Source organism: Condylura cristata, unplaced genomic scaffold (assembly GCF_000260355.1).
Source record: "Condylura cristata isolate star-nosed mole 26May11 unplaced genomic scaffold, ConCri1.0 scaffold00004, whole genome shotgun sequence".
NCBI classification, from domain to species: Eukaryota; Metazoa; Chordata; class Mammalia; order Eulipotyphla; family Talpidae; genus Condylura; species Condylura cristata.
The window spans coordinates 63368300-63482940 of NW_004567105.1; the positions used below are offsets into that span (position 1 = coordinate 63368300).

Here is a 114641-nt window from a genome sequence, read left to right on the forward strand (position 1 = left end):
TTCTCAGTGCTGTGCTTTAACCCGCTGCGCCACCAGGGAGGGCCGGAAAATCCATTTTTGCACTGAGATGAGCAGTGTTGTGTGATACAGGTGAGCTCTTTTACATGCATACTTAATTTCTGTTTTCCTCTCATTTTAATTACCTGCATCAAGTTTGGTGGAATTCTGAACCACCTGCAGATTTCTGAGTCCTGAATCCAGATTCTGACTCCAAAGGTCTGGGGACTCCCAAAAGTCTGCTTTGCTTAAGAGCCCCTCTGTAAACCATGCTTTGATGAGATCTTTTCTATGCAGTATTTTTCTTTTTTTATGCTAAAGAAAATGGAGAACTTATTTAGTTACAAGTTGTTATGTAAGCTATTATTATTTCTGGAGGTTGGATAATTTTGAGCTTAGCTAAATTTGATGTTTTAGCACTGAGATGAGCTTTAGCGGGGAAGAACAGACCAGCTCAAGGGTGCTAAGTTTCTAGAATAGAACAGAGTAGTTTGAGTTCTGGCATCATTCCCTTCGGTGACTCAGACCATGAACACCCCTGAGATTTTGAAAAAAATGAATGAAGAGCCAATACAAAAGTGGAAATAATAATAGCTTAATAGAGACTTAACTGAAGGCTTGTAACCATAGATTTCTATAGATGCTCCTTATGTCTCTTTTTTCATTTGCTCAAAGTCTGTATCACAAAAGGGTATTTGTCAAGTGATTTGCATACAATTGGAGTCATAAAGTTTTTGTCTTTATTCTACTACTGTGGTGACTTAAATTGAAGGGGTTTTCAAGTATTAAACCAATCTCATATTTCTCAGATAAATACTATCTGATCATGATATATGATCCTTTTAAAATTTTTTTACCAGATTTGATTTGCAAAATTTGTTTAAGGATTTCTGTGTCTATGTTCATGAAGGATAGTTTTGTGTAACAGTGGTAGTACTTCTTCCTAAATTATTTGGACAGATGCACCAGAATAATTATCGAGTTATCTGGAGTTTTCTTTGTGGAAGAGTTTTTTAGAGTTAACTAAAGATTCGTAATTGAGGGCCCTCCCTGGTGGTGCAACAGATTAAAGCACAGCACTATGAAGCTATCTGCAGCCACTGCGGCATGGCTCTGCAAGCTTTAGATCCCCGGCCAGGGAGGTGACCCACATGGCGCAGCAGACCTCTCATGTCCTGCCTGCTGCTCCCCTCAGCAGTGTACTCAGTCAATCTGCCTGTTCTGCTCCCCACTCTGTCTCTCGCGAATGCTCTCACCCCAACCCACACCATACCTCTGGCCTATATTCCAGTTTTTGTATGCATAAATAAATAAATCTTAAAAAAATTTATAATTGATACAGGGCTATTCAGTTTTGCTACTATTTTGCATCAGTTTTGGGAGGCTGGGTGTTTCATTTAAGAAAGTTGTCTGTTTCATTTAAGTTGTTGAATTTGTTAACGTAAAATTGATCATAATATTTCTTTGTTACTCTTTCAAAGTTTATAAGGTATGAAGCAATAACCCTTTCTTATACCTCTTATTAACAATCTGTATTTTCTCTTTTATTCTAAGTTAATCTAAATGGCATTTTATTATTTTGTCTAACAATGTTTTTTTTTTCAAACAAACTGATTTTGTACATGTTCTTTATTTGTTCTACTTCTTTATTTCTGCTTTTATCTTTATTATGTCTCCCTTCTTATTTTGGTTTAATTTGCTTTTCTTTTTCTAGTTTCTGAATCATTGACTTTTAGATAATAGGTTTTACACCTTTTTTTCTGCCTATCATAAGCATTTTTTTTTTAAGATTTATTTATGTATGCCTACAAGAACTGGGATATAGGCAGGAGGTGCGGGGGCGGAGAGGGTTCACCAGAGTGGGAAGCAAAATAATCAGATTGACTGAAGTACACTGCGGAGGGAGGCCTGGGTGTGTCAGGAGAGGTCTGCTGCACCTTGTGAGTCACCTCCCTTGCTTTCTCTTGTTCTCTTAAGCAATGTCAAATGGATTCATTTTAATCTTATTGGTAACATGTAACATCTGGGGGAGCTCAGGGTCAGAGTTTTGATTGTCTTTTCTTTTTAGTATAGACCATGCTTTCCTATTTTTTATATACTAGTGCTTTTGTCTCGTATCTTGACTGACTGTTGTGCTACCGTAGGCAACGTTTTAGAGCCTGGGTTCTGTTTTGCTCTTCTGAAAACCGTCGGTTGCTTATCTGTTGCTTGTTTGCTTAAACAGAAAAATAACCTGGGCCCTCCCTGGTGGCTCAGTGGGTTAGGACAAAGCACTGCAAGTAAGCCCCAGCTGCTTAAGTGTGAGTTCAATCCCCAGCCCCGGAGGTGACCCACATGGCGCAGCAGACCTCTCCTGACCTGCCCTCTGCTCCCCTCAGCAGTGTATTTCATCTATCTGGCTGTGCTGCTCCCCACTCTGTCTCTGGTGAATCTTCTCACCGCCCCTGAACCTCTGGCCTATACTCTAGTTTTGTTTGCATAAATAAATTTAAAAAAAAAAAAAGAAAAGAAAAATAATGTGGCTGTCTCAAACTTTAAACTCTGTCTTCCCTGACTTGGACAGCTACCCAACTCTCAACTCCATTCTCCCAGGCACTGGTGCATTCATTGTTCAGGAACTTTCGGTCAAATATTGGGGCAGATACACATAAGGAATTTGGGGCTCTCACTCTCTAGCTCTTCGTTACCTGCACCTTTCCCCCTCACTTTCCAGGAGCTGTAATTGCCTTAAACTTGATTCTCTCTTTTTTTTTTTAAGAGTTATTTATTTATACATACAGGGTGCAGGCCAGAGGCGCAGGGGCATTGAGAGACTTCAACAGAGACAGAGTGGGGAGCAGAACAGGCAGATCGACGAAGTGCATTGCTGAGGGAAGCAGCGGGCGGGTCAGGAGAGGTCTGCTGTGCCATGTGGTCACCTCCAGGGCGGGGATTGAACTCGCACTTAAGCAGCTGGCTCGCTTGCAGTGCTGTGCTTTAACCCGCTGCGCCACCAGGGAGGGCCAGTTCTCTGATTTTTAAGATTGAAAATTATGAGTTTTCTGTTAGAATTTTAGCTGTTTTTCATGAGTAGGTCCTGTCTTTAGGACAAAGCCATAAAAAAGGGAATCTCACCCTTTGTCATTCAGCTCATTTTCTTTTAATAACAGACATATTATGACTGGATAAATCACTGTAGCTCCATGATGCAGCCAAAAAAAAAAAAAGCACATTAAAGCTGTATCATTTGATGTGCGATGATTCCCACCAATAATGGTTAATGAGAACAGGAAGAAAAGTGGTACTATAGTATCTCAGTTGTAGAAAGTCATAACCTAAACCCTCACACATAAAGAACGTAAGAAATGTTGAATTGTGTTTTTTTTTAGGATTCTTCACTTGCAGTTATCTTTTTTTTTTTTTTTTAAACTGATGTAGCATTGGTTCAAAATATTATGTAGTGGCTCTCTTTTTTCAAATACCTTATCCATTCCAGGGTTTAGCCTCATTTAGTAGCTCAACAAAGCCTGCAGGAAGATGTTCAATTTTGGTTTTGGTTCTGTTCTAGGATTTATAATTCCAGTCTGTAGAATGGTTAATCTCATCTGAGTTTACTCAGATAACTGAAAAGTAGAACTCAGTCTTTCTATTTTATACATAATAAATCATCCAGCACTTGATAACCTGATAGTGTAAGGGCTGCAAAATCCTCTTACCAGCCATTTCCATGGAATTACTCAGGATCACAGATGGGGAAAAGATCTGGGTAACATGGGGGAAATGGGAGTTAAGCAAGCTCAATTAGCCACCAGCTAATTGAGAGTCCTTAATTCTGGAGAATTGAGGGGAAACACATGAATTTCACTGAGAGTAGACATGGGGGATAATTTTGCCTTGGTGCTGCAGGCAACACAAATCATCACCCAAGGAAGCCACTTCACCCTCTGCTCCTTTGTTCTATATTCATGAAAAATGCTAAAACATAGTTTCTAAAACTATGTTTTAAAATGAAATAAAAGGGGGAGAAGGTATCTTATGCCTCAGGAGAAGTCACTTAATTTTAAGGAATTTCCAGTCAAGAAGGTGGTTGGCCTTGGGTGAGCACTAAGCAGTAGACCGAGGAATGGTATGAGGTACACTTAACTCCACTTTCAACTTGTCACACTATAGAGAGTCACAGATATTGTCTAATTTTGCTATTGTTCTAAACTATAAGCTCCTTACAGATGGAGATGACTTATATTCATGTTTATACTCTAGAATCCAGTGCCAGTATAGTGACTGGCAACAACCAGTGATCATTAAGGGCTGTTGTATTGAGTTGGATAAGCACATCTGTAAAATGTAGCACTTAATTTCTCTATGTCAAGATGAAATTAAAAGGCCAGATATGCAATTAAAGACAAACAAGCACAGTGGGTTGATGAGCTAGATGGGAAACTCAGGTTATTTCTCCAATTCTCCTCTTCAAAATATAAGCCAGTAGAACCCGAACTCCAGTCTTCTCTCTCCCTGCTGCTTACTGACTTTATAACATGAAAAAATCATCTGAGTCTCAATGTCCTCTTCTGTAAAACAGAGGTTATCTTAACTAACAGTGAATTAAAGAAGGATTAAAGAAGCAGTGAGTATAATGTATTAGCCCAATGCCTCACACACAGGTGATGAGAACTCCCTTTCCTGTTCATACAGCTGCTTAATCCAGGTCTTCCATCTTCTTCTTTAAGGAACAACGATTTCACTGACCTCTCTGAACTAAAATTCCAGCTCTGCAAGTGCTTACTTTGTCTTGTTTCTACTTGACCCGCTGTATCTATATCTATATATCTATATCTATATCTATATCTATATCTATATCTATATCTATGCCTATGCCTATGCCTATGCCTATGCCTATGCCTATCTCTATCTCTATCTCTATCTCTATCTCTATCTCTATCTCTATTGATTACTCCCCTCAAATGGATACTTGGTCTGTTTCCACTTACTTGCTCTGTAAGAAGCTCAAAACTCCTGAATGAAGAAGACATCTGCTCTGAGAACTAATCCTCCCTGGGAAGGAAGATTTGGTCTCTCAAAGTCTCACTGTCCGTGTAGTTTTGACATTATTTCATGCTTTGGTATATATGGAAGTCATTTGTTCCCTTTGTATCCTCTTTTTCTACCTGTTCCAAGAAAGAATAATTTTCTTAACGCAACCTTGCTATCAGAAATTCTATACTTTATACAAAGAAGGAAAGGAGAAGCAGAAGAAAATAGCTAAAAGAAGGGGACGGAGGTAGGAGAGATGAGAAGGGGGGCATATTAAGTGTTAACTAGATGTTTGTTGATGAAATAATTCTGGGATCAGTGGCCTTATTTTATAGATGAGGATGTAAGGTTCAGAAAGGTGAAATAGCTTTCCCAAGAGCAAAATAACAGGATCCAAATTTGATCTCAGTTTTTCAAATTGAGTTCTACTGTTCCTTCCCTATACCTAGTGGGTATAGCTGTCTAGCTTGTGCTGCTAAAATGGCAGTCTTCTTGGAGCAAAGGGGATCATGACAGAATGTCAACTAGTGCATTGCCTCCTTCATTAAGAAAATCACACTGAAAAAGAAGTGCTAACAAACTAAACAATGTTACCAGTAACGTCAGGTTCTGGTGAAGGCTCTTAACCCTGTATAGACAGTTCAATGAGGAGTAGGTCTTGGACCACTTTTTTTTTTGGTAATATGGGTCCTAACCATGAGGCTTTTAAACTGCATGTCTCTATCATTTCAGATCATCTAATGGAGCCGTCAAGCATCCCAGAGGCCACTACCTTTGGTGAATATGATTTTGGTAGTGCTCTGTGTGAGCATGAACACTACATTTATGCCACATCTACTGTCACCATCCTGTATAGCCTGGTGTGCCTCCTCAGCCTGGTGGGCAACAGCCTGGTGTTGTGGATCCTGGTGAAGTATGAGAGCCTGGAGTCCCTCACCAACATCTTCATCCTCAATCTGTGCCTCTCAGACCTGTTGTTCTCCTTCATATTGCCCTTTTTGATCCTGGATTACTACGAGGGCAACAATCTAGTGCTGGGTGACTTCACCTGCAAACTCATCAGCCTGATCTTCTCCATCAGCCTCTACAGCAGCATCTTCTTCATGACCATCATGACGGTTCACCGTTATGAGTCTATTGTGAACCCCCTCTCCTCCCTGCGCGTCCCCACCCTCAAATTCCGCATGGTAGTGACTGCAGTTGTGTGGATAGCCAGCATTGTATCCTCCATCCCTGATGCCATGTTTCACAAGGCACTTGAAAAAGGCTGTCATTTTTCAGAAGACATGTGGCTTAACTACTCAACCTTCCAGCACAATATCATCTTCCTGTTCTCCCTGGCATTTGTCCTCTTCTGCTACATGGAGATTCTCAAGATCCTGCTCCGTTCACGGTCCAGACGACGCAACCGGACGGTCAGGCTCATCTTCATCATCGTGGTAGCTTACTTCCTCAGCTGGGCTCCCTACAACATGGTCATGTTTATACAGACACAAAAGCATCTTGACATCATGAAAAACTGTGATACTAAAAAGCAGATAGACTACGCCTTGATCATTTGCCGCAGCATCGCCTTCTCCCACTGCTGCTTCAACCCGGTGCTCTATGTCTTTGTTGGAATCAAGTTCCGCAGTCATCTCAAAAGTCTGATCAAGAAATGCTGGCAGCAGGGGTCCAGTGTTCCCCAAACACCTCATTCTCCAGGTACCTTCAACTTTGAGGGTGCCTCCTTCTACTGAAAGGAGTTTGGCAGTGCAGGGAGAGGTGGACAGAGTTGGAGTAGAGGCATAAATGGTAGGGGGGGGTTCATCATTGAGGGTGCTATGGCTGTGGGGGTGGGAGTGAAAGAAACATGTCACACCAGTCTCACTCTTCTGGGCAAAAGTGGCTTTCCACCTGCAAAATTTATATTACTGCCCAGAAAAAAACATTTCTTGGATTCTGAGTTCGACATTTATCACTCATTTATATCTTTATTTAGACATGGCTTTCTAAAACATGAAAGGATTCCCAGAAAGGATCATCCTTCAACCTGTATGGGGATGAAACTCAATGTGTGTGAAAATTGTGCAGATACAGGTTGCTGGCATAACACTGCCCATTAGAGTTGGTTTGGGAGGTGTTGCTGACTGGGTGCACTGCAAAAGTACCTCTTCCTCAAATAAGAATAATCAGAATGAAACTGGGATTCTAAAACCATACAACTAGGTGGAGATATGTTCTGTTTTTCCAGTTTCTAATATGTGGACTGGCACCATATTTAGTTCATAAATCTCTCATTAAAAGAAAGAAAGCAAGAAGTACTACTTTCTACACAGAACATTTATTTGGATTTTTAAAATCATGTATATATATAATCTTATAAATGTATAAGATTATATATATACATATATACATTTATAAGATGATATATATAATATATACTTAAGATTATATATGTAATATATAATCTTATGTATATGATATTGATCACATATATATATATTTACATAATTATTCATTTTGTACATTTTTTCATCTCGGCTGTAATCCCTGTGAACTCTCACCACCAATTCACCCATGTGCCATCACATAGTCTAGTGTGCTTTCCTGCCCCATTTTTGATCTTATCTCCCTCTCTGTCCTCATAAAATGTCTCTGGTTTTTAGTTGTTTGTTGATTTTCATTTTTACTTTATTACAATTTTTTTTTCCTGATCCCTTACACTCCTGCTATGGGTGAAACCATCTGGTATTTTTCTTTTTCTTTCTGGCTTATTTCACTGAGCTTGATCCCTTCCAGCTCCATCCATGGTGCTACAAATGACAACAGTTTATTTTTGATTGCTGTGTAATATTCCACTGTTATACATACCACATCTTCTTGATCCATTCATCTATTTTGGGGCATTTGGGTTGATTCTATAGCTTCCATATTGTAAATAGTGCAGCAACAGACATAGGATTACAGGTGTCCTTTTGAGTTAATATTTTTTGTGTCCTTTGGGTAGAGACCTAGATGTGGAATCACTGGATCATATGGAAGCTCCATTTTTAGCAGTTTGAGCAACCTCCACACAGGTGGAGTAGTGGTTGTACCAGTTCGTATTACCGCTGGCAATGTAGGAGAGTTCCTTTGTCTCCACAACATTTGTTATTGGTAGATTTTTAAATATGTGCCATTCTCACTCATGTGAGATGGTTTCTCATTATGGGCTTGGTTTGCATTTTCCTTATGATAAGAGATGTTGAACATTTTTTTGAATGCCTGATGGCTGTCTCATTTCCTCTTTGGAGAAGTGTCTTTTTAGCTGTTCTGCCCATTTTTTTTTAAAGATTTATTTATTTATTCATACAGAACTGGGGTACAGGCCAGAGATGTGGAGGGTGAGAGGATTCACCAGAGACAGAGCGGGAAGCAGAACAGGCAGATCGATGAAGTACACTGCTGAGGGGAGCAGCGGGCGGGTCAGGAGAGGTCTGCCGCGCCATGTGGTCACCTCCCGGGCAGGCAGGGATCGAACTCATGCGGAAGTGGCTTTAGTTTCTCAGTGCAGTGCTTTAACCCGCTGCGCCACCAGGGAGGGCCCATTCTGCCCATTTTTTGATGGGGTTGTTCACTTTATTTTTGTTGAGTCTCATCAGCTTTTCGTACATCTTTGTGATCAGTCATTTACCATTAGTATTGTGTGCAAAAATTTTCTTCCAATCAGTGGGGTTTGTCTTTGTTTTGTGTAATATCTCTTTTGTTGTACAGATACAGAAGCTCTTTCATTTGAGGTAGTCCCAGTTGTTTATCCTTTCCTTCACCATCTTTGCATTGGGTGATGTATCTTTAAAGATATTACTGAGGTGTGTGTGTGTGTGTACATATATATATATGTCATGTAGTATTTTGCCAATATTTTCTTCTCTATATTTATGGTTTCAGGTCTTATGTCTAGTTCTGAGAGTGTCTAGAAAAGGCCTTTTATGGTTGTATCTCAGGATACTTGAGGATGGAGACTTAAGGTAGAGTAAGATTGGAAAATTTAACTGACACCAGATTGTAGAAACCTGGAGGGAAGTAACAGTGTCTCATTCATCTTTATATCTTCCAAATATTCTGTAATTTAACCAGTTTAGTAAAGTAGCAGGATATAAAATCAACACCCAAAAATCAGTAGCTTTCCAATATACAAACAACTAATCAGAAGAAGTGGAAATAATAATAATAATAATAAAAATCCCCTTTACAATTGAAACAAACGAAAAAAATCAAATATGTGGGAAAAAACCTAACAAAAGAGGTAAAAGACCTATACAAAGAAAATTATGACACACTGTTAAAAGAAATACAAAAAGATACAAACAAATGGAAAGACATCCCCTGCTCATGGATTAGAAGAATTTACATGATTAAAATAGCCATCCTAACAAAAGCAATTTATAGATTTGATACTGTTCCAATAAAACTCTCAGTGACGTTCTTCAAAGAAACAAGTATTGATGAGATTCATATGGAACCGCAAAAACCTAAAAAGCACCTGACAAAAGAGAAAGGAGGTATCACACTCCCAGAGTCTAAACTACAAAGCCATAATAAAACTACATGCTACTGGAAGAAAAGCCATACAGACCAATGGAATCTAATAGAAAACCCAAATATAAACCCACAGCTAACCTGTAACAAAGGAGCAAAGAATATACAATGGAACGAAGGGAGTTTGTTCAACAATTGGTGCTGGGAAAACTGGGCTACTACTACGTGCAACTTCTCCCCAGTCCTCCTGCCATTCTCTCAGCTGGACCTGAAACACTTGACCTTCTACCTTCCTATCCTGCAGTCCCCAGATGAAAGGTCAGCTCTTTCAGGGAGCTTTCCCAGTCTATAAATCTGGTTGCCATGGCACTTTACTTGTCTCCTTTAGAAGAGTACTTGTTGGGCGCTCCCCGGTGGCACAACAGGTTAAAGCACCTCATTATGAAGCTCTGAAGCCACTGCAGCACCCCCAGCCAAGGAGCTGACCCACAATGGCATGGAAGACCTCTCCTGACCGCCCACTGCTCCCCTTAGCAGTGTATTTCATTGGATCTGCCTGTTCTGCTCCCCACTCTGTCTCTGGTGAATCGTCTCATCCACCACACCTCTGGCCTGTTCCCAGTTCTGTATGCATAAGTAAATAAATCTTAAAAAAAGAATAGCCCTTGTCATTCTTCACCTGTGTCACTGACATACATGTGCCACACCCCCTGCCCCATCTTGCATCCTGCCAGCCATGGTTGTCCTACTGTGTACTGAGAGGGAGCAAAAGCTGATGGCTGTCATTATTGTAAGTTATTTTTCTTGGAAGGCGTGCCGTCGGGCACTTTGTGCCTTCCTTGTCTCAGGCTATTTCTTTATAGATATTAATCTTTCTCCCCTTGCCTTCCCTTCTCAGAGTGTATTGCTTATCCTCTGTAGCAGTGGCTGTCGATCTTGTTTTTCAGTTAGTGGTGCACATACCTGCCCTGTGTACTACCCCATAGCTTCATATCCAAAGGTATAGATAAAAGCTTTGCCATTTCACACAGACCTAGGGCCAACCTTGTGAACCTGATTCAGTTCTAGATGGGACCTTTGGAAAAACTCACCTGGTGATTCTGATGTGTGTCCCAGTTAGGAATCTCTGGCTACAGCTGCTTGAAAATGGGAATTCCAAAGCCTTCCGTAGTTCCTTGAGCATGCATTTGCAGAGTAAGTACTCAATATATGCTGGTTGAATAAAGGAGCTACCAACACAAACCTCCTTTCAACTGGAGGATTCTCAGCTGGAACCACAAAGAGCTTGTAAGGCACTTTCCCCACTTCAGTTTTGGTGAGCTATTTGCCATTGTGTGGCCAGCTTTGCAGGAGTTCTAGGGCGCTCACGAACTTACAGGGGGGTGATTTCTCACCATGTATAGAAAAAAACAGCAAAAGGAAGGAGACATTGAAGTAGTTTTGGGGTAAGAGCTAGCCTATGGGCTTCTGTCAGGCTAATTATTTGGCACATTTCCAGGCTGATATAATTAAAATTTTGTTCAATTTGTATATAGAGAGCATGTTCAGTCAGGGGGCAGAAGGGTAGAGGACTCCAGCTCACACACCAACTTGGCCAAACCTGAGCACCATGGGTTTTCAGTCTATTCTTAGAAGGCAGGTTTGAGGGTCTCCTATCACTCTAGAGCCTGCCCTCTGAGAATCTTAGTCCACCATCTCCTTCTCTATCTGACCCCCGAACATTCCAGAATGCTTATCTAAGTATTTCTTTCCACACATATAGTCATATCCCTGAGGACAATTAAATACAATCGTGTCCTGCTCTTCACATTTCTAATAATGCTTTGGCATCTCTGATAAACTAACTGCCAGGGTCATTGTCATCTTTAATCAATCTGTTTTCATTTAGTCCTTAAGAATCCAAGAGAAGAGGAATTTGAATGGGGAGATGGAGGAGTATCAGGAGTATCTGAAAGGGAACCGCAGGTGAGACTGCTGAAAGGGGCAGCCAGAGGATTAGAACAGTGACCACACTCCACATTCTTTGACCGCAAGCCTTCATGCGCCACGGTCTCTTGCTTCCCCCTCCTTCTAGCCACTGAAACATCACTATTCAACCTCAGCTAGACTCCTGTGGGTCTATTTCTCCTGCTCTCTAGTAGATAAAGCAGATCTACTGGACCCAGGGCTGCAGATCTTCAACCGTGCCTAGAACCTAAAATACCCATAGTAGTTCCCAAGGAAGATCCTTGCCACAGCATTTCCACCTCAGCATACTTCAGGCCAAAATCACGGAGGAAAGAAATTCTGATCTCTGGGAATGTGTCTCCCTGCCCAAGTTTGGTCCAGAACTTGATGACTTCACTAAGAGTGGAAGATCCTTTAGGACATCAACCCAGCATTGCATTTCTAGAACATTCCTCAGTAACTTATCCAGTTAAATTGAACCAATATCCCCCAAAGAAGTGGCTTGCTACTTATCCAGCCAGAAAATTGAGTATAATTTCCTATTAGAGTCAACATTTGTGGGTTTCCTTTACTTTCACAATAAACAGAAAATGCTTTACAAAATTAGCAGTTTTGTAGCCTTTTTTTTTTTTACTCCCTTTATCCATATTATTGGCAAAGATCAGAGTCAGATTGCTGAACCAACTCTAACCAAAGTAGGAGGAGCAGATAAAGATGGGGATTTCCTTTCCTTGCAGTAGATTTTTGTCAATCATCCAGGCCAGGCAAATATGAATTACTGGTACAATATGGCCAGTGTCTGTGTAAAAAGGGGAAATTTGGACAAAGGGATAGAGTTATGTGAAGACTGGAGCTGTGTTACTACTAAACTAAGGGACACAGGAGATTGTCAGCGACCATCAGAAGCTAGAAGAGAGGAATGGAGCAGATTCTCCCTCACAACCTCACAAGGAGCTAACCTGCCAACACTGAGCTCACACTTCTAGCTTTGAGAACTGTGAGGCTGTAAATTTCTGTTGCTCAAGTCACCAAGTCTGTGGGACTTCATGATGGCTGCCTGAGCAGAAAGCACAGGGCATGAATTTCAGCAGGTGTGAGGGGAATTCTGGCCCATCTCAGAAATTTTGGTGTCTACCTTGCCCCCAGGAGGCGGCACCTAACCAAAGACTCACAAAAGAGAGGAAATTGACTTTACCAAGGCCTGTTTTGTCTGTGTAGGGTCCATGCATTTCCACAGCTTGAGTCACGCGAGGAGTTTCTGCTTCACCTCTATAAGGCACATGCTTCGACATGCAGATGTGGCTGTAATTACAGGCAGCACACTGGAGCACATGGGAAATTGAAAAAAAAAAAAAAAGTACTGATGTCTGGATCCTACCCTCAGAAATACTGATGTACTTACCTGGAGTGTGACCTGGCATCGAGATTCTTTAAAAGTACCTTGGTGCTTCTCATGTAGAGCCAAGTTTGAGAGCCACTGATCCAGTATGTAGAGTCACTTGGTCATGCACTCAGTATTTACTGAGCACCTACTATGTGCTTGTACACACCATGCCTTTCTCACTACAAATTTCAAGTTAGACACTATTACCCAATGAGAAGAGGGGTCCTGGAGAGATAAGTGACCTACTTAGTTCAGGGGTTCAGTTAGATCAGAAATTTCCAACTCAGATCTGTCTCATTCCCCAAGTACTTACTCATTGCGCACATCAAGCTTTTCCAATTCAGAGATGTGTCCATCAAAACTCAGCCTTAATCAGCAACTGGTTGCCACACAAAAATATGTGGAAAAAGATATGGAGCATGATTGTATTGTGAGTATGTCAGAAATGCCAGGGTACAACATCATGATGTCTACAACTACATTGCATTTTTAAAGAATCTTGATGCCAGGCCATGCCCAAATAGGTACATTAGTATTTCTGAGGGTGGGATCCAGACATGGTTTTTTTTTTTTTTTCAACTTCCCACGTGCTCCAGTGTGCTGCCTATAAGTAGAGCCACAACCTGCATGTTGAAGTGTGTGCCTTATAGCAATGAGGCAGAAACTCTTCACGTGACTGCAAGCTGTGGAAATGCATGGACCCAACATTTACATTGTAAATGGTTCAGCAAAAAGAAAAATGAAAAAATTGTGTTATACATAAATGTGTTCAAAACTGAAAGGAAGACAGGAGAATCTGGGGAACAAAAGGAGGCTAACTCTGGCATAACCACCTTGGGAGCCAGAGGTCACGGCTGCTCCAGAAAGCCTTCGCTCAGTGCCTCTGCACAGAGCAGGAGATGAGCCAAGGGCAGCAGCCACACTCCATCCCCACGGGAGCTGGGAAAGCTAACTTTGACTTCCTTGGCTCCTGCAGGAGAAGTGGGCTGTCTCTTACCAAGACTCATGTGGTGGAGAATCCCCCCAAGCTAGGGAAAAGTCTGGCCACCAAACACCTGGTCACAGCCTGCAGGAAAGCAGTATCATGGCAATGATACTGGGCAATGATACGTTAGAAAGGAGCCTTTGACAAGCAGTATGATCGGACCCATCCCAAAGCATTCCTTTCAGAGTGCTGCCCCTTGAACTCCTCAGTGAGAGAAACAGTGATGCTTGTAAAATGGCAAGTTCAATTACTCTCTTTTTATTTTCTTACAGCATCGTTCATTTTTGTCAATACTCTCTTCAACAGTATTGAAAATTTCCTACATCTATTCAAAGGTTATCTATTGATAACAAACATTTACTCAAAGGTTATCTATTGATAGCAAAGATAAGAATTTTTCTTGAGTTTTTTTGGGGTTTCTTTCCACATTGAGCTGTAGTTGATTTCCTTTATTCTGAGTATCAAGAACCAATTTAGAAAAAAAAAAGAACTTCATTTTGCTATTTGGAAGAAAAAAAGATCTTGGCATCAAGTACTTAAAGCCTCTTTAGGTATGCCTTGAGAATTTGAGCTTTCCGTGGGAAAAAAAATCACTTAATTAGGAATTTGAAGTCCAAGATTCTGGTGCCAGCTGTGCCACTAGCTGGTTGGTTATCCTTCTGCAAAGAATGAAGATGATAATGATGATGGTGGTAGTGGTGCAGGTGAGAGCAAAGATGATGATGATGGTCCAGTAATGAAATGGTGATCATGGTAATGATAATAACATGACCAGCAGTTATTGGGCACTAACTTTTTATTCAGCACCATGGCAGAGTGCTTGTCTTAGCTCATGTAATACAAATATGACTTGAAGTTATTATTATTGCCACTCCTAAAAATAAAGGTCAAGCACACAGAGGATAAGCAAATTACCCAAGGTTACATAGTCCAACATGGATGTTGGATCAGATGACTGACACGAAAACCTCTCGTATTTAATGCCTCATCCAACAGTTCAGACTGGGGTTGGATGAGTGATTTCCCTTTGTCCTGTCCTTCCTCCCCCTCCTCTTTTCCTTTCTTAGATTTTAACAGGAATAATGGAAGTCACTTCTCCCCAATCACTGAAAACTCATTACTTCATCTATCCCATTTACGGTGGCATCTATATCTAATTTATAAAGGATGAGGTGTCATAGCCTAAACTTAACTGAGAAATTGATGTTCCTTCCTGTATTATTCTATCCATACAACTCCTCTCTTCTCCATTTGAAATACTGGGGCTCTTGACTGGACATCACTAGCTAGCTTCATCCTGTGAGGTAGAAGCTGTTCCTGCTTTAAATGGTGAGAACAAGGGTAGAAAGTAAAGGATGATGCAGTGGGATCTAAGAAATGGAGCCCAGTGACAGGCTGAAGGACTTTGTGTACTGCTTCTTTTCGCTTTCTCTTCCCCCCCCCCAAAGATTTATTTATGCATACAAGAACTGGGGTACAGCGAGGTGTGAGGGGTGAGAGGATTTATTAAAGACAGAGTAGAGAGTGGAACAGTCTGCTGAGGGGAGCAGCAGGCAAGACACACTGCTGAGGGGAGCAGCAGGCAAGACAGGAGAGGTCTGTCCCACTATGTGGGTCACCTCCCTGGCGGGAGATTGAACTCGTGCTTCAGTGGCTGTGGATAACTTCACAGTGCTGTGCTTTTAACCTGTTGCAACACCAGTGAGGGCCCTGCTGCTCTTCTCTCTTGTGCCTATTGTAGAATTATTAGTGAATGCACTGTTCTCTTGAGTCTAGCCTGGGAATCCTTTGCAACTTATACCTAGAAGAAAGAAAATAGAAATTGGACTGTGAGTGGGGCAGAGGAAAGGTGTCAGGTAATTCATCAAAACAGTTTCTGAGTAGAGATTTTTTTTAAAGATTTATTTATTTATTCATACAGAACTGGGGTACAGGCAGAGATGCGAAAGGGTGAGAGTATTCACCAGGTACAGAGTGGGGAGCAGAACAGGCAGATCGACGAAGTACACTGCTGAGGGGAGCAGCGAGCAGGTCAGGAGAGGTCTGCCACGCCGTTTGGATCTCCTCCGGGGCAGGCGGGAATCGCGGGAATCGAACTCATGCGCAAGTGGCTTAAGCTTCTTAGTGCAGTGCCTTAATCTGCTGCGCCACCAGGGAGGGCCTGAGTAGAGATTTTAAGTAGGTCCCTGTCGTTAAGAAACGAGGTGAATCAAAAGATGTGACACGAAGTCCAGAAGTACATTATTATTTTCTATTAATAGGGTATATGAAAAAATTATTAATATTTCAGCATGTAATTAATATTCAAACGTTAAAACTTAATTTGTATCCTTATCTAAGTCTTTGGATTCAGCCTTTGATTTTTTTCACTTAGGGCACACGCATTGTTCAGCTCAAACGAGTTCAAGTTCCACAGTTCAAGTTCTCAAAAGCTACACAGGGTCCGCACCGCATTCCAAATCGCAGATCCAAGATTTGTGGACACACCTGGAGGCCGGGATCGTAAGGGTTAACCTAGCGTCGGCACCAAGCGGCAGGACTGGGCTTGGAACCAACCAGTGGAAGTTTTTAAGGCTCGGTCCTGAGGAGCATGCCGGGAGTCGTAGTCCTTGTCCATGGAATCCGGTGGGAGTTGTAGGCTTCGGCCCTGCAGAGCATGCCGGGAGTTGTAGTCCTTGTCCAGCTGCCGCGGGCTCTGCGTCATGGCCGCGCACTCCGCACTCCAGTACTCTTCCGCTTGGCCCCAGAAAGTTTCGGTTCTGCCAAGCCTTGGACTCATAAGCGTGTAAGTGCCATAGGGGTCTGGCCGGACATCAGGGGCACTAGGGCTACTCTGGGCTCGACAGCAGAAAACTTCTCTCCGGTATGGCTTGTCACCTGTTGCCATTACCGAATCTGCCCCCCCTCCCGGCCCCTGGCCCCTTGTCCCACAGAGGAACTCAGCCCGAACCCTAGTCTTTGCCCTCGCCCTCGCCCTTGCCCAGCGAAGCACTTTGGACCGGTGAAGCCGACCCAGGCCCCAGGCTACCTCTGATGGTCAGTTAGAGAGAACCCCCTACTACCTCCCCCCTCCCCCAGTTCCAATTCCATGATCCCCAACGACTGCGGGACTGCAAAGGAGCCTACCATGTGAGGAGTCTCAGAACAAGTGTTGCATCCTTTGGGCACCTAGAGACGGCCCCAGAGTTTCTGCTTACGGTGTCCCAGCGGCCGCTGACCTTTAGAAGCTGTTTCTGGCTTAGCTGGTCTGGGGCAGCCTAAACCTTGGCTTTGCAAGTTTCCATGGATGCCTGGGTCTGTTCCCTTCTCTGAGGGGGACGGTTTGTTCATCTCTGGCCACCCTCAGACCATGGTCCATCTTACCCACTGCCCCTTGTACCCAGACTCAGGGTATGGAGATAATCCCCAAATGTTCTTTCGTGAAACACCTGTGGATGAGTAGATTGTCTCTTGTTTACTGCACAGAACTTGAGCTAGAGTCCTTGCCGTTCAGAACCTAAATTGGGGTCACAAGGGGGGAGCTGAATTTTGTTTTACCTCATTTTTAGAAGAAAAGCAAGTGTGGCTGACACCTTAGTGATGTAGCTCCCTGTTGGCTCAGGTGTCTATGGATGCCCCAGGTCTCAACATGGCTTTGTTGACCACAGCCTCTCTGCCTTTCTACTTCTCTTACCGCAGCAGTTTCCTTTACTGAGAAGAAATGTGTCATTGTTCTTTGAGGGTAGAGGATCAGACCTTAATCTGCCCTCCAGCCACTGAGCCTTGTGGTCTCTGTAGCAAGTTAACACCCCCGTCCTCTGACTGACTGCCAGCTGATAAGATGGAAAAGAACTGACAGTTGACATTTGCAGCTTTCAGTGGCTTCTTAAGGGAGTGGGTTCCACTTGCCCCTCTTGCCTTTGATACCACTGTATAGTGACTGTTCTGAATCAGTTGTAATCCATTATTGTCGTTACCCCGATATCAGAGTTAAGTAGCTCTGACTTTTATCAGTGATGGGGCTTTTTTTGGATGAGAAGGGTCTGAAAATCGGAACTATTTATCTTTGTGTGGTGCTTCATTTAGTTTAGGTTGTTTTCTGTATTTTACTAGGGAAATAGTTATACAGAATCATTGAAGGAATTGTATAGTGAATATCTATATGCCCTTGTGTTGGTTCTTCAAGTAGGAATTTACATCATTAATTTTTGTACTTGCTTTAGAGTCGACCCTGTGGCTGCTTCTTGGATGATCTTTGCTCCTTGTGACTGGCTTGGGGCACTAGTGTGGGCTTAGGAGTCATGTTTCAGCCTGATGCTTTCAGGGTGGAATATTCTCTCACAGATGTTTGTGATGAGAGGAACCACCCAGGACAGAACAAGATCAAAGCAACTGGTGCCCTCAACCCAAGGCTGGTCTCCAAGGGCTGAGGTCTGCTATCTCCAGAACACACAGAGTGGGCACTCACTCAAGAAATGGCAGCCCCCACTTCATTTTAGAGATGCTTGGCTAGTGGATAACCTGGGTTTCCCAGGACAGCTGTGGTGACTCAAGACTAAGATGTCTTTAAACATGAGGCAGAGGAAGCATGTTGTTTAGCTATAGTCTCAGGGTGAAAGCAGCTCGTAGGGACTCAGCATTTGGAGCTACATGCACTGGAACAGCCTCCAGCAGAGCAGGTAAGACTCTGTTGCCTTGTAGCCAGTCAGAGGCGTGATATGAGATGATCACATTTGACATTGTCAGTCTCTGCTTTCCTAGTGACTGGTATGTTATGGCCCAGCTCCAACGATTAAACATTTTCTATTTGTTTGTCATCTCAATGACTGTTAAAAAAAAGAAGAAGCTTTTGATTGGTGAAAGAGCCTATGTTTGAACAACTAAATAAATCAGGAGAGTAGGTGCTGAGATATTTCCATGGATTTGTGTTTATTTTCTTGTTGCTTTTAGATATATGTTTAAAAATTGCCAAAACATCTGTACTGCCCCCTTGAGATAGAACAGCTTAGACCTCCAACCTCAGGCACATGGGCTTCCTGAGTTCTAGAAGAGGAAGGAAGAAGCTGTGCTTAGTTGGGCAGGAGGCCTTGTTTCCTCTTGCTCATATTGGAGCCAGGTAGCCTGGTGGATTTAGTGACGTTGGTGGTGCTTGCTGTTAGCGTGGGTGGGTCTCTGTGGCATTTGAAAGGCACCAAAGACCCGCTTCTAGTTGGGCATATCCTGTGTTTAGGCATGAGGATGTGGCATCAGTGTGGTCTGAGGATAGACGTAGGCAAGTCATTTGGTTATGCTACTGTGGCTGGTTCCAGGAGCTCAGGGGTAGGTATGATCAGCTACCTCAGGAGCTTGGAGTACAGCACCTCAGTCTGGGGCAGAAACCCAAGTGATGGGGTCCCTTGGATCAGATGAAAAACACAAAGCAAAGAAAGCATTCCAAGCGAGCCATTAGTGCAGGGAGCTGGACACACTAGGAATAGCTGTGAAAGGTCCAGGATGGACTGGTCAGTTGAACGAGAGGCGTTAGTTTAACAAGGAGGTGGGAGGAATTTCCTGCAGTTGAACCTGTGGCCCCAGATACTTTTCCCAGGGCATCTGGGGCCTTGGTTAAGAACAGAAAGGGACACTTGGAAGCCTCAGCCACAGTGAACTGTTGAGAATGTCTGTGCCTCCCCATATTCCCTCTGAAGGAAGGGGTATGATGAGCTGTCCACATTGCACCTGAGAAAAATTACCACAGTGCACACAGGTTGAAAGAGGTCTGATGACTTCCCCAGGACAGCCAAGTTTGCTAAAATTGCCTGAAAATAGTTTGGTGAGCTTAACAGATCTTGGGTCTCACCTGATCGTGGCATGATCTTTATTGCAGTACTTACAGGTAATGGAGGTTTCGCATGACTAGCCTGATGCCAGAACTCCAGACAGGTCCACTCAGCCTCAGTTGACAAAAGAGAAGACAGATATCTTGCCCATTATCACAACTCCAGCGTCAGAGTCGGGTCTTGCCACTCCTCTCTGCCATTGTAGCCTCACCTCCTGCCCCTTCTGCAACCCTTGTTGCCCTTGTCATCCAAGAAGCTCAGCAAAACTCAGATCCATCAACACCTTCCCACTCTTGCAAAGTTCCTGTTTGATGGTCGCAGGAGTGGAGAGAGGAAAGGGCCTTGTGCAGATCTGGTGAGGTGGGGTGGTGGTGGGAGGAGTTGTGATGTGATTATCTTTGGATGGGTGGGAGGCTCTGGTAGGGCTCAGGGTGGAGCTGGGGTACCCACTCACCTGCTGTCGTACTTAATCGGTCCAATCCCTCAGTTATATTATTCTGTCTACTCTTGGAAAAGTAACTCCGTATTTTCACAGTAACAACAATATAACATCTATAACTACTGCTAGATCTTTTAAATGCATTCTTTCAGCCAAAAATAATTTATGATCTATAGAGCAAAGTTTAAAAGTCAGAGAACAGACTTTTTGAAGTCTTACCCATGTTTCGCATCTTTTGAAAGATAATGGTTATTATTTAATTGTTGGTACATTCCTAATACATTCTTATGCCTAAAGTTTAGTTTGGCTTTATGTCATGCAGTCAGTCACTCAGGAAACAACTTGTCACTGTTCCTGAGGGCATTCCACGTGTCAGGCTGTGCTGGGTGCTGAGAAAGTAAGGATGAGCTTGCAGATTCGCTGGGAAGGATAGAGTAAACAAGAAATTACCATCTTGGTGAATGGCCACAAAAGCAGTGAGCGAGCTTAGCTTAGCTTAGCTTAGCGTCATGAGTATAATGCAGTTGGGGACCTGCCCACTCACCCGTCCTCAGCTCATCTCTGAGGACTGACTTGTGTGTATGTAAGCTCTCAGACTTGGCCGTAGCTCTCCTGCTGGGGCATATGCTATCTGTTTCTCCCCCTTGGAGTGTTGGTTCCGGGTAGTCCCAGCTCCTGGGTCAGGCCTCCTTCTTAATAGTGATGCCCAGCACATCGTCCTGCCAGCAAGCAGTTGGCTAGTCCATGTTGGTTGCGTGTCGTGTTCCTCAGGCTGTGGTTCATGGCCGTGACATGTTCTGCCACCTTGCATTCGTAATCACGTTGCCGCCCCCTCCCCCCAGGTGAGTTCCCAGGTGTACTGTTTTGGAGAGCTGCGGCCGCAGCCCTCGGAGTGGTTGCATAGGTGACCTCTCATTTGTTTGTGCAGCTATGCCAGTTAGTGTGCAGATTTTCATGCGCACTGTCATCACCTGCTGGATGTTTTCTCTGGATTTTCCAGTGACAGGACTGCAGGATCTACAGCCCTAAGTAGGGACGCATGGTCTCTCCTGGCAGCAGTTGCCACCTTCCTAAAAAAGAACTGGTGGCTGCTCCCTCCCCCACTCCACCCCTTAAGCCCCGAAGCAGCACCTCAGATCCATGGGCTCCTCTTAACTCTGCTCTCCTGAGTCAGTGGGCAGGAACTGGGGACAGCTTTGTGAGTGTTCAAGGTGGAGTGATCAAGATAGCTGGAGTTGTTGCTGGGAGGAAGGGACCAGGGAAGGGTTCAAGAGGCGATGGCCAAGTCCCAGGTTCTCGTTCCCTTAAGAAAGAGAGATGACGGCAAGCAAGAAGTAGGAGTGTTTGGGAGAGCTCTTCCAGGCACGCAGTTGGTCATCACCTTAATTACAGGTCTGAGGGGTTGGGTCGCTAATGCGCCCTTGTTCACGGGTGCTGAAATGTCTGCTTCTGAGCTGGCTTCCTGAGCATTCCCCTGGACACCTTCTGGAAGCTCTGGTGAGGGCACCTGCCTGCCCATCAGCCGCTTCAGCTCTGACCAGCAGGACTTCCAGGCCTTCAAAGCACAGGTACCAGCCAGGTGTCCCCTTTCCACAGGTGTTAACTAGCTAGATGCTGTTGAGTGTGCCGAACCGGGCCAAAAACAATGGGCGCTTTCAGAAAGGCTTTTAACTGATCTGAACCGTCCTGTTCTGTGGCCTGTGCACCTGACATGTTCCGCCTTGTTGGAAGCAGGGGAGGAGCCTGGCTATACACTGTCCTCTCCACAGGGCTCAGCTGTTGTGTTGGGTGCAAGTGCAAAAAACAATGAAGGTAGGGCAAGGTTGTGTTCCTGTCCTAAGCCTCTTCCTCCCCTCCTCTTTCCCCTCCCACCCTCCTTCCTCTTCTTTCGCCTCCTCTCTCCTCCTCCCCCCTTTCTGTTGTTTTTGTCCTTATTTAGACTGTATTGCTCTTGACAATGAGTTTTAGAGCCACATGAAGAGTATTAGTCATTTGCAACATAGCGTAAATAAGTTTATGTGAGTCACTTGGTGTCTTTGCGTCTTAATTTGGGACGCAACCACTGTATGTATTACTTGAGGCATCGGGGGCAGCTGGACAGGAATTTGGAGGTTAGGTAAAGCCCTTTACCTCTGAAATAATAGCTAGGCTATAGTTAGGAATTTAGGCAATAGTTCCAGGTAAAAAAAAAATATATACACATATGAGTACACATATATAATTGCTTTTAGTCCCTTCTCTGTAAGAAGAGTGGGCAATTTCAGACATTCTGGATAAGCTTAAACATAATTTTCATTTGTTGGTTAGAGGAACTACATTCCCCCAAATTTCAAAAGATGAATTTCCCCAGTGTTTGAAAGAGCATGGCAGAGGCAGAGATGGAGAATTTTACATGTTACACATTCAGGACCTTGGGCTCACTGAGGCTTCTTGCACTTCGGGGGGGTCTTGTGAACTGTGGGGTCTCCTGGAGTCCTTCCCCTGGTGCTGAAGTAGTGTGGTGGTTGGGACAGAAGCTCTCCGAATGTCTTTTGGTTAGGAGAGATGTTTGCAGAGGTCGGGATCAGGTTGGAACAGGCCACAGTCTGTGATCCTTGTGAACTGCGCAGTTGGTCTTTGTCCTCCTTTCTGACACAGAGCTTCTGAAATCCTTGGAATTTCCTGAGTAGCAAGGGTGATGGGAGCATCTTTTGTTACTCATAACAACCCCCCTTATAGCCAAACCTGAGTTTACACTAATAACATGACTGCAGTCACACAGATAGTTGTGCGACTGCTTGCCAGGGGAAACAATTGTGTCGGGACTTTCATCCCCACCCCCTGGCCAGGATGGCAGAGAGGGGCGGAAGATGGCGGCCATTGTGTGGCCAGTGACTGCGAGGCCGTGCCCGGACTGAGCCCACTACTTGGACTGACTCTGGCCGGCAGCTTTCTGAGAACTGGGCTGGCGAGCGCTTCAGGGTGTGGAGGGTAGAGAGCCCTGAGAAGGTGTAAGGCTCTGGGAACCCCCTCTCAGCTCTGTGCAGCTCTTCCCTGTAACTATTTCCCAGTTGCATCCTTTACAAAAACATGGTAATAGCAAAGTGTTTGCCCAAGGTTTGTGAGGCATTCTAGGGAGCTGTCAAACCCAGTCGGTCACAAGGCCACGTAGCCAGCTGGGCCTCGCAGCTCATACCTGAAGCTGGGGCAGTCTTGTGTCCCGGCCTTTCCTCCCTGGGGTCTACACTAACTCCAGGTAGTCTAGTGTCAGAATTGGATTGCATTTTTCTAACTCCAGGTGAGTTAGAACTAGTTGTCAGAAGTGTAAAAATAACCCATCCCTCAATGCAGAGCTCGCTTGTCTAGTGACACAAGGAGGCTGACTGTGGTGTGGGAGAGTCGAGTCCCGTCTGTGTCTTGTTTGTTAATTATGATCTCGAGTGAGGAAGGAGGGCAAAGTGCTAAGAGTGGGCCTTTTCAGGTCCATGAAATAGCCTCCTGGGGTGACCCTGTTCTTCCCCGAGGTTCTGATTTACTTCCTGAGACCCTGTGAGGATGACCCTCACTGGAAGCTGAGGGGAAGCCACTGTGACCCAGCAGCCCCTTTCTTAGAGCTCATTACCTTGGTGGTGACATGGGCTCTTCGGGAACTCGCCTTGTGCAATCAGCAGCTGGGCATAGCTCACACTGTGACCTGCCAAGTGTCAGGCAGGAAGGCCTCTGGATTCAGCCTGACACAATGGCAGCGTCACCAGGGCACTAAAAAGCCTTGAAGGGGACAATTCTGTGGCCAGACTCATGCCAGGACTGCGGGTGTGTCCCGCAGACCTTGCCCCCCTGGTGACCGGCCCCAGAGGGCTGGCTTCCAGGAACCCCCTGGTTGGTGAGTTCATGCAGTCAGCCTGCGCGCCTGGAGGAGTTGCTCAGAGTCTGTGTTGCTGTCCCTTCCTTCTCGAGCCCCACCCTCTCCTTCATGTGCGAGCCACACCCTGCATTTTAGTGTGCACACAGGGGAGTGGGCTTTGTTTGAGGATTCATGGGGTGTTGGTCATGTTCTGCCCAGATTATTTCTCCCAGAAGCTACGCAGCCAAGTGAAAGGAACGCAGGTGGAGAAATAGGCTTCACTCTTGCTGGATCCCTCAGCCCTCTTCAGTTTCTTCATGAACTCCTAAGCATTTTTCAGGCCTGGCCCAACCCAGTTGCCATTGCAGTGTCTGCCACCTTCTATCTTTCCCAAGCAGAATTCATTTTCCCTTCCTCAGCTCTCATCTTTCAGAAATTCATCACAATGTCCCTTTTGTTGTTGAGTTATAATTCAGACTATGCAATAAGTACTTGTCAGACATATACAGTCATGCAACCTCTACCACAATCCAAAATTGCCCCCCCCAATTTCCTCGTACTCTTTTTTCGTTAAACCCTCTCTTCACCCCCAGCCCCTGGCAATCCTATATCTCTCCCAGTGTTCTGCCTTCGCAAGAATATCACCAGAGGGACTACTAAAGTCGGCATCCTCCTCAGTGTGGCTACTGTCACCTGACACGTGCATGTGCCGTGTGCACCAGGGTTCCTGCCTTTTCATTGCTGAGTGCTCCAAGCTGTTCATCCGTAGCCCACTTGGACTTCTTCCGCACATGCAGATATCTGGATATTTTTCTGTCTCGTTCCCTGGTGTATAGCGATCTCCTCTAGGGGGGTACAGCTATGTGTTGTGGGCCCTGTGTCCACAGCCTGCACACAGTATGCGCTTGCAGAGTGAGGGGCGGGGGCGGCTGTGTGTCATGATGATCCTTGATCCTCCAGCCTCGGCGGAGGGGCGAGTGTCAGGATGGTCTGAGGACAGGAGAGCCTCAGCAGTAGCCAGGCCAGGCCTGGGCTCTCTCTGCTGGTCTCTGCTCAGCTTGTGTTAGCAGGTGACCTGGAAAGACACCCGGGTTGTGCAGGAAGCAGGCTCCTTCCTTCAGGGTGGTGTCTGTGATGGGTGGGGTGCCAGTATATGTTGAAGGGTTCTCAGTGCACCCCCCCCACTCTGCCTTCCAGGGCTCCATGTCTTGAATTCATGGGGGTGTGCTCCAGATGTGTGCCTGTCTCTTTCCCCCAAGCCCTCTTTGGGCCTTCTTTGCACTGAGTCACAGCTGCACTCGGTCGTTAAAAATAGACCCGGGGCTCTCTGCCCTGTGACACCCTGCTGCTCTCTCGCTGACACTGGAATGCTTATGTGCACATTTGGAGGGACTTAAGGTCAGGGAACATTTCTGTTTGGGGATCTTCTTGCCGTGACCCCAGAAGCAGTAAAGGTAAGGGGGCGCCGAAATCCTGAGGACCAGCGCATGTTAGAAAGACTCAGCATAATGATGGCTCATTATTTGGGAGGCTCTGGAGTTCAGGGCAGTTCCTATAACCCAGTAGAAATGATCTGTCATTTGCTATAGTGACAGCAGCCCAGTTGTAAAGCCACAGGGCTTGAAATTAGACTGGCCAGGGTTCAAGCTGTGAGTGCACTCCTTGCTGGCCCTCACTGTAGGCACGTTGTATGGTGGCTCTGAGTGTCAGCTTCTCCTTTGTGTGGTATCTGCCCCACCGGGGTGATGACCCCTGTGTGGAAAGTCCCTAAGAGGCCTCCTGCAGGGCAGCTGTTTCCACAGCTTTCTTCTCGCTGTATTCCCACCAAACATTACAGTGCACTGGATGTCTAAGGAAAAAGTTACGGATTCTGAGCGGACACGGGAGACCAAATGCATGTACCAGTACCACATCTCCTCATCTTTGTTGGTTTTAGCCACTACGGTGTCCTTAAATTACTTCAACAGCTGCCCAAGTCGGGCTGGTGACTCGAGCCTCACCAGCCGTAGCTGGGCTTAAAATAGAGACGTGTCCCTTGAGGGCTATGCAGGCCCCTGGCTGGCAGGCCAGGCGGTGTCTGCACCCAGCCTGCACTGGACTCTGGGCAGCTGGGGACTACAGAACTCCCCTCCAGAGAGCCCGTTCCACATGAGGCCAGCCAGGCTCTCCTTGATCCTGAAGCCTTGAGGGTATGTGTCCTCAGCCTCTTGCCCCACTGCCGCCTGGCCTGAGGTGACTGACCCTTCCTCAGAGAACGGGTGCCTGGGTGGGTGTGGGGCTGGACGTGGGGGAGGCAAGAATCTGGTGGGAGCCAGCACCTTAGGCTTGGCACACTGTCTGAAAGTGGGCTGGACTTTCTGGCCCTTGTTACGGGACATGAAGGGCGCCACTGAGAGGCATTTTGAGGGTAGAAAGCGAGACTAAGAAAGTGAAGTAGGAGGAATGCTCCAAAAGAAAAGGCTGTCCCTTTGGTTGAGCGTCCTGCTAGTTAAGCCCACGGTCAGGTCGTTGTGTTTAAATATCAGTGTGTCAGAGCCAGCCAGAGAATGGCCACAGAGCAAAGGCCCACATAGAAAGGTCAGGTCTCTCCCACTGAAAGAAATGACCGACAGGGCGACTTTGTGCCCAGAACCGCGTTCCTCTAGCTTAAATGTGTCAGTAACTGCTTCCTCCACGGCCTCCTCCCCCACACAGGTGCCTCCATGGAGTCTGACCTGTGTTGACTGGAGCCAGGCAGACGGTACACAAGGAAGGTGGCCTGGACCGTCACCATGGCTTCCTCTGGCGCGGAGAACCAGCTCCAGAGAATCATCCGAGACTTGCAAGGTACATGCAGGCTTCGGGCACGGTGGGGTCGGTTTGACAGGGTGGTGGTGCTGCTGCTGTTGCCAGTTAGAATTCATGCCTTTCATTTTCCCTTCTCACCGGGAGTAATTGGACCCCGTGGGACACATGTTGAAGTATTTGGGGTCAGGTGTCTTCCCCGGTACGGCTCAGAGAGCTTGCCGGGCCCTTCTCTCAGGACACTGTAAAACAACTCTATAAACAAAATCAAACACTTCTTTCTGAGTCCAGGTCTGATTTCAGTTTGTGTGTGTGTGTGTGTTTGCAAGTTGCCTGTTAAGCCTTTGGCTGAGTCATGCGCCTCTGGGCTCTGAGTCGGCGCACGTGGAAGGAGGATTTTCCCTGCCTCTCAGCAGGAAGACGAGATACATCGTCTTGCTTGTTTTGCTCTCTCGCCTGGTCCTGACTGGCAGGTGGCCTGTTCTTGCGACACTCTCCAGCTCCAAGCGTGCTGTCTCTAGATGTCCCTGGATTCGGCCTTGCCCAGTGGGGACTGCTGCTGCAGCCCTGTCTCCCTCGACAGAGGCAGTGAGGGTGCATGCAAAAAGCGGCAGACGTGGGGGGTATTTTCCTCTGGTCACAGGGACTAGGACCTGACTTCACCCTTTCAGGTATTTCCTAAGGGTCAAAATTCTGACAGGTTTTCATGTCCTACATCTCCCCTGTTTGTCCTCAAAAGCCTCTGTGGAGCGCCAGTACGTTTGCCGCAGCACAGCCTGAAAGCGAGCACTTCCTCCGCCACGCAGACTTGGGGGCACTCTTGCTGGCGGCGGAGGCCCAGGCTCCTGGCCACCGCAGCCTCTCTGCCAGAGGCAGCCACAGTAGAGTCGCACTCTAAAGGCCGAGTCAGCCAGCTAAAAACCCCCTTCTCAGGTTCATCTTCTAGTAGATAGGACTTTGGTCTTCTAATTGCTGTCATTTCCGAGGTGTTTCACACGTGTCAGGCACCGCCCTGCATGTGTCTGCGGACAGTACCCGAGGGAGCACAGTACCCCCGGTAGCACAGTACCCCAGGGAGCGCTCACATTTGGTCCTGTGTGGCGGGCTCCATTGCCATTCCGATTTTGCAGGTGTGGGGCCAGGCACAGAGAGCGAGTGACTTCCCTTCGGCCACACGTCTGCCTCGTCGGGCACACACTCCTGGTGCCAGCGTCTGTGCCCTTGGCCACTCAGCCTGCTGTCAGCCAGGATAGGAGGTGCTTTTGTCGTTCCTAGACACACACACACAGAGGCGGAGGGGGTCCAATGACAGTCCCTACGAGTCTGAGTCCACTGCTGGCTTTCTGAGGTTTGCCACAGGTCGATCATCTTTTGAGAACTTCAGTGTCTGGATCTGAAAGATGACCTGGGACCCGGAGGTCCTGCGGGAGGGAGGAGACAGGGAGAGGCGTCTCGGGCCGAGCTGATCCGGGGAGGACAGGCACGAGCGTGTCTTAGTCGCCCTTGCCCACCCCAAGTGCCGAGCGCCCGGTCGTCCGAGGCTGTCAGCCAGTCCTCTGCTGTGCCCACAGAGCACTTCGGTGGGAAGTGCCACTTTGTCCAGACCTTTTTTCGTACATTGGGTTACCCTCTTACTAAGTATGCGGTGATGTGTTGTGGACAGTGTGTATGGGGATGTCCTGGTGCCGCTCGCCGCCGCCGCGCCTCTGAGGCAGCCCTGATCCTCCTGGTGACAGCAGCCGCTCGGGCTCTGGAGGCAGGCAGGCTGGGGTCAGCCCCCAGTTCTGCTTGTCCACCCGGGAAGATGATGACACGTGCCTTCACTTTCTAAGGAGCCGTTGTAACTTCATGCAGTAAGTTTGATGATAACACCCAGTTCTCAAGGTTGTTGGAAGAAGAAAATGCCTAATCGTGGAGGGCTAAGTGTATTCCTAAGTAACATCTTGGAGTATGCATCTTTCATATGCAGAGACTCCTTTCAGGATGTCGAGTTCCCAGATCAGGTGGTGAACATTTACCAGCCGAGGCAGAGGAGGAAGGCCGGTCGTCCTTCCTGTCCTGTCCCAGCCACAGTGACACTTCTAGCAGGTCGCCGCTGGACAGTCGTCACTTGTTGGAAGTCAGTCCCAAGAACCTCTCTGTCCTACTTGCTGGCCTTTGCCCAGGGAGCCAGTGCTGCTTAGACTTGGACTGGAGCAGCTGTGCTCCAACTGCGGGCCCGAGAGGGGGGCTGGGGGCTCCCCTTCTGGTTTGCTCCCCCACCTTCCACCCTTTTTTCTTTTGAAGGGTTGTTGGAGGAGATGTTTTGGCCAGCATATTCTAACCCTCTGAGCTTGAGACATTTTTCCAGTTATCCAAATCAGCTTTTAACAGCCCCTCTGGTTCACAGCAGAGACCCTGAATGAGTCAAAGGTGGCTTTTTCCTTTTTCTGCACACAGAGGTCAAGGGGTTACTTTGGAGAAAGGGTTTTCATTCTAGCTCTTTGCCACCTACAGGCTTTGACCAGGCGCTCTGACCTCAGTGTGAGTGCCTCATCCGTCCAATGGACTACAGTAACAGACTTTACTCATTCTCACCTGCATTTCCCCTCATTTTAACAGCGCTCAAATTTTGATCATCTTAAAAAATCACTTGTTAAGATCTTAGCTTTGTTAAAATAAGGCAGTTCCTACCTCAGAGTACTGTATTAAATAAATAAAGACACGCAGAGGCCTGGCCCCTAATTGGCACTTAGTTAACAGAAGCTGGCATTGTATTGTTGTCTTTCTTGGAATTGTTATCATTTGCACCTTCTGGGTCTTCTTGAAACCTGGACTTACCTCTGCTGAGCAGTAGGGTTACAGTAAAGAACAACAGGAAACATGACCAGAATAAAGGATCAAGCTTTCTAGAAGTCAGTATTAGGGGGCTGTCGACTAATCCATCCATACTACAAACCTCTGTTGACACAGTAGTGTGTGTGAATAACAAGGCCTCCCTGGTGGGCACAGAGGGATGACTGAAATTGTGCCCATCGGTGAGCTGTGGTAAAGTGACCATGCGTTCTCGGGGCTTCCCACACCTCCCGCTGTGAATGGCCATGCCCTGGTGCACCTACAGCTTGGCATAGCAAAGAGGCCTTACCATCACTGACTGACTACGTCCTCCCCCTGCGTCCCGGCTGCTCCGCTCCTCTCTCTGAGGGTAGGCTCCATCTGTTACATGGTCCTGCTTGTTGTCTTACAGATGCTGTGAAAGAACTAAGCAGAGAATTTAAGGAAGCCGAGGAACCCATCACAGATGACAGCACCAGCTTGCATAAGTTTTCTTACAAACTTGAGTATCTCCTTCAAGTAGGTTATTTCTGTAAAGTTTCGTATCTGCCCTATTGTCTCTTTTCTTCCTCACGGGTAACTCAGCAGGATTCAGAATGTGGTTCAGGAAACTCAGGAGAGCCAGTAAGCTCTGTGGTTAGACCCAAGGTCAGAGCAGTCCCCGCAGGAGCCCCGCTCTCCAAGTGCAATCCTCTGTGGAGATGCACTGTGGTCCCTTCCAATGGCTTTGGGAGTTTCGAGGATGCTTTTGAGATTCACTTCAGCCTAAGACAGATCACAAGCTCACTTAGCAGGAAGCTTAACTTTGGGATAGTTTTACCCTGTGGAATCTCCAGGCGGATATAGATTTGTCTACACATCAGTCATAATTTTTCCAAGATTGTGTGGCTCCTCTGACAATTACCCAAAGCCTGTTTCAGAGCCTGGCTGCTCTCAGTGTGGCATGTAGCTACAGCATCAGCATCATTGCGGACAAGTCAGGAGCATACTCCTGGCCTGCTGAATGCGCCTTTCTGGAGTCAGTCAGAAAGTTTCTGTTAAGAGGCTCTTTAGCAGTATAGTGCTTATGTCCTCTTGACTCAAGCACAGAGCCAGAGAACTCTGCAGGTCTGGATAAATACAGGCAGCTATACCAGACAGGAAGGAAATGGACTGGCATGTTAATGTGTTGTGAGATGTTATCTTAGGGTGGTAGTATTAGGCCTGATAATTTTTTTCTTTTTTGGGAGGTTTATTCCTATTTCTTAATAACAGTATATGCAGATATGTATATCTACTATGTGCACAGAAGGAAAAATGCTGTAAAAGTTATGCTATGCTATAGAAAGATCATTTTGAACATCATTAGTTTCTAATATCACATCCCAACAAAGCAAATACTGAAACTTGAGTAACTGGGATAAAATGTCCTAACTCATTTCCCTAAGTTGAGAAAGTTAACACTCCTCATGCGCCCTTAAGACGTTCATTTGTAGATTTTTATCATGCTGATAGCACTTTGATGGCCGTGGGCCCAACCCTAGCCACAGAAGTGAATCTCAGACTCTAGCATTATACTGCTTAAGAGCCTCGGAACAGAAACTTTCTGGACTGACTGCAGAGAGACACGTTCAACAGGCCAGGAAATACGTTCCTAACTTGTCCTTCCAGGGGTAAGCATTTCGGGGAGCTGCTATCCTAAATCTCACCAGTTATATGACCTAAAGCCAGTAAACTCCTAGACTCAGTTTCCTCATCTATAATTTAGAGATTAGAACACCCTCACTTGCCAATGAATAAAAACATTGCCAGTAAAGTGCCTTGCTGGGCAATTAAGAAGCCATTGTTATATCATTGACAAGGATGATTGAACAGAGGTGTTCTCCCTGTCCCTTTCCCTGACCAGTTTGATCAGAAGGAGAAGGCCACCCTGCTGGGCACCAAAAAGGACTACTGGGATTATTTCTGTGCCTGCTTGGCCAAGGTGAAAGGAGCCAACGATGGAATCCGATTCGTCAAGTCGATTCCAGAGGTAGGTGGCTCAGCCTCACAAGCTCCTCTCAGCTGCCTTTTAGCTTCTCTGGCAGCCACAGCCAAGGGAGGAAACAGGGTGTACAGATGGTAGAGAAGTGAAAGAGTCTAGTCCAGTGCCCGTGCCAGCTGGAGTGGGTGGATTTGTTCTTACAGGGAGTGACGGTGTTAGATACACTGACACTGAGAGCCTGGCGTTTCCCACCAGTTACACCATCTGACATCCGAGAAAACAGGAAAATCCTGGCTCTGAGGGCTTTCTTTTGCAAATTTCTTTAACATCCATGCAGCACATACAGGTCTTGTGAGATCTCGTATGGTGGCACACTCGGGTTCTTGATTGGAGCAGTGCTTTAATGCATCAAAAATCTGGAGAGGGTCTTCATTGTTGTCCTCCTCTCTGTAAATCTAGCTCATTTTCTCCTCTTCCCTCCTCAGAACAAGTAATGTCTTTAACTTTCAGACTTCAGACAGCCAAAATCTGTAAATAAATTTAATCCTCATTTCCCAGGATTATGAAATACTTAGGTCTATTTCTTGTTGTCTAGTTCCCTTTTTGTCTTAATATGCAGTTAGACTTTTAGATGATCAAGGTCAGGGAAGCTGACTTCTATAAGCAAAAAGCATTCCGTGTTTGCACAAACACGGTTGGTTTCTTGGTGACAAGACTCCCCTTCCCAGTGAGTCTAGTTCATCTCTGCTGAAGACTGCTCTCTGGTGCTTCATGGGATGGAGTGACTTAGACGGCTCTAGGCTGGATGGGCTGCCGGCTGGCAGGGTAGTAGTAACTAACAATTCAGTGGCGTCCAGGCCAATAAGCAGGAAGATAAAAGGCAATTGATGAGCGGCATGACTGGGCAAGGACCTTTTGGGGTAGGAGGCAGCCATATGAGCTAAAACGATTTCTCATGAGAACATATATGATGTTTTAGATGCTTAAAATTTAAGGAATTAGGTAATGAAAGCGGGCCTGCTGTCTCAAAAAACGACACAAATCAAGCTGTGCAATATTTTTACTCATATTAAGAAGGAACTGTTGTGCTCTTCCCCAAAGGATGTTTAAAAATACCTCTTAAAATAAATATCCCCCTTCGTATATATATATATATATATAATCAACTTAGTTAATAGGCCTGATTGAAAATAGAGCTTCAAAGGTTAAATAATAACTTTTAAGGTTCTGACTGTTACAATGGCTGTTGTGCAATAAGGACAAATACCACCTTGGGGGTTTATAGACTTGGACACTTACAGAGGTGCTTACTGAGTTCAGGGGGGCCAGGGTGTGGGTGTGTGGTTGCACGACTGGTAAGCTTCATCTCACTATGCCCTGCTCAGCTGTCCTCATCAACCTGTTTCTTGGTTATGACCATTAACACTTTGCCCTCCCCTCACTCATCAATAGAAAAATTATTTGGTGATGGGGGCATTATCAAGACTGTCCCCTAAGCATCTCTCAGGATTAACGATCTGCAGATAGCACGGTTGTTTATATAAAACCAGTAACCTCAAACTCAATTGGAGAAATGTCTTAGAGTCTGTACTTCCTGAGGTTTCACACTTTTTTATTTTTCAAAGTTAACTTCATATCTTGGTATTTAATTGAATCAGCAATAATAGGACACACAGCTCTGAATATAATGGCTCTCTGTACCAGGATGTTTATACTATCACCAAAGTGCTAGAACTTGCAACTGACCACATACTTCCCGCCTCAATACAGTCTTACTAGTAGGGGGGTTTAGCACCATCTTTTGGCTACACCGTAGCTGCCCCCTTTCCCCACCACAAAGCATTTCTGACCTTTGAGATCACACTGAGAGCATGCATCTTTGTTTACCTGCTCAGGCGAGAGCCTGATAGAGCAGGGGCATCTGGCAGGCTGAGCAGGTTTGAGTTTGTACCTGCTCTCAAGCCTAGAAAACTATTAGGATTTACAGACTGGTCTCAGGTGACTTCTGTGACTGTCCTTTAAATGTCATCCATTTTGGCAGCTGTGTGCCCACAGCTGGCAGAAGCCTCTCACCAGCATTTCCGACCTCTGTTTTGATAAGCTCCCAGAAGCCTCTGGAAGCCATGTTTTGGCACAATGGGGAAAGGTTTCAAAGACAGGCCTGGAGCTGAACCCACCTGTACCACCACCTCAGACTTCCTGAAACAGAAACATGTCCATTCTGTCATTACCTCAGAATGACTGGCCCACTCCTCCTCATGCTCCCAGTCACCTGATGAGCGCAGTGAGTGGCATGCTGGAAAAGAAACAAATCCAAATCCAAGCAGTAAAGCTCTGGCAACCATTTATCGATGGTTTTGTAAGGACTCAAAGGACAGTGTCACACATCCATCCAAACTTCTTTAAAGTGCCCCTGACACACACCTGCCTCGCCCTCCTCTTTCTCCTCCCTTGCGCTAGGGTTCCAGCCAAACCCTGCAGGCCTCTGCCCCTCTACCTGTTTTCCCAACACCTTAAAAATGAGCCAAGATGTCACTCAAACCGAGACCATCTCCTTCTCCTCAAGCATACTTCTCTAGTCTGTGAGGAGGCCTTTGTTTACCTTCAATTATTCTAAAATAGGGAAGTCAGATAGTTCCTTATCTGACTCCAACCCGGAGATTCTGGTGGATATAAGGAGGAAGAGTGACATAAGGGTAGAACCCAGAGATGTTTGAGAGCATCTCATGAAAATGTCTTCCTTGACATGTTTGCGGGAGTTGATAGATTATTCTCCCATCAAGGCCTACACGAAGGCCTCCTTCTCTGGGGTGAAAGTATCATTCTGTCCTTTAAGGAACATGAGTAAAGCCACTGTGTAAGGCAGAATTAGGCGACACTTCCTTCTATATGGAAGCCATCCGTTAGGCCAGTCTATAGTTGGAGTTGAGATGACAGCTCTTCATGTGATCTACTGTCCATGTGATCTATTGTTTCCAGCTCCGGACGTCTCTGGGAAAAGGAAGAGCATTTATTCGCTACTCCTTGGTACACCAGAGGTTGGCAGACACTTTACAGCAGTGCTTCATGAATGCCAAAGTGACCAGGTAAGGACATGACAGTTCTGGGCTTACCCCCATACCATTCCAGAGTGAATTCGCGTCCCCTCATAAAACAGCTGCAGCAGCAGCAGTGCCTGTTTGCGTGACACCTGACATAAGAAAACTCCTCCCACATCTGTCATCCTCTTCTGCCTCTTCCTACCACAACCTTTGATAGGCTTGTGGGTCTGGTAGCTCTGAGTTTTTGTAAGTGAGGGAAGTGAGGCTCTCAGAGGCTAAAACATCCTTCGTTAGGCCCATCAGTACTAAATCATAGACTAGGAACTTGGATGCAGGTCTCTGAAGTGGTAATGCTCTGTAGTTTTCCCTGGTGCATGGCATGTCTTTGGTTCTGGCATTAATGGACACAACCCCTGGCTCTCTGGACCAGAGAGTTGCAAACTTGGCCTCAGCAGAATCACATGTGGGGGTTTTCAAGTAACTGAGCCTGGGGCTTCACCAGAGATCCGCCCCCACAGTCAGCATCCACGGGGGTGTGTCTGGGCTCCATGGAGACTGAATAGCCACTGGATTGGCAGCTCCTCTGGTGCTCAGGTTGTCCCTGTGATCAGCCTTCCCCTGTGAGTGCTGGAGCAGGGCAGGGCAGGGGGGCAGATGTCAGATAAGGAGCTGTGGCTCTGGTAGCTGTCAGCTGAGCTGCTCTGTGTTGCCCTGCACCCCTTTCCCAGCTCTGCCTCCCCTCTCCCCAGGGAATGTTTTTTCAGTTGAGCAAATGAATCACTTATCTGTTTAAAAAAAGCAACTGTTGGGGAAAAATATTTTGTCACATTTAAGATTGATTTGCATAAAGATGTATTTCTCATGAACATAACATTTGTGAATTTATAGATTTGAGAACCTTTGTACATTTTATTTGAAGGTTATTTTGTTAAGTGTTGGGTGGAAACCATCATAACAGTAACAACCTGACTTCCAGTGTTATCATAATTCACAGCTATCAGCCAAATTGCTCTTTAAGCTCATCAGTACTTTCTCTTTGAAATCTTACACATGAAATGAAACAGCCACTGCCTTGAAGTGTAAGTCTTTTGTTCTTTTAATTGGTGTCTGCACAGAAATTAGTAGCAAGTTCAGTGTCCTATATTGAGTACTCTGAAAGGAGCAGAACAGTCAGTCCTCTTTCAAAATGGAAGTGTTCCTGTCCCTCCACCTGCCGTTCTTGGCAAGTAATGGACGTTTAAGGTCTCACTTCCCTGCTGGGAATTAGATACCATATAAATAATGTGAATAAGTATCTAGTTCAGTTCAGCCATTTCCTAGGTAGGAGAGCACATTTCTGTGAGAGCTATGACTTCAGCAGTGAAAATCAGATTGGTGTATGTCTTTAATTAATTTAGTAACCTGAGTTAGCATGAGGCGGAGCCATTCTGGGAGGACCGGCTGAATTCACTCCTTCTTTATCTTACTGACCCTTGTTATTAATACCTTTTTATGTTTTCCGTGCAGTGACTGGTACTATGCAAGAAGCCCTTTTCTGAAGCCCAAACTCAGCTCTGACATTGTGGGCCAGCTCTATGAGCTCACTGATGTCCAGTTTGACCTGGCGTCGAGGGGCTACGACTTGGATGCTGCCTGGCCAACCTTCGCCAGGTACTTTGAGAATGACTTGGTTTAAAAGCTATGGGAAAGACATGATTGAGGTTTCCACTCAAGGCAGTTTTGCTTGCTCAGTAATTGAGTAAAACATTGTGACTCTGGTTCTGCTAATTTCAGAGCCTTTGTTGAATCGTGACTAATGATCATCTCTGACAGCCTGGAAGTGCAACTATCCCAGCTGGCCAGGTGATTCAAGGCCTTAGAGGGGCATATACAAGAAGGGTGTTTTAAATGTGTTCAAGGTCTTGGTGTGGGCAGGGGGGAGGAGCAGGTGGGCTTTTCCCTATTTGTGTTCTTTGCAGAGTGATCATAGAGGCCTCCCTGGCATAAGAGGACGAAAGCTAGAGCACATCCACATAAGGGCTGCTGGAAAGGTTGCAGTATTTTCATTTCTTGCACCACTGGGCATTTGTATGCCCTGTAGCTGGATCCTCAGCCCACCCATGAGGGAGCGGCTGGGCAGGCATGCCCACAGAGCAGAGGGGTTTGCGCAGAGGCATACAGCAGGGCCAGCGCACCAGACCCAACTTCAGCAAGTCTGGTGATCTCTGTTTTTGTCTCGCTTTCTTTGAGGAAGTGGTCTCAATTTCAGTTTTCATTTTTTTATTCAAAAATATTTTCTAATATAGAGCAAAGTACTGAATATAATGAAAACCATAGACCAGCCACCAGTATTTAATAGCCAAGTTTGCCATACTTCAGATGTCCTTTTAAAAACTTTTTATTTTGAAATCATTTCAGAATTACAAAAATGTTGCAAAAAATAGAGTTCTCATCCACCCTTCATGCCAACTCTCTAGTCATCAATATTTCACTGCAACTCTTCTGTCATTCTTTCTCTGTGTATGCACTGGTACATTTTCTGAGCCATTTGAGAATTAATTATATAGAGTTAAACACTCCTAAGTACTTCATTATGTATTTCTTAAAATTAAGGATGTCCTCTTACATAGCCTCAGTACAATTAGTAAATGAGTATTGATACAGTCGCTATTGCAGTCTCCTCTACAGACTGTGCAAATTTTGAGAGCTAGCCAAAAAAGACCTTTTAGAATCTAGGATACAGCCCAGAACCTGTTCGTTGGATTTAACGTTGTGTTTGGACCTCTTAATTTAGAGCTCAGTACAGGCTAGTTTCTCAGTACAGGCTAGTCGTTTTGGAAGTTGTTTCTTAATTCGAGCTTCCCTAGTGTCTCCTACTTATCAGCTTCAGCTTCTGCGTTGCTGCCAGGCAGGTGTACGTGTGTTGCCGGCCTCAGCTCAATCCACCTGGGTACCGAGCGTTGGTCTGTGCCACCTTACGCGAGGCTAACTGAGATCGTGTGGCTAAGGCAATTTCTGCCAGGTCTCTTGAAAAGAAACTTCCATGCCTTGCTTCGAAGTTAAGATGTATCCTATAGGAAGATACTTGAAATTAAGTTATTATCCTTTTTCTTGCCTGAATCAGTTACTAATGTCTTTGTGGCCAGAGCAATTTTCTAAATTCATTATTCCTTCTTTGCTAGTAATTGTCATTGTGTTAGATAGACGAACTCTTCTTTATTCCTTGTTTATTTATTAATTGATATTAGTATTAACTCAGTGCTTATATTCTGCCAGCGCAATTACTTATTTTGATACTAGATCTTAGCCAAAAGACTGAGAAGCGATGTGATTACTTATTTTGAAACTTGTCTTATATTTGAAACTAAACTAATTGTGGTGGGTGTTTTGTTATGTCTAACTTTTTTTTTTAAGAAATAAAATATAAATACAAGTAAAACCTCACCTGACCGCTGTCCTTCCCCCTTTCCTCCCTTAGAAGTAATTGCAGCCCTGTAGGTGATATATTATTCCCAAATATTTTTGTTTTACTATGTGTGCATCTGAATGTTTTTTTATTTGGTATATATATTTTAAATTTGTGTACATTGCATTATGGGATAGTTATCTTTTTGCTGCATACTTTTACCATCCCACATTATTTTTGAGATTTTTATCTGTGTTTGCACATGAACTTGTATAGCTGTAGAGTAGGGCTGGCAAACCACACCCTCAAGGCAGTATGTGACTGGCCTCATCCGCTCTTTCACAAGCTGTTCTCAGCTGTTTTCATGCCACAGTCTCAAGGCTTAGTTATCGTAACAGAGACCTAAGAATGGAAGTCCAAAATTTTACTAGCATTACAAAAAAGAGATTACCAATCCAGAGGGTAGACTGCTCTGTTGTGGGATTCAGTCACAGTGTACCTAGTTCCCTTACGTGGTTCCTGTTGCTCTACCAGTGCTGTCTGGGATTTTGCCACATCTCTTGTTGCACACACGAGACAATCTTTAGAGTAGATACGAAGAAGTGGAATTTGCTTGCTGGCAAAGATGAACAACTTTCCAAATGATGCCATTCTGATTTAAGGAAAGATTCTGGTTCAGTAAAAATATGCTTACTTTGCAACATTCCTTCTAAAGGAGAACGCTCAGAGAAGCGCGGGTGCTGTAGACCCATGCTGCCGAGCGGGCTGTCTGCAGAGGCGACCTGCCCCCGCCTGTGCTGCCAGTCTCACGAGTGAGGAGCAGGTCTCCAGCCGTCTTCCACATGGGCCACATCAGGTGGTGACAGGGAGCGCCTAAGCCCAGTGACACCTTACTGACCAGACCGACAGCTACATGAGCCTCACTTAGCAGACGGGCACCGCAAACACTCCAGGAAGCGTAAACCAAAGTGTGGGAAATACTCTGTCCACAACAGTTCTATTTTTTGGCAGCAGGAGGAAAGTCGTGGTGTTTAAGCTTTAGCATTAGTGTCCATCTGCCACAGACCAATGTAAATGTGCTCTTCGATAGCAACTGTTAGGTCTGGCCTTCTTGCTGGCAGATCTTTGCCCCCTCCCACCAAGGTCTCCCTGACCGGCTATGCTGGCGTATTTCCTGCTGTGATATAGGCATGTCTGTTCTGTGGCTCCACAGGAGGACGCTGGCTGCGGGCCCCTCTGCGTACCTGTGGAAGCCCCCCAGCCGGAGCTCCAGCGTGAGCAGTCTGGTGAGCAGCTACCTGCAGGTAATGGCAGGGCGGCCGGGGCTTCCTGCCCACAGTGTCACTCAGGCTGTGCCTTCCCCAGCGACTCAGGGCAGTGTTCTTGGGCACCTCTTCCAGGACCACAGGTGCCCCTCAGCCATACCAGGTGTTCCTAAAGTCCATATCCTTACAGCAGATAGAATTGGGGCCTTCTAACACTAAATTTTTTTAAAAGCTTTTTAAGCATTTTAAAAGAACCAATTTAGCATGGTGGTAAAATCCTGACTGTCACCGCCCAGCTGTGAGAGCCCGGGGAGGTGACGTGCACTCTTGAAGGCATCAGCTCACTCTTTCACAAAATGAGGACACTAAAATCACGCCAGGTTGGAAGTCCATGGCATCCGGGCTTGATTCGGGCAGGTGCTCAGTAAATTTACTGGGGAAGGCTAGTTTTATAAGAAATGTGAGTATGTCATAGGTGTATTCGTTGTGGGAAAGAACACTAAACTTAAACAGCAAAACAAAAACTGACCGATTCAAGGCGCATTAAGAATAGAAAATAGACAAATAGACCTCTTAACCCTGTTTTGTGGTTTCATGACCACAGAATTAGTAGGTATGGCGTGAAGGGTGAACAGTAGTTTAAATATAACTTAGTGCCAACAGCCGGCTGTCACCAGAGTTACAGGAGCCTGGGTGGGACACGCGAGCTCTGAGCCTCGGAGCTCACTCATGCGGCATGTGCTCACGGGTGCCGCCGCGCTGCCCTGGCTGATGCTTTGAGCAAAGGTGAGGCCCCTTTTGAGTAGCCCAATTGATTAACCTTCGGTAATAATGATTGTTGGATTTTTACTTCTGCGACCATTACACGCTAGTTTTTCCTGGCAGCCAAACTACTTGTTTTCCCTCCCCAGACTCAGGAGTTGGCCTCTAGCTTTGACCTGAACAGCCCATTAAATAATGAGGCACTGGAGGGCTTTGATGAGATGCGTGTGGAGCTGGACCAGTTGGAGGTGCGGGAGAAGCATCTGCAGGAGCAGATGCAGCAGCTGGACAGAGAGAACCAGGAGCTGAGGGCAACTGTCAGGTTGCAGGGCGAGCAGCTGTGCGTGGAGAAGGAGCGGGTCCGTGCTGCCTCCGAGGACAATGCGCGCCTCGCTTCCATGATGACTGAGCTCCAGAAACAGTGGGGGGTTGCACAGAACACGGTGAAGGAGCTGCAGAAGTGTCTGCAGACCCCGGAGCTGGGAGCAGCAGAGAAGGAGGAAGATTACCAATCATCTCTGCAGCGGCTGGAGTCTCTGCTGCAGCCGCTGGCTCGGGAGTTTGAGGTCACATGGGATTCACTGGGCAGGAAGACTCAGCAGTTAGCTAGCGTCTCAGAGCAGCTGGGCTCGGCTGAGCAGAAGTCAGCTGCAGCACTGGACACAAAGCAGCAAGACCTCGTTCCCAGTGACTCAGCCCTGGAGGTTCAGGAACTAGGGAACAAGCTTCAAGCCCTAGAAGGACTGAGCACCACGGCAGGGGAGGGCCGTCTGCAGCAGAGTGCCCAGCTGGAGCAGCTGACCAAGGAGCTGCAGCTGAAGGAGGAGGCCCGGGCGAGCCTGGAGTGCCTGGTAAAGGAGATGGCCCCTCTCCGGGAGGAGCTGGCCGGGAAGGGGCAGGAGGCCGCGCAGCTCCAACAGCAGCTGCAGGAGTCACTGGCGCACTCGCGCTCACTGCAGGAAGAGCTGGCAGAGGTGAGGCGGCAGGAGCAGCAGCAGCAGGAAGAAAAGGAGCTGCTGGAGCAAGAGGCCAGGGCTCTGACACGGCAGCTGCAACTCCTGGAGGCCCAGCTGGCACAGGTGAGCCAGCATGTGAGTGACCTGGAGGAGCAGAGGAAGCAGCTCATCCAGGACAAAGACCACCTCAGCCAGAAGGTAGGAACTCTGGAGCGGCTTGCCGGGCAACCAGGCCCAGATCTGCCCGCAGCAGGTGGGAAGAGTGAGGCACTGGACCCCCTTAACTCCACTCTACAGCATGCCAGCCAGAAGCCAGAGGAGGAGCAGAGAGCCCTGCAGGAGGGACAGATGGACGGCACTAAGATGCAAGGGGGTGACCAAGAGAAGCTCCAGCAAGCCAACAGGGAGCTGGAGGAGGAGCTGCAGAAAGTGACTGGGCGCAACCAGCTCCTGGAGGACAAGCTGCAGGCTCTCCAGGCCGAGTACCAGGCGCTGCAGCAGCGGGAGGCAGCGATTCGGGGCTCCCTGTCCTCCCTGGAGTCGGAGCAGGCCAGTATCCGGCACATGGGTGAGCAGATGGAGGCAAGCCTCCTGGCTGTGAAGAAGGCCAAGGAGACCATGAAGGCCCATGTGGCAGAGAAGGAGGCTGCTCTGCAGAGCAAGGAGGCGGAGTGCCAGCAGCTGCGGGAGCAGGTGGACCAGTGTCGGCAGCTAGCAGAGGCCCGGGGCGGGGAACTCAGGGCACTTGAGAGCCGGTGTCACCAGCAGACCCAGCTGATTGAGACCCTCACAGCAGAAAAGGGCCAAAAGGGACTCGACCCACCCCAAGACGGCGCCTCCCACGAGCTGGCCACCCAGCTGGCCCTGTCTCAGGCGCAGGTGGAGGTCCACCAGGGGGAGGCTCAGCGACTGCAGGCTAAGGTGCTGGACCTCCAGACCAGACTCCAGGCAGCGCTGGGCAGCCAGGAGAAGGTGCAGAGCCAGCTGAGTGTGACTGAGGCAGCTCTGAGTGACCACAAGGTCCTCGTGCAGCAACTGAAGGAGCAGAATGAAGCCCTCAACAGGGCCCATGTCCAGGAGCTGCTGCAGTGCTCGGCACGGGAAGGAGCGCTCCGGGAGGAGAGGGCTGATGAGGCCCAGCAGCGGGAGGATGAGCTGCAGGCCCTGCGTGAGGCGCTGTCCCAGGCGAAATGCAGCTCCCAGGAAGCCCAGGTGGAACACGCGGAGCTGCGGGAGCAGCTCCACCGGGCCAACACAGACACCGCCGAGCTCGGCATCCAGGTGTGTGCACTGACCGCGGAGAAAGAGCAGCTGGAGGGGACATTGGCCTGTACGACCCAGGAGCTCCAGGCGACCAAAGAGGCATCCTCAAGGGAGCGGGAGGTCCTAGAAGGCCAAGTGGCAGGGCTGCAGCGAGAGAAGGAGAGCTTGCAGGAGAAGCTGAAGGTGGCCGAGGAAGTAGCCAGCTCACTGCCTGGCCTGCAGGCCCAGCTAGCCCAGGCCGAGCAGCGGGTCCAGAGCCTCCAGGAGTCTGCACACCAGGACCTTGACACCCTCAAGTTCCAACTGAGCACTGAGATCATGAACTACCAGAGCAGACTTAAGGTAATCCTGGCCTTGACCGACTGGCCTCGTGAGGGCTGGTGGGCCCATGAGGTTGTGGGATGCACCTTCCGCCATGTGGCACGTGAAGGCCCTTGTGTGACTGGGGGCTGGTCCCTTCCTCTTGCAGTCCATCCTCTCCTTTTCCCTGCGGGGACAAGTCAGGAGCACAGCGTAGATTCAGGATCTCTGTAGACAAGTTGGTGTGCCCACCCAGAATTTATTTTTTAATTACCAGTCTCAAAGCTTAAAGACTGTACTCTCATTTCTCTAAGGCGTTAGCTATCAGGAGCTGGGTGGCAGCCGCCCACTTTAAAGGAGGCTCATGCTGGTGTTTTCCTCACATTCCCACACTCACCTGCTCCTCCGCGCGAGTGAGTCTGGCTGCCCTGCCTGGTCTCCACACATCACTGCAGGTGCCAGCAGTTCCCAACTGCCTCAAGTGCTGTCCCTGGCTCTCTGTCCCTTCAGGTGCTAGCCTGGTAGCAGGTGCAGGCCTTGGGATAGACGAGCTGAGTAGAGCAGTCACCGTGGACCTGTGGACCTGTGATAGCGCACACAGCAAAAAGTGAAGCGGGTGTGCGGAGCCCACGGGCGTGTCCCTAGCGAGCTGGTTTATGGAGCTGCCACTTGTCTGCGGGATCAGACTGCTCTGGGCCCTTCCCTCTTAGGCAGCTGCAGCACTTCACAGATGTGCCCCCCACCCCATCATCTACCTGTTTGGCTCATTGGACCCCTTTTTCCTGCAGAAATTTAAATAGTAAATTTGGGTATCAAGCCAAGCCTTTTTTTTACCATACAGAACTGGGGTACAGGCCAGTGGTGCAGGGGCAGTGAGAGAATTCACCAGACACAGAGTGGAGAGCAGAACAGGCAGATCGACCAAGTACACTGCTGAGGGGCAGCCGGCGGGTTAGGAGAGGTCTGCCGCGCCATGTGGGTCAGCTCATGTGGGATCGAACTAGCACTGAAGCGGCTTCAGCCAGCTTGCAGTGCTCTGCCCTAACCTGCTGCACCACCAGGGAGGGCCCTAAGCCAAGTCTGTAAGTAAACTTGGAAGGATTTTATGACCAGTGAAGCCCAAAGCTTATTGAGTTGGGAGGAGGGGAGACAGGCTTGTGTTACCCACTTGCGGTTATAAAGCTGAGGGAATCTCAGATCCAGGACCCCACTCTTACAACCCCTTTTTCATCCTTGCCAGACTTCCAGTGAAGAGTGCAGGAGCCTCAGGGACCAGCTTGAGGAACAAGGCCTTCACCTTAGGGCCGCTGAGGAGACTGTGGGGAAGCTGAAGGTAGGTTGTGCTCGTGCGTACTCCCTGCAAGCCGTCTTCAGGTCACCTTGTGGACACCCGTTGTAGCACAGCCCTTCCCCTCCCAGACACCTGCTTGGAGCGGCCAAATGTGTTTTTTCACCCAGCCCCCTGCGTCTTGTGGAAAGGAAATATTTTCCTCCTTAGCATCTCTGCAGGTGTTCTCTAGTCCATGATTCAGAACTGAGTGGGTGCAGGGGCTATAGTGAAACCCAAGTTTTCAGGACATTGCCTTTTAAGTGAACCCTGCCACCCACCTCCGCCTCCACCGCAGAGATTCTGACCCGTTGCTCCCCACATCCCCCATCACCCTCAGTTGACGTTAATGCTTAAGGGGCACACTTACAAATGGGAGTGAGGTCCACTTCACAGGTACAGAGCAGACTTTCCGGGCCCCTTGAAGGTTGACAAGAAAATGAAAGCCCCGAGGGACGGGCCACATCTTCCCTTTATGGCATCTTGCACAGCTTCGCCAAGTGACTGTCTTCTTGGTGTCCTGTTCAGGCTGCCCAGGCGGATATGGGAGAGAAGCTGAGCTGCACTAGCAACCACCTCGCGGAGTGCCAGGCCACCATGCTGAGGAAGGATGAGGAAGGGGCTGCCCTGCGCACAGACCTGGACAGGTGGTCACCCCGTTGCCCACAGAACTACCAGTACCGTTTTCAGAAAGAGCCTGTTTGGTGCAGTCACTTAGAAAGTAGCTGCTTGCGTTAAGCGGCAGGCGTCCTCTTTCAAAAAACCACAGACTCGGTGCTCGGGCCAGAGGCAGGCCCGGAGGAGCTGGCAGTGGGCCCTATCCAGAGCTGCAGACCTTTTTTCCTAATTCCATTTTCTTATCTCTGGCAGGGCATGTTTCAGTTCAGTAACTTCATGCTTGAGAAAAACCTACATGAGACGAAAATTGGGGTGTCATAACAATAACAGCAGGCATTTTAATAATGCCTCAAATGGGGCTGGCACCATTTTGAATACTTTGCATCTCTTTGCTTATTTAACCCTCCCGACAGTCCTGTGAGGATGGCATTATTATTCACCCCCATTTTAAACTTGAGGAAGATGGGGTTCGGAAAAAAGTCACTTTCCCAAAGTCAGACATAGCAGACCCAGGCCATTTGGCTCCGAGTCTGTTTTCTTAACAAATAGCTAAGAAAAGGTAGCTTGGGCTTGGTTTGGTTTTAGTGGACTGACGAACGTGTGCGTATTTTGCCCACCGTGGAGGTTTGACTTGAACACCTCCAGGTTACCTCTGAGAAGTGAGGCCGCGGGATTAGGTGTGGGCTTCTCCCAAGCTCAGCGAGCGAGTGAGAGAGCGCGCCAGGGACCACCATCGGCTTCTCTTTCTGTGGATTGGTGCTGCCTGGAGGCTGCATCCTGCTGCCACCCTTCTCCATGACCCTTCTCCATGCTAATCTGGTGGCCAGCTCCCAGCCGCCTTGCACCTCCTTGTCGGGGGCCACTTGGAGTTGTGGGCATGAGCCAGACACCTGCTGATGGGGCCAGCTAGTCCTGCCGGTGCCTGATTCAGACAGTTTAGCGGAAGAAGGGAGGCACGTGTGCCCTCAGCTGGGGAGGCATGCCAGACAGTCCGAAGCTCTAGGGTGACTGCCCACCTCCGTCTCCTACCACCCACCGTCTAGGCCCGGGCACAGGCTCTGTGGAAAATCCAGAGCATCTGGGATGTTCAGTAACCTGGGTATATATTTCTTCTCTTCTGAATCTTCCAGAGTACTACAGGCCTCCAGCTGCCTTTAGCCAGGTCGTATCCTCATGATAATTTAAACAGAGATCCGCCTAACTGGTGGTATTTTTAAAAACACCGTAACGGTGGTGGTTAGTAAGATCTCTGAGCAGCTCTTTTAGCTGCTCAACATTGCAGACTCCATCTGCTAGGGACTGGATTTTATTTATGTGAGTGTGTGTGTGTCTGCACGTGCCTCGTCTAACCCTGAAATCATTTGAATCGACGGTGTCTTATAGATAACCTCTTGGTAACTGTCATGTTGGACCCGGAAGGGCTGGATTCGATGGCACGTAATTCATCTCTGCAGAGCCTCTTGTTTAACAGAGGTTCTCAGAATATCATAGTGGGCCCCGGGGTCTAGAGCACATCCTTGGGGCATTGAGCTGAAAGCGGGTGGGCAGGGATAGGAAGACGGAGTGGTTCACCCCCTGGAGCATCTGGAACAGAATTCTTTAGGCCTTGGGGTTGTCAGGTAGCGATTTGCAGTGCAGATTGAGTGCCTGCTGTGTGCCCAGAGCCATGCTCCAGGTGTGGCATGGCAAAGACACATGAAAGATGGCGTGGTCACCTCCAGGAAGTAACGTCTCTGTCCTCGCCTGGCACTTTTTATCTCTTGGGAATCCCCCGTCACCAGCCATGAGCCTGACCCCTCAGGCTCCTCTCGCCACCTCCATCCCTGCCTAAGAGCCAAATGGTGCAATTTCCCTCTCCCTGATGACTTTCTGGCCACCTAAGGGCCCCCTACTCTCCTGGAACAACCCTTGTATTCGGCAGCAGAGGGAAGGTGCTGTTTCTAGAGCTGTGAGGGGATTTCTCCAAAACTAGGGGACCCACACTAGAGGCCTGATTTAGTCCTGCGGCACTGGGGCAACTGGAAATAGTGGGTATTCAGGAAGACCACTTAACTATGCCTCCATTAGGACCCAGAAGGAACTTGAGAAAGCCACAGCAAAACTCCAAGAGTATTATGAGAGACTCTGCCAGGAGGTAACGAACCGGGAAAAGAATGACCAGAAGATGCTCGCTGACCTGGATGACCTCAACAGAACCAAGAAGTACCTGGAGGAACGGCTTATAGAGCTGCTCAGGTGCGTGTCATGACAAGCAGGTGTCTGGGGCCTTCCCCCAAACAGCTTTTCTTTGAAGAAATGCAATTGTTCTCAAAAGGGCTCACCAAGGGAAATGGCCTCCTTGTCCACCATGGCAGTTTTTCAGGGCCTTTGAAGAGTGGGGTTCACCGTTCTCAGCGCTGCTCAGCAGGCTTTGTGGTTCCACACTGCTTTGTAATTATTTGTAATTATTTTCAAAATCTCTGGGCTTAGCCACAAGAGTGACAGTAAATGATGCTTGACATCTGAGGAGTTTCCCTTTTTTTTGCCCCTCTTTATAGAGCCTTTTTCTCCTCCATTCCACTTTCCCCATTTCCAGGAGTCCCAAACACCGCTGCCTGCAGACAGCTAACGTAAATGCGTGAGTGGGCCAGAAGGGCACGCTGAGAAACCAGCGACACGGCACACTCTGTCCCTGCCAGTTACTGCCATGTCGAGCCCGGAGTTGCCAGGTCACCTTGCTTCTTAGTGCTGAGCTTTAATCTGCTGCACCACCAGGGAGGGCCCCGGGGATCACCTTGCTTCTTAAGAGAAGAAGGAAATCTGGTCCTCTCTGATGGTGCAGCAGGTTAAAGCATAGCACAGTGAGCGACAGCCACTTGAGTGCCAGTTCGACCCCCACCCCAGAGCTGACCCACATGGCGCAGCAGACCTCTCCTGCCTCACCACCTTGCCCCCTCAGCAGGGTACTTTGTTGATCTGCCTGTTCGGCTCCCCACTCTGTCTCTGGTGAATCCTCTCACCGCCCCTGCACCTCTGGCCTATATCCCAGTTCTGTATGCATAAATAAATAAATCTTAAAAAAAAGAGAGAGAGAGAGAGAGAAGGTGGAATCTAGATTTTTATGTGAAATTGTCCTGAAATGTTGGCAGGTCTTTCAAAAAGTTTTCTTTGGCCCTCCCTGGTGGTGCAACAGGTTAAAACGCACCACTAGAAGCTATCCACAGCCACTGCAGCACAGGTTCTAGCCCCAGCCAGGGAGGTGACCCACATGGCACAGCAGACCTCTCCTGTCCCTCCCGCTGCTCCCCTCAGCACTGTATTTCAGTCCATCTGTCTGTTCTGCTCCCCACTCTGTCTCTGGTGAATCCTCTCACACTCCCGCCCACACCTTTGGCATATACCCCAGTTCTTATATACATAAATAAACAAATATATTTTTTTAAGTTTCCTTTAACATTTTCTTAAGACAAAAAACAGAATAGCATGATGCACCCCTGCATATCTTTCCTAGCTTTAGTATTCCTAAGCTCTCAGCCATCTTGTTTCATCCAAAGTCTCTCTCTCCCTCCATCTCCTCTACCTTCCCAGATTACTTTGAAGCAGGTTTCCTGCCATTATCTCATTTCATCCTCAAGTATTTCAGTATATACCTCCTCAAGTCAAGGGTTCTGCATGTTTCACAGCCATAATCTCATTGCATATAATATTTGAATTAACTTTTTAATTCCTGTTATCAAATATCTAGTCAGTTTCAGTTTTTTCCAGTTACCTTATACTTTTTTTCCTAATCATAATTAAATTAGATCCATACATTGCATAGTGATTATTTATTTATTTAATCTCTTTCCATCAGTCCCAACCATCCTATTTAATTTCTCTCTCTCTCTCTCTCTTTTTTTTTTTTCCTTTTTGACCTTACAAGCCAGGTTATTCATCTGTTAGAGTTATAACCTGAATTTTGAGTGCATCCCTGGAATGTTATTGAAGAGGTTCTTCTAATCTTTTTATTTCACATACTTTGATAGGCACAACTGCAGTAGTTCCTGTAATGAATAGGTATGGTGCTCGTCAGGCCTGGCTGCAGAGTAGAATCACTAGAGGAGCTGTTAAAAAAAATACCCATGTCGCCCTCCCTGGTGGAGCAGCAGGTTAAAGCACAGTACTAAGAAGCTAAAGCTACCTCAGCAGGATTTCAATCCCTGGCCTGGGAGGTGACCCACATGGCACAGCAGACCTCTCCTGACCCACACGCTGAAAAAAAAAAAAAATATTGTCATTTTGTGCTAATTAGTAAAGGAGAATGGTGCTAAATGGCATGCTTAAAAAAAAAAAATTCTAAGTGAATCAATGTGATGAAAATCTAGGAACTTTAAAAATGACCAGAATTTTCCTTTAGATTTTATACTATGTTTGAGAAATTACATTAAAACTTATTTCTGGAGGAAAAAAAAAAATACCCATGTCCAGAACAACTGAGTTGGAATTTCTGGGAGTGGGTCTAGGCATCATTGAACCAGAATTGAGAACTACTACCCTAGTAGAGGCTTATTCAGACTCATGTTCAAAATTTTGGCAAGAAGCCTTCAGAAAATGGTGTGTGGTTTTGGGTCTCTTTTCATGGTCCACAGAATGATGACTTTTCTCTTTGTGATGCTAGCGGTATGAATAAGCAATGCCTAGATCTACTAATTGAGGTTGCAAAGTGAAGATACTAAATTATAACTAATTTGGGAGCTTAAAAACTTATCAATTTACAAACTTGGAACTCAGGACATGTGTGACCTCAGAAGGCAGGCAGTTTCCAAGAAACCCCAGGTCCTAACAGCATGCCCGCATTATCGGGTGTCTGTGCCTGACTTGGGGGATAGGAAGGAAAAGCTGTGGACTGGCCGGGACAACAGTGTTGGTCAGAGAATAAGTCTTCCTGCTTCCTCATCATTTCAGGCATCCTTGAAAAAAATCAGTCAATTCCATGCCCTGGCTTTTATACTTAAAGAGAAAGAGCCATGTTTGGCTGGTCATGGAGGCCACGTCTTTCAGGCCATGAATGGCTCTGGTGTTCGTCATCGAGGTTGAGATGCTGCCACATGGGGCCACAGTAACCCTCAGGATGCTGGTTGGAGGAAAGAACAAATCTATCCATGTGAAGAACCACAAGCCCGGCAGGGTTGCAGCAGTGCGGAGACCCCTGTGCACGTCTCCCCCTGGCTCCGGGCATGCGCACACGTGCCAGCTCTTTCTGAAGCCCCCCGCTTCTTGCAGGCTTGCTGCCCGGAATGGCTGTACCACCCCGAGTGAGGAAGCGTAACGCCGCCTCTGCTTTACAGCTGGGGTCTTCTCCATTGATTAGTTGTTACTTGACACAACTAGAAATAGAAGCCTAGAGGCCCCAAGCACGTTTCAGAGTTGTATGGACCAAACCTTCATGGTTCTCAGGTGCACAGCCACAGGTGCTGTGGCTTGTGTCAGCAGGGTACCCTTAGGCCGTGCGTGACCCTTGCTGCTGGCAGCTCTTTGCAGTCGCCAGTCTTACTCATCATGGGCCTGCTCTCTGCCTCAGTTAAGGATTTGAATATTGGGAGAGTCCTATTGAGTCCAGGGGTAATATGGGGTCACAGAAGGCCCCACCCTAGGGAGAGAGACATCTCCAAGGTACACACAGATTTCCCTAACATTTCTTGGGAAATTTGAAGTCATTTATAATGAAACAGGGATGGTTCTGTTGTTTTCATGAATTCTTTTTTCTCTTTTCCTAACATGGCTTTGCCCCAGGGACAAGGATGCTCTTTGGCAAAAGTCAGATGCCCTGGAATTCCAACAGAAGCTCAGTGCTGAAGAGAGGGGGCTTGGGGACATGGAGGTGAACCATTGCCTGGACTGCAAGCGGGAATTCAGCTGGATGGTGCGGCGGCACCACTGCAGGTCAGCGGGTGGCTCCGGGGCAGCCCCACACCTTGTGGGCCAGAGGCAGAGCCAGCGGCTCCACGTGAGGACTCCATGATTGGCAGTGGGGTTGACTGTCTGGGAAGAACATACTGCTTTTTGATTTCAAGAAAGTGAGGCAGGGCATCCCTGGTGGTGCAAGGGGTTAAGCTCAGCACCAGGAGGCTGTCCACTGCAGCACAAGTTTGATCCCCGGCCAGGGAGCTGACCCACACGGCGCAGCAGACTCCTCCTGTCTCGCCCGCTGCTCCCCTCCGCAGTGTATTTCAGTCAGTCCACCTGTTCTGCTCCCCACTCTGTCTCTGGTGAATCCTCTCACCCCCCCCCCCACACACACCCCTTGCTTTTAAAGAAAAGAAAGTCAGGTAAGGAGAATATATTAGGCAAGATCCTGGGAAGACATTCGGGGACCCTTAAAAGAGAAAAGTATTTAGTACATAAGTATGGGCAGGGGACCCAGGCAGATGCAGCCACCCAGAGACCTTGACTCTCCATCCTGCAGCACTGAGGGGAACAGCATTGCTGGGACTTTAGAGCAGGGGCTAAGGCTTCACTCAAGGAGAACAAAAGTCCTCTTTGGATCCAAAGAAGAATTGGTATAAGTGAAAGGTGGGGTGGAGGCAGATTGAGAGTCATCAGCTCAGGCCTGGGAAGGTCTCTGTTCTCGTAGAGCCCCACTGCAGAAGCATGGGTTGCTGTTCCAGGGGCGGAGTATTCAGCCACACACTTTACCCCCTGCTCTGGGGATCTTAGGAAACAAAGCATTCTCCCACAAAGCTTACCAAAATGGCCTTATTGGAATCTCGTGAAATAGACCGCAAGGCCACACTCTGAAGTGGGGATAGAGGCAGGCGGAGGAGGCCAGTCCTGGTGCTGAGCAGGTCACTCCGGCCCACGTCGTGTTGTCCTCATGGCTGTGCTTGTGTCACCCCAGGATCTGTGGCCGCTCCTTCTGCTACTACTGCTGCAACAACTACATCACCACCAAGCCCGGTGGCAAGAAGGAGCGCTGCTGCCGGGCCTGCTTCCGGAAGTCCGGTGGCGACTCTGGCTCCCCTGACAGCGCCAGCGCGGGCACCGGCCAGGGAGAACCCAGCCCTACGCTGTCACCAGCCCACGCTGGAGCCCAAGGTCAGGCCCCTGCTGCTGCCCCTCAGAGCCTCCCCAGCCTCCCACCAGTACACCATGTTGGTTAGCTCAAAGGAATGTGGTTCAGTATTTTACAATACTGAGGCATTACAAAAGGTGCGAAAAGTGTGCTAATTTGAGACTTTCTTTTTGATGTAATTTAGATCAAAAGAGAATTGAAAAGGGAATGACTTTCCCCTGATATGATTCAGTGTTATTTAATGTGTAGTCTGAGTACCTCTTAATTCATAGAGCACTAGTGGAACACCTCCCACACTTTGGAAAATGCTGTCTCCCAGAACCTTGACCCCAGTGTCTGACTCTGTCTTCCAGAGGAACCAAAGGACAGGAGTTATGTCTTGAAACCACCACAGTTTTCACTCTTTCCTTGTAGCTCACATTCTCCCTCGGTGGCCAAGGAGAATGCACTCTTGTTTTCCTTTCACTTAGCCCATAAAATGAAAGTGGGATTTGCTGCTTTTCCACAAGCACTTTTCCTAAGCACAGCCCAGGAGATCAGTCCAGGCTGTCCTCTTTGGACTAGACTGTGGAGGTCGGACACCAGAGAGGCAGAGCTGAAATAGCAGAAGTAAGTCTTATTTTTGCTCAACCATCTCTTCCTCCTTTGGCCAGTCAGCCCTCAGGAAAACTGTTAGTTCTTTGTTTATGGACTGGATCATCAAGGAGGTTGACAGTTTCCATTATTTATATTATATACAAAAAACTGCTCATGGATAGAGTGTACTTTGCACAACTTTATTGTATCTCCTTTAAACCTCTGCCCACTTGTTTATTTTTAATATTGAAATCTAAAGTTCCTTATTTATTTTGGATATGTTATTTGTACGTATTTTACAATATCTTCTAATCTGTGGCTTGTCTTTTCATCTTCTTTTGTAGGTCAGAAATGCCTTTCAAAGAGTAAAAGTTCATAATTTTCTTAAAGTCCACTCTATTCTTTGCTCTTATGGATTGGTTATTTTCTTTTGGTATCATATCTGTCTTTGCTTAACACAATGATCTCCTGTCTTCCCCTAGAAGTTTAGTTTTAGGTTGACTGTTTAGGTCTGTGGCTCATTTTGAATTAATCTTTGTAGAAGCTATGAGTAAAGATTCATGTTTACATATGATTGACAAGTATTCCAATACCATTGGTTGAAAAGCCTATTCTTTTCCTGTTGAATTGCCTTTGTTCTTGTGTCAAAAATCAATTTTTCTTGTAAGTGTGGGTCTATATTTGGACTTTTATTTGATTTGTTTATCTGTGTGCCCTTTCACCGACAACACTGTTAAGATTACTGTAGTTTTATAATATAGTCTTAAAATCAAGGAGAGTCAGTTCTCCACTGTTGTTCTTATCAATAAAGTATTGGCTATTTTAGGCCCTTTTTTCCATATAAATTTTAGAATCAATTTTTCAGTTTCTGCAAAAAATCTTAGACAAAATTTGATTGGAATTGCATTGACTTTCTAGGTCAGTTTGGTGAGAATTCATATATGAACATAACTGAGTCTTCTAATCCATGAACATGGTATAGCACTCCACTTATTTAGGTCTTTTTTTATTTTTTCTTAGCAGACATTGTCTTGAATCACTAGTGTTTATCCTCCCTTCCCTCCTTTTTCTCTTCCTTTTCTCTGTCAGTCTTGGAAGGCAGGTTCAGGAGTGTGGTTTTGTATGTGGAAAGAAACCAATTCCTGAAGAAAAGAAACCTTTTTCAAGCTGTTCTACAACCTTTGTTATGCAGATATCAGACAAGAAGACAGACATTTCTTCTAAAACATGGTCCCAAGTAGCAGTTGAGAATGTATAGCTCTTATAAACTGTCCTTCTGGCTAAATAGCTCAAAAATCTTTCCCTCACTGGTGGGTGTTCATGACAACTGGGTAGCATCATTTCCTTTGCTGAGGTAACTTGTTTTGATTTCGATTTTTCCTGTCTCCTCATTTCTTCCTTTCTGTCTTCCTTACATTCCGCACACCCACTTACCTCAGATCTATCTTCATATTTTCCATGACATGTACAAGAGAGTGTGGGTGGGTGACTGGCACAGGAACAACCTTACAATATCCTTCCTACTGAGTGACCCACAAGGTTAGACACAGTTCCTTGATTGGAAGTACAATAATCATTGCAACTCCTTGCAAAGAGAGGTCCCTTCCTACTCACCCAGTAGATTGGGGTGAAAATTGCAGATCAGATGTACTCCTGCCCTCAAAGCTATGAATACATAGTCTGTGACTTGTGGAGTAAGGAGTCAACAGTTCAGAAGTACGATTCCTGTTGTGTTATTTCTGATAAGGGTCAGTGGGGCTTTACCTTCTAAATAAGGAGCCTCAGAATACGTAAGAAGTTGAAACCTCTATAGGCTCACGACTAAGGAGTTTAAGAGAAATCTCTGAAGTTGTACATTGACTCATCTATGGGCACCTCTTTTGCTTCCTGGAATGTACCAGTAGCCATTTCTTTCACATCTGGACAGCATTGCTGTCAGTTGAGAAAGAACTTAAAGACTCCTGTCTAGCTGTGTTCTCTCACTTCCCCCAAGATTTCCTTCACATCCTGTATCTAACCACTCATTTCTTGCTATTGATCTGCCAACACAGATTGTAGGCCTCCAGATGACGCCATTTTTGACATCATCACAGATGAGGAATTATGCCAGATACAGGAGTCGGGCTCCTCCTTACCTGAAACACCTACCGAAACAGATTCTCTTGGTCCGAGTGTGGCTGAACAGTGAGTAGACGTCACCTCCATATCCCCATTAAGTGCCTGGCCCTTGTGCACAAAGTGCCACTGTATTAAAAGGCCAAGAGTTTATGACCTATAAGAAGAGGTCAAAGTCCCCTTCATGATGGTCTTGCTTGGTGTTTGTCAGCCTCTTGTGTCCAGCTCAGATGCAGTTTCTAGGGCAAAACACTGACTGTTCAGAAGCTCAAGAAAGAATGACAGGTCCAGTTGTTTCCTGACCCACTCTTCCTCAAGTTAGGGCCTTCAATGCTCTTGCCCAATTGCATTGAGATTGCTCTTCTCTCCTGCCCAGAATCAGAGGAGCACTAGAGCTGACCTGTCAGACTGATGATCTAGGATTTCTGCCACGGGGCGGAAATATACTTAATCTTTATGAGGCACACAGCACAGACATTTTCAGCTTAAGTGCATCTGTCCACACTCCTCTGGTCCCTAACCAGGAAGTAACTGAACTTGCTGTGTCATGACCTCATGGGTGGGCAGAGTCTGAAGACAGCCCCTGCTCACTATAGTTTCTGTGATTTTTGGGCCTTACCTTTTCCCTCCTGAACCCCCAGTCCACACGCCCCCAAACCTTCTCTGACCACATCAGCTTGTGAGGGTCCTTTCCCTGGTCCCTGCCTCCCAGTGGTCCTCAGTGCATGCACCAGGCCATCAGCACTAAGACACACTCTGCCATCATCACGGCAACTCTTTCCTTATTAGGTCAGTGGGTAGGAAGGTAAGTAGGACCAAGCATCTGAGGATCTGGGAGGGCAACCTTCCCCTGTAGCCTGAGTGACTAAGAAAGTGATCCGCTTTCGCTCCCTCTTTCCCCTCACCTTCCCCTTCCCCAGTAGGAACAAAAACAAAAGGTGTTCTGAGCACTGACATATATGTGTTCTCAATAGTGGAAAATCAGGAAGTATCCCTGGGAAAGGAAACTGAGGAGTCAGCCCTGCGTGCCAGTGAAGGGCCTGGCCTTATCTCCCACCTTCCTGTGCAATGGCTGGAGATGAACCCAAGTACCCAGCTCAGCTTCCATCCACTCCCAGCTGCCCTGTCTGAAATAGACTAGCTGGCAGTGAAGAGGCTGGCCTGCCATGCCTGTGGGCACCACAGCTGCCTGAGCTGTTTCCTCACCTGCCAGGAAGAGACAGGAACAGCACTCAGCTCCCTGGGGTTCTTAGGCTCGAGGGGAATGATGGGTGCAAAGCATTGAGCGCAGTGCCTGGCCCCTGGGGAGCTCTCTGTGTTGGTGCACAGTTTGCGTGCTCTTTGGCCCTGAGGAGTGATGTCCAGGGCAGAGTGTGCCTGGACTTAGGACCTTGTTCCTGGTGCCTCAGTGTCTCCTCTCCAAGGAAAATCACACCGGATGCCCACATGACACTGAACTTAAACGCACCCCCAGAGTTTAAGTTTCCAAACTCCCACTCACAGCACATCTTTCCTGGTAACAGCTATAGAACTGCGGCTTCTCAGGGTGTGCTGGAGAACTGTGCGTGTTGTTACCTGGCTGGTAACAAACAAGGGCGCCTGTTGTCTCAGAAACAAAACAACAGGATATGGCGGTAATGATTAAGTTACCCATGCTGAGGTTAACTGAGCGTCTCCACTGACGAGCCGGCCGCTGACCTCAGCCCATCCCTGCATGAAGGCTCCAGCCAACATCTGGGGCAGAGACAGAGGCTGCTCATAGGTGCCTAACTGTAGCTCTGCCGGGTGCACCTTGGTGTGTAAGAATCTCTCTGAACTAGTAATAATCGTTTCTTCCTCTGGAAGCAGGGTGACAGTGCTGGGCATTCTACAACACAGCATTGGGAGTTACCATGGGCCACGAAGTACTGGGCACAAGGAAAGGGGTGTTTCCTTGAGACCCCCTTGGGACCAGGCTGGAGTGAGCACCCTGACATTCTTGGGCCCTGTGTTCTTTGCTCTGACCCCCACCCTCTGGGGCAGCATCAGGCTTTACTCTCCTGCACCATTTCCTCACCTCAGAACGCTCACTGGGTTTCTGGCTCCCAGGTAGCCCTGGAAGCTGCCCCCCCCCTCTTGAATCCATATCTCAGTTTCTGTGGCCATCTACAGCATCTGTAGGGCTGGAGCTCACCTGCTCAACTCCCTGCCCCCCAACAAGTCTTGGTGTATGTTGAGGAGCGAGCATGTTTCTTTACTATCATACTCTGAGGCACACCCAGCACAGACTAGAGTCAGCCAGAGTTCACCCCTGACTGGCCACTTTCTCTAGTCCTGCCCCTGGTCACCAGGCCTTTTACATCATGGGCTCCTGAGAGCAGGGGGTAGAGTCCAGAGAAGAGCAGTTCTAAAGTTGGGAACTTATACTTCATGAGCCTGTTGTGTGCATGGGATGAAGTCAGAATCAAAAGCCGTCTGGAACTACATGTATGCACCAGTGTCTGTTGCCAGAAATAGTGTATACCAGAGGCGGAGTCAGGAACATGGTATCTCACCCCTCACCCCCTAGCCCCAGTATAGCAGGTAAGGGCCAGAGAGTGACTGAGGAGGCAGAGAAAGACGAAGGACGACAGCCGCTCACTGCTCCTGAGCCAGCAGCAGGGCTTCCTAAGCTGTGGAAGGGCAGCGAAAGGCCCTCTGAGTGAGCCTGGAGGGAGAGCAACACACAGGCCTGGGCCAGGGCCCAGCTCCACATGCTCCTGGCCTTTTTGCCTTTCTCAGCCAGATGGGCATCAGGGACAGCTCGGCAGCCTCAGCAGCTGCCCCTCTGGCCCTCGGAGTGCACTGGCCATGCCTCACCAACATCCTAGCAGAGGGGTGGGTGTGTGTGTGGCATCACTGCCAGCAGGGGCATGGTGGAGTGGGCTTGCTCAGGGTGCACGCAAGTGGAGCTCTCACTGAACCAGTGTGTCAGCGTCCCCAGAACCTAGTTTTTCCATCACCCCATGCTGATCCCTTATATGAGAACATGTGGAGATGCTGCAGTCCTGGCTTCCTGACTCACTTCTTCCCAGTCTGAGTCTCTACCTGTTGGCCTGGGACACTGTTAGGGAAAGCCCACTGGCAGAAGGGCTCAACATCAGGAGGAATGGGCAGAGGGAGGTGACAGAAACTCCCCCTTGAAGCCAGTTGGAAAAAGGTGAATGTCAGCCATGTCACCATGGAAAGGGCAGTTTTTGTTGCTGGAGGACACTCTTGGGGTCCAGGCGGCCCAGACACACATTTAGGCACATTTAGGAAGCAGTAGGTAGGCCCATGTGGGCCTTGCAAGAAGGCCTGGTCCGAGCTCAGCTAGGTTAGCGTGTGTGTGCCATGCCACACACGTCTAGAGGGCACAAAGCAAACCTCCCAAGCCGTGCCAGCTCACGGGCTGCGGCAGGTGGCTTCCACTTTGTGGCACCCACTCTGCAATACCCCAGTACAACAGTGCTCTACCCACAAACTGTCCTTGCTGTTTTACATGTTATCTTCTGTCCTCAGCCAGTCCTGGGGGGTGCGCACTATTATGGTCCATGTTTCGCCAAAACAAGAGCACGTCAGAGGTCACCAACCAGTCCTACAACTAGCGAGGGGTGGGGCTGGACGCACGCTGGTCTACCTGGACCTCAAAGCCGCGTGCACCACCAGTTCTGGCCCACCTCCCTATCCGCTCTCTTTACCTGTTAGTTGGTTCTCCATTTGCAGTGACTAATAGTGAGGCATGAGCCAAAAAAGCAACTTTATGCCTGCTGGACAGAGTGCTGGGATTTCATAAACACACACAAGACTTTGATATTTAAAATTCAGCCTCCTGCTTGACTGTGTCAAGCAGGTTAAACATGCACCACACATTTTGGGCAGGAGGTTGGAATGAGATGCTGTCATCGCTGGTATAGTCCACTTCCTTGACAGAACTGTACCCTGAAAGTATACATTTAAACTTTTTCCTGTGCTCTGAGTCCACAGTATCATTTTTGGTGTATCCAGGCAGGAAGCATTAAAGTAGAATGTGCCTCAGGATAAAATATTTAAGGATAAATAAGCTTTTTCAGAGGTTTATTTCTTAGTCATGAAAATCAGACGCTCTTTGATGTTTATGTGCTATATACACTTACATGTGATTTATGTGTGTGCCAGGCATTGGATAATTCAAATTTTAAATGAGTAAATCTGCCAAAGAACCCATTTCAGAAGTGCTGTTTAGAATTTTCATAGTCTGAAACTCTGCTTTGCACATTTACATTTTTTTAGCATTCTCTGGGCTATTGGAAATCTCAGCCAAATCTAATTGCTTCTGGCCCATTCATATATCCTGGGGCCAGACCTTCCAGGTTTAATCAAAAGGAGTATACATTTGTACCTGTGTCAGTCAAGCCCCAAGGGGAGGCACAACCTCTTCTCACCTGCTAAGTGCCTGGCGGTTGTGATCTGAGCATTATGCCAGCACTTGTTTTCATGGCTGCTCTCATCACTCTGGCTTCCCAGTAGCCACAAGAATCTTTCAAACCTGGGAGCCCAGAGTGTCCCTGCAACACTGTTAGCTGTGTTCCCCCCTCAGCTTTCAGCTCTGGTCCCGATAAAGGAGAACCTGGTGTCTTAGGAGTCCCACATCATACCCTTATTCTTGGGGCGAGAGGAGGCAAAGCCCTTTACAGTTTCTAGACTCCCTTTGAGCTTTAAGCCCAGGTATTGGAGAAGAAAACCAAATATGGTCATGACACAGCATGTGGGTGTCTAAGAAGTTCATTCCGCAGCACTTGACTCCTTCGCCAATGAGAATGCACAAGCTATAAACAGCCTCCTAGAGGACTCAGCCATGCTCCGGTAAATCCCTGAGGAGCTTTCCAGACCTGAGGCCTACAACTGGAACATGCTACTCGCTTCCACGTTGTGGGTGGTAGAACAAGTCTTATAAGTACTCTCAGAAGACTTCCGTTGATTTGAGGGCCCCAGGTAAGGGCAGCCAATGTCTTTTAAAAGTTTCCTGAAGTTCTTCCGAAACTTCTGGCCAACAAAGGCATACAGTACAGGATTAAAACAGGCCCGCAGGTAGGCGATGACCTCTGTCACTGTTATGGCATAGTAAAAGCTGGTCATGGTGTAGTACTCCCAGCTTGTACTGCAGATGAGCTTTACAAGATTGAAGGGTGTCTGGGTAAGCAAGAACACAGATACTATCAGGAAGATGATCTTTAAAGACTTGTGTTTCTGGAAGCCTTGGACATGATGCAGGATCTTGATTATGACTGAGTAGCAGACAATCATGGCGAGCAATGGCAGGAAGAACCCTAATGTCATCTGAGTGGCAAGAACTACAACGGAAATTTCCTCTTCATGATAGCCACAGATGGACTTGTCCAGGTGTTGGACACTGCCATAGATGATCTGTGGCAAGGAACCCAGCAGGGAGACCACCCAGACAGACGAGCAGATGGCCTTGCCCCAGGTCATCCACTTGCCCTGCTCATTGTAGGCCTTGGTGACCCAAGCCACCGCTATGAAGCGGTCCACAGTGATACAAGTGAGGATGAGCATGGATGTATAAAAGTTCATTGTGTAGATGCCCAGCATGGTTTTGCACATGATGTTGCCAAAGACCCACTCATGGAACCCTGTGTAGGCCCAGAAGGGCAGAGTGCTAACAAACAACAGGTCGGCCAGTGGTAGGTTCATCAGGAACAAGTCTGTGAGACTCTTCAGCCTCTGGTAGAAGATGTATATGATCAACACCAGGGAGTTCCCCACCAGGCCACAGATGAACACCACCACATACATGCAGGGCAGAAAGAACTTGTGGAACTGCAGGAAGCGTGTATGCGCCTGGCTGCTGTCATTGGAAGTGCTGAAGAATTCATCCAACTCATCCATGATGTCAGTGCCAAGGAACACCTAGAATCAGAACACAGGAATTATATTTGAGGTTGCGAGTGATGTCACCTCCTGTCTTCTCATTCTCCTGTCACACTGTTTGGCGGGCAAATAGTCTCCTAACCCCACCTGCTATTCTGCTCAGTGATGGCATGGTCTACAGGAGATAGCCAGATGTGACAGGAGGTAGGCTTAAGGGCTCGTCATTCACTCTAAAATTCTGGGGGTCTCACCCACTTGGGGGATTACACTTAACTGGACCCATGTACATCTGCTTAAGTTGCATGTCAAATGGTCTTGAACACAAGGGTCCCTGGGTGAAGTGGGCCAGTGCATTTTTGGAAGAGCTGTGTTGTTCTTTGAAGGGGAGCGCCTGGCTTCACCTGGCCTTGCCTTAGCAATTGCCTACCTATCCGGCCCCGCTTCATGTTCCATCAAACCCCTTCCGGGGGTGTCCACCATCAACGAGGCTCCTGGAAACCAGGGGATGTTTGGGGATGACCACCCCTTTTTACCTGTTCTGTTGTTTCTTGGCTTCCTTTGAACAGATTTAAGATGAGTAATAGGGTAATAAAGTGTAGAAAAGCCCTTGGCTGCCCAGCACTTTGGCTAAGTTTGGTTCCATGACCAGGAACTGGGGAGTTCTCATACTCAAACTTCCTTTTACCATCTGTCACAGTTTATGGCATTCCACCATCGGAACCTTGTTCCTGACATTTTGATTCTCAGGAATCTCTAAAAGGTAGATTTCCCCAGAAAGAAATATGACTTTAGCTTTTATGATTAGCAGTTTAGGGCTGAGGGGTCTCCTTAAACAAATGGAAGACCTCGTTAAGTGGCGCACCAGCTGGGTGGGCTTCTGCAGTGAACCAACCAGGTGAGGATTGTAGCGAAGATCAAAGAGCTGCTCTTTTTGCCTGGGGCTCCCCATCCCCATCAAGGCTGCCACTTCCCTCTGGTCCTCCTCTCTACCTGCAACCCTGATGAGGACCACAGACAGATGGTGTCACCTGTGCCATGGGAGCAAGGGCAGCTGTGGCACCACTGGCCTCGGAGTGCCCAGCCATCCGTGCCACTGACCTACGGTTCCTCACTGTTCTGTGGCTTGTTGCCAGCAGCCTGCTGGCACCGAGAAGATGTTTTCAGGAGAGCAGCATTTGGTTTAGCAAATGCTGGTCAGACCAAGACATAGAAAAGAAGAGACATCCTCTTGGAGATGTTTCCTACCAGCTGGAAACAGTGTCAGCCCTGGAGCCATCTCCTCTCTTTCTTGGGGGCTCAGCACCCTTTCTCTCCATGAAAGAACTTGCCTTTGGGATAAAACTACTCAGTGAAAAGTGCCTGCTGCGGATATCAACACACAAAAGTCAGAGGCTTTCCTATACACAAACAACCAATCAGAAGAAGCAGAGATTTAAAAAAAACCATCCCCTTTTCAATTAAAACAAAAAGAATCAAATACCTGGGAGTCAACCTAACAAAGGAGGTAAAAGACCCCTACAAAGAAAATTACAAAACACTGTTAAAAGAAATACAAGAAGACACCATGAAATGGAAAGGCATCCCCTGCTCATGGATCGGGAGAATTAACATCATCAAAATGGCCATCCTGCCAAAAGCAATATACAGATTTAATGCCATCCCCATAAAAATCTCAATGACATTCTTCAAAGAAATAGAAAAAAATGTTGATGAGATTCATATGGAACAACAAAAGACCTCGAATAGCCAAAACGCTCATGTCTAAGAAAAATAAAAATGGAGGCATTACAATCCCAAACTTCAAGCTCTACTACAAAGCCATAATAATCAAAACTGCATGGTACTGGAATAAGAATAGACATACAGACTAGTGGATTTGAATAGAAAACCCAGATATAAACCCCCAAGTTTATGGACACCTAATTTTTTACAAAGGAGCAAAGAAGATACAATGGAACAAAGAAAATTCGTTCAGCAAATGGTGCTACATGCAAAAAAATGAAACTAGATCATTGCCTCACTCCAGTCACAAAAATCAACTCGAAGTGGATTAAAGGCCTAGACATAAGAACAGAAACCATAAAATACCTAGAAGCAAAGATGGGTCAAACACTACACGACATACACTTCAGCGACATCTTTAAAGACAGAGCACCCAACGCCACAATAGTGAAGGCAAAGATAAATAGATGGAAATACATCAAGTTAAAGAAAAGTGCCTGCTTCAAGATGGCACGATGTTAGCTTTCTCAGAGTAACGGGCCAGCCACTCACTGTCACACGACCAGCTCTCTGGGCAACTGGGTCTGGTAGGTCAGGCGATGATGTGTGTGTCACTGCTTCGCACAGGAGACAAGCATTTTCTTTTATCATTTAAAATGTGAAGCTGGCTGTTTTGGTTTCGTGAAAAGTAATGTCAAATCTCCACTATTGTTGACTAATCCTTGACTTAAAAAACCAAAAAAGATCCTCTGGTTAGGGCTATTGCTATAGAGCTATTTACACAGCATTGCATGTCTTCTCGAAGGACCTATTTGAACTCATTTGTAGTAATTGGTGAATTTCAGTATACTGTCAGCTAGTTGGGATGGCACAGTTGCATAGATAGGATATTAAAAATGACTTACTCATCTAGAAACATTAAAACCATTCATTTCTTTATTTTCTATAACCAAAATCATATGTTGATTTGTGGAAATTAAAGTAATACATACAACTTGGAAATAGCACAAATATCTTAACAATTGTAATGAATTATAATTCAGACATAAAAGGGAAAGGGACTGCAGTATATTTAGGAGGGAATTACAATTCAGACATAAAAGGGAAAGTGACTGCAGTATATTTAGGAAGTGCCTATTTTGGAAAATCCCATACATTTCATTGCTCCAGTTTGAGTCTGAAGTCAATGCCAGTTTTCCCCACTACCTAAAAGTAGAATGTGCCTATTTAGTATGATTGGACAGGTTATTTGGGGGTCTAGAAATGCTATTAACTGTTAAGTTATGTGGAAAGTTTCTAGTGTTCCCAGATGCAAAAAATAACCACCAAATCATACCAAGTTGGGGCATTCTACTTTGGGGAGAAAAGCTGTACACCACAGAACTAAAGGCTGTTATTATAATAAATACATGGTCAAAATGATGTAAAATTGATGTAAAAGGCATGGTCTTGACTCTTAATCATCTTTGATCATAACCTCCCTGAGAACCTCATAAAATTGTCATCAATCTTTCCCTCAGAAATAGTGTGTACACACCTGCAGTTTGGTGGGCCATGACCCCACGCATCCTCTGCCCCGTATCCTGTGGGCTGTTATTTAAGAGTCCATGGTACGCTGTATTTTTTTTTACTATGTTTTTTTGATGTTGAAAACAACCAATTTTCATCCTCACTTCACTTCTGATTGGTGATATTAGGGGTGACTTATTTCCTTTCCTCAATATTGGCATATCTTAAAGCTTCTACAGTAGTTTATGGACTTATAATGAGAAAAGTAAACAATAATCTTCATCATCTGCCTCTTGTAAAATGTAAAAGAAACAAAAGAAAAATAGAGAGCCCACTCAGTGAGCAGACAGCCAGCGACAAAGACTCTTCTCCCAGGATGGTGTAGACATGCTGCTTCTCCCAGCGCCACCACCTTCCACCCTCAGACTGCGCCCAGGGCCACGTGAAGTCACTTGCACACTGCTCTGGGCAGCCAGTGCAGCGGTAGAATTCAAACCAAGAGTAGTTGGGCTCTAAAGCCTGGACAGTTGGCACCACAGTGTGCAGGGAGCAGTCAGAACCCCAGCACCTGGAGTGGGGCCCCTCTTAACTATCAAGGGGAGTAAATGACTCACCAGCAGAGAGAGTGCGCGTCGTTGTTCCAGAGACGAGCTTGCTCGCAGCAGAAGGCCTGTCTCTGCTTCTGTCATACCTTATTTCCGCTGAGTGTTTGTGAGCTCTCCATTGGCTATGACAAGAGACCACATGCCCTACCCTGCATCTTACAAACTAGAATCCATGTGACATCTTGACCCTGTGTAATTTAGAGATCAAAGAGATAAAAGAGTGATACTCCACACCCCCTGCACCCAGACTGGGGGCTTAATTCAGGGAGATCTGAGAAGGGTGTGAGTAGTCAGTAGGTTTGATTCTGCCACGCCCCGAAAGACGAAGGCATTTGTGTCTTAAAGCTTTCGTTCACTGGGCCTGCAATGTCTTTGGAACGTGTTGGCTCTGGGCCAAGGCAGAGTCCTGCAGGCGCTGGGCTCTGGGTATGCATGCAGCTCCAATGCAGGCAGCCCCAGGCCTCTCAGCAGTCCTGCCAAGCAGGTATTACCCCCACTTCGTCGATGTGAAACCTGGGGGCCATAAACAGGGGCAGCTCCCATGCACGCAGTTAATAACTGGCATTTCCCCCCATATAAACCCAGGTCTCGTTATCGGAACAGATAGTGTCCAGGCGATGGGTCTGCCAGAAGACCCGATGCAGCCCCACCTCCTGAATCAATGGGGCTCCTGCTTATCAGCTGGAATCATGTGGTTTTCTGAGGCTGCCATTTCTGTTTCAGAAACTGCCCAGATATTGAACACTTTAAACACAAAACAGTTCTAGTCATTAGGCTCCATAATCCAAAACAACTGATATTCTAGGAAATGATGCCTAGAAGGCAAGAGTTGGAGAAACATCTGCCTTGTTGTGTGATCCCAATACCTCTCCTCTATGGAAAAGGTACTGAGTAGAATTGAGGACTCCCTTTTGCTCTGTCAGTCATCAGTCACCTATCCAGTCTGCTTCCCTTAGGATTGCTGATCTGTGCCCCGCTTGCTGGGCACGCCTTCCAGAGGGCAGAGTGTCAAACATTGGAAGCAGGGACTGGGAGAGATCCTGAGGCCTAGAGACTGAAACTCAGCTTTGCAGGGAGCCTGGCCCATGCCTCCCGCCTGCAGTCACGCAATCCCTTCACTTCCAGATGCTAAGCATAGAGCTAGAGATGAGATTACTTGCCCAGCATGTCCATGCTGCCAGGAGTCACCCAGGGTTGGGCTGGCTGCAGTCTGTGTTCCCTGGATCAGCCTTCCATACTATGGAGCTATCCCAGGGCTCTGAAGACCTCTAGTGGATTTTCAAGGCTCTCTCTCTCTCTCTTTTTTTTTTTTTAAGATTTATTTATTTATGCACAGAGAACTGGGGTACGGGCCAGAGGTGCAGGGGCAGTGAGAGGCTTCACCACAGACATAGTAGGGACCAGAACAGGTAGATCAATTGAAATACACTGCTGAGGGGAGCAGCAGGTGGGTCAGGAGACATTTGCCACGCTATGTGGGTCACCTCCGGGGCGGGGATTGAACTCTTGCTCAAGTGGCTTTCGCTTCTTAGTGCTGCGCTTTAACCTGCTGAGCCACCAGAGAGGGCCCCCCCCCTCTCTTTTTTAATGTAGTGGTTCAAACTGTCCTATCAGTCTGTTAGGAGTGAGCAAGGTGTTCACTGAGGGCAGGAAGCATGAGGTCACATAGAATAGGTCCCTCTGGAAGGAAGGTGGCTTGATAGTTGAATGGATGGGTGGCTGGTGGACAGGTGAACAGATGAACTGGCAAATGCTGAAGGGGAGATAGGCCAAAGATACATGCTTCTGAAAGACTTCAGGGCCAGACGATCATGAGAGTTACCTTCTCTGGTATTTTGGAATCTTTAAGCTTTGAGAGATGAGTTTTCCCCAGAGACAAGCCAACTGCCGTTGGGCTGGGTCGCAGGACGCTGCCTGTGACCATGTGCATGCACTTGCTGGCGGCGGGTCGATGGCATTGAGTAGCCACAGGGTGCCTGGATGAGTCATAACTGTTCTCCAGTGGGAAATGTGACTGAGTGGGAAGAGCCACTCACAATATGGGGACCAGAATTGTATTTCAACTGTCTTTCCTTAGAAGCTAACTTCTAGTGTTCATTGTTCATTCTTGACTTTGAAACAAAACTCTATAAACTCTGTAAATACCCAGCCGTGTCTTGGATTTCCCCAGGTACACGTAAACATTTCCTACAGAGCATGTGGAGAAGAAAGGAAGTAGCCCAGAGTCAGACTGTTCACCTGCACACGCCCCTGGAACCGACCTGCGGGGCTGGGCGCTAGAAAGGATGTCCATCCCAGGACGCAGGAATAGTCTGAGCTGCCGGGCACCTGTGTGTGTGGGGGGGGGAGGCAGGTGTTGCTTTCACTGACCACACATCACCCAGAAAAGCAGCCTCCACAACCAGTGCAAGTGAGGGAGCAGGGCTTGCCCAGCAGGCCCGGATGCTGTTGTGGGTTTGTGCACACAGGGATGTTGGAGTCGTTCTTAATACATTTGCTGTCAGACTGTTGATACCAGGTAGCTGGACATCAAGGTGTCAGAATTGCTTTTCTTCACTTGCTTTTTTGGCAAAAGGAAGCCAGTGACTAAAAGAAAAGCTACAAGTGGTGTGACAGTTAGATAGATGCCCCAGAACCGGAGGATAAGGCCGCGGCATGACTCAGGCCAGTCTTCCAAAACCCGCGCTGAGCACAGCCTTCTGGGGTGGCCAGTGGCTGGGCCTGTGCCTGCTTTGTCCGGCAGTGACCACTAGCCTGTGGCTGTTGAGCACTCCACATGTGACTGGTCCCACCGAGGAGCCAAACTGAGTGGGTTTTTTTGTTGTTTTTTAATTTTGGTGAAATTACATTGGAGAGGCCTATCTGAGGCTAGTTGCTGCCTTGGGCCGTGGAGTCGTGACTGAAGACTTCTTGGTTCCCAGGAGACTGACCATGGGTAGCAGCTCACCTGAGAGGCCGTAGGGTGCTGTGTAATCAGTGAGGGCATCACTTTACTCACCGTATCGGCTGAGCGATGCCAAGGCACAGGTGGCGTGCTCTGGGAAGACCGGCAGCCAGTCTCAGAAACCAGAGTCTGCCCCTGCTGGCTGCAGGCTCAAGGCCAGACAATAATAAATGAAAGGAGGCAAAGGCATTTTGATTTGTGAGAACAAATAGAGTTCAGCAGTCTGCAGGACCCACACAGACAGGTGTGGCCACCCGACAGCGCGCCAGGCACCGCCTCGGCATCCACCTTGTTCCTGGCCACTTTATTCTGTCGTGGGTCTACGTGGCGCCTTGGTCATGACATCTGCTGGGGACATTTGGGCCGTTACACCCCCTCCCCCCGAGGCCTGTGATCTGGACAGTGCTCCCGCATAGGTGGTGAGCAAGCAGGTGTTCAGGGCTGCCAAGGCTGCCACCCTAGAGGGGTGAGCTGATGGACAAACACTCATGCCTCAGGCAAGGCCGGTTTTGGGGTAGAGAACTTGTCTCATCTTTTCTGAGAAAAATGCCAAGAGCAGGGAGAGCAGGGCTCCGGTAGCAGGGTGCCCTCTGGTGGCCGCTCATTTCCTAAATTCTCAGACGCTTGTGATCCTTTGAGGACCTCTAGCAGAGCTGCCTGGACCTTTCCTGACCCACCTTACCACAGAGCGAGATCCACTTTGCATGACCACCCCAGGATGTCGGTGTAGACACCATCAAACCAAGAGCCCCATAAATAGCCTCGCAGCCCCACGGCCGGCGTCTGGCCTGGCCGCGGGACCGCAGGGCTCTCCGTGCATGGTGAGGTTGGCTGTGTGGAGCCAAGACACTGGGCCTCGGGTTTGGGACCCGCATGCTGGGAGCTGAATGTCTTCTCGTTTATGGCATTTCAGGGACACCACGTCCAACTCACTGACCCCTGAGGACACAGAGGACGTGCTTGGGGGACAGGATGCTGAGATCTGCTTGCTGAAGTCTGGAGAACTGATGTGAGTGACAGTTCGCTGAGCCAGACGGCCAGTGTGACATTTGGGGAGCAGCAGCACGGGGCCGCCCGGGCCTGGTGCAGGCCAGGAAGCACCGAGCACCGACTCAGACTGGTGGCGGCTGGCTGTGTGTGTGTTTGTTTTGTTCTGTTTTTAGTTTTACATACAGTCAGAAGCCCCCCTGTAGAGCAACAGTCCTGTTGGAAGGTGCAGCTCTTCCCCAGAATGCCCCTCTCCTCCCACTCTCGGAGGGCTGACAATGATAACTCCTGGAAGGGCCTCTTGTACCAGCATTAGAAATAATGCTTAAATGAACACAGAAAACATGTTACGTGGAATTCAGTCTTCACAAAGGTGAATCGTTGTTCTCTAGAACATTTAGGTCTTTTAAACACTGATGACTTGTCACTAGCACAGTCTGGAGAGCGGGGAATTCCCACCTGGCTCCACGAGTCTGGACACAAACAGATCAGCTCCACCACTTGCGTGCTGTGCCGTTTGGGACAAGTTCCCAAGTTCCCCACCCTCACCAAGCTCCTGCTGCCTGTGTTAAAATGTTTTCTTCATGCAGATTTAGTGTAGTAGAGGGGTAGTGGCCTTCAGTCACAGCTGTGTGGGCACTGATCGGATTTCTGTCCTTTGAACGTACCTTCCTCACGGGTAACTGGGCGCGTCCTGCCTCCTCATGTGGCCACTGAGATGCTACGTGAAGCCGGAAGATGGGGCCTGGCGTGCAGTGACACCACCTTCTCATTTCACAGTGGGCATGAGGCTTGCCCAAGCCCATGCTGCTGCTGTGCCCAGGGGCGGTTAACTGCTTCATAGTCCCGCATGGAGGTGTTCAGCCTCTCACTCACGGACCCTGAGTGCCTCCGTGCTGCCGGGCACACGAGGGAGCGCCGCTCATCGAGACACGCGGCCTCCAGGAGTGAATGTCAGGTTCATTTTCCCTGTAGCCTTTGCTCAGTCAAGAGGCCACATGGTTCTCGGTTGCAGCTCAGGAAACAGGCTCAAGTTAAACACTGCAGCAGAGAAGAAGCAAGGCAAGGAGCCAGCACCCACATCCTCCAGCTCCACGCCTCACATGCTTCACTCCATGTCACACAGGTCCTGCGAGGGTCCCTGAAATCAGAGGAACGTGTCACCACTAAACTCACTATACTTTTCAAAGAAGCTCTTATTCACTTAGGGAGTAAGAGCCAGGGACACAGCCCCAAGCAGCTTATCTCCCCAAGGCCACCACACTGCCCCACCACCCCTACACTGTACAGCGCCCGAGATGTGTCTGTCTAAGGCCCCAGATTTCCGCTGAGAAGGGGGACGTCTAAAGGACAAGGTTCCCGGTGAGTGTGCTTCTGCCGGTGCTAACGGGGGCAGGAAGCTGGAAAGAGGTAGGGGAGAGAGAAAGGCATCCGGCTGCAGGACAGCTCCGGGGTGAGGGCTGAGGGTTCAGCACTGACTTCCTGCCCCCCAGGACGCGCAGCTCCGACAAGCTCACGGGCGCACACCAGCCCCACTTTGACTCCTTGTTCCCAGTGCCTAGAACTATGCCAGACCTGGGAACTATGCCAGATGTGGTCAGTGCTCAGCTCATCTGTTGGGAGGAGCTGTGTTTCCGGTTTTCTCCCATAACTCAGCAAGCTGGTCAAGGTTATGTAGTTGTTTTCCTCTCAAGAGCTTCCAGGTCTGTAGCCACACTTGGTCTATTTGAGCAAGTCCCTCTCTGATTGGTATTTTAGGATAAAGTTACCCCTCACGGTGGACGAGATTGTCAACTTTGGGGAGGGCAGCAGGGAGCTGTTTGTGAGGTCCAGCACCTACAGCGTCATCCCCATCACCGTGGCGGAGGCAGGCCTCACCATCAGCTGGGTCTTCTCCTCCGACCCCAAGAGCATCTCCTTCAGCGTGGTCTTCCAGGAGGCAGACGACACCCCGCTGGATCAGTGTAAGGTAAGCCCGGCTGCACGCCTGCAAGCCCCTTGCTCACATGTCGGGGTCTTTGGACAGACCTTTCCTAGCGCAGAGCCACGGCCATCCTGCCTTCTGGGCAAGCCTCACCTAGAAAGTTCTGGGTTCCTGCCATGAGAAGAACGCAGAAAGAAGGCAGGTGGGATACCGTCTGGGCTACATCGTACACAGCAGCCAAACACCTGGGCTTGTCAGGCTTCAGGAAGGAACGACCTGGAGGCTGAGAGTCTCGAAGGCCTGGAGTTGCTGCTGGGGGGATAGACTGGAAGGCGACACTCAGAGGAACATAGACGCAGGACTCGGTACAAGAGTCGTTTTCGGCAGAGCTGTAGAGAGCAGGGACGGGTCCCTGCAGGAGGCGGTGGCCCTCCGCTTCTCACCGCGGAGGGTTTGCAGCATCTCGCCACAACGTCACCAGTAGGAACAGCCAGAATGGCGGCTGGGACCGTCGCTCTCCGTCTTGTTACGCACTAGAAACACCTGGGAAGCTCTTGCGTCTACTCCCCAGACCTCTGAATCCGAATGTCCAGGAGTGGCACCCAGGTGCCCCAAGGCGATTCAGGGAGCAGACAAGGTTGAGAGCCGTTGGTCTAGAGGCAGGGAGTGGAAGCCCACGCTGAGGAAGACGTGACGCTGTGTGGGGCTTATTGGTTGGGGTGGCCGTGAGCCTGGGGTCTGAATGCCACGCCTGCCTCTCTACAAGGAGTCGGGCAGGGGAATATTGGAGGGAGAACGGGCTTGGGTGGAAACTGGAGTTGCCTCTGAATCACTGCAAACGAAAGCGATGGTAAAGACAGACATGCTGGCCCTACTCTTAAGGTGGATCCTGGCTGTTATCATAGTTGCAGGTTCCCTGTCTCAACGCGTGAGAAGCGTCAAGATGAAATCAGGAATACCTGTTTGCATGACTTCTGTGAGGTCTTTGCTTTCATCCACTATTCCGTCATTTGCGTGGTCCCCTGGGTGCCCATGAGGGGGCTTACCTTGAGGAAGGGGAAACCCGGAGCCGAAGGAGAGCCAGGCTTGGGGGCCGGAGGGTGGGGCACAGAGCAGTCCCCATTCTAGCGTCCCTGGGGGCCAGTGTCCACTGGGCCCACTGTGCCCTCTGCTGGCGTCTTCCTGTAGAAGTTGCTTCGTCATTTCTGTCTTCCTCAGATTCACTCCTAACATTTCATTTTCACCCACCTGGGGCAGCCTTGTCAGTTGAAGTGTTGGCTTCATGTGGGCACTGCTGTGCCCCTCTCCTTCTGGGCGGGCAGCCAGGCCCATGCCTAGCCGGAGCCTCCTTTCCGAGGGGCTTTCAGCCTCCATCCAGCTGGTCCTGGGGCTTTTGGCCTGAGAACGAGTTTGCCAGCTGGGCATGGGGGGTGCTGGCTCTGCGAGGCAGGTCTTGGTGCCATTTGCTTGTGAGGAAGCTGAAGCCAAGGAAACTTGCTGGGGAGGAGTTATGCGAACAGCGGTCTAACCAGATGTTTGTCTGCCTGCGCCAACAAACAGCTGTCCTGCCAGGAACTTGGCTGCCGCCTCTGCCTCGCCATTCGCCCCCCTATTCCCAAGGCCCGCCAAGCACCTCACACTGTCCTCTCCCAGAATAGGTGCTAGTGAACTGGCAGGAGGGAGGGAACCAAAGCAAGTGACCGGGCCTTCACCATTGCACCTGCTCACTGTGGCTGAGCCATGGGTCTCTTCCCTAGCACCTCGCCAATGCCTCGTGGCCCTCGAGACGTGTGTGGTTCCTTCCGGGAATCAGAAACCCCACAGTCTTGAGAAGCTTTCTGCAGCTGTGCTTCCAGGTAGTCCTGTGGGTGATCTTGTCTTTCCCACAGTGGACACCAGGGGGCAGAATGAGCCCATCTACAGGGAGAATGCCCAGGGTTCCTGCCTCTTGGTCCCAGTCACCTGCCAGCTGTGGGAGGCAGCTGTTATTTCTGACTCAGGTCTCCAAACAGACATCAGCCAGCACATGTCCTCAGCATCTGCCCCAGGGACGCCCTGTGTGCTTCCCTGCCAGCCGCACCTTATAGGAAACAGCGGATACCAGGCAGAGGGTGGCCCTGAGATTTCCTGACCGTGGAGGGCGTGGGGGTAGAGACCAATCTGTGCACAGCCATTTGCTGAGCTTCTGCTGTATACTGGGCTCCGTGGGAGCCCAGGGGTTAGACAAGACAACCTGGGGTCTGCCTTTGAGGCGCTCCCAGTGCAGCTGGAAGGAGACCAGAGTAAATAGACAGCTGTGATTCCAGGTGGTGGTGTCTTGGTGGGGGTGTGCAGGCTCTGTGGCAGCACTGGGGAGGCAGCAATCAAGGGAGGAGGCCCACAGGCCAGACTGGTAGAATGGCCTTGGGCGAGAATAGCCTTGGGTGTGCTTGGAGAGACGCTGGCAGCAGAGGGCGGCACATGGAGGACCAGCCCCTCTCCTTTAGCTCCTGTCAGGCTCTCCCCACCCTGGCCCGCCTCCGCCTCCGCCTCCGTGACGCTTCTCACCTGCTTTCCCCCCCAGGTCCTCATTCCCACAACCCGATGCAATTCCCACAAGGAGAACATCCAGGGCCAGCTCAAGGTCCGCACCCCCGGCATCTACATGCTCATCTTCGACAACACCTTTTCCAGGTAGGGCCGCCTCACTCGTCAGCCTCCAGGTGAGTCCACCTGGCCTCAAGAACTGAGGTGGACGCTTAGAAAGAGATTATTGAACTGGCAGCGATTTACTGTTAAGAGTTCTCTGATTTTCGACCCCTGCGTTAGGGTGTTCCGGCGCCTGTTACAGCTCTGCAGCACACCGGCCTAGGCTCACGGAAGCTTAGCGCGGGCCGTGCTGCTCCGACAAGGGCGCAGAGCAGCCCGTGCCCCGCGAGGCACATAGCAGGCCCAGCGCTGTGGGTCTTGGGGGCAGGGGCGGGGCCATGTAGGCTGCGGCTGGAGGGGCAGCCAGGGAGGGAAGCGGGACCGAGGGCAGCCGGGAGGAGCACCGCGAGCCGGGCCCTCTGCGCGGAGTCGGGAGAGCGGTGGGGCTGCAGGGCTCCCGTCTCCTCTGTCTTCGGGTGACAGCAGAAGCCCCTCGTTGCGGCCGCCTCTTTTACAAGGCCTGCCTGGGCAGCCCCTGTGTGGGGCTCAGAGTGGCCACAGCCCACGTGGCTTATGGCAGAATAAGTTGATCGGGTACTCTAGAGGACAGCTGCACCGGCCCCCACCCCACCCCTAGGCTTGGGACCCCCAGGGCTTGTGCGCAGCAGTGCCAGCCAGAGGAGAGGTTAGAGGGTGCGCGTCCCGCTTGCCTGGCCCTCGCCCCTTTCCCCACACTGAGGCAGGCTCAGGCTCAGGCCTCCCACTACCACTGGGGCGGCCGTGCTTCTGTGGCAAACCCCACTCATCTCAGGGCCTAGTGGAGAGTCCCAGCCCGGGGTGGCGGGGCAGTGCACACGCCCAGTCACACGACATCCGTGTCCCCCTCCACCACCTACCTCCTGTCGCCCCTTCTCCATCCACCGCAACCCATGCAGCCCAGACCACCTGGACCCCGAGGGGAACAGGTGACTCAGCAGGGCCTGCACGGTGTGCTGCTCCCAGGTCCTGCAGAGTCCGTGGTCTTGTCCTTAGACCCCCCTTGACCCCTTGCAGAAATGGGGCGGGGAGCCTGAGGGTGCAGGACTCCTGCCCCCCTCGCAGCCAGCAGCCAGCACACACCTGGCCAGCTCGCTGCTCAGCAGTGCTGCTGCCCCTCGGGCTCCCCACTGTCAGGGTAACACCCTCCTTTTCATTTCTGTCCCCTCAGGTTTGTCTCCAAGAAAGTATTTTACCGCTTGACAGTTGACCGGCCTGTGATCTACGATGGAAGTGATTTCCCGTAGCCTCGAGCGCTCAGATTTCAGTAGTTTCACTTTATCCATAGGAAACACTACTCTTCCTCATTTATCACATAAAGCACTTAAGAAAGAAAGAAAAATTAAGAAAAGGAGCAGCAACAGCAGCTCAGAAGCTGACAGATGCCCCTCTGGGAGCAGCACCACCGCCCCTCTGCGCTGCACGGCTCCAGGGCGTGTGAACGCTGCACTCACTACACAGCAGCACTCTTAGCCCGTGGCTTTTCAGGGCTCAGGTGACATTTCGATGGATTAGGAGGAACCCAACTGTCCTCACCCCCAAAGGTTTACAGACCGAGGAGACCCTTGGCCTCTCGTGGGGCACACTTGGTTACAGGTCACCTGTGGAGAGCTTTGTAGGCCAGACGTGAATCCAGCTGCTGCCCGTGAAAAGACATGCCCTCTTCTGCCCTGCCCCACCCCCTGGGTGCCTGTGAACGCAGTCTGCATGCCTGAGGCCCTGGTGCTCCCCCAAGAGAGGGCCACAGGGCCGCCGTGAGTCTGGGCACCGCCCCCAAGATCCTTGCAGCCTCCGCCATGCCCCAGCCCCACCTGCCCACGGTAGTGGCGGGCTGCTCCCGCTCAGCAGTTTGGGAAGGCCCCTAAGCTGCTCCGGGCCCGTCTGTCGAGGCAGTCCAGTCCTGGCCGTGAGTTGAGCCCTTCACACTCTCTGCAGCTCAGAACATCACCCTAAAATCAGAAGTGAAGATGACCCGGGAGACAGAGCCCACCGATGGACCAAGGGCCTGCACAGCAGGCTGAACCCCAAGTGCTAGCTGACGTCAGAGCACGGCCAGCAAGCCGGATCTTGGGGGGTCTTGGGCCTCACTCCTCAGGTGATGACCTGTCTTCATTTATATAAATAAGAGCTTCTGCTTCACCTGCTGATATGCTGACTAATTACCATATTGTGGATGAGAACCACTTTGAAAAATTTTAACAGAAGTCTGGTGACTCGACTATAAAACAGGCATAACTCATGCATCTGGTCTTGGGGCACTTCTTGGTGCCCCTGGCCCAATTGTTCTGTTCATGCTGCTCAACCTGCACCTGACACCAAGAGACATCTCCCCTTGGGACAGATGAAGCCTTCCTTTTTGGCGGCCTGAGGGCAGGTGTAGGACGGGGTATCTGAGAACCCAAGTACAGGGCCCCGCTGCTCCTTCAGCTCGCCTGCGGCCAAGCCAGAGCACCTCAAGACTTGGTGGTGTCATCCACAAGCCTGGCCTGACTGTTGTTGACAGCTTGAGTCTGGGTCAGAGACCCCCAGGGCACATCAAGCACTGACGCCGAGCCCAGCACACACCAGCAGAGAGGCAGGGGCCGAAGGAAATAACCCTGCAGTGGGCTCAGACCTGCCTGAGCATGAGATTTAGCTACCTGGTAGTTTAAGTGGGGCATAGGGAATGGTGACCAGAACGTTCCAGATAGATTAGCCAAGAGAAAAGCCAGACCTCTTTACGTTCTCCTTAGCCACCTCTGCCAGGCAGCCATCAGCATCTCTAGCTCCTCCTGCTGGCCGAGGTCCTGAAGTTCTCTACTGTAACCGGAGGCAGTCAGGGGCTCAGAGACTTGGTGGTAGTGCCTGTCTCCCAAAGCCTGTTAAACGGCCTGAAGATTCTTCCAGAGCAAATTGTCTGCCCTCCCTCATGGAAAGGATCATCAAAAGTAGATGGCTGACCACATGAAGGAAACTAACAATTTAAAGAACCCAGAGCAAAGCAGCCTGGGGTCATGTTTCGAGTGGCTAGCTTTCCCAGGATTCCACGGGGACTCTGGCCAAGCTGATGGCCTTCTGCTAGCGTCGCCACTCTCGTGAGCAGCCAGAAGCAACATTGAGTAAGCAGGTGATGCGCTTCCCGTGAGGGCCTGGCGCATCCCATCTGACGCCGCTGCAGCATGAAGCCCTCTCGGCCCGTGGGAAGCCAACCCGAAGCACCGCTCCCGGAGCGCGGGGCCCGCGGTGGCTTGCACCACCTTGGTTGCTGATTGCAGTTGTGCACAAAGACCTCTGTTGTATTCGGGGGGCCACTCGGTGCCCGGTGGCCACAGCTGGTGCTGAGGCTTGTTTGCTCTGTGCTGGACAGACCCCTGTCCTCACACCCTTGCTACGTCGGCACTGGGCTGCTGAGCACCAGGCCGCTAGAGAACACCCAGGCCCGTTTCTCTGTGGCTTGTATACATAACTTTATTCTTATTTTAAACAGGGCCCCATCTTTACGGAGTTTGGGGGCTTAGGGGAGACTTTAAAAGTTGTAAACAACCACAGAAAACAGCTATTGAAAATGATAGTACCAACCAGTAGACTGAATTACACTAGAAATCAACAGGAAGAAATATCCATGGGATCTCAGGTTACTATTTTGAAAAAAAAAAAAAAAAAAAAAAACACCAGCCCCTTGATCACCCAACTCTATATAACAGTCCGTTCCTCTTTGTATTACTACCAGCCGCCGTGTCCACCACTGCCCCAGGAATCACTAATCGGCCTCCCCCAAGAACACAGCTCTGCCGGGCGCACTCGCCCTCGGCAGGGCTTCTGGGGGAAGCGTGACCTCAACAAAGCTCCGCGGACTCGAGCCACCATCACCCGGTGGCCTGGACCCACAGCAGGCCAAGAACTCCTCTGGCAGGGACCTGGACTGAAACGCCCCACCAGGTTGGAAAGTAGAAGTGAGAAACTGCAGCTCCTGCAGCTGGGGCCAGCTCCTGCTGCAGACAGCCGTCACCCACGGTGAGGCAGCCACCTGGACGCACAGAGGGAGCCCCGCTTCTGCGATGCTAACACGATGGTTGGGACTTCCTTTTCTAAACCCCACTTTGGGTTTGGAGCACCCCACCCTTGGCTCAGTGGCGTTGCGCGTCAGCAGAGAGGCCTCCCTGCTGCTGCTCGGAACCCAGCGCCGCCTGCGCAGACCGTGGCTTCGGCCGTGCGTGTTTACAGAACGTCCACGCAAAGGGCACTTGCTTGAGCCCCCGGTCACTTTATTGTGTCTTCCAAGGAAACAGGAAGGTAGAATTAATAACACTTTTCCCCTCCTAAGCACTTTTTAAAAATATTTAAGTATATCCGTAAATTTCAGGGGTATCCCTGATAAAAGGGGCTTCCATAGGGTCTGGTGGCATGTTCTCCAGAGACAGCCCAGCTGCTGTGGCTGCTGAGCGACACCCAAGCCTCCTCTGCGTGGCTGCGACGTCGGAATTGCACTTTAACTGACTTACCCACATTTCTTGCGGCCTTATGGGATAGCCCATTTCCTTACATGCCAAAGAATTACCCAGCAGCACATCACGGGCCAGCACCCGCCTGCAAAGTGGGGTTGAGAAAGTTTTGTATCCCAAATTATATTCCTTTATGGGTTCTACTGTGCCACTTGGGAATGTTTTTAACCTTAGGATTTTAAATAAAGCAAACACTACGACATTGACAGTAGTGTTTTCTTTCATTCCGTGGAGACATAATGCCAGTGATGAAGGTGCCCAGACCCAGGTCAGAGTGGAAGTTGGGCTGCCCTTCTTTGCCATGGCTTTTCAGAAGGGCCCAGGCCAGCAGATCTCCCCAGAGGCTGCCTGATGGCCGGACACGATACTTCCCAGTCAGCTAAGTCCGCTGTTCAGACCTGCCTGAGCCGATGCCATTCTAGCCCACGCCCTCCACCACAGGAGCTGTTTCAGCTCTGCTGGCTTCTGCCCTGCTGTGGTACTCGGCAAGCACCTGAGCAAAGAACAAACTTATGATCTGCCAGAATAGCAGGGTGGGAGAAAGGTCCATGGGTCACCTAGAACCTTGACTAGTTACCTTGACTCAGACCAAGGTAACTAGAAGTTGAGGGGCTTTGCTCCCACCACCACTGAGCACTGCTCTTGCTGGGTCAGCACAGAGCCTGGACACAGGCGATGGGGCCCATGCCCAGTCACTGGACAGGAAAATTGAAACCCACCTTGCACGCCACATCTGGGATGCTAGACTTTTTTTCTTGACTACCCTAGGCTTCTAAGAACTCCCACCCCCACTTCCTTCCACATTTCACTTTCCATTTCCTTCCCCACTTTCTCCTCCAGACTTCCTCCATCAGGTGTGACTTCCCCTTTAATCAGCTACTCAGGAACAGTCACACTACAGTGCAACCATGCGCACTTGTGAGGGCAAGGACTCATTGATCAACATCTCTCCCTTCCCCTCCCTTCTGCACATTGAGCACATCAGAGACGAGGTTACTCAACAATCACTGGATCAGTGAGGACTGGTGGTCCCAGTAACTCCTGTCTGGTCAGCTCTAAAGCCATCAACAAACCCATTAGCCAACTTGGCCAGGGACAGGGCACCTGAAACTCCCATGGCAGAGAAGGACAAAGGTCAAGGCTGCAGGAGGCGGCTAAGAGAGGAAGAAGGTGAGCTATTACATAGCCCTCCGCACCCCCTTTTGCACTAAAGACACCCTTAAATCAGGCCTCTTACTTTCCAGCCACCAGGTTGAAGGACAGTGGAAGCAGTTTGTGCAAGCACTCAAACTGGCCAGCAGAAGGCTTTCTCTGTTGACAGCACAGATCCTGCAGAGGCCTGAAGGCCACTCTGGCTGGGGGCTGCAACGCGAACCAGCTGAGATACCCAGACGCGTGTGTCCACTGCTTCTGGGGCTGGGTCTGTGTCAGAATCCCCATTCGCCTCTCCCACCACTAGGCCCTGATTAACCCAAGGTGGACAAACTCAGACTGTCCAAGCCCCACACTTCACCTGGTACCAGATAACCCAGGCCCAAATCGGCCCCCAGGCTGAGGTATTGGAGAGGCCACCGTCCTCTCTTGCGGATGTGACAGCCGGTGATGCTGGAGGATGCAGAGATTCCCCAGGTGACTCAGAGGCTGCGCCCGGCGGGGTCAGCCCTTTCGATTTGAAAGTGTGTGGGAAAAATCTGGCGAGAGGAGCTTGCTACCCACACACATGTGTAAAGCAAATAGATGGTGAAACCTGTTGCCCAAAATGAGAAAACGGACTTTTTGAGGGAGCAGTGAAGCTAAAGCCTTCAAAAGCTGGGGGGAAACAGCCATTTTGAAAGCCGTTCAGAGTGGCTTAGGGTTGAAAGAAAGGTCAGCCTTTTACTTTCCCCCCACCCGCCGGTTTCTGAAGAAACATGGTGAAGGCAGGCAGAGGCATGAGCATCGGCCCTGTGTTTGATGTGTGTCTCTCACCCCTCCTCCACCCCCGTGGGAGGACAGACACTGGGGAGGCTTCCTCACACCTCTTCCTCACACACACCTACGCACTGCGGTTTTCTCAGTTGCTAGCTCCATCTGAATCTGGGAAGAATCCCATCTTTGCTAAAAAACGAACGATGCAGGACAGGCCTCACCAAACCTGCGATGCGTGTCCTGACCAGAGGAAACCCTCCTTTTCAGACCAGGTATGACTTTGGGCCCAGGGTTTCCATGGAATCATCAAAGAGAAGGCGCTTCCAGGAGGGTCTCCCCAGCGCTCTGCCCCCCAGAAGTCCTCTGACTGAGGCGAGGAGGAGGCCGCCCTTGGGGGGACTTGACATCCATCTGCCTGGTCAGTGGCGTCAGCGCTGTCTCCTCCCTGTGCAAGAAGGGAAATCAGGCGAGGGAGAGGGGTATGAGGTAGAAGAATAGGGGAGCAAAGAGGAGGTGAGAAAAGGGGTTCACAGGCAGGGCCTTCCCCCCAGGAGGTGGGACTGCAGCAGGTGAAGAGCTGTCTTTCTCGTTGGCAAGAGCAGTGGGAGAGTGGCCGATTTGGTGTGGCCAAAGGCAGCATCCACATCCGGTGGTGGCCATATTTTGGCGGAGCCATGAACTGGCCAGAGGCAGTGACTGCAGATGTGGGCAAGATAATCCACTTCAGTCTGTCTCTGCAGCTGGCCTCACGGCCTGTGTGCTTTCACCGGCGGTCCTGGGTGGGATAGCACCCGCTCGGGAGGTAACGTGTGGTTTCCTCACTCCTCTGGCACGTGCGCACTGAGGTTAGGAGACCTGAGATGCAGCTGGAAAGGAGACAGCATCCAGGTCTGGAGCCAAATGTCTTTGTAAAGACAGTCCTTCACCAGGAAGGACGCAGAGGTGTGTGCTAGGTGTCTTCAGAAAGGATCGCACCTTAGTGACCCCAGGGTGACCTTTGGAAGAGGGACAGGGAAGCCACGTCAACTCCAGAACAAGGTTCTGATACCAAGCTCTCAGGAAAAGTTCTGTTCAACCAGGGCTCAGTTTTGCTTCAAACTGTCATATGAGCTTGTGGCAAAGAGTTTCTTGGAAGCTCGGTTACCAGAGAGCCTATTCAAATGATTCATAGGTACAACCCATGTCAACTCTGGCTCGCCACGCCTGGTTCCCTCACATCTTCATGTGATGGAGGTGATTCTTGGACCACACTGGGAATGGTTTTGATGATCTCTGCTATTTGGTTAGGGCTTGAGGAAAGAGGCAGAATGAGCTGATGGGGCTGTCTCTTAAATTGCTCTCAGTGACCCTTAGATCCCGGAACTGCAGCTTCCCTCAGTTTGCCCAAGAACTGGGATGCAGTGCTGGAAATTTCATTCTCCAAAGGATAATTCTAAACCTCACCTCTCACGGGCTCCTCACCTGGTTTCATTTTCCCAAACTGAGCCTGGGGTACAGCTTGCTTCAAAGCCACCAGCAGCCTCCAGGGGCCGAAGTCCTCAAATGCTCCTGTCCTCATCTCCCGCCACCTCTAAGCACCTCTCAACACTCCTGCCCGCTCCTCCTCTCGGACCCTCCCTCACCTGGCCCCACCACGCACTCCTCGCCCGCATCTCTCCCTCAGTGGACATTCCCTGGTCGCCCTCACAGGCCTCTCCCAGGAAGTCCCCAGGGTTGCGCCCTTCTGTCCACCCCACCTCTCTCTCTTTCTCTCTGCCACCGCCCGCTGCTCTTTCCACCCTCCTGATCACAGCACGCCCGCGTCTCGCTCGTCACGCACACGACCTCCAGGCCCGCATCTTCAGCCAAGACCTGTCTTCCTTTGCTTGGGCAATTCGAGGGCATCTGGACTCGAATGGCCTCCCAGCCCCAGACTTCCCTCCTCTCGTCCTCCCTCCCCAGCAACAGCGCCACCAGCCACCCAGACATCCAAGCACAAGACCTTAGACAGCCTCGGAGACCCCTTTCTCTCAGTCCTCTGCGCCTGCTGCTTCTACCCCCGGAAAATTCTTGCAGCCATTCAGCCACCTCTCCCCACTGCCTTGGTTACCGTCACCCTAACCCCACTGCCATTATGTCTTCCTGAACAATCGCCACAACCTCAACTGTCTCTCTGCTTCTGCCCTTGTCCCCACGGTCCCCAATCCCCAACCTCTTGTCACCCAAGGACTTTGGAGAGCTTTAAAGTATGGATTCGATCACGTAACACCCCTGCTTGGAAACCTCCTGCAGGTAAAATAGAATCGAAACTCATCACCTGGGTCTAAGCAGACCCAGCTGACCTTCTGCCTCCATCACCCCCAGTCACCAGTGGGTCTTTTTCAGCTGCCTGACCGTGATGGCCATTTTCCAGCCTCAGTGATACCAGTCAGCATTAGAACTGGGGGCCCCACCCCACTCAATCAATATCAGCTCTCTCTGGCACTGAGGGTCGCTCTGATTTCCAAAGGTAAACAAGAGCAAAGCATGGGGGCCTGCTCTGGCCTTTCCCGCCCCCTTGGGGTATTCTGAGTTACTTAGGTTGTTAGCCCTGCCCTAGAAAGTGTCACCCACAGTGTGAGACCTTCTAGAGTTTGCTCATTTTCTCGCAACTGTCTCTGCACCTCTTCAGGCCCTTTGGTAAGGGGTGGCCTAGTCAAACAGGTGGTTTCCATTCAGTCTCTGGCTGGGTTTCTTGGTTTGTTTTTATCTGGAGCCTTAACAAGATAAGAGACTTAAGTTTGTTTGTTTTTTATAACAGTTTATTTTTACATCATTTTGTACGGTTGTTTTTCCATCTCAATTGTAATCCCCGCGGGTTTCCCATCACCAAGTCACCCGTGTGCCATCACCATAATCCCATGTACTTCCCTCCCCACCCCACCCCTGTTTTTGATCCCATCCCCCACTCCATCCCCGCAAAATGTCTCTGGTATATGATTGTTCATTGTTTTTGTTATTTTCTCGCCTGGTGCATTATACTCCTGCTATGAGTGAAACCATCCGGTACTTTTCTTTCTCTTTCTGGCTTATCTCACTAAGCATGATCTTTTCCAGCCCCATCCAAGCTGCTGCAAAAGACATGTGTTTCTCTTTTTTTGTTGCTGAGTAATATTCCATTGTATATATGTACCACATCTTTTTTATCCAGTCATCTACTTTTGGGCATTTGGGTTGATTCCATGTCTTTCCCATGGTAAATAAAGCAGCAATAAACATGGGAGTGCAGGTATCTTTCTCAATCAGTGTTTTTGTGTCTTTTGGGTAGATACCTAGGAGTGGGATTGCTGGGTCGTAGGGAAGCTCCATGTTTAGCAGTTTGAGGAACCTCCAAACAGTTTTCCATAGTGGTTGTACTAGTTTGCATTCCCACCAGCAGTGCAGGAGAGTTCCTTTTTCTCCACATCCTCGCCCACATTTGTTGTTGCTAGTTGTTTGAAGATGTGCCATTCTCACTGGGGTGAGGTGGTATCTCATTGTGGTTTTAATTTGCATCTCCCTTATTACGAGTGATGTTGAACATTTTTTCATATGCTTGTTGGCCATCTGCATTTCCTCTTTGGAGAAGTGTCTTTGTAGCTCTTCTGCCCATTTTTTGAGGGGGTTGTTTATTTTTGTTGAGTTTCATCAGTTCTCCGTATATTTTTTGCCTTCACTATTGTGGCATTGGGTGCTCTGGATAAGGACTTAGGTTTTAAGTGAAATTAGGTCATATGTTTACTTTAAAATGCTCCAGCAAAGATTTTTTTCCCAGCAAAGTTTTCTAAAAGAGAAGGCACTAAGGAAGGAAAGTAAGTGTGATGGGGAGCTCCAGCTAGTGAGACAAACTCAGAACTGGACAACAATGATGACCACACACTTGATGCAGGCTTTGATACGTCTGTGACCATGTGTGATCGACCAGAGACATAAAGCAACCATCCAGGGTGAGACAATTTGTCGCTTGTTGAAGCAGAGTCAATGGTGCCATCCAAAGATGTTTTTCCTGGCAGCCTTGGCTGATGTATCTGAACCCAGCGTGAAATACTACATGGCTGCCTCACAGCGTGGGGCTTCCCCACAGTGTGCAGTGAAGGGCAATGAGGTCAAGGGCAATGGCCTCACTGTGGCTGGCAGCTTTCTCCCACAGGACTGTTACATGTAGGTGAATGAGATCATAACCACACGCCTGGTAGGCGGCACCTTGAGCCTCTGTCCAAGCAGCATCCAGTCTGACGCCTGCATTCTCCCCAGCCAGCTCCCCTCAGGCTGCCTGGAGGGAACATGATGGCATTATGACCCAAAGGATGGCAGAGGGCCAAGGCTCTCTGCCCTTCAATGGATTTTAATTCCCTCCACTAAAACCATACTTCTTCCTACAGGCTGGTCTGTGTGTCTCAAAGTGAGGTCTGGTCCAGGGGCTCAAGGCTGCCAATTGCTCAAGGCTGCCAGTGTTTTCCTTAAAGTTTTCTGGAAGTTGATTTCCAATCCCTGAAATATAAATGCGAGAACGACTCCTTTTCAATTTTTACAAATGTGTTAGTATTAGTTCAACATGCTGTGTCCACTACTCACAGGCCTTCCATCTGGAGTGAATGTGTGTGTGTGTCCACAAGATCAAGGACACACAGGGCTCACCCAGGGAGGCCATGTGTCTGGCCTGCCCTGAAACCAGTGTATGAGCCTCATATTGGGGTGCCCGCCGACAGGGTCCAGCAGCTCAGTCTGCAAGCACTTGGCTATTCCATGACTCTAGAGTGTTGTGTCTTGACAGAAGGACTAATATATCCCGTCATAATCCCAGGTGGAGAAAGGGACTGGCTAGTAGTGTGTAATCATGTTTGCTGAGTGAACAATGACCTGGAAGTCAGTTCAAAAACTGAAACTCTAGTCACACAAAACTGCTTCAAAACAGTCCCTACTTAAATCTTCATGTTGTGTGTGATATGTTCACTTAAGTTAGTTAAAAAAAAAATTCAGTACAAAGCCAATTTCTTTAATAATGAAAGCACATCACTTTCCACTCATTTTAAAAACAGATATATTTATTTATGCATACAGAACTGGGGTACAAGCCAGAGGTGCAGGGGCAGTGAAAGGCTTCACCGAAGAGAGTGGGGAACAGAGCAGGCAGATTGATGAAGAACACTGCTGAGGGGAGCAGCGGGCGGGTCAGGAGAGGTCTGCCGCGCCATGTGGGTCACCCCTGGGATGGGAATCGAAAACTCATGCTGAAGTGGCTTTAACTTCTTTAGTACTGTATTTTAAATCACTGCACCACCAGGGAGGGCCCGCTTTCCACTCATTATCTTGACTTTTCTGCTGCATATCATTAGATGCTACAGTCCTCTTTATCTTTATTTTTAGAAGTACTTGCTCAGCATAATTTCTAGAAATGTGGGTGGGTCATGGCTACCTTATGGATTTCCCCATGTTGACTCTTTCAACATTTTAATTTTAGAATTAACTTACTACTTAAACCTACCTTAATTGAAAGCAAAATGGTCCTATTTATGCAACGTTTATAGGCTAAGACAACTTGCCAACAGATTCGGAGCATCTTTAAAATACTAGACCGTTGCAACACATGTTGAATCCTACGTTGAAGTCGTGTTAGCAGCGGCACTGACCCTAAAGGAGGCCCATGGAATTACGTGTGAAGATTTCAGCCCAGGGTGTGAGACTCCCATGCCCCTTTCTTAAAAACCAGAGGAGAGGCCCTCCCTGGTGGCACAGCGGGTTAGGGCGCAGCACTGCAAACCAGCCACGGCTGCTTCAGTGCAAGTTTAAGCCCCCACCCTGGACATGACCCACATGGCGCGGCAGACCTCTCCTGACCCGCCCGCTGCTCCCCTCAGCAGTGTGCTTCATCAGTCGGCCTGTTCTGCTCCCCACTCTCACTCTGGTGAAGCCTATCAATGCACCTGAGCCTCAAGCCTGTTCCCCAGTTCTTTATTGACAAATAAATCCTAAAAAAAAAAATCAAAGGAGAAAATGTTGATTCCCTGGCATTTTTTTCCCCGGATAACATAGTTTGGCCAAAGTGCTATTCACCTTGGCTAACTCTGTGCCATAGTGTTCTTTAAGTGACTGTAGGCTGAGGCTAGATTCGACACGATGGTAGCTCACCCCTTCCTCCTGCCCTCCCCACCCTCGGCCTCCCTGGAACCCCTGGGACATACATAAGCACCGTATGAGAAAGGCACATGCATGTGACTTTCTGCCTCATGTCTCAGTGTTATTTGGGTGTGACTTGTGTCTGCTGCTCATTCTTCTATCTTCTCAAAAGGCGTCTGGGTCTCATGGAAATAGCGGCAACGTGGCTGCTCCACTCATAGCCCAGCCTTGGTGATGCATCCTCCTGGGACGCTGAGTGGAGCTTGCTCTCCCGGGGCCTGTGATGGGCTGTCCTGGGGTGAAGCCCAGTTATCACTGGTTCCCACACATGGAGCGGCATGTGGCTGGCTTGGCAAAGTCTTTGTATCACCTCTTTTGTTCCCCTGCTGCTGCCCCTTTGCTGCTACTTCATTTTTCACTAACTTGTGCTTTAGAAATGGGTGGGGGGAAAGACATAAAAACACTGATTCAAAAAGACACATGCACCCCCATGTTTATTGCTGCTTTATTTACAATAAGAAAGACATGGAAACAACCCAAATGCCCAAAAGTAGATGACTGGATTAAAAAGATGTGGTACATATACACAATGGAATACTACTCAGCAATCAAAAAGAAAAGCACATGCCTTTTGCAGCAACATGGATGGAGCTGGAGAAGATTATGCTTAGCGAAATAAGGCAGAAAAAAAAATAAAAATACCAGATGGTCTTACTCATAAGAGGAGTATAAGGGACCAGGGGAGAAAATAATAATAATAATGAACAACTATATACATTTTACAGAGATAGAGAGGGGAATAGCATAAAAAAAATAGGGTGGGAAGTGCACTAGACTATGGTAATGGCACACGGTTGATGTGGTGATGGAAAACCCATGGAGATTACAACTGAGATGGAAAAAGTCACAAAATTATGTAAAAATATATTATAAAAAAAAGAAAGAAAGAAATGGGTGGGGGGAAGGAGCACTGAGTCCAGTGCCGTTGTATCCTACCTTGGAGGCAATGGTTTCATTGGCACCGAAGCCACAGTCATGAATAGTGCACTGAGAAAACCAGGTGCTTCTTCCGCTGGAGCAAAACTGGGCAGGTCCTTCTGGAAAATTCACTTGGGAAGTGAATGTGAGTAGAGGTATAATAAATACTGGTCAAATGTGGTTTTAGGGTAATTTGGAGATTTTATTTACATATCCTTGTCTCTTATTCTTTGTATTCTTAAAAAGGCCTTTCAGTCTATAAGTGCACACATTTAAAAGGTGAAGAAAGTGATAATGATGGTTATTATTAAGTAATCATTAAAAAGCACTGTCTAATATAGGAAATGGTATATGTGATAAATGATAAGTTTGACAAATTGTTAAAAGACAAAGCAAATGTGAAGTATATTATTTGGGGAGGGAGAGCTCATCATCAAAGTAAAAATCCCTATATCTCTAAATTGAAAGTGTGTTAGCATAGTAAGCTACACAGTAAAATGAAGAAACATGGAGACAAATATCCTTCCGAGACGAGATTGGCCGATGCGAGTCACAGGGAAGAGAATAGACCAGCACAAAAGCCACTTGATGAAGAAGCCCATGCCAGAGCCAGTTCCTACCAAAGCTGGTCCTTCATCTCCCTGCAAGGCTGCGAGGAGCACCTCTCACACCAGGCCTATCCCAGGCCAAACCTGCAGCCAGGTGTGATGTCACAGAACCCACAGGGAGTCACAGAAATGGGCTAGAAGGTGGCAGAATCCTGGTGGCTGGCAGGTGTGCCTTGGGTGATAGACCAGCCAGCTTGAATACGAGAATGAGAGCCCTCACTGCCCCAGACTGAGCAAGGAGAACAGAGGGAGATTTGATTCTGGTGGTTTGGCATGATTCTAGATCAAGAATCTTCATGACCTGGCATGAGTATGGGACTACCAAATCAAGATGGAAACTGTTGGTGGATGGATGGTTCTGTGAAACCTGGTGTTTTTGTGGACAACAAAACAACGGTTTTGTGGCTGCTTCTATGACGTCTTTCGGAAGGGGTGGCTCTGGAACTGGAAACACAGCAATTCACAGGGTTCTGAGAAGTGAGAAAATGAAAACCTCTAGAGGTCAGCTATGTTAATGCTTAGGCAAACTGCTCAGCCAGTGGCCACAGAATTGTTAATCTTCCTTTGAAAAATGCGGGTATTGCAGCCAAGAGTCAGTCAGCATTCTATTGAGGTGGCCAGAAGACTTACTAACTCTGACTAGAAATACAAAGCCCCCTTGAGCTTTTTTCTTTCTATATTGCCTTTCATTTCCTTGGGGTTTCCCTTGGTCTCATCCATGTGGAAGCCGCTCCTGTATTTTTAGATACTTCCAGAAGAACCAGCCCTGTGAGCAAGGACACCCCTCACAGGGAGAGTGCTCACCACGGTTGTCTCTGTGGGACACATGGATGATGTGCTGGAGCTGCTCTGTCTCCAGGAAAACAGGACGCACTGAGTCTGGGGAAAGCAGCTCAGCTTCCTCAGGATTTTACAAATATCCTGCCGGAATCTCCTACCCAAAATAAGGTAGAAAATAGGATTCGCACAACTGTGTAAGAAGGCCATGACCTGAGTGCTCTGGAGGATTTTGTCCATCTCAATGGACAATTCACAGCTAGAAATGAAGTAGATGTTGGCATCAAGGGCCTGCACCAACAGGACACAGTTGTAAGGGAACTGAGACAAGACGAAGTTGGTAAGGACAATGATGATGATCTTGAGGGCCTGCCGCCTGGGTGACTTCTTGGCTTGTATCAGAGTGTGAATGACAATTGCGTAACAGCAAATCATGATCACAAAGGGTAATATGAGCCCCAGGCTCTCCCTCAGGATCAAAATAATTGACTTCAGTTTGGGGTTCTTATTCTTAGGGTAGACTGAGGTGCAAATGGAAATGTTGGATAGCTCCTTGACTTCGCTGTACAGGATTTCTGGCAAGGAGCTGGAAATCGCCAGGCCCCAGACAATAAAACAAATGATTTTGCTTTTTTTAAGAGATCTCCACCTGGGGGTCCACTCTTTTGTAGCCTGAGCAATTGCTAAGTACCGGTCCCAGCTGATGCACGCTATCAGCAACACAAAGCAGTAGAAGTTCATCTTGTACATGCTGCTGACCACTTTGCACGCAAGGTTGTGGAATTTCCACTGGTCAGCAATGGCGATGGCCCAGAAGGGAAGAGTGCAGGTAAAGAGCAGGTCAGCGATGGCCATGTTCAGAAGGAACATGTCGGTCATGGTCTTGATTCTCGTGCAGAACCAGTAGACAAGAATGACGAGGCTGTTGCCCAAGGCACCAATGATGAATGCAAGCCAGTACATAAACGGGATCAAAATGCTTATCACATGCCTGATGTTGTCTTTATTGCAGAAACGAAAGGTGGCATTGTCAATCATGTTGTCATCTAAAGTATCTTCCCAGTATATCAAGTAGTCACTGAGGTTGCTCTGTAAGGAAAACCAAGATCCCATTAGGTCGAGAACAATCTCAGAGTTCCCGTGTGAAGGCAGATGCAGGGGCCACCTTACCCTGCCAGACCCCATCATCTATGATGAGACAAAAGGAATTCATGAAATTCAGTTTCAAAAGAAAGTAGGAATTCTGAGAGCACCTGCTGGGATTGAAAGATTTATTTATTCAACAAATAGTTACGAGCACGTGTGATATGTCAGATACTGTGTATGTGCTGAAAATGCAAGGATGAGAAGCCAGATGTGGTTCCTATGGGCTTCGTGGAAGACACAAGCCAAGGGGCCATCACAGGGCGCACGGCACATGCAGTGGGGAGAAGAAGGATTCGGGATCCCAGCTGGGAAGAGTCTTTGCAAGCTGTCGACTCTGACTGTCCCTTCTCTAATCCGCCCTCCCAGATAGGTCCTCAGAAGCCCTTAAACTTTTCTGTGTCTGAAAGCTTACACAAGCTATGCAACTTCTGTCAGCTGACAAATTCCGGATTTGAGGGGAAATGCTCTGAAAAATCAGAATTTCCATGCTAATTGATGTTATGACCTCCCTTTTTTGTATAATCATAATATCAAAATATTCTGAGCAACCTTCAGTTTACAACTGGATTGCCTTAGCCTCATAATGCACTGCCTGGCCCAGACAAGCAAGCACTGCCCCAGGGCGGGAAATTCCTCTTGAAGTCAAATAATTTTACAATTGGCTGATTAATAAAAGCAATTGGCTGTTATAGCAAAATCAATATTGTAATATGAGGCAGTACTAGAACATGTTCTTTTACCCAAATCTCATCATTCTACTATCTAACTTAAGCCTTGTATTCAGTTTTTAAGGAACGACTTAAGCTTTCTACTGCTTAGTCTTTTTTTTTATTTATTTTTTATTAAAAAGTTTATTTTTACATCATTTTGCACATTTTTTTTTCATCTCAATTGTAATCCCCACGGGTTTCCCATCACCAAATCACCCCTGTGCCACCACCATAGTCCCATGCATTTCCCTCCCTTCACCCCACCCCTGTTTTTGATCCCATTCCCCACTCCACCCCCACAGAATGTCTCTGGTCTATGGTTGTTCATTATTTTTGTTATTTTCTCGCCTGGTCCATTATACTCCTGCTATGAGTGAGACCATCCGGTATTTTTCTTTCTCTTTCTGGCTTATCTCACTAAGCATGATCTTTTCCAGCTCCATCCAAGTTGCTGCAAAAGACATGTGTTTCTCTTTTTTGGTTGCTGAGTAATATCCCATTGTATATATGTACCACATCTTTCTAATCCAGTCATCTACTTTTGGGCATTTGGGCTGCTTCCATGTTTTTCCAATTGTAAATAAAGCAGCAATAAACATGGGGGTACAAGTATCTTTTTCAATCAGTGTTTTTGTGTCTTTTGGGTAGATACCTAGGAGTGGGATTGCTGGGTCATAGGGAAGCTCCATGTTTAGCAGTTTGAGGAACCTCCAAACAGTTTTCCATAGAGGTTGTACTAGTTTGCATTCCCACCAGCAATGCAGGAGAGTTCCTTTTTCTCCACATCCTCGCCAACATTTGTTGTTGCTAGTTGTTTGAAGATGTGCCATTCTCTGCTTAGTCTTTTAAATAAGGAAATTCACTTAAGTTTTCTATTCAGATTCTAAGGAATTTTACTGTATCTCTTTTTGGGATTGATTTACAAGAAAACTTCTCCATCCTAGCCCTCAACTTTACTTTACCATCTAGGATATCTCAATGAGAGTACACACATGTGTCTCATGCAGATTCGCACACTCCCACCCACATGCACACGCGGTTACTCTGGATGACTGCTGAGCATTGCAGGCAGACAGCTAAGGGCAGGCGAGAAAGGGCAGAGAACACGCCGGAGGCCTGCCCAGAGCTCAGCACATGCTTGCCTTCTCCTCATGCTGGTTGTTTTGATTCTGGGCATTTTATTTGAAACCTCAACAGGGCTTTTCATGATATTGAGATCATAGAAACTGCTGGGCAGAAGATAGGCCCTGGGGAATGAGAGGGTCTGCCAAAACCCTCAGCTACTAGGGGAACATTAGAGGAGCACCATAAGTCCCTCCCGACCCAAAGCCCTGCTCTTCACATTCTGATGCTGTCAAAGTGGCCACAGCAAAGCTGAGCCCCGCCTTGGGTGCCAGGCCCAGAGTGGCTCCTTGGGAAGCCCAGTTACCACAGCTAGTGGGTGCTCCACCTTCACCCCCAGAGCACACCTGTGACCTCTCAGAACAGGGCAAGCCACAGCATACAGGCGGGCAAAGCAAGTCCGGCCAAGCACTCACCTTCAGATTGTGACATCCGTGCCCATGGGTCTGCTCCCTTAGGAGGCTCTAGGCTCAGAAGCAGCAGCCCTAGTCACCAAAGCTTAGCAGAAAGAAGTTCTGCAAGCTTCCCAGGCCCTTTGTCACTGATTCCTGTTATCTCTGCTAAGTGTCCACCAGCTCCAGGCCTGGCATCATTTCCATCTCTGGGAAAAGGTAAGGCAGAGGACAAGGATTGTCCAGAAAGGCTATGTCCTCTCCACAGGAGGTGGGATGAGAGAGGGAAGCTGGAGGGAGAAAGGGAGGTGAGTTCGCTGCATGCAGTGCATGTTAGCAGGCAGCCATGGTCAATATTCTTCGTCCCACACTTGAGGAAGCATGGGAGCTTTTGCACTTGACCCCAGCAAGAAGCCCAGAGAAGCCCAAACACTGGGCTACTCCAAGTCTCTTCCTCCACTTAGCTGACCTTGAGCCTCAGGCCACTCTCTCGTCTCAATTTCCTTGTCTGTAAATCCAGCTCTGCATTCTCTGGGAGGCTGCAGGAAATGTGACCTCCTGGGTGGTGACCAGCTCATAAAACCTTCTCAGAGAAGTGGCCACAGGGACATCATGGCTATTTCCCAACCAATATGTGAGTCTTGACCTCAGAGCTCCTGACTTTTCCTGATTGAGGAGGTGCTGGACACCAAATCACAAAAGGTCCTTATTGGGGTGCATTTTCTTCTCTGGGACTGCCTCCCTGCATTTGGAAAGCTGCCCAGATCCCAAATGAGAATACAGAAAGACTGACAGTCTCCCACACATCCCTGGCTCTGTCCCAGCACACCAGGGATGCTGCCCCGACCTTGTTCTGTTCCCAGCACACCAGGGATGAAACACATATGAACTGGGACACTGAAGGGGGAAGAACAGTCAGAAGAACCAAGATGCCGCCTTACTTCACCAGCTCCTAATTTGTACATTTTTAGTTGTCATAGACCTATAAGGATTCGTATGTAATATTAAGCATGTCATAAAGGATGTACTTGACCTCAGTGACTGCTCACCACTCTCCACGCACCACGCAGACATGATGTGCTGAGAAGGGCCAAGTGTCAGCGCCGCCAAGGAGGCTTCACGGCAGCTGCCGACCCGTAGGCCCAGACCACCCCTCTGAGAAAGCAGACAAAACCCTACGTATTGGCGAGGCATTGATGACTATGGAAGAAGCACTGGAATTGGATTTGCTTTTGTAGTTATGTTTGTTTATAAGACCAAGAATGACTCTCTGGATGACTTTAACCACCAAATTTGGTTAGCTTCTTTGTCTCTTTTAAAGAACTGCATACTGCTGTGTATCTTTTGTAAAGGCTACATGTTTGGTAAAAAACAACTAAGGAACTTACTGTGATTTTTAAAAATCATAAAACGGGTCTGCCTTATTTATCTGCATTTCAGAGCAGATACATGGAACTAGTTAGTTAGTGCACCCTAGTTAAAGAGCTTCAAAGCCTTACCTATTCATAATGTTAATAAATAAGTGCTTCTGTCCATTTTTTATTTTAAAATTATTTTTGTTATTTTAAATTGATTTTTAATTAGTCAGTTATAATGACATGCAAAATAGCATCTTCCTCTGTCTTCACAGCATAGCCACCCAGGCACCCCTTGCCCACCTTCATGTGTGCAAAGCCCTCCTTGTGGACATCCTGTGCCCCATGTGGGGGGCTGCCCAGCAGATCTAGCCCTGGGAACCCACAGGGAGAAAGCCTTCCTGAACCCCAGAAGAGGCAGGACAAGAGCTCACCATGAGAGGCCAGGGGAGCAGGGGATACTCACCATGATTTCTGTGGGTGTCATGATGGACCAGATGCAAACTCGCTTCTAGAAAGAGAGGACAAAACTCAAAAAAGGGTCTGGCTTATAAACAAACAGCAACAACCATGTAAAAATGGAGACGCATTGTTAAATCTGTTTGCTCTTATTAAAAAAAAAAAAAACAAGCAAGAGTTAGTCTGAGTTATATTTATGAGAAGTCAAACACCCTAGAGTTCAAAGTCATCTTGAATATTAACAGAAATGGGAAAACCCTCTCCTCTGGGAGTCCTCAGAGCTTAACATTCTTCCCAGCGTGTCCTTTTCACATTAGCTCCCTTTCGCTTGCCTCCACTCATCCTTCGGGGCCTGGCTTGCCGACTGCCACTCCCACCCAACTCTTACGGTCAACCAAGGGACTCCTAAAAAACGACAAGACCTCAGTGTTCTCTTCAGGGGAAGCGCCTCTGGGCAACCAGAGAGCAAGAGCTGGGGTGCAGATGTTGTGAGAGGGAGGCCCTCTCACCTCTCCACAAGGGCCCAGCGCCCCAGCACCTAACTGGAGTCTCCGTTCCTGAGCTCCAGTCGGGAAAATAGACCCTACGTTCTCTGTCCCCTGCCTCCAGTGTGGAAAGGAAGCCTACGTTTGACTACCAAAGAAAAGGCTGCTCGTCCCCTAATTCAAAGGGCCTCCAAGCTGACTGAAGTAAATCTTGACTGTTGCATTCATCTCTGAATCTCTTTCAAACCCTACGTGATGCAGGAAAAACAGCCTGGTTGCCTTCAAGAAAGGTGTCAATGCCTGAGCTGGCACATTCTCTTAAAACTTCAGAAAGTATGTTTCGAAGAAGCATGTGTGGCACCACACTCCGAGGTTCCAGAAGAAAGCATTCTCCAAAAGTCCCACCCTGGTCTGTTGGCTTCCTTTCCCTAATACAACATTATGACTCAGGCAGCTTTTCTGAAGATATAGAGGTTTTCAGTCATAGCATGCAGTACAACCAACTTGGAAAACTCTTTTGTCAGATTCTTAAAAAGTTAAGCCTACACTCACTGTGTGATCTAGCCTTCCCACACCCAAGTATTTACATAAAAAACATGATGCAAGTCTGTGGTCACCCAAGGACCGATACGTAAGTTCATACATGAAAGCAGCCTTATGAGTAATGGTTAACAATGAGAAGCAACCCAGACCGTTAGAATCAGTAGACTGTGGGCAGCCGTGCAATGGACTACAAACAGGTGACAGAGACGCACAGCCACACAAGTGAATCTCAGGGCTACGATCCTGCAAAGCCAGAATTCAAACAGTGCATGCAATGGGATTCCACTTACATGAGATTCTAGAAAATGCAGACTAGTCCACAGTTACTGAAACCAATCTGTGATCGCCTGGTCAGAGAGGAAGGGGTGGGCAGGGCAGGACAGGAGGGAGCAGCCTTCCATGGAGAAGGCCCTGGGGGGTAAGGATGTTCTCACTGATTATGTGATGGTTTCACAGTTTCATATGTTCTGTGATCTATTCTGCATTTCAAATATTTGTAGCTTATTGTAGCTGGACCTCAACAAAACTGTTAAAATGGCGGAGGAAAAAAGGCGAGATCTGATGAAAATTTTCTGGTTTTCTTCACTCCTCAGAGTCATGTCTGGCTGTTAGCGGGAAGGAGAAAGGCAGCTAGAGCAGAGGAGGGGAGAAAGGAAAGAGGAGGGGATAGCAACAGAGGGGTGCGGGGGAGGTGACTTGTGTGTATGCGCGTTTGTAGGATGTGTCATAGACATACTTCCTGGCCTTCTACCAAGGATCAAGAACAGCAAAGAATGAGCACCACATAAAGAGATCTTTAGAAAGATCTCTTTCTAAATACCTTTCTCAACTAAAAGGGACCAGGACACCTTGGAGAAATGTCTGGTCCCAGAGCATGGCAGAGGAATGAAAAGTTGAATCTGGTGCTGATTGTTGCAGCAAAAAGAAAGGAAACACCTAGAAGGACTTGTCAAAAAGACGTACTGTTCACTTAACATCACCAGACAGACCCTGAAATTAGCGGGTGTATATGATGAGGAATAGGATAGTCACCACCTCAAAGGATCTCCACCAAATCACTATTGCCCCCACTGATTTTATCATTCTCTTTCTCCAGATGTTTTCTTCTGAATCAAACTCTAAAAAAGATGAACATATTTTTTCTAAAAAAAAAAAATCCAGTGGCACTTAGAAGATCCCAACTCAGTATTATTTTACCTCAACTTGAGCACATGGAGATTGGCTTTTGAGACACACTGGAGAATACTTCATATATTCCCAGGGCCATGTCCCCTCCTATTTCACTTGCATGAAAAAAACGAAGCCTCATCAGATTGTAGTTGCGAAAGCAAATCAGCAAAGACAGAAGAGACTGGTGTTGGGTAATAGTGACTGTGCAGTTAAAGACATGGCTTGCTAGGGGCTTGGGGAAGAGGCCTCCACTCTCTGTGGAGAGTGTAAGCGGCTGGCCTTGCAGGAGGCTATCTCTGTCCACATTTACGAAGCTCTCAACAGCAGTCCCTAAGCAGTTTATCTCTTGGGCACAACTCTCTTCATTCTCTCACCAAAAATCAAAGATACATTGATAAACACGTCACAGCATATTACAGAGAATAAAGTCAGCGGAAACCTAACTATTCAGCCATTGGTATTTTCCATTATATTATTTATTTCTAGTTATTATATAAGAAGTATGCCTATATTTATTTAAAAAAAAAACTATGTGCTGCCAATAAATAGGACAAAATAGGCATAGACAGATGCAAAGAGGTCATTACAATTATTAGGTAAAAAACGCGAAGTGTAGAAGATTATGTGGCAGGATCTTTTTTTAAAAAAAATGTAAAAGGCCATCTCTGGTGGCACAATGGGTTAGGATGCAGCCCTGCAAGCTGGCTGCAACCTCTTCAGTGCTAGTTCGATCCCCGCCCTGGAGGTGACCCACATAGCGCGGCAGACCTCTCCTGACCCGCCCACTGCTCCCCTCAGCAGTGTACTTCGTCGATCTGCCTGTTCTGCTCCCCACTCTGTCTCTGGTGAAGCCTCTCACTGCCCTGCACTTCTGGCTTGTACCCCAGTTCTGTATGATATATATATATATATATATATATATATATATAGATCAGCCTCTGACGGCTGGTCAGGACTGAAATACTCTCTGGGTAGAGACCGAGCCTCATCATCCCTGGAGAGTGACCCTTTCATTTTTTTACCTTTGTGTTTGGAGAACTGTTGAAATATTTTACCATGTATGTGAAATTGGAAGAACAATTGCAGTAACTTCAGCTTCTTTTTTTTTTTTTCAGCTTCTTTTTAAAAGAAAGGCATTAAGACAAAGCCCCCAGCTCTTCCATCTGTGCACCTGTCAGCAAACATGACCTAAAGCAGAGCCCCGGGCCCACCCAGCGCCCTGGAAACTTCCAGCACTGAGAGACAGCCACGGGCAGTAGTTTTTTTTGTTGTTGTTCTTTTTTTTTTTTTTTTTCTTTTTTTTTTCCAGGACTTTGAGATCCTCCACCAGTTTTTCTGGGTGGTGGGAGAAAACATAGTTTCTGGCTTGTGGACAATTCAGAGAGAGCCCAAGAATAAAAGCAAAGCTCGCTCCCCCAGAACCTGCTATCTATAGACACTGGCCATGGCCTTTCATTTTCTCCCCTTCTTCTCAGTGTCAGAGTTTCTTTGATTATTTTGCTCCACAAACTGTAAACCTTCAGAGTTGCTTTCATTTTCTTCTTGCCCCCAAAGAAGAAAGGAAAAACCCGCAGGCAACAAAATATTCTGAAAGGAAAGAACATCTCAACCGTCCGCTGGGAGCACACCACAGTGTGAGTAGTCAGCACTGTGAGCAAAATCTCTCCCCCGTGTCTGTGTGGGCTCGTTATGGGGGCTGTAGCTGCCCAAATCTGGAAAGACAGCTGATGTTTGCAGCGTCGTGGTAGGACACTTTGGGCCAGTAGTGAAAGCCCGCATCTGTCCTGCTGCTTCAGCCCTTTGCGTCAGGGGACCCTGGTGAGGTGTAACAAACCCTCCCTGAGTCTTGGGTCCACACCTGCACAGTGGAGGGCGTAGCCTCACCTGCTCTGAGGCTCCTCAGAGCCAGAAGCACTGCTGTGCTGGATGGTCTTGGCAGGACGGCAGAGCGCTGTGAGAACATGCAATAGCCCTCTGTTCACAGTGTGTTCAATGTGTCCTGGCACTTCACACACTTGCTTGGCTTACACAGTGAACCAAGGAGCGCATGCTCAAGTACTATGGTCCAACAGCGCAAATCCCATCCATGGTGAAAGCCATGAGATGTTCTGGGAATGGAGAGAAGGAAGTCATGTCTCCAACACTGGGGCGCCTGTTCTCCAGACCACCGAACTAAGGAGCAGGAGCCAAGGTGCTAGAAGCCATGGTGAGAGAGAGCACATACCTGAGGGCGCAGGTGACCCTGGGCAGGGGAGGTCAGGACGATAGTCACTCTCAGGTGGAGAGCAGCTGTGAGGCTCCAGGAGAAGGTGCCCGACCTGTGGCTCTGCAGCAGGGCAGCTGGCTCTTCCTGGTACAAGGAGCGGGTCTGCACGCTTTGAGCAAGAAAGTGCCATTATAAATACAGAGAGGAAGCCGGGCCACTCCTGCCGGTTTGTCACTGGTGGGGGCCCTCAGGAGGGTGGGGAGTTACAACTGCAGTTTTCAGTGCGGTGCGGGGGCTACATTGAGGAGGTGACATTTTTGCTGGCCCTTGGAGGCTGCAAGCATGGGGACATGCAAAGAGGAGATGGACTCTTACTGCAGGTCTAGGAAACAGATCAACAAAGCCAGCATAAAAGCCAGAAAGTGAGGTGTGTGCAGGATCCTAGTGGAGAATACCAGTTAGAAAAGGTAGCCTGGAATCCATGACTAGCCAGCTATTATTTTTTTATTCACTGCTACTCTTGAATCACCAAGGTAGAATCTGCCCGAAGCTGCTGAGGCTGTGTAGCCCCCACACTGCAGCCTCTGAAGCACACGGTAGTGGTAGCCAGCCCTGCATTACACAGAGACTAACCTGGGTCCTCACACTGACCTTCGTCCAGGGGCTACAGAGAGGCAAATCACTTTTGCATTTTGGGGTAGCTTTGTTTTTCACCCCGCACAGCTCTGAGCTGTCTATCAGGCATTGCTCCCCAGCTCTGAGCCAACTGTCCTCGCCCTGCCTGTCCAGTGCGGCACTCAGATCCCGGGGGGTCCCGGGGGCTCCCCGGGGCACGCCTGTGAGGGAAGTATGGAGAAGGGGCTTCAGCGCTCACACAGATGATGGAAAGAGAAAACTCCTGAACGCGAGGTGTAAAAACCTCAGTTTCACTGGAGTTATAACTCTATCACCAGATTCCCCTGAGTTCTTTTCACCTATCACTACTTGCTTCAAAGTTCATTTTCCCCCATGTTTCCCTGCCACTAACAACACCACCTAAAACTTCCTTCCCGTGGGGCACTCTCTCAGATCCCTGACCCACGGGGGCCCCACTTTCCCAGACCCTGACCCCAGCACCTTGCTTTTCCCTCCTTGGAGATTCAGCCTGCCCTGAGCTACGATTCACATGTGTGGGTGGGAGTCTTATTACTCACTCTGGAAACCTGGGCAAAGCCTCATCGATTCACCTGGGCCTCGCTGCCGCGCCTACAAATCGCCTGTTCTCCGGACCACCGAACTAAGGAGCAGGAGCCAAGGTGCTAGAAGCCATGGTGAGAGCACATACCTGAGGGCACAGGTGACCCTGGGCAGGGGAGGTCAGGACGATAGTCACACTCAGGTGGAGAGCAGCTGTGAGGCTCCAGGAGAAGGTGCCCGACCTGTGGCTCTGTAGCAGGGCAGCTGGCTCTTCCTGGTACAAGGAGCAGGTCTGCACGCTTTGAGCCAGAAGTGCCGCTATAAATACAGAGAGGAAGCCGGGCCACTCCTGCCGGTTTGTCACTGGTGGGGGCCCTCAGGAGGGTGGGGAGTTACAACTGCAGTTTTCAGTAATCAGCAGAGTTCATCACTTGAAACCAGAAATTTAAAGTCAAGAACTGCTGGACTGGGCAAAAGTTATGGCCATTAAAGATGCCCCTGTGATTCACTGGCACGTATGACTCGCCTAGGCAGCACAGCTATGGCAGGAAACGGGCAAACTTGTCAGGCTTGCGAGAAATATGCATTTGGGTGGGAACTCAACAGGCCTGTTTGGGATGGTCACCCAGGACCGTCCCTCACAACATCACCCCTTTTTTTCTCTGACAGATTCAACTGAACCCAGAAAACCATATCATAGTTCCTGGCCACATATGCTTAAATTTAAGTTAGTAAGATGTGACTAGAGCCTCACACCAGTCACATTTCAAGTGCTCCCTGGCCACATGTAGCTTGATGTCACCACAGAGCCAGCACAGAGAAGGCCACAGAGGCCCATCACCCCAAAAGCTCTGTTGGATGGTGTTGCTTTAGGAAGACACCCAGGTGACAGCAAAATAATACTGGAAGGTCACCGAGTCAAGTCCAGTAAGATTTCCTTTGACATGGCCAGTCATACATTTCATCTTATAATAATGAGGGCCGAGGGGAGATTTTGCAAAAGCCTAAGCAAAATGGTGTTTGTTTAGCGAAACTCAAGGAGTCCTGTCCGCCAGGGTACAGTCGGGCCTTCAATGGCAACAGAAGCCATCTCCTCTGGGCTCTACGGCCGGGCACTGCCTGGAGGCCGGGGCCCCTAGGGCAGCCTGTGGAGTGCAACTGTAGTCCACACATCTCCAACAGAGCAGTGAAGTCCTGCAGTAAAGTCATCAGGACAGAGCTCCTCTGTCATGTTTGCTCTGGGGGAAATCACAGCTTTCTGGCCGTGGAGACTGAATTCCTCCCTGTGTGTTACTCGCCCTGCAGACACAGTGGCACTCCCCAGCAGGGTCCTCCAGACACATGCCCACCAGCACTGCCCATGCACACATAGGTGATGTGTACGATGCAAGTGGTTTTGGAAAGGACACCCAGTGTAAAGATGGAGCTTGTGCACAGTAAGAATGAAAGCGGTGGTTGATTCAGCAGCCTTTAAGGAGCCCTGGTATGAATGAGCCATGAAATTTCCTGACATTCACGGAGCGTTTGTTTGGCTGAGAATCTATCGAGTGCTCCAGCCTCTCACTTCTCTAAATTGGCAGCTGGTGACCTAGGAGACAGGGGCAATACTGAAGATAATGCTCAAGGACTTCCTGGGTGTTGGGGGAGCTGAGACAGCACCTCTGCACCAGATCTGGGGGAGGAAGACCCTGTGTCTCACCTTCCCGAGACCCCAGCTGTTCCCCTGTTCCTTCACCAGGTAAGAGCACCCCAGTTCTCACTGCTTGGCCCCCACATGGTCAGATGAAGCTGGTGGGGGGGGGAGGGAGAAGGGAGGAGGTGAGGGAAGAAGAGTGAAGTCACCCCTTAGTGATCCTCCCTCCACCCTGTGGTCTCCTGTCCTCTGGAAGAGCGATTTTAGGGTTTTCAGAGAGGAGACACAAGGCTGAGGAGGCAGGCAGATGGCCGGAAGAAGTAGCAAGAGATTCTGATTGATTCTCAAAGTTGCTGGGCAAACAGAATTCTTGCTGCTGTCTTCTAGGGTAGGTTCACTCCTGGCAGGGAGGGCCCTGTTATGGAGTTTGTTTTCTGTGCTTGGTTTCTCTCTTTGTGGTAGAAGGCAGAGGTCACCGGCGAGCTTTCACAATGGGCCTCTCTCCCTCTGTATTGTAGCCCACACAGCTGAGTCCTGGAGGCCAGGGGAGCCTGTGTGTCTCCCTGGGTGCCAAGGCGGCCGATGTGTCGAGCCACCTCAGCTGAGGGGAATAGCTATTGGGTAGAAGCTTTAGTCCACCACCTCTGAGGTCGATGACAGAGAAAAGGCCGAGATGAATTTGTTACTGGGGCCCAAGAGAACACCAAGGTGGGTTCCCTCTTGTTTGTTTCCATAACCTGAGTGTTTAATGCAGAAACTGGAAGAGAAAAAACGAGTTTTTCCATGGTCCCTGAGCGCCTTCTTTCTCTGGTTCTCACCACACAGCCTCTGCATCTCGTTCTACATCTTTGAAGCTGGATCTATAAGCTTGCTCTCCTCCCTCCTGAACCTTCCAGGCATATTGGAAAAGTCAGTCTAAAAGAACTCAGGGGTCTTAGAAAGTGAATCTACTTCATTAATTAAAGGCTCATTGTAAGTTGCAAAGTTGAAAGTATCTTGAAAGGCTTGGGGGTAATTTGGGATGAGGGGCTGATGGGTGCAGTTATAAGGTGGCCCTCAGCAAACAACCAAGGAATAAAGTCTGTAGGGACTTTGCTTTGCCCACTAACTCCACCAGACCTGGGATGAGGGCTCTTGGCCATGGTTGCAGCCCAGCAGCACATTCTAGGAGCTTATTAGTCATCTTTTGGCTAAATTAATGGGGAAAATGAGCCTGGGATAGTCCTGAGAATCTGGACAAGGGCTATCTGGACAAGGTAGCTTTCTGCCACCAGGGAATTGTTCCATCACATCTGACTGTTGAATGTACAGTCACCAGCCACAGTAGCTAAGGCACACAGACTGTGGTTAGTGTGATTGAGAAATTGTTTCATTGTGCTCAATTGTACTTGGCTTGTATTTAAATGCAGGTGGCTATATAGGGCTGGTGGCTACCACAGTACACTGAGTGTACTAAGTGAGCTACCTTCCAGACGGTAATAGCAAGAGCCTGAGGGTAGTTCACTCTCTGGTTCAAGCCAGGGGACTGGTCCAATTGGTAGAACCACTGCCCTCTCCTTGAGGGCAGAAGGGCTTGAAGCTCAACACTTACCTTCCTGGGGAGCTTAAATCCTGTCCCCTTTAGCTCCAGTGGTTTTCTTGGGATACTTGTAGAATCTTGTGTTCTTTGTGGTTTATGATTTGCAGTAGAAGCCACTGAAGGACAAGAACAAGGAGAAAGGAGTAATATTTCATAAACTGAGTTATCATGAATAGTCATCAAAGGTTGGGACCCTGTTAGGAGGCAGCTGTCAGACAGCGAGAGTGCATGCAAAAAAAGTGACAGGCATGGGGGAGATGTGTCCACAATACCCAAATGGAGGGACGTTGCAGGAGGGAGAGCACAAGATACTTTGGAGGTCCTGAGAAGCTTGCTGTGACACAAGATGTCGTTTTTGGCAGATAATGATGCCTTTAGCGTTCGAAGTGATTATGGTAAGGTACTGACGTCATAAGCTCAGCAGAGTGAGGTTAAGAGTTCTCTGTGTAGCCATCAGGCTTTTGCAGAACACAAGCTATTTATAAGAGAAATAAACATCACCTACACCTCCTGAGGTTGTGTGTTCACAGCACATGAATCTTGAGGGCTGTTGCAGGATTTGTGATTTTGCTGACCTCACTCACCCCTTCTGCTCTGACGCACCATCTCATTGGAGGAGCTCACCTGCGTTGCTCACTCAGCCCCGCGTGGCAGGCCCTGCCACCTGAGAGGCAGAGTGATGGCAGGAGCCAGTGAGTGGGGACTAATACTGTCCGAGGACGAAGCGGGCAGCCTGGAGCCTCCACACAGGGTCAGCACTCACTGAAGAGGGGACGTCTAAGACCCGACTGACAAGAGGCTCCATAAACATAAAGACTGGGGTCTCCACTCCCAGCACAGGGAACCACTGACGGGGTGGCTGGACATGGACAAGGAAGAGAGGATGGGGGTGCAAGGGCAGCCGGAGAAATAGGAGGGGTTGCAGGCCCGTGCCAGTGTGCCGATCCGATGTCAGGTGAGAGGGGGCTGCGGAAGGGCCGCAGGTGGGGAATGACAGACCCAGTTTCCACTTCTAATAGACTGAGGGCCGTTGCTGAGAAACTTCAGGGGAAAAGGCTAAATCAAAGCTGGTGGTTGCTTGCCCGCGCTCTGGCCTGAGCTCCCACCCACCCGAAGCAGCAGATGGAAGGAGCTTCCCCTCCTCTGACTGCCAGGGGCAAGGCCTCCCCTGGAGCCTCGGCAACTCCTGGCCCTTCTCCCACCTCCATCTCTAGGGGAGGCGTGGGGTGAAGTCCAAGCACTTCCATAACCCCAGGCCCAGATGGAGGGAGGTCACCATGCTAACTGCCAGGGGACCTTCACTGCGATGGTGACACATGTTTGAGAGTTTTCAAACACAGCAAAATTAAGCAGAAGGTACAGAGTCCCCATACCTCCTCTGTCACGATGGCGGAATCTACACGGACACATCACTGTTGCCCAAAGTCCCTCCCTTAGGGTCACGCTGCACTCCATGGTCTGGGCCCAGTGTCTAATGACCTGTGTCTACCATTGTCGTAGCCCACAGAGCAGCCTCACCCCGCCTGCTCATCCCTCTCCCACCTGCTCATCCCTGCTTTACCTGGACAGCCACTGACCTTGCACTGCCATCATAGTTTTGCCTTTTCCAGAACATCAGGTAGCTGGGCTGGCACTAGGCAGTCTCTTCAGGTTGGCTTCTTCTCCTTGGTTACGCGCATTGACGTTTCCGCCATGTCTTGCCATAGTTCTTTAGCGCCTTCTTTCTAGTGTTGAAATGCCCTATCGTCTGGCGGGGCTGGTTATGTGTCCCTTCATCTCCTGGAGGACACCTTGGCAGCCTCCAAGTGTTGGTCATTGTAACCACATGCAGGACTTTGTGTGGCTGTAGTTTTGAACTCTCTGGGGCAAGGAGTGAGACACTGGGAACGAGTGAAAAAAAAGTCTGCTTAGCTGTGTGAGGAATTCCCAAACTGTCCTTCAAATCACTTTATATTTTTGAACTCTATTGGCTGGACCACTGTATATTTCCACCAGCCCTGGAGGAGAGGGCCTGTCTGTCTACATCTTTGGGGCATTGGTGGTGTCAGTGTCCAGATTTGGGGGATTCTGACAGGTACTTCTTGTTTTAATTTGCATTAGTCCGACGACATGTTATAGAGATGGACTTTTCATATGCTATTCACTATTTGCATATATTTTATTTGGTGAGATGTCTGTTAAGACCTTTCACCCATATTTTTAAGTCAAATTACAAATGTACTCTCATTCTATTTTTCAGTCACAATAAGTGAGTTCTTGAACCTGAGCGCCGGGTTTTACAAATACAGTCTGATACAAATCAGAAAACAATCCTTTGATGAGAAAGATACTTCTTGTTCAGGGATCACCAGGAAAACAAAAAAATCAAGTAGTTAAATATGTCCAAAACCAGACTCTCATACTTCCTAGTTTGTACGCTACTTTGTAAGAAAATAAATAAATAAACCCAAAGGAAGTAAGCCGCATGTGTACACATGAGCACAAAAGCACAAAAAAGGAAACCGTTTTGCTGCGGAATGGCTCTCTGGCAACATCTGCGTGGCTTTCACAAAAATGGCAATTCCCCTAAGAAGCGTCAGCCTGCCCGGCTATGAAGGGCCACTTCAGAGACCCCACTCACTGGGGGAGACGTGACCCTGGCAGTCTGAGCTCCTCTGGCAGGGGGCACCGCGGGAACTGCCACACACAGGCTTAGAAGCAAGCCTCACCCTTGGGGGGAAACAAGACTCAAAAAGGAACAATAGATTTGCGCAGGAATTTGGGCAGCCCTGGCAGAAGAGCTGTGTCCCTGAGCCTGTGGCTGCGCTGTGAGACTGGGTTTCTCTATTTTGATTTTGCCTGCTTCTGCGCGGGGCTTTTCCCAGCCACATGCCCACTCAGTGTGCTGTGAGGTGCAGATGCTCCGTCCCGATGGCCCACACAGCCCAGCGTCTCCTCCTACCTAAGGGAGTTTTGTCCCACAGTCCACTCTCCCAGTTTTCCCAGTGGTTCTTGTGCTGCAAATGCCTCTCTATTCTGTCTTCTAAATATTACTTGATTCGTTTCTGCACAAGCATCTTCAAAATGTTATCAGGAGACACATCACGAATGAACTTCTTTTTAAAGTTTTCCCATGGGCTGAAGTGATCCTTCAGAAGCTGTGGATTCGGGCCCGGGGCTGGAGGGTCTTGGACCCAACGTTCACGGGCCTCCATGTGATGGTGGCTCCCAGCGGGCTTGACCAGTTTTTTTTTTTTTAAACCAGGTTGTTTGTTTTCTATTGGTGAGTTTTAAGATCTCTTTTATGTTTTAATACAATCCTTCATCAGATGTGTCCTTTGCAGATAGCTTCTCCCACCCACATGTGCCTTGTCTTCTGATTCCCTGAATGCTGTCTTCTGTAGAACAGATGTTTTTCATTGTAACGAAGTTGAGTTTTCTATCAAGACTTGTACCTATTGTGTTTTAGCTAAAAGGTCACTACTATAACTGAGGCCCTCTAGGTTTTCTCTGATGTTATCGTTCAGAGTTTTATAGTTTCATATTTCACAATTAAGTATGAGATCCATTTTAAATTTGTTTTTGCAAAAGGTGTTAGTTCCACATTCACCACCACTTACTAGTGTTATTATGGGTTTCCTTCTGGCTATTTTTTTTCCATTGAGTTGTTCCTGTATTCTTTTTTTTTTTCTTTTCAAGATTTGTTTATTTATTCATACAGAAGTGGGGTACAACCCAGGGGTGCAGGGGCGGTGAGAGGTTTCACCAGAGACAGAGTAGGAAGCAGAACAGGCAGAGCGACGAAGCACACTCCTGAAGGGAGCAGCTGTCAGGTCAGGAGAGGTCTGCCACGCCATGTGGGTCAGCTCGGGGCCCAGGGAGGGAACTCACACTGAAGGGGCTGCTGCTAGCTTGCAGTGCTGTGTCCTAACCTGTTGTGCCACCAGGGAGGGCCCATTTGTACATTCTTGCATCGATACCACACTGTCTTGATTATTGACGCTTTAATTCAAGGGCTATTTGTGACCCTAAAAATCAAACCATTAAATGTTTAATTCTTCTTTTCTTATTAAAAAAAAAAAGATCAGTCAGAAATGGACCCTAAAAATCAATTCTTCTTTTCCTATAAAAAAATAAATCAGAAGTGAACCCCATCCCATAACATCATCCTGCTCCGGTTTTTTTCAGGATGTGGACCCTCACCTAGGACCCCACACTGCACTGATATTTGACCATTTTTCAAAAACTGAAAATACAATGGCGATGTTTTCTAAGTTTAAAAATTTCCATAGCGTTAACATAGCTGTATCGAATGTCCTCCGTTTAAAAATGCCCGCATCAAAACAACCACATCAAAAGGTCAATTTCCTGCACTGGCAGCATAGAGATGAGAGCTTCTGATCACAGCAACTGTCCCAAACTTTGAAGCTGTTTGTTCTTCAGTTATCACACTGTGGGGCTGAGGGCCTCTTACTGAGCTTCTACCTGCTGGACAGACATTAAGACCCTGTGACAGGCTTCTGGTTAATCACGAGGGTACAGTTGAGAAAAACAGCCCGGTTGCTAACATTAACCACATTTGGAAAAAATATATATGCCACCAAAATAACTGAATGTGGTAGGTACCAGCAAAAGGTAATTTTTTCTTCTTTTTTTTGCAAAGTAGCATATCAAAGTTTCAGAGAAGACCTGCAACAAACAAGTTTGTTTAAAGCTGTTACCTCTTTTCCCTTTATCTGACACATATTGATGAAATCTCTGCCCTCCCTCCCCCATATTAAGGGATGTGCTCAAGAGAAACAACTGTCGACTTCCCCCTTTGCTGTCTTATATCCAGGGGGCTCTGAGTCGAGGCTCCCTCTTCTCCCCCGGATGTGACTGTTCCCTTCTGTTGGTCTTAAACATTCTCACTTCTCCTTCTCACTATGTCTCCAAATTTCTGAACGTCCCTGCCTCGCTCATGCCCTGGGGAAGGACTGGGGAAGGTGGTGAAAGGCGGTGTTCCTGGAGCAGAGCTGGTGACCGCCACTCACCGTGGAATCTGGGCACCACCTGCCCTGGTCATAGGTCCTGCCATGGGCTGCTAATGGGGTGAAAAGAGCCAGTGTACGAAAGAACCGTGGAGGACAGATGGGACAGGTGGGGCACTGGGGGGTCGGGTGGGGCAACAGAAGACGTTTCTAGTGGTTTGAACCTAGAGCAGCTACAAAGACATAGACCCTGCATTTGCCTCAGTAAACACGATTTGGGGGAAAGGACGCCATGAGCCCTTTGGGCTGTGAGCTGAGGTTCAGGGAGGGGACTGGCGTCGTGAGGCGAGGCTGGACCTGGCGTCTGAGCTACACTGACTTACAGGGCAGCCTTGGTCTCAGAGCCTCAGTTTCCTCTTGTGTAAGACAGGACATTATATCCATGTTTATATAGCTATTCCCTGGGGTTGCTCTTGGGGGGTGGGAGGGGGTGCGTAGGTGCCAATGTAGCAACACTGCTCTCACCTGCAGCCTGTGCCCTAAATGCATTTCTCAAGTTTTCTGACTCTCTTCATACCCTTCCTCAGCACCCTGAGATGAGACCATAAGCAAAGGATCTACTAACTGGTCCCCCATCTTCTCTCTCCTTAAAGATTTCTCTGGCAACTTATCTGTAACCGAATGATTCTCAGTGTGTCCCCCACAACAGCACCACCTGGACATAGGTGCCTCTGACCCCCAAATCAGAAACTCCGGGCATAGGCCCACCAGCTGTGCTCTAGGAGGTCCCTTGGGCATCACAGCACCCCCCTTTCCATTGCTGCGTTTGCCCGCGGTCCCACCAAGCCCCCCATAGCACCGCCTCTGATAACTCTGACTTTGTAGCTGCTTTCACAAATGATGGGAACCCAAGCTGCCCCAAGTCTGTTGTTAAAAATGACTGGAGCAGCTCCCTGGCAACTCTCTCCAGACAATATTTTAAAACAAAGGTGTAGAGGCATTATGCCACATCTACCCAGTCCTTACATGGCACCACACCCCCCCCCCCCATTTAGAATTATCCTGGCGCTTGCTCCGTGGCTAATGGACACACATATCAGGGCCTGATACAAGGAGAACAGCCCCCCGGCCGTTCTGAGTACCCTGCCTCCTGTAAGTACCCCATTCTCAAGCCCCCACACTTCAGCGTTCACCAGGGAAGATGCCCTATGGAGATAAGCTCCCCTGCGGTTGAGGGTGAGTCAGGAGCCTGGGTCTGCCACCACCTGTGTCACTGCCAGGGCATGATGAGCCCCCCAGATAACCCCAGATGAGGACCACAAACTTATATCACTTCCTTCAGGGAGCAACTGATAAGCTTAAAATCCCAGGCTCGTACAATAGGGCAGATTGTGAACGAGTGGACCCTGGGGATGCAAGTGAAGCTTCTGTTGTTAGGGCAGCCTTCGAGGCAAGATTTCAGCTGTTTCTGGAAGTTACCCATCTCATTCTTGAACAGTACAAGTCCTCACTTTGCTTTGTCTTTCATCTTCGCTGTTGGCAGCTTTGGGGGCTCCACTCCGTTTACTGAAGAAGGTGTGTGGGTGTTAGAGTCACGCTGTGGAAAACACACACACACACACACACATACACACCCCACGGGCTTTTTTCTAGTGTTTCTATGCAAACAGATGCTTTTAGCTTTTATGTCTATTGCGGCTTGCCTAGCGCAGTCTCTCTTAGAAAAGTTCTACAAACTCAAAAGAAAAAAGCCAGTAACCCAAATTTTAAAATGTGCAAAAATATGAAGAGGTGTTTGCAGATAAGGGGAGAAAAACATCTGAAAAGATGCCATAACTAGCAGATGGGAAAATACACAGATGAATATTTTCACCGTTCAAATAGGCAACCTTCCCGAGTTCACTATTGGGCTTTGAGTGAGGAGCTGGACACTCTCACAAGCCTGAGCGTGGCCAGCCACAATGGGGGTTGGGGGGGGGCAGGATGATGACAAAGATGTTAATGTAAAGATGTTGACCTAGAAAGGCCGTGCCCCCTGCAACCCCACAGTCACGTGTGTCCTCTGGGCTGTATTGCAGCAAAGACCCTTGTGCTGGAAATGGAAAACCATCTCTATATCTGTTACTAAGACATGATTTCACAAAGGATGCTACAAGTGTCCCCACTCCTTTTCAAACATTCACATTACACCACTTTGCTTTCACAAAAGAAATTCCCACCTTGGCACATTCTTCACTAAGAGAAAAGAAATCCAAAAATTTTCATCTTCACATCAAAAGGCAAACGTGGAGCATAGTATCCGTACTTGCTTGTTCCAGAGGCTGCACGCACCCTGAGCAGAGCGGAGCAAAGCCCGGCTCTTCCTGAGAACTGCCCCTCGCAGGCCATGCTGGAGCATGGCATTCCTGCTTCCACGACATGAGGGTGTTATTTTAGGTTTTATGTGTTATTTGATGTGACTCGGGTCTGGCAAGGCTCAAAAATCTGTTCCATACTCAATTGGCCACACTGCTTATCTTGGAGAGCTGCCTGGGGCTGGTGGGCGACAGTCAAAGTCTGTAATCAGGGTAGACTATGAGAATATTTTGTGCGTAAATTGAGTAAATTGAGAGTAAATTGTGCGTCATTGTACAATTAAATATTTAAATATTTAACATTTAACATTAAATATTTAAGGATTCTACTAAGTGTCCCTATTAGTTGAATAGCATAAAAATCTGTAAGTTGACTTGAAAGTTAAATAGATTTTGTGTTTGTAGGAATATTTGTTCATGTTATTATAATGCCATGTCGTTAGTTAAAATTGCTCACTGCTCATCGGCGCTAAGAACAAAGATGGGTTTTCTTCTGTTCAACCACAGACACACACACACATACATACTCACACACACACCCCATCACTCATCCTGGGTGTAACAACTTCCACCCTATGCCACACTGTGCTAGTTTTCAGGATGTCTAAACCACATCCAAGCCGGCCTTTCGATTAGCTGATAGCTAATTCTCCAGACTTCTTGACATTTGATTGTCAACTCATAATTTCAGAGCTGCCAAAACACCAAACACCTGATCTCGTGGTGATGTCAGAATCTGGGGTTATAACCTGACAAACCACACTGTTCCCCATTGGGGCACTACACATCCTCAATTTGACCGTGTTCCCCTCCCTGCTGTGAGTTCCAGAGCAGGCAGTAGGCCCAGAAAGCTGCTGGTCTGATAGAGTCCTCTTAGGAACATTTCATGACCACGTGCATCCTAATTTATACTTCATTTAATGAGGCATATTGTACAATGGAAAGACACAGAGGTCTGGAAGAAAACAAAATCCAAATGTCACTGGGCGACTCAAGTTCTCTTGTTGGGGTAATGCACCCCCCAACCTCCAGTGGGTGGACCCACTAGAGCAGCCAAATTACAAACCGTCAAGAAATGGTATTGGGTGTCACCTTGGGGTCTCCCAGCCTTTAGGCTGACACCCCTCTTTGGCTCAGATAGACCTATTTTTATTTCAATGAGATGAGGATTTTAAGGCTCTAAAAGGAGACCAAGCCAAGCTTTCTTGGGTTCTTCATTCCCTGCCACCTCGGTGCAGCCCCCTCCAGCCACACCCCACCCTGCTCCCAGCCACCTCTGCACAGGAGGGGCTCGTTCACCACACAACACGTAGCCTCTGCATTGGCCACATTTTCTTGAAGATCGCAAGTGAAGCCGAGGAGATAGCCTCCTTCTTAAGGTTATGCTTCAGCCCAGGCAGGGCAAGGTAGAATTGTGGGGAGAGGGCGCAACCAACTAACTTCCTTGCGAAATCGACTGCATTCTGCAAGAGGAACAGAGGGGTAAACAAACGTGGTTTGTAAATGAAGTGGAGCTTTAAAGTGACACACACACAGCCCATGTGGCATCTCACCTGTTCTGCCTTGTAGGAAGGTCCTCAGGAATTTGGCCAATAAAAACAGACCACAGTCCTCGTATCCCAGGGTGCCCATGACAGCGTGCAGGGCCGGCAGGCTTGGGTGCTGATGCAGCCCTCACGCACCAAGACTGACCTTGCCACTGGCCTTTGGCCAAAACTATCAATCCCAACTTGCTGTGAGTAGTCATCTCTGTGACGCCCCTTTTTTTCTCGCCCCTCCCCTATCTGACCAGCCTGTTTCAATGCACCCAAGCTCTCCCTAAGTCTTCAATCTCTCACACAAGACCTCCAGCCTGGGTCTCCTCTCACGCTGTGACTCTCTGCTCTGACATTTGATGGCAGGGCTTTCCAAACATGAATGAGCCTCCACATCCCCCCGGGTCATGTTAAAATACGGATCTGAGTCTGCAGGTCTGGCTGGCATGTGAGCCCCGGCATTTCTAGTGGCTTCTGCCTGGCCCTTGCTTCCAGCCAAAGCACACTCTGAGTAGCATAAGGTCAGGGCACAGGCTGGTCTCCTAGTTGGGAGGATGTGAGAGGATGCCTGGCATCAAACTGGCCACTTGATCAGAGCAAGTTGGTCAGGGCCCAAAAAGGAGGTGCCCAAACAGCTCTGGGCACTATGGTGTGCAGGGACAATGAACATGGCTGTGATTGTCACTTTCAGGTCCCTAAACTACTAGCTTCCTTTGGATTCAGAGAAAGCTGGATTTATCCCCATCCCCATTTACTATGTGGAGATTTGAGGAGGTCATTCAATTTCGTTTTCATTTTTCTTAGCTATGAAATAGGAGGTTGTCTTTTCAATAAGGACATATTTGCAGATGTTCTGAGTAAATATGTATTCGTAGATGCATCTTCTCTTTATTAATCTCAAACAAATGTTTTTTCTCATTAAACATTTCTGCTAAAGTTGAGAATCTGGAACCAGAACATGCCTAAAAAAAATCTGCAAAACTATTAAGTACCCTGTCAAGAGTAGTCTGATTTTATAAGGCTCATAGAGCTGAAATTTGTTCTTCTGAGATCAACATTTCTCTTTAGCTACTATGAGCATTCTAAACAGCAATGCTATAACTACAGATCCCATTTCACCCCAGCCCAGCCAGAAGATTCTTCAAGACAGGTTAACAAATGCATTCAAACAAAGCAGATCCCAAGAGAGGTGAAATTACTTGAATTGAAGAAATGTAGAGTGATCCATGGACAGTTTTGTCACAAGGATAACCATAAGTGTCCATCACAGCAACTTACATTGTGCTGTATTGTCACTGGCTCTGTTTCTGCACCCTCTGGAGTCCTCACAACCGTCCTGAGAGGTGGATGCTATTGCTACCCCCATTTTACAAAAGTGGAACTGAGGGAAAGAGAAATTAATTAACGAATGAATTTTTAACATGGAAAAGTTCGCCATGCAATGTAAAATTAAGTTGTTCATCTGCTTAACTGAATTCAAAGAACAGCCGTGGTATGGCCCTGGAATACACACACATCTTCCAGACTATCCCCTAAGATTGACCTACAAAGCTGGATATCACGGCATCGTGGATTCTATCAGAAAACTATAAACAACCCCAAGTCTGAAATTAACGACTGTGCAGCCATAAATATATTGTCAAAGAATTCTCAGTGACATAAAAATATTGCCATGATGCCATATGAAAGAAGGAAGCAGGTTATTTACACATTCGTTTATTCAAAATAGTTAATGAGCGCGGGCTTTGCTGTCATGGTGCTGGGGATAGAGCAGGTGAGTCGAGCACACTGGCCCCTCTGGAGCTCACAGTCCTGGAAGAAAAGACCCCTGAATCTTTGCAGATGCTTTGGAGAGACTCTGCACTCTGAGTTGTGAGAGAGTGAGGCCTTCCCACAGGAAGAGGAGTGAGTGTATCCATCACCCCAAAAGTTTCCTTGTGCCTCCTCTTTCCACTCCTTCTCTTCATTTAACCACCAATCTGACTTCTGTCATTTCATTTACATTTCTAGAAGTTTATAACAAATGGAATACATGGTATATCCTTTGTTGGACTGGCTTGTCACTCAGCACATGATTTTGAGTTTCATCCGCGTGTCACCAATGCTGTCGGAGAGGAGTCAGTGATAGGACTGTCCCACCAGATGTCGTCCATCCACCGGCTGCAGAGCGTGCTGGTCGCTGCCAGTTCAGAACAATCGCACACTGTGACTCTAGAAACATTCATGCCTTTGTGCGTGTGTCTGTTTTCCTCTCGGGCAAAATGGTCACACTGCCCTTCTAGGTTTATCTTTTGAGGAGCTGCCTGCCTGCTTTCAAGTGGCTGTCTCGTTTCTACCAGGAGGGCATGCGTCTATCTTTCCTTCATTCTTAAAACTGACACAAGGAATAAACAGACATCTGCTACTGTAAAAAGAACTTTTAAAAAATTTAGAAATGTGTACGGTGCGTGAAAATTAAAATTCCCTTTTATCCCATTCCTTACCTACTGCTCCTACGTGTTTATTATCCAAAGGTTCACGTGTGTCCATCCAGTCTTTTCCTTGCTTGCGGGTATGAGCGTGTGAGCGGGAGTCTGTGATGCCTGCTGCTCTGTTCTCGCTTCACTCACTGCACAGTGAAGCCTGAAGTTCTTTCCCTGGCCATCCGCATAGCTCTCCTTCTATCTTCCAACTTGTTGCTGAATATCCTATTCTATAATAAGAGGGTGAAAGTGTTTTCAACGTGGTTACAATTTTATTGATCTGTCCCGTGAAAGAGGCAGATCACTTTCATGGTTTACATTAGGGAGACTCTTATGAATTTCCTTTCTTTTCTCAAACCTGAGCCCAGGCTGCCCACGCAGGGCTGTGCTTCTTCCTGCTGGCGGGTCTCCGGGCCGCACGGCCCAGCTGGCGGCCCCTGCAGAGAGCAAGAGTAGCCAAGGGCCGTCAAGGCCAAACAGCTTTACACCACGTGGTGGTAATTCGCATCTTCTGTTCGTCGGAGGAGAATTGCCTTCTGTGGACCACCACCTGGTCTGGTTCTAAGTGATGAGGTGCTCTCATGGTTAATCATTCTGAGAAGGGCAAAAGGGCTTAAACTCTTCAACTTTCAGCTTTGACGATGAGTAAAACTAGGGTTTCCTTTTTATCATAGCACATCTGCCTATACGCTGAAAAAAAAAAAACTACTCTTCTGTTTCAAGTAGGCTATAATGTGATCCAGGTTGGTGAATGCCACTACTTTTTTACTTTTTCCTTTGTGTCTAGATTTTCCCTCCCATTTTTAGTCACAGTGTTAATGAGACTACATTAAATGGTGCTTCCGTATTACTCTCCTAGGATTACCTAAGTCATTTACAAGGAGCGAAGTCATTTACACTTACATAAAACTACAACAATGCATGTTTTCATGTTATTAGATACTAACCCACAAGTTAGATTGAATCCAAATCTTAATAGCTAGTGACTATAATAGTTCAGGTATGGACAGCCCATAACTTTACCTAGCTACCCCCATGACCAATCAATTTGCACTAGTAATCGAAGAGTTCAGCTAGATTTACCCAATGCAATGCTGTGTCATCAGGGTGCAGAAACAGGGGGTACTTACCATTTGCTTGTGTTGCCCTGTCTGACCAAACAGCAGGTTAGAGTACTGGCCCTTTGCTCTGTTTGCTGTACAATTATGTTTTCTCCTGATGACCAAAATCATACTGTTGGTGTGTTATTTTGGTTCCAAGTGAACACCCAGGTCCCATCAATGCATCACCCAATAGTTTAACACATGGTGATAGTTCTAGCTTGGATCTACATTGTCACTAGGAATTGGAAGATTATGATTTCCATCCTTTTAAGTTTCTTATCTCTCTATATCTACTTTGCATTTTTCCATAAAATAGAGCTTTATTTGTCAACTAGAATTATATGGTTCATATAGACAGACATTCAGTGTACTTTACATTAATGACATGGTCTCAAAGGTTAGGAGTGAGTACTAGCTTCCTTGATGATGATGAATTTCTTTTGGCTTTCTCCTATTTGAATATCATTATGGACCTAAGAATTTTCATATATGCATAGGTTATGTTTTGATTGGGTTCTTCTTGGCTCCCCTGGTATATGATTTGCCTCAGATAACAGCACAGCCCAAACTGATAAAATTTAAACCAAAGTATCAAAAGAAGAGTGGTTCCAAATACAAACTTCACACATTTTGGAAAGAGGAAGCATTATTTTCCAAGAGAACAATGACAAGATAATCTCATAAATTATTTGGTTCATTATTCATATTTGTGTTCTCTCTTCATCTTCATGATATGGGAGAATCCCAAGAGAGCCCTGACAGAAGACAGCAAGATGAGGATAACTGTGTTCTCACTGGTGGCTAGGGACTTGGGAGGGTGCTGTATTAAGCGGCACCTGTAACTCAGATTTAGTGTCAAGAGCTAGTTGATTGACTCACAGTTCAAGATGCTTTCAAACCACAGACGTTATTCAAGTCTTGGCCCTAACTGTTGAAAGAACCCAGACTTGCTTCTCTTTCTCTGTCATATAACGGAGGCTCGGACATCAGAGGCTCAGAGCCTCAGGATATTTCCTTCTCTAAATCATGGTTTACCCACTATGTTTTGCAGAAGAAATGATAAGGAGGCCAAGCACTGTTGTTGTTTAAAC

General features: G+C 48.3%; 4 protein-coding genes across 4 annotated transcripts; 2 read left to right on the forward strand and 2 right to left on the reverse strand.

The window, feature by feature from the left end:
* Positions 1–5747: 5747 nt before the first annotated feature.
* Positions 5748–6746, forward strand: XCR1 (chemokine (C motif) receptor 1). Its single transcript, XM_004676245.1, has one exon. The coding sequence runs from the start codon at positions 5748–5750 to the stop codon at positions 6744–6746; it is 999 nt and encodes a 332-aa protein (XP_004676302.1).
* A 9778-nt stretch (positions 6747–16524) lies between these two features.
* FYCO1 (FYVE and coiled-coil domain containing 1) lies at positions 16525–76992 on the forward strand. Its single transcript, XM_012720513.1, has 18 exons — positions 16525–16608; positions 26578–26709; positions 29894–30000; positions 31367–31492; positions 34424–34530; positions 35992–36135; positions 39084–39174; positions 40047–42458; positions 43657–43749; positions 44272–44390; positions 46429–46596; positions 50113–50262; positions 51218–51414; positions 54019–54151; positions 67644–67739; positions 69476–69686; positions 72205–72314; positions 73477–76992. The coding sequence occupies exons 2-18, from the start codon at positions 26655–26657 to the stop codon at positions 73550–73552; spliced, it is 4395 nt and encodes a 1464-aa protein (XP_012575967.1). The 5' UTR covers positions 16525–16608; positions 26578–26654; the 3' UTR covers positions 73553–76992.
* Positions 58913–59968, reverse strand: CXCR6 (chemokine (C-X-C motif) receptor 6). Its single transcript, XM_012735066.1, has one exon. It carries the CDS (start codon positions 59966–59968, stop codon positions 58958–58960), a length of 1011 nt encoding a protein of 336 aa, XP_012590520.1. The 3' UTR covers positions 58913–58957.
* Positions 76993–86805: 9813 nt separating the features above from the next.
* CCR9 (chemokine (C-C motif) receptor 9) lies at positions 86806–88284 on the reverse strand. Its single transcript, XM_004676614.1, has 2 exons — positions 87199–88284; positions 86806–86838 (listed from the first exon to the last, which is right to left on the reverse strand). Exons 1-2 carry the CDS (start codon positions 88282–88284, stop codon positions 86806–86808), a joined length of 1119 nt encoding a protein of 372 aa, XP_004676671.1.
* Between the last annotated feature and the right edge of the window lie 26357 nt (positions 88285–114641).

What these genes read in the sequence shown, in the direction of transcription:
- XCR1 (XM_004676245.1), top strand. Translation starts at nt 5,748, where the DNA reads ATGGAGCCGTCAAGCATCCCAGAGGCCACTACCTTTGGTGAATATGAT.
- FYCO1 (XM_012720513.1), top strand. Translation starts at nt 26,655, where the DNA reads ATGGCTTCCTCTGGCGCGGAGAACCAGCTCCAGAGAATCATCCGAGAC. An exon ending in TGGTGAGCAGCTACCTGCAG is followed by an intron (nt 39,175 to 40,046) that starts GTAATGGCAGGG and finishes TTCCCTCCCCAG; the next exon opens with ACTCAGGAGTTGGCCTCTAG. An exon ending in CGGCTTATAGAGCTGCTCAG is followed by an intron (nt 46,597 to 50,112) that starts GTGCGTGTCATG and finishes GCTTTGCCCCAG; the next exon opens with GGACAAGGATGCTCTTTGGC.
- CXCR6 (XM_012735066.1), bottom strand. Translation starts at nt 59,968, where the DNA reads ATGGATGAGTTGGATGAATTCTTCAGCACTTCCAATGACAGCAGCCAG.
- CCR9 (XM_004676614.1), bottom strand. Translation starts at nt 88,284, where the DNA reads ATGGGATCTTGGTTTTCCTTACAGAGCAACCTCAGTGACTACTTGATA. An exon ending in GTCCCACAGAGACAACCGTG is followed by an intron (nt 86,839 to 87,198) that starts GTGAGCACTCTC and finishes CTGTGTTTCCAG; the next exon opens with TTCCAGAGCCACCCCTTCCG.